A 132,588-nucleotide genomic window follows, 5' to 3' on the forward strand; every position below is an offset into this window, starting at 1 on the left:
GTGTCGTGGAGGTGACAAACTGTAGCGCGATATTGGGTTATTAATATTAATATATTGTGTTTACTAATAACGCGCATCCTATTGGTGCAGCGGGATCACGTGACGACCGCGCCTCGAACCCGCGGACGGAAATCTGACTACGCTCAGAAGAAACTAGGACCGTTTTGCGTCCCGATCACGGGATTCTTGCCAGGTTTTGAGCTCTGAACTTTTACTTCTAAGGTGAGGATGAATCAATCTTTTTTATGATGTAAAGATTGTGTCGTCCCCAAAGGTGGGAGGATGAAACGATAACGGGTTCACCTTACGGCCTCAGGCTGGAGCAGGTGAAGCTCTGAGCTCTGGCAGAAGATAAATAACTGTCATGTTGCATTTGGAGTTTGGGACTTTTCATAGTTTATTTATTTACTTTTATTTATGTATTTAATTTTAGTTGTTACATTTCTGGAAAAGAAAAAAGTCAAGTCATACATGAGAGAAACTATTCAGTTTGTGGCAAAATATTTGTACTTGTATGAAACTGAAGATGCATAATGCAAACCTGACATTTACTTTTAGTTCAGTTTGTGGAAAATGGTTGGCCTGGCTTGCTTAGTTTAGTTTAGTTTAGTTTTAGTTTATTTATTTAGCAATATAAGACAAATTGAACAAAAAAAATGAAAAAAACAATGAAATAATATGCAAGGAAAGGAAGAACCCTGGTGGCTTATATAGAATCATTTCCATATATGAATAAAAAACAAAACAAAAGCTACACACAGGGGAGTAAAAAAAACAAAAGACACTAAAATGTAACTCAGATCAAATAATAAACACTACAAAGATGAAACAATAAGAAAGTTCTTTAAATGTTTTTTGAATATTTGCCAGGATGGTGATGATTTAAGAGATTTATTGAGTCAATTCCACAAGTGAGGGCCTCTGTAAGTGATGAAAGATTGATGTTTACCAGTTCTACAAAACGGTAAATTAAAATCATCTTTGTGCCTTGTAGCATAATAATGAATATCGTAATTAACACAAAAGAAATTATGAAAGGAAGAAGGAAGGCTCTTTAAAACTTAAACAGTTATAAAGCACATTGTTTTGTATTTCAAATAAAAGACAATTTTTTCCAGTCATATGTTCCACATTCAAGGTTGTTACAAACATACAGCTATAATATCGTTATCGTGACCTGAATACCGTGTATCGTGATAGTGCATCGTTCCCCCTAGTGTTTACCATCAGTGACAAACATGTGAACAACACCAGCTACTGTTAGGAACTAAAGCTGCAGCTAGAGGCAGAAAGGTTCCTCCTCTCGTTCCTCTAGAAAGCTAGTTATCACTTCTACAGCTCACTAGTGAATCTAACCAAGTATAAGGCTGAATGTGTCCGGGGGGATTATCGCGGGGTCTGGTAGGAAACTACATGTTGGTCCCCAGGAAGCTGCTAGCGCCGGCGGGGCCACGACGACCACATGCCCGGGCTCCGGGCTCCGACCCCCGGGGCCCCGGGAGTCTGGAACCGGGAGCCCAGAGCCAGAGCCGGAACCGGTCCCCGGTCCTCGCCCCCTTACCTTCACTTATTCAAAAAGATCCGTGTCTTTATTTAAACTTGTCGATGAACAGCTCGTAGCGCCAGGCGGACTGTGCGCAACAAGATGCGCAATAAAGCTTAACCCCAACCCCGGTGCGGCAGCCAAATCAGCCCGGCTCTCACATCGGAAATTGGTCTCAAGTTCCAGTTCTCGGAAACAATCCTTTCGCTCGTTTTTTTTTCGCTTGCTTCTGTTTTTGCTTTAATCATTTTTTAATATTTCCTAGTTTATTTATAAAAACGACTTCATACATTACTTGGTAGGTTTTGTTGTTATTATCCCGCATGGGGGTCACTTGGATTAACTGGCGTGTTTTCTGCCTAGGAAGGTTCCGCTTTGAGAGAAATTACCCGGATGTTTTTACACTACACGAATAAAATAATAATATTACAAAATAGAATAAAACCAACCCACCTTCTTTCTTTATTAACAGTTTAGTTTTCTGTCCTTTTGTTTTTGGTTGAAACAGATTTTTCATTCGCGAACGTGAGGATGATAAATCCTGATAATGTACGGACAAAGACGTAAATTTACACGATTAAATCCATAATTTTGTTTCAATAAGGCAGTAAATTTAGGTTCAATATCGTTGTAATTTTATAACTTTAAAATAATAATACAATTGGATAAATATTGCAATCATGCGTCAATAATATGGGTACTCTCTTCGTGAACAGTCATACTTTTAATAGCTTCTAATTTTACAGGATGAGGCTCCTAGATGGCGAAGATACGTAACTTTGCAAGAGCAAAATCGGAATTTAAACAAATGATTAATATTTTCAAATGAAGTCGTAACCTTAAAGGAGCGCATTTAAAAAACAAAAACACAAACTCCCACATGTCATCAAGAAAAGGAACAATGAGGCCATCTGTTTTCATAAAAAACATACCTGAACTTCTCTCTGAGAAAATCTGCTATTTAAATTACATTTGGTTAAAAGACGTTTGATCTTTCTCCCACATGCGTTTAACACTGAAGCAATCTGGGGTGGAAACAACTCACATATTTTCATTCACTTTATATCTCAGACCGTAAGAAAGCAAAGTCCATCATCTTTGATTGCATATGGAGAAATAAGATGGACTATTTCAAAAGATCCCAACTGGTAAAAATGGTTAAATGGTTAAAATCCTTTTGTAGTTTTTTTTTTTTTTTTTTTTTTACATCCTAATTACTGGTATATGTAGTTCCATAATCTCCTTTTAGTAAAATTGGAGAGCTCAGATTTCTCTTAAAATGTGACTGTGAGGTAAATAAGAGTCCCATCAAGTTATCTAATGTCTATAGACAGATTTGACTTTTCTGGAAAATGTTATTTTTCATCTCACAGTTCAACAACAGGGCGGTAACAATGAATAGAAAATCTATATTCAAAGAAAAATGGTCCGAGAGGGGTATGTGTGCTTTGTCACTGGTCTGCTTGATGAGAGGATTTTTGATTGGTTTCCAGACCTTCTCCAATACTTTTAAATCCAGTTGTTCAGTCCTTAGAAAGATTTTTCTTTAACGTGAATCTCAGTTCCATCTGTGACGATTCTAAAGAAACTGTAGGACACTTTTTTTTTCTCTGTCTTGTAGCCAAGGATATTTTAGAAACGATACTAAAGATTGGAATTTCTCTCAAAATCAACTATAACAATCTAGCCCTTTCTCATGTTTTATACTACTAAAAAGTATCCATCTGTCACTAACATAAAAAAACAAGAAACAAACAAAACAAAGACATTCCTCAGTCTTTTTTATTTAATTAGATTTCCAAAATGAATACGTTTATCTCATAAAGTTGGACGCGTGTATTATAGCCTACGTGTATTTCTCTTTTATTATGTAACTGGATAGTTTATTCTTCAGCCCCGGTCCTGCATGTTTCCCTGCTTCACCCTGATACAAATGTCATGAACAGACTTGTCCAGAACTTGATGAGTTGCTCATGGTAACTGTTAATTAGAATCAGGTGTGGTGATGCAGGGCAACATCTCAAACGTGCAGGTCCCGAGGACCAGGGTTGAAAACCCCTGGTTTACACTGATTTTAACTGTGAAAGCATGAAGGCAAAGACAGTTTGGCCAAACATGGCCTCCATCTGTGGTTTTCTTTGGACCACATTTCTACCCAAACTGATGCCATGACCCGTGTCGACCTGAATTCAATCCCGTATCAACCGGAAGGAGCACACCTGGGGCCCACCTGGCCTTCAGCTCAGCCAGACCCAACCATGATGCTCTCTCCACCATGTTTCAATGTTGATGTCGGTACGCAGCGCCTTTTATCCATTAATGGAGCTGTGTATTCTTCCTGAACAAATAAACGTTTTTGTAACCGATCCACGTAAATTTGGCAGGAGGGATGTGGACTGCCTAAGTGCTCTTTGGGAAACTGAAGGCATACAGGAATGCTTCTCCTTGGTGTTGTATTTGGTAACTTTGGTATCATGATTTGACTTCGGGGTCCTTCTTTACCTCATTGAAATGTCCGGATGCGTCTGAGTCCTCTTGGCTGTAGTTCAGCTGCTAGGAAGAGCAACTCCAGCACCTAACTCTCTCCATTTCAAGACAGGTTATTCAACCTGGGACTGATGGATGCCTCAACACTGGGAACTGTACCAGCTTCCAGCCTGAAGCAGGTCTTTTACTCTCCATCGTACATCTTCAGACTTCCTTTGTGCCAACCATGGTCCTCATGCCTTTTACCAGGCTTTATGTGAACCAGTTTGCCTCTAACTTACATGAACTACATTTAAAGACAGAATAAGAGAAAAAAAAATCTGTGATAAAAGTGAGCAATGCTGACGAGTGTCATGAGATACGGTGTTGTGAGGTGCAGCGGTTAAATGTGAGGCGCTCGTGTTAAACATGGAAACAGTCATATTAGTCCATGTGACAGACCAGATATCAGCACCACTCACGGTGACAAAACTTACTTATGATTTTTGAAAAGATCCATGTCTGTAGATGATATTTTGGTATGATAACCTTCCTGAGTGGCAGCTGGATCAGAGTTATCATCTCACGAAGTTCAGAAAATTACATTTTAGATGCTGGTGCATATCCTGGTTTAGACTCATGTACAGGAAATCTGTCAATGTTTCACAATATTGTCTTTGGTATCATTTTAAAGGGGACCTTTTAAACATTCATTCAAGCTAAGATGTGAATCTTTCTCACCAACATAGAGGTCACTGCAGCTCTTTAAACTATAAACAACACATTAACAACACACACAATTTTCGCATAAATGATATACTATCTTTTATCCCTGTGTCATCTAGGAACAACAGAGACACAAAACACAAAAACTGGAATACTCACAAGACCATAAGGATTCAGGAAATGTATCACATCTTAGCTGTAATGAAAGCTTAAAAGGTCCCCTTTAAAATGATACCAAAGACAATATTGTGAAACATTGACAGATATCCTGTACATGAGTCTAAACCAGGATATGCAGCAGCATCTGAAATGTAATTTTCTGAAGGGGGTGGTAACTTCATGAGCTGATAACTATGATCCAGCTGCCACTCAGGAAGGGTTATCATACCAAAATATCATCTAGACATGGATTTTTTCAAAAATTATAAGTAAGTTTAGTCACCTTGAGTGGTGCTGGCCAGTGAAATTTTGGGCTCTGGCCCGTGGACTATTAGCTTAACACCGGTGGACGGTTCCCAATCTGAGCCCACTTCCATCCACTTATGTTAAAATGTCCAACTTTATGAGATAAACGTATTTAGAGAGGTACAAAAGGACAGTTTTGCTCTCTATTGCAAAAGTTCTCATACCTGGCTAACCTGAAGGGAGAGCTCACAGTGGGCTTTCCAGTTCTCTTTACAGTCTGGTCACGGCTAAGTTGGTCCAATTCAAAAGCACATAAATGCACCAACACCCAGATCTGGGTCTCACATGACAGAGTTGCGTTATCTCAGTTTTGGACCTTAAAGTAGCCTGATTTACCCAAATATATGCTCTCTAGGTCGGCATGGTAGTTGGCACCGTTCCCTCACAGGGAGAAGGTTCCTAGTTCAAATCCCTGCAGGCTTTGTGTGGCGTTGGGATGTTCTGGCGGTGCTTGAGTGGGTTTTCTCTTGTCTTTCACCTCCCACGGTGCCAGAGTGCGGTTGCTCGTCTACGTGGCCCTGCGACGGACTGGTGGCCCGTCCAGGGTCCTGCCTTCCACCCAGAGCTGGGACAGACTTCAGCAGACCCTAAATACGTCCCGGACCATCACCCAAACTAGGAATCCAGATTATTCTTCTAACAGCAACACTTGGGGGGACAGGATGCCTTGAAAATAACTTTATTGTCCATAAGAAATAACAGTGAAAAGAAGAGGCCAGGTCGCCGCTCGCCTTCCGTTTCTCACATCAACATTTGCACGGCCGAAGCTTCCGGGAATCAGCTTCTACATAAACTTTGTAGATGTGCATCTATAACTGCAACATGGACATGGTGGAGACAGAGCTGCTGTAATAATTGATCTAACATGTAACTGCAGTTATAATGATGCGTGCATTGTTTAGACAAAGTTGTAAACTGTAGTGAGAACCCAAGCTGTCACAGAACAGATAACATTTTCTCTCGGCCATAATTTAAAAGATCCACAAAGTTAGCTTTGTTCATTAACAGTAAAAGTCAACTGGAGCTGCAGAGCTGCAGAACTCGTTTTCCACCAGTGGGTCTGAACACACGGGCCTGCAGGACCTGTGAGCCTCCAGGACCAGACCAGCACGCCTTATGCAGAGGAAAAACTGATGCGTCGCAACAAAATCACAGTTTTATCAAAGAAACCTTAGTCAAAACATGACAAACAAAGAAAATTAAAGCACTTATTTATATATAGACACTTGACAAATTCAAGCTTTTTAAAATTTCCATCTGTCATTTGTCCAAGTCCAACATGGCTACGGCGGAGCGCTCCTCAGTGCCCGAGAAGCCCCGTTCCTGCAGAGGGAGGAAGAGGACGAGAGGTCAGAGGTCAGCAAAGACAGGACACACAATATTAGAGTAACACCAACCCTCACTTTAAAAAGGTTCTCACTTGAAACATTACGTTTTCGTTGTGTTAACCCTCACCTCCGTACTACGCTGAATCTGATCCCCTAAAACAGGGGCCGGCAACCCAAAATGTTAAAGAGCCATATTGAGCCAAAAACACAAAAAACAAATATGTCTGGAGCCGCAAAAAATGAAAAGTCTTGTATAAGCCTTAGAATGAAGGCAACACATGCTGCATGTTTCTATATTAGTTAGAACTGGAGGAAGATTTTTTTTTTCATTATGCACTCATTATGCAAAAAAGTTGAAATGTCAAGAAAAAAGTTGAAATGTTGAGAAAAAAAGTCAAATGTTGAGAAAAAAGTCAAAATGTCGAAAAAGTCAAAATGTCGGGAAAAAAGTCAAAATGTCGAGAAAACAGTTGAAATGTTGAGAAAAAAGGCAGCAGGGCTGTTTTTCAGGGCCTTGGAGGCTCCTGAAACATCTAATTGTGGGTTATTCCTGCTGATGCAGAGGTGTGCCAATGATGGAAGCCCCACAAGAGTACTACTGACCTCTGTTAAAGAAACACCACCATGTAGGGGTTGATATTTTGGGGCACAGGTCATATCCGTGGTGCCACGCCTTTATCACTGGAGGAGGAGCCTCAACAACGGTGTCAACAACTTGGACACTGAGCAGCAAACACTGCTGACGTTGGTATCAGCTTTCATGCAGCCAAAGTTTGCATTTAATGAAACTGATCACGTATAAGTGGAGATCGTTAAGATGGCAATCTGCAACAACGGCCGATTCCTGTCAAGTTTTCAGCCCGTTTCTACTCGTGCGTACATCCAACGAGCATGGATGGCTGACTGACGCATGACTGCAGCCACTACTGGCTCTGCTACCTCTGTACATCCTATTTTACACAACTATTTATTGGTTTTGTGTTGTTTTTTTTTGTAATAATCAATGTCTGAAAGTAAAGACGAGCCAAGTTCCTACTGAGAGCAGAAAACCATCCTCTTCATAACATATAAAGGAATGTAAGATCTCACCTTTAAACCCCTCTTCAGGCATTCTCACTGTGGATAAAGGAAACAATTATAAGAAAGCTTTTTCAATTCCAAATAAGTTGAGTTAAAAACTTCTACCAAACACACAAAAAGTTGAGGACTCCATGTAAAATGAGCATTAAAAACTGAAGATTTTATCTCCAAGAGAACCAAGTAAACCCATGAAAAGGTAAAAATGAGAGAAAAATATCAGCTCATTCTGATCTTGAAGGCAGTAACAGCACAAAAAAGGCGGGACAATTCCACGTTTACTGCTCTTTTCTCTAGTCCAGAGACGTCTGGGACTGAGGACTCGCTGGACTGAAATCATTAGATTCTGTTTTTATCCCCATTTTACACTTGTGTGGAGGTGGAGTTGTGCGTCCGACGGCTGCCACTCACCCTGGTAGACGTCATCCATCGCAGCGTAATCTGCTATCGGCTCATCAGCCTGCAGGGCGGCAGAGCAGGAAAGTTTTAGAGCAGGAAAGTTTTACAGGTAACTTTTATTGTTGTTAAGATCCCGCCACTAAGAGATCCAAGTCACGTCTACCTTTAAACATATGATGCTCTCTGGGATGACGCCCAGGCTGCCCAGTGTGGCCGAGTCGTCCGTCAGACTCTTCCCGTCGATGGAGAGGTTCTGATCGAACGGCGCTACGGAGAAGGCGTGCATGATCTGCAAGCACAGAGAGGAGTCAGATCTGTTAGAAAAACATCTGGGCGCCGCCTGCAGCCGTGTTTCCTGTCCCGTGACGTCCTCACCTGTATCTTCAGCTCCTTGAGAGTCTGATTGGCCGAAACTATGAGCGCTTTCTCCCCGCGCAGCTTCCGGTGTCGAGTGCTTCTCCTGATTCCACCTGCTTTGGTCATGGTGCTCACCGGGAGGGCGGCCGGTGACGCTGCGCTGCCGTCACTCAGCTTCATCCGCTTCACACCGTCCTGCGACTGGAGGAACAGAAGCTACTCATCATCATCATCATCATCATCATCATCATCATCATCATCCCTGGGAGTCTCTTTAAAGCCACCATGTCCTCCAGGTCTGTTTCCAGTCACATCACAGCACTGAGAACGGCTCTAGTAAAAGGTCCTTAATGACATCCGCTCCAGTACTGATAGTAGCAACATTTCAGTCTTAAGTCTTACTGCATCTCAGTGCTGCAGTCTACACGGCTGACCAGAACTTCTTGATGGAACGGTTGAAGAACTGAGTGGGACTTTCTGGCACAGCACTTCCCCTGTTGGAGTCCGATCTAAAAGACGGGGACTACAAATCTATGTGCTCGCACTCGCTCAAATTATGAAAAAGAACTAAATGGGTTACTATAACTATGCAGATGATCTATATAACCTCTCACCAGGAGACTATAATCAAATTTAAACAGTGATCAAATGCATTGATCAAATTAAAGAGTGGATGTGCCAGAATTTCTTCAGTTAATAATAAAGACCTGGGACCGGATTCACAAAATATTCTTAAGAAAAAAAATCTTAAGTGTCATTTTTTACTTAAGTTCAGTCTTAAGAAGAAAAAAGAGAAGTCATATTCTCCAAAAAAGTTCTTAAGTATTTTCTCAACTTTCTTCTTAAGTTTCTTCTTAAGAAAAAACTTAAAAACAAATGGTATTCTTGAAATAAAAGTTCTCAAATTTGTTCTTGACTTTTTTCTTAACTTTAAGACAACCTTGACCTGTCTTAAAATTTCTTCTGTGAAAAACTCTAATATCACCTTTTCAACACATTTGCACATACACAAACAAAGACCCACAATATTGTGGAGCGATGCATCGGTGTAGTGAAGTCTCACTTCAGATGCATCGACTGAATATAATGAAATTAATAATAATAATAATAATAATAATAATAATAATAATAATAATATAAATATAATATAATTCTGGGATACGTGGCTGATACTGCTGTGTGAACGGTCTGCTGGAGCGGCTACTGAATCGTTCATTTAGTATGCAGTATACAGTACATACTGATGCAGTATGTAGCATGTAGCACTTAGTATGCCATTTCGGATACAGCCATATTTTAAGAAGTTCTTAAGTAGGAAAAATAAGAAATTCGTAAGAAATGACAGTTCTTAAGACGATTCTTAAGTGCAATTCCTCAATATTTTCTTAAGAACTTTCTTATGAACTTCTTAATTTTAGATCTTAAGACATTTCTTAAGATCGTTCTTAAGAACATATTGGTGAATCCGTCCCCTGTGGCTGTTAAAGAACAGCCACATTAAGACAGTAGTGAAGTCTCCAGCTTCCACGTCCTCCGACAGCCGAGCAACTTTCCCTTCAGGCCGGAGGACGGACACAAGAGATCCTTCAGAGGCGACACCTGAAACACGTCAGAGCTGAAACCAGGTCCACTGGAACCCACAATCACTACGGAAACGACGCGGATAGCAGAAGAATTGTGGGAAAGGATGTTGAATGTTCAGACTTCAGGTAGACGGAGAGACAAACGACTCCGTCTCTGTCAAACCATTAGTAGCATCATCTATGCTACGTTCTGTCAGTAAACACGAGGTCACACGGACACATTTGTGTCGTATCCTCTCTTCATCTCCACTCTGATGCTCCACGTGGTGACGGTGATTACCTGACTGAAGTCTGGGTCTCCCTCCATCTTGGGCAGCTCTTCTCTCTCCTCCTCTGCCTCCGAGCTGCTGGCGTTCACCTCCGGAGGAGCGTCCTTCACCGCCTGTGGAGCAGGTCGAGTGACGAGTGAATGTTTGGTAACGGCTGCGGTCAGAGCCGCGCGCGCTTCCTCCGCGTCTCTTACCCTGTTGTCGTCGATGACCTTGCGGATGTAGATGGTTGCCTGGGTGTATTCTCTGAGGTCCTTCTGCTGCTGGAAGAGGAAGCTCTCCCTGCACTCCCAGCACAGATCTAAACACAGCAACAACCTCAGCTCGTCATCCAGGTGGTTACACATGCTCAGCTCAGCACTGGAAAACACTTTTTATCCTACCAGGATCTTCCCTGACATGGAGATTCATGTTTAAGAAGACCTGCAGCTTTCATGGTCAACATTCACGCAAAAGTGACTGCTGTGTGCGTGACTTCTATGAGGTGAGGTCTCTTGTCACTCATCTTCTCTCTCGCCATCACCCTCTTGAGTCTCTTTGTGGCCTCTATTGGAGCTTTTCCACTAGTACCTACTCGGCCCGGCTCGACTTGGTTTGGTTCTTTTCCACCAGGGGTCTAATGTGCCGAGTAGATACTTTTTCTGTATCTATTCTGCCGAGGTTCTAAGCGGCTGAGTCTGCTGTATCTGACATCATCACACTACAGACCACCGATTGGTCGGGGGGTTGGAGTCAGACGTCTGAGTCAGGAGGAGGAAATCAGAGAAAGAGACTCTGATTCTTGTTCATTTTATTCGACAGACAATGGCAGCGCAAACGTCTGTTTCATGATCCAACTCTGAGGTGCAGATGTTCATAAACCTGGTGCTGAGGAGAGAATTAAAAAGGGATCTAGACGGTGATAAGGAACGACCAGATCTACCAGAAGCTCTGTCACTTCATAGCTGCTCACGGCTCCAGCTGACTTTTCAGCAGCGACGAGACAAACTAAAAACAACAAAAAAGCGTCGCCGCTTGAAGTTTCTCTCACTCTCATTTTTAACTTGATATGGAACACAAGCCACAGACCCAACAGCACATCTATCATCTCCTCCAGGTTCTACATCTTTAGTGTTGTTGTCTTCTTCATTTTAGATACACAATCAAATACGTCACAGCAGCTTCACTCCAACCTCCTACTTCTGCTCCAGATGCTGAATTGTTATGGAAAAGAAACCAGGCCGAGTTGAGATGAGTAGAGCTGAGTAGGTACTAGTGGAAAAGTGCCATTAGATGCTGCTGCACCGGGAGTCAGTTTCACTGGCGTTAGTGTGTGACCTCGTGCTGTAAAGTGAAATGCAGCTAGGGTGGTTTTTGCTGAGGCTTTTGATGCAAAATGTGCCATCAGATACCTCTGGGTCATTTTTCAAGTGGGAAAGTTTCAAAGTTTGAAAAAAAAAAAGACAGTTTGATCACAGGACAGGAGGTTTCGATCAAAATGTTTCCAAAAAGTCACCAAACCGAAGAGAAAACACTACTTCATGAACTGACTACTTCATGAACACAATGGACATAGTTTTATGAACATTAAATAATGTACTGTTTATATATAAAATAAAAATACATATAGTTTATTTATATATATATATATACGAATAAACCATCCTGACACTCGGGCTCGTACCTGGCTGGGTGGTGTACTGCGTGGTGGAGCTGCTGGCCGTGCTCTCTGGTAAGCAGCTGATGGAGATGGGCGTATCAACGATGAAGAGTCTGCTGATCACGTCCCACTCGTGAGGCCAGAGCAGAGCTATACTGTGCAAGAAAAACAGCACATCATGAGACCAAGACAGTTTCCACAAAATGCCTCCAACATCTACGTCCCCCTGAAACACAGAGAACTAAGTTCTCACTTGTGTGTTGATTGAAAACTAATAAATAAGTGGTGTGATGTACAGAGTGTGCAGACTGATGCCTTGTTCCTAAAAGATTAGCTCTGACGTCCCAGATCTGTTCATCAGAATCGGAAGGATGATTCATCATTTTTGTTAAACATGCATCTTTGGTTCTGTGTCATTCTGCTTTGAGACGCCTGATGCATGTTCTGACCCGCTTGCATGCAACAGCTTCATTAAATCCACTGAAATCTGGCCCGTCTCTCAAGTCTTATTCTTGGTAACTTAGATGCTCTCAGTTTCACAGACACTCCCACACGATGTCGACACCAGTTCATCCGCTAGGACCAATCCTGCACGTTACTGCGCCTTCAATTTTAGTAAAGTGTGGAGTTCCCCAAGGGGCAATTTGAGTGGCAGAAAGACTGAGTGTCAGAAAGACTGAGTGTCAGAAAGACTGAGTGTCAGAAAGACTGAGTGGCAGCGTAAACTTTCAGTTTGAGCAACTGGAAAACATCTAAAATGGGAAAGAGCTGTTGTGTGATCGACTGTACTCATAGATTTAGCAAGAAATCAGAGTTATAGTTTTACAGACTGCTGAAAAATAAGCTTAAGAGAGACAAATGGATCACTGCAATTCACAGAAACAACTGGATTCCAGCACAGAAACGTGGATTTGTGGTTCCCATTTTGTATCAGGTAATGTTGGATTTTTGGGTAGCTAACGTTAAACGGTCAAATCATAAAGTTCGGTGTCCTCATTACTTTAATTTCTACAATAAATCCTACCTTGAAGTCGGACCAAGAATCAAGACTTTTGTAAGCCTTCAAGCTTTGCTTCGTGTATTTCCCCGGTGTAGAAATTAAGTACATATAAATATCAGGAATTTGGATTCGTGGCCAAATATTAATGTCCATGGACCACTGGTTCTTGGTAACTGTACCAAATATTAATGTCCATGGACCACTGGTTCTTGGTAACTGTACCAAATATTAATGTCCATGGACCACTGGTTCTTGGTAACTGTACCAAATATTAATGTCCATGGACCACTGGTTCTTGGTAACTGTACCAAATATTAATGTCCATGGATCACTGGTTCTTGGGGTAACTGTACGGGTCACTGTCAAGTCCAACTGACTTTAATTTAAGCCCATAATCGGCTGTTATCCCGTCTTCTCCACTAGTTGCAGCTGGTTTTTCCACTCAGTGTGAGTAAGGGGGCTGGTCCAGTGGGGAAGTGACGTCAATGCAAACCCTCTATACAAATAAAGTTTGATTTGATTTGAAAGTTTCATCTTTCCAGTCTGTTCTTCACCTTTTCTGACATTGATGCAGTAGTTTCACCAGGTAAACTATCTTTCCTGTTGATGTTTGCAACAGAGACAGTCAAAACACTGAAATGACACCTCTCTTCAAATCTGACTGTGCTGTTACTTTCTCTTCTTTATCAACCAGAAATAATGTTACTGTGAGGTCATTTGGCCGCATGCAGAGAGCAGGAATGTGCGTCAGGGATGAACGTTCCTGCTACAGCACAGTTGGATCCCCCCCCCCCAAAGAGAGATTTGACCAAGCAGAACTCACTGTTGCGCCTCTCCGTTGATCAGCGAGTCGTAGGTGAACATGAAGCCGCCGTGGGGGCAGAGCAGCAGGGTGTTGCCCACGTTGGACACGGGAGACGACTTGGTGGGCCTCCTGAGGAACGGACATGGACGGGGGTCAGAAGTAGGCGGGACAAAACGGAAAAACAACCACGTCATTTCCAACAGATGATGTGAATCAAAGGAAGCGAACGAGCAAAGACGGAGAGAACATAATCACACTAGGCCTGTGTTGAGAGGAAGAAAAAAAAAAATCGATTCTCATATTAATTGCTAAAAATGTATTCGTATGTCTAAAGATCGATTTTTTATCATCATTACAACTTTTGGTATTTTTTTGTTTATGCCCAAAAAAGGAATGTTTTGTTGGACACAATGATTTTGCCTTTAAATATCTTTGAAGGCTTGAAAACATTAAAGTTTTCAGTTATAATTCTATAATTTGCCTATATTTCATTACTTTATATACTGTTTTGGGGTTACATGGAAAAAAAAATAAAAAATGGAATGTGCCCTGGATCTGTTTGGTAATTCTGACCCACACAATGTTTCTGAAAGCAGTTCTATCAGCATTCTGGGAGCTGATTGGTCCTTACAGCATCATTAGCTGCCAATACTTGCTGTTTAATCTCAATATAATACTAGTATTAATAAGTTGAATAACTACTTAGTCATATAATTCATGCAATAGCTCAAAATACAGTTTTAATAACACTAACCCAAATCAATATCAGAATGGAATCGGATCAAATCTTGATAATCGATTCTGAAACCTAAGAATGGGAATCAAATCGATTCTTAACATTTGAATGGATCCCCAGCCCTGGGGATTTGGAAAAGTTAAAAAAAAAAAAATACCTCAGGGATTAATAAAGTATTTTCAAATTGAACTGAATTTGAATTTCTTCTCCTACAGTTTCTATCATCATGAAACCATTCAGGTAGGAATTTCATTGTGAAAAGGACAAAGGAACCGGCATGTTCTGTTCAGACGACAAGACCCACTGTTTTGTAATCAGGAGTCTTGATGTTCACACTATCTGATTAATGAGGAAGGGATGGATGGCTGGAGGGGTCACACACCACATCGTCTGACATGTTTGGTTCACAACAAACGCAGGAAGTGAGTTTTAATCCCGCGTTGATTATTTGAACATAGACTGAGGGGAAGGGGGCAGTGTTTTCTAATACGGGGTTGTAGTTCTTCAAAGTGTGCAGCTGCCCATGACAACACTTACTTTTGTTGAGAGAACAAACGTACCTGATGAACTTTCTCCACTCGTCCACAAAATACAGAGGAACTATGTAGAGAACATCGGTGCCCTGAGGAGACCAAGCAGAGGGGGTTGCTGTTACCAGGACGACGGACAGACGCCTGCAGAGCTCAACTTTCCCTCGTATTTACCTGAGGCCACTTTGTGAGCGTGGGCCGGTTCTTTTCGTGGAAGAGGTTGAGCAGCTGGTTCTTCTGGTCGAGAGCCATCATCTTACTAACCGCCTCGTTGTCCTTCTCCTCCTGCTCCAACGTCTGGACACACAAGCAGGGAGAGCTTTCACCTCACAGCCACTTCACCACGGATCAAACAACCCCGCATGTTCCCTCTGGGAATATTTAGTCCGAGCCACGCATCTCGTTCACCCACCATGCACTGTCGACACGGCTCCTGGTTTTGGGTGAATTCCGGGGCTCTGGAGAAGTACTCTCTAAGTTTGGTCCAGACGTCTGTAGATACCAGCTTTCGTTCAGAATCCAGAATACTGAGACCTCCTGCAGGGACAGAACACAAACGTCACAGGCTGAACGTGTGTAAACATTTAACACTGTTAGATGATGCTGAAGGCAAAGGTCATGAGAGGATGTGAAATACCGTGGCTGCAGAGAATGTCTTCATTGAAAGTCTTCATCTCATCATCTCCCCCCCCTGAGAACTCTGGACTGAACTCTACAATTAAACACATGAACAAGATCGGTGATGCAGCACAGACAAAACACTATATCCAATCCATCCATCCATCCATCCATCCATCCGCAATCAGCAGCACGTCACGCCATCAGATTGATTTTACTGATGTGGGCAAATATCATCAGTTCCACTTGGAGGCATAAATTACATAGTAGACTCTAAAAGAATATCCGCCATACATGCGAGAATAAAGGTGTGACATGTGCTTCCTTTGAGGGTGGTGGTCAGAGCGATCTCAGTATCTCATGACAAGTAGATAATATGCCTCTGAAATTCCCTTTTATTTAACTTTTTTGAGCCTATTTTTGCTTTGCTTGAATGAATGTTTCAGTTTAAGAAAACATTACTTGTTGTTCAAACAGGTATGAAATTATACCGATGTAGTGTACTTGGGTTTCCAAGAAAGTTGGTACGTCGTCTCATTTGTGTCCACTTTATGAATATTAACTGCTCGTCCCCAAAAAGCTGTTGAAAAGTTCAGTCCTCATCACTTTGTAGCTGATGAGACAGGAGGAAGTCGCAGCTCAAGTGAGGTCATTCTGACATTTCAGTCATCTCTTTATTAACTTTCCATTTTTATTCACTTCCTGTGGCACGCTGCAGGCCGTCATTTATACAATGAGTTCATTTAGTTGCTTGGAGCAGGAATTGTATTCTGTTGAGGTGAAAATGGTCTCGATTGGCTCAAAGTGTCACTTTTCCTTGATCGGTTGATGTGTTGAGATGTTTCCCTTTGCCGTGTTTAACTAGAAATGGTTAGCCTTTCTGGTGATGCGGTTGAAGGCCAAGCCCGCTATATTTACTTTGACAGGCGAAGAACTAAGGAGAGGCACCGTGGACTAGAGCCCTGCGCAGGACTGTTTTCTTCATCCCGCTCCCGCTGAATTTCTGACCATTACCGCCCGCTCCCGCAAAGCTCTGAGAATTCATGCCCGCACAATAAAAAAGATGCATTGATTTAGTGTTTTCTCCCGTCCCACAAGAGAAATGTCCTGGACAAATCTATCTGATTTAATGTTAACATGATCATTGTGGAGCTTGATGGATAATTGACAGTTCATAGGCCGTCTGACAGAAAGTTAGATGCAAATCCAACATTGTCATCGCACAAGCTATTTCTCCTTTCTCGCACGCATCAATTATGTGATTGAGGTTATAGCAACGAGACTAGGCTGTGAGTGGCTCAAATAACACTAATAAATAACAAAATAAACAAAGTTAACAAATTAATTAAAAAAATTAACCACTTGGCCATTACATTGCTGTGGAGGAAGAGAATGTTGTTGAGATCCCTCGTCTCTCTTCCAAGATGCTGCAAAGACACTAAACGCAGTTTCTCCAAATATCTGACCTGCTTTGTCTTGTAAACCCTTGTTTGAGGTTCTTTTTCAGTTCAAAGTTCAAGCTGCCGCTCCGTGGGTATTTGCATTGGGACCCAATCCCCATGCAGCCTCTCCCGTGGAGCAGCAGGTGGAACTCACCCTTGCAGTTGTTGGTGTGTGGTCCCTGGCCGTTGGTCTGGCTGCTGCCGTGTTTGGTTTCATGCTCCTCTTCCTCCAGCTGCTCCAGCGCCAGCTGCCTCCAGCTGCGCAGAGATGCTTTACCTACCCAGTAACCCTCGCTGCGGACACAAGCACACGTTCAGAAAAACACAGTCTCATCTAAACCTGAGCTAATGCGCGCCATGGCGACCTAATCACCTGACTGGTTGTTTGACCATGTTGGCGATTTCCTTGTAATCTTCATTGAGCTGGTTCTTCAGCCGCAGCACTCTGCATCGCTGGCTCACACACTCTCGGCACAGAGACGAGCCTGAACACACACACAGATGACATTTTTATGTGCTCAGAGAATAACCGTATGATGAAAAACTCTTTAAAACTGCATGACCAAATGTTTCCTCCATTTATTTTTACAGTCTATGAGCAAAGACAAGAACATCCATGATTCAATAGCTTGAATTTAAATAATTTTCTCAGCCCGTCACACCAATGTTGCTTCAGTTCCTTGATGTTTTTGGACCTTCAGTAAAGACAGTTTCAGACTGTTACGTTCAGAGTTGGCAGACAGTTCAGACTACACGATTACCATATTGGCCCGAATACAAGACGACCCTGATTATAAGACGACCCCCTCTTTTTCAAGACTCAAGTTTGAAAAAAGACTTTTGAACACCAACTTCAATTTTTATACAGAAAATAATTACAGTACATCTGAAACAAATGATTACAACAATATTTGAGAGAAAAAGCACGTTATTTTGCCTCATTCAAATCATCACCTTGATGTTTGCATCATAACTTCTCTTCAGCTGCCGGTTCACCTGCCACCCACTTTTCTCCAGATTGTCGCTACGTTTCTCCATTTTCTGTTATCTCTTCTCTTATTTTCTTTTTCTAACCGCTATTTTTATTTTTCGTGACAGGAGTTCGCTTTGGCCTGGGGAGTTAAGTTTAGCATTTGCTTTAAAGATATCTGGCGCCATCTAGCGTTGTGAATGGGTATAATGTCTAGACCCCAAATATAAGACGACCCCCACTTTTTCAGTCTTATTTCAATGCAAAAAAACACTGTCTTGTATTCGGACCAGTACGGTAGTTGTTCTGGGGACAAGCGGCCACGTTGGAGGAGACACAAAACCAGTCAGTAGCAGCTTATGAGTCCAGACGGTTGACTAACCGTCTAGTCTGGGCCCGCCGCCGTAGCGCTTGTAGAGGACCGACGCCGCGTGCAGAGAAACCCTCTTGCAGTCTCCCACCTTGTCGGGGTGCAGTTTGCCATGACAACAGAGGAAAAGGGAGGTGTCTATTTCCTTCGTCGCTGTGGAGTCGTCCAGCCATTTCTTGAGCCAGTCCAGGGGGATGAAGTCATACTGCTCTCCTGCAGGGGGGGGGGCAGAGGAACACGTCAAACACAGACACAAACCCACACATCTGTTGCATTTGCAAATAGATGGATGGTAGGTCGATAGATAGATCGTTTCTCAGGTTTTATCTTTCATAAATGTGTGTATTGGTGAACTAAAAAGTGCTGTTTTCTTTCTGTACTCAAATGTTTGGTATCTAAAGAACGTTTTGACCCACCGTCTCTCGCGGGTAGGAGCTGGTACAGCTCTTTCACTTCTTCATGCTTGGCCTTGCCCTTATCCACGCTCTGTTTCCTCATGTCGGCCATCTCTGTGCACCACTCCTCAAATTTATGGTTATCTTGGTCCACCAGCCTCTGAAGGAACGCTGATGACCGACGGAGGCATTCAAAACATCACAAATGGGAACAGGGAAAAATAGTTCTAATTAATATTCATCCAATTACTATTTTAATAACAGATCTTTGCCTCCAACAAATCAAACAAAAGACTAAAAATGAGTGGTGACAGGAAGACGAGCTGCTCACCTGGCACCTCCATGTTGGGCCTGGAGGGGTTGACGCCCTCCTCCTCCTGCAGCTTGTACACCAGCATGTAAGCGTTCCTGGAGCAGTGGTAGCCTTTACTGCACTTGGGCTTTCGGGACTGAGACTTCACCGTCTCGGCTGCAAAGCAGCAAACAACTTCAGGAAAGTGTTCACAGACATGAAGCCAGCATGCATAAAAGTAAGGAGTCCTTAGATCTTTTTTCATTCATTTAGATAGTTTAGAAAAATACATGTTTTTAGCTCCAGGTTTGAAAGTAGATATAAAGAAACCCTTCCTGATTGAAGTCGGTTAGGCTTTTTCCTGATTGTTTCCTTTATTAGTAAAAATGTCATTTCTGAGATAGACAAACTTGGATGTTTCGTATTACTTTCTTTAAAGACAGAATGCATTAACTAAGTTGACCGAGGCCTGGAACACCTGGTGTGATGTAATTAAAACTGAACCGCTTAGCTGGAGATGTGACTGTTGTGGGAAAAGGGGGACGCAGTCAAGTACGGAGAGGGCAGCACCGTGATGTGGGGCTGCTTAAGCCCAAAGTGATGGTACTGAAGTGGTCAATCAACATTCAACGTGGCCACGCCCAAAGCCTGGACATCAATTTGTAGGAAGTTTGACGGCGACACTAAGAAAAGCCAAGAGCTGCAAACTGGACTCGGCTCCGCCAGAGAAAGAAAAGCTGGTCTTTTCATCAACTGTATGTGAAGTTCTGGCTGCAACTACAGGAGATTTTAAGGACACAATCCCGCCGTGTCAAAGTAATACAGCTCACCAATGTCCTCCTCGATGCCGAGCTGCAGCTTCTTGCCTTCCATTTTCTCGATCTCCTCGTCATTGAATTTGTACCAGTCGCCGGTCAGAGCGTCATTCACGTGAGCGATGTAGTGGCCCGAGTAGGCGCTGATGCCCCGGTGGATCAACACGGCGCTCAGTTCATACACACACTTCTGGTCTGCAGGAACAGGCAAAGAGATTTAGATTTAGATTTAACTTTATTATCCTTGCACATGTTAAGGTACGGGGCAACAGAATGCAGCAAATAATGTCCAAAGCTCTTTATTTCATCATTAAAATCATCAATAAACTACTTTGTTCTTCAAAACCTGCATGACTTTTGTCTTCACCTTTCCGTATCAAAGAGAAGTGTCCGTGTGAACCAACCTCTGTCACAGAAACATTGTTACAAAAGAAAAATAACTCAACAATGAAAAGTGAAGAATATCGTGTATTAATGGGTTTTTTTTACATAATTTTTACTTGTCTTACATCTGCTCAGGGAGTGTCCAGATGGTTTTGTTGCCATTTCTGGCCCCGCCCCTCCTCCTGCACACCATATGCGTGTGACGTATGTTAATGTCATTGCAATAAAAAGCTCATGACGTCTTCATGAACATTGAAAACAAAAAATTACATTAAAAAAAAAAAAAAAAAGCATCTCAAAAGGAGAAAGCATTACGAGGCGCCACCGACGGGAGTCGAGGTAAATTGAACCTCGGCCGAGCGATTACGAGCTCCTCTGCTGATAACGTTGAAGCCCAAAAACAAACACAAAGAACAGGACAAAAGAAACCGGGGGCCTGTTTCAGGAAGAGCGAGTGAAACTTTCAGATGGTGAGGAGGCTCAAACCTGAGAGAGGGGGTTAACTCGAGTCAGTTACCATGGTAACCTATGGTGATTATGACCAGGCCTAGTGGAGGTTTCAGTCATGAAGCTGAAATGAGCTTCGTCAAGCAGTCGATCGTCTGGATCTTGGTGTTTCGGAGTCAGAGTGCATGAACTTCACTCAGACTCCTACTGCAAAGTTTTATTCCGAAACTTTGGGTTTTTTAGTCTATAAGTTAGCGTTTTTAGGTTCTTTCCGAAAAAGTAGCGGTTTGGTGCTGAAAACATCTGTGCATACCTTGTTTCCCTTCCAGGAAAGGGGCCATGTCCAGCTGCTCTGGAAAACTGATGAAAGTGTTGAGTTTCTTCTTGTGACCCGTTTGTCTGCAGAAAACAACAAGGCTCCTGTCACACACCAGCGGAGACAACGAGTATATTCATTCATTACAACCGCTTTTATTCGGTTTTATTTAGGTGAGGCTTTATGTAGTCGTCATCCGTTGCTCTTCCCATCTCTTCTGTAATCGTGTTGTTTTTATCTTTTTAATTGACTCTAAAGGACTTTATGAGTGCTGCCTGTGAAAAGTGCTCCATAAATACTGTACGTGTGCTTTTACTTTAATCGGAAATTTTACAATTTAATATAAGATAAGATAAGATATCCTTTATTTGCTCCCTCAGTGGGGAAACTTATTTTGTTGTCAGCAGTACACTTAGCACACACATGTAGGGGAGGGGTAAAAAGACTGAAAAGTCAGGAATAAAAAATATATAAAAAATACAAAAAGATACGTATAAAATATGTATAAAATTATAAAAATTATAAAAATGTATAAAATATTCTGCCTTTCATAAGTAAAACAGTGTGTTCCCTCTTCTTAATGCAGTCTGACCGCTGTGGTGGACACTACACCCCCACCGACTAACATGGTTTCTACACTTTTATATCTGTCCTCCACTCGGCTTTCAATTTCCTCTAGAACTTGTAGGTAAATATCTTGCTAATGAAGTTATTAAATACAAGAAAAGAGTAGTTTTGACACCCAAACAGTGATGTGAATTTAATTATCATTCTGAGACTTTACTTTACATATAAACATTTAACGAGCTTCAGCTTTAAGTTTTAAGTGCCCTTAAAAAGCCTTTGTTCGCTGGCTTGAGCGGATGCACCGTGCACAGAGGCCACCGCCCTCCTGCAGGCGTCACAGGTTTGAATCCCGGCCTGTAGCTCTTTACTGTTCTTCTTCCCCCATCTCTCTTCCCAAGTTTCAAAAACCTTCCAATAACGGTAATAACGTGTTTTTCCATTTCTGTTTTGAGGCAACTTAACCAACCTCAAACACAGACTGTCCTTCTCCAAGCTTTAATTTAAAAAGGAGGCTTTTTTGAAAAATAAAAAACAGCTCACACACACTTAAAGACTCAGCTCTTTAATCAGAAAGGAGGATTTAAGGATTTAAGGAGCATTTCTGCATCCAGTCAACTTCTCTGCCCATAAGGATGAGTTGGAAGATTTATCCTTAGCATGACTCAGCACTGAGTAAGCTGCATGCACTTATGAGAAGATGATAGCATGATGGGGTCTTTTTAGACGAAGCTTTCTTGTATAAAAGGGACTGTTGGGTTGGGCGAGGGAACAAAAAAAACACACACACACACACACACACACACACACACACACACACACACACACACACACACACACACACACACACACACACACACACACACACACACACACACACACACACACACACACACACACACACACACACACACACACACACACACACACACACACACACACACACACACACACACACACACACACACACACACACACACACACACAAAAACAACAACATTTCTAGCACTGGCATGGCAGCACGTGTGTCCAACTGGACTCTCAGCAGTCTGACCAGCACTGATCCATGATGGACGCTCCTGTGGGATTTTGTTCTTTCAGATGTAAGTCGCTTTGGAAAAAAAAGCGCCTGCTGAATTGCAGTAGTAGTAGTGGTACTAGTATTAGTAGTAGCCGTAATAGTAGTAGCAGTAATAGTAGCAGTAGTAGCCGTAATAGTAGCAGTAGTAGCCGTAATAGTGGTAGCAGTAATAGTAGCAGTAGTAGCCGTAATAGTAGTACAGCTGTTAAGTTGAGCCTGCAGCTCGCAGAGTTTACTCAGACAGGACATAATATCACACTACAGTGATAAATACTTGCATCTCATTGTATACCTTATTTTATTGAATATAAACTAATTAAAAAGCTGAATGCAAGAGGACACCCAACGACAGAAACTCTTTTCCCCTCCACAGCGGCCGGTACGTGGACGAGACTCACCTGTCGAAGACGAAGCGCATGAGCTGCAGGTTGAGGGTTGGGGGGATGCTGTTCAGCTTGATCCTCCGGGTGGCGCTCTGTTTACTCTGACAGCTCTCGCAGAAGTAGCGGTTCTCCCCGTCCAGCTTCTCCTCCTGCACCCAGACCCAAAGGTTGGTCATGACAACAAACACAGCGGCGAGGTCCAATTCCACTAAAAGCTGGATCGATTTATTTCATAGTGACTTTAAATTGTTGATAAAGTCACAATTATGGAGCAAACAAATCCCAAGTGGGATTTAACACGGTGGACGTGGAGTTCAAGGAGCAAGCTCCAGTGTTCCCCAGCTCTTTAAAAACCCATGATGTCACTGAAGGGTTTGTCCAGTTCTGTCGCTACGGCAACGACTTGAGAGTGAACGGTACCTTCAAGAACTCGGTGACACACTCCGTCAGGCTCTTGTGGCCCTGAATGTTCAGCTCCAGCTCATAAAAGCGGGACGGCAGCGCCGACGACCGTCCACACTGATTACACCTGGAGAACAGCCAGCCCAGAATAAACACACAAAATCCATACGTTAGTGAAGTGTGTGCTTAAAAGTCACTCAATCATTTAAACAATGTACAATTCCAACCATAACATTTTTTTGATGTGGTTTAGTGTAAAGTTTTGGTTTGATGTGATCAAGTCTAGAGTTGTTCCAATACAGACACCAGTACAAGAAATACTCGTAGATTCTGCCTTATTTCTGGCAGAATCTATGAGTACTTCTGGTATTGGTATCCCTATGGGTGAGTATTTGTGTCTATGAACCATCCCATACTATTTGTAATTTGTCATTACTCTCTCTGTATTAGTATCCAAGAAATGGTAGGAAAAAAGTTACTGACAACCAGCTGAAGTTGGGATTTCACTGCGTGGTTGGACATCTGGACCTGGTACATTTTCCCAGGTCAGAAATCCATCTCTTAAACTCTCCAAATAATGACAAACTGATCACATTTCATATCACACAAACAAAATCAGCAACCTTGGTTTCTGTTTGCTGTTTGGTTTTAAAACTGAAAAAAGCTGTAGTTGTATTGTTTCCGTTTTGTTTCTTCTCAAATTGGTTCTGAACCACAAACAAAGGAACTAAGTATAAATGAATTGATGAGATTCTTCCATTTTTTCTCATGTTTTATGAGTTAAATATAATATATGGAACAACTACATGTACAATTTCGAAGTACTGTGTTATAAACACTGAACTGCATATTGATACATCATCTGCAAAAGGCATCACTGGTACAGTTCCAGCTCGCTGATGGAGCGATGTGTGGACTTACACTGTAACATAGAAGAACTGCCCACAGAACTGCTGCTGGATGACATTTTGAAGGCTGGGGCTCTTCTGCTTGGACAAAGTGTCCTCCAGCAGAGACAAGAAGAGCTTTGAAAACTCCTGGGCATCCTGTTAGAAAAAGATGTGAACAAAGCAGCACCATTAAACAAGATGACATTTCCACTGTGTGCTGACAACCTCTGGTGTTTGGTGCATTAAAAAAAGAACAAAGAAGAGAAAATGATGAACCTCTGAAATGTTACCAAAAAAAAAAGAAGAAGCTGAAAATAGATTACAGCGGCTAAAAAAACAACAACAAAAAAAGTTAAATTTAGAAGACGAGATTTTTTTTGTGGCAGAGCAATAAATATGAGAGCACCATCAACGCAAGGTTGTGTCGTCCTACAATATACAGCTGCAACCAGAAATTAACATCAACATTTTCAATAAGACTGAGGTCAGGGCTTTTCCCACAGCCACTCCCAATACCTTCACTTTGTCATCATGAGTCCACTATCCAATTAATCTGAAGTTGTGCTTGGTGCTCTTGTCCATTGGGAAGGCCCATCACACCTGCACACCCAGCTCCATCTATCTAACTGATGCCCTGAGACTAGGGCTGTGCGATTAATCGATTTTAAATCTAAATCGGATTTATTAATCAAGACGATGTTAAAAAAAGGAAAATCGGAAAATCGATTTTGCGGCTGGCTGCATTACAGACAGAGCTCGTCTAGTCATGTTTGTTTGGTCAAGAAAATTGTAAATGTCACTTTACTAAACTCAAGGAGGATTTACAGTATCTTTCAATTGCACTTCATTCCCAATAGGGAAATTTGTTTGCTATTTTTCTTTAAAAATAAAGATAAAATATTTGAAACAATTTATTCCATTGTCTTTTGTAGTTTTACCAAAACAATTCGAAATCGAAATTGAAAATCGGGTTTTCAGAGCAAAAAATTTCGGGATTTTATTTTTGTCCAAAATCGCCCAGCCCTACCTGAGACGTTTCAAAACCTCCACAGAATGGTCTTCCCTCATGATATCGTCTATCTTGTGCGGCAGCTCCTCCTGCTGCCGGCAGGCCCACAGCATGACGCTGCCACCCTGACGCTTGAGACCTGCAAGCTTCCCCTTTTTTCCCTCCATTATGACCAAACAGTTGAGTTTTAGTCTCATGAGACCACACAACATGTCCCCAGAAATTAAGATCTCTATTAACATGTGCAGTTACAAACTGTAATCTGTCCTCGAGGTCCGGAGTCCGAGACCCCTGACCTAAGTAACCTAACAGGACGTTAATTGCTCTTTCACTTTCTTGTCATACATGGAGGAAAAATGTTTGCGTCATCTGTATATCAACTTCTGGCTGCTTCATCGCTCTGCCTTTCATAAAGGATGCTCCAGCATTGCACTGAAGCTCCTTTCCTAAGCCTTTTAGAGAATTCCCTCTCATCAGAGCTGCCACTCAGAAACTTGCTTCAGGGAATGACTATTTGATCAGAGCCGGAGTTAAAATTGGGATGATTTTCCGAGGTTTATGACCCATTTACCTGCTGCTGCCCCGTGTCCAGACCCAGTGCTTTGACCAGCCCTGAAGGGTCGATGTACTTCCTGTTGCTGTTCTGCAGGAGTGCAAACAGATACTGCAGATGCTCACAGATGGACTTTGGTTCATAATCTGAGAAAAACAGAGATGTTCATTAAAGGGACCCTCATAATCCAAAAAGCAGGAAAACCTTTGGAGTACTAGTATACGTCAGCGAAGCCACACTAACCAAAACCAAAACGGGTCGTCACCGTTTCAAAGTCATTTATCTGTGAAAAACAAAACTGATAAAACTAAATTAAAGCAAATTGTGGTTACATCTGAGATTAGTTGACGGAACACTTATAATCCCCATACACAGATTCAATAGGTGCGTTTCCATCCGTGGGAGTTCTGGGTAGGTTTTTCGGGGCCGGATCGTTGGCGTGTGTCTCCATGACCGGCGTCGACCCTGTAAAAGCCTTCAGGAACCTTAATGGGGCGAAAAAAGTTCCTGTAGCAGGAGAGGTGCTCAGATTGGCCAACAGGAACCTCCTGGCGGGGGTCTGCTTCCAAATTACATTCAGCACTATCACATGAACATCATGTGACCACAACCCATTCAAACCATCAGAGACATTTTGCTACAAGTATATTTGATAAAGTTGGAGATCACAAGAAAAGAAACGATAAGACCTGTCAGTTCAGGCCTTGTTGGCATGATACGCTAATGTAGAGGTCGGCAGGGGGGTTTCTTTTCATTTGTCACGACCAAGTTGGTGCTACATTCTTCTTTTTCGTCTTCTTTCATGCTGCTGGCCGTTTGCGAACAGCAAAAAAATGTGCATTACCGCCACATCGTGCTATTTATTTATTTTTTTCAGTCAAAGGTTCTTGTGCGGCGCTCTGGCTGAAGGGGCTGAGGAGACGGTCGGCCTGGTTGTTCCAACACCGGCCAGAAAACTCACAAAACTTGAATGGTTTTGTTCTTACTGTGGACTGTCAACACCAAACCATCTCAGGAAATGATCTCTGTTTTGAATTAACAACAATTATAATCTATGGAAGACCGCGTGGAATTAAACTGCTAAAATGAGCATTAGGGAAATGAGTGGTATCGACAGGGTCAACGGACCCCTGGCATTATACCGCAACCTTGAGGTGAATGTTTAATAAAAGAGAAAACACTTCACACGCGGCTTAAAGCAGAGAACAGCAGGCACAAAGCATCACCTCTGTATTTAGTTTTCAGTCATACCAGACTCGGAGTTGTGCTCCTGCGCTCGGGAGTTGTAGCACTGATAGAGGCTCCTCCGAAGCTCCAGGTTGTGGAACCACACTTGCAGGAATGTGTTGACGTAACATGTCGCTCCAAGGTTGGTCAGGCCAACAAATGTGTTCTGGAGAGGAAAACATGGGATTATTTCAACTCTGGCGTCCTTACAATTACCAAGAAAATGCCTGGTGAGTAAATAATTTGCTGTACATGCAGCTGGCTGAAGAAATACCTTGTCTCGACGTTCTGAATTTGGGTCATCAATATTATGGAAAGCATTCTCGTCAATGTCTCCAAGCCATGCTTGTTCACCGATACCCACAAGGCAGTTTGGATTCCCTTTGCAATTTCTCCTGGAAAAACAAGTCGGGGTCATCACACGCTCTCCAAGCTACTATTAACATTTAATTATCTTTGTCTTTTAAAACAAACAATATTACAATCTGATATCAATTATCTTCTACACAAATGTGATGAAATGCACTTTTGATAAAGAGTAAGATGCGAGGTATCAACATCTAGATCCACTCTGAATGCTCCGTCTTCAATATTAATCTTTGTTGATACAAAGAAAACATTTGTTGATCGACAAAATGAGGGAGACTTGATTTAAATCCATCATAAATGTTATCCAGAGAAAGCATTTCTAATCAAGAGTAGCTACTACTGGGATTTGGATTACATCTGGACATTTTTCAAACACCACAAAATGACTTAATCATCTCTTTTGGAAATGTTGCTATATAAGAATCTTTTGGACAGATATGGTAAAAATAAAAAAGTAGTGGAAACTTATTTGGCATACAATTATTAATTGTTCGGTAACGCAAGAAATGACCTTAACATACAGAAAAGCTGTACAGTGTTCATTTATGTATAATTCATGCCAAATAACATATCCAAACCTCCGAAATCTTACATTAAAAAGACAAGTGTGACTGATGAAACTACACTAGACCATTTAAGGACAGCCTGGCAGGAGGACCTAGGCAGCGAGATCACAGAAGAACAATGGCAGAAAGCCTTAAAACCAACTCGTAGCTCTTCAATATGTGCAAGACATGGCCTCCTGCAATTTAAAATAATACATCGCTTACATTGGTCGAAACAAAAACTTGATAAAATCTTCCCCTCAGTGGATCCTTCGTGTGACAGGTGTGGGCTTGGACCAGCAACACTAGGGCAGATGTTCTGGAGCCCAAACTATCAAATTATTGGGATTCTATTTTTAAAACACTACCCTGTATTTTAGGGTGGCTTATTGATGCAGACCCGTTGGTGGCGGTTTTAGGAATCATTGACCAGAATATGACAAAAAGTAACGTTGAAGATCGCATCGTTTTGTTTGTCAGTATACTTGTACGAAGATTGATTTTACTGAACTGGAAGCAAAAGGCAGCACAAACCTATTCAAATCTTATGACTGATGGCATGAGACATTTAGAGCTGGAGAAAATCAGATTTGTATTGAAGAATCGAGAAACAAAGTTCTACGAGGTTTGGCAGCCATTCATTGATCATTTTAACCATAAAACATAGCCCAATGGCAAAACTAGAAACCTTTTAACCCCAAATGGAAGGAAAGGATTTGACTTTTTTTTTTGTTTTTTGCACAGAACCCACGTGTACGTATGTGTCTGTATATGTGTTTATGTACGCGTATATGTACAGTATGTTTCTATACTACATCATCTGTATCTCTAGGATGCAAGTGCTAATCACATTACTGCTGAACGTGTACATATACATGTAAAAGGTGTGAGGTATTTGCTTCACTGTTATGTTTGTATTTAAAACGTGAAAAAAACAATAAGAGAGATTAAAAAAAAGACATGTGTCAATAAACTTTTTTCAAGGTCAAATTTAAGCACTTTTCAAGCACTTTCAAGGGCAATTTTCAAAATCTTCAAGCACTTTATCGCTGGGGTAAAATATCTACAGGAATATATATACACTCAAATATTTTTTTCCGCTTTTTATCACAATTATGTACATCTAGTTGTTTCATCTTACTGATTTTATTTTTCCTTGTAATAACTAAACTATACAGTCTGATCCTTGACACCATGTATTGTGTAGTTTAAGTTGTATAGTAGCATAGCATTAATAAGCTCTGCTCCTGCCTGAGCCTTTTTCAGTCAAATTGTAAATTTTGTCTCTTCCTTATTGCCTTGAAAGGTATATATATATATATATATATATATATATATATATATATATATATGACTGAAATAAACGTAAACTAACTAACTAACTAACTAACTAACTAACTAACTAACTAACTAACTAACGACACAGAGTTATAATTTCAAGCACTTAAACTAAAATTCAAGCACTTTTCAGGGCTTGAAAACACAACATTGAAATTCAAGAACTTCAAGGATTTCAAGCACACGTAGGAACCCTGAAGAAACGACCTTAACATACAAAAAAGCTGTACAGTGTTCATTTATGTATAATTCATGGCAAATAACATATCCAAACCTCCAGAAATCTGCGCCTCCAAACTTCAAACTGTTTTACTTTAACTTTATCATCTAGTTTCCTCGTTATAGATTAGGACAATTGTGTTTATGCTCTTGTTTAAATAATATACAGACAGAGGTGTCAAGTAACGAAGTACAAATACTTTGTTACCTTACTTAAGTAGCAATTTTGGTTATCTATACTTCACTGGAGTAATTATTTTTCAGACGACTTTTTACACTGCTTACATTTTCACGCAATTATCTGTACCTCTTCCTCCTTACATTTTAAAAACAGCCTCGTTACTCTATTTCATTTCGGCCTTTAAAAAAAAAACTATCCAGTTAAATTGCTCCATCCGGATAGAGTGAATTTGGTTGTGGTTGTTTCAGATGTTCTTGTCCAGTTTTGTTATTACATCCGTTCCCTCAGATTCCTGCAACTAAACTTGGATGTACATTCCAATAAAGGTTAGGATAAATGATAACATGCCTCTGAAGTTTGACTTTTTGCACCATTACAATACTTATAGGCAACTAGTCATCATATCTCCTGCTCTCTGAAACACATGTTAATGCTCAATAGTACACATATATGGTTCTTTAATATATTTGCATTATACTAAGATGCATTCATTTTCAATGGCTTTTGTACTTAATGGCTTTTTTCCCCTTACATTACTTTTACTTTTATACTTTAAGTAGTATTTTTTTTTTTTGAAAACAGTACTTTTATACTTTTACTTGAGTAAAAAACTTGAGTTGATACTTCAACTTCTACAGGAGTATTTTTAAACTTTAGTATCTATACTATACTGCTCTTGTTTAAATAATATATAGACATATTATTTCTAAAAAAAAAAAGCCATAAGTGCTGCTCGGTGTTACGGCTGATTTATGGTTCCGCGTCACACCGACGCAGAGCCTACGGCGTAGGGTCTGCGTCGCTTTAACGCAGAAGCATAAACCAGTCTTCGGTGGTCTGTTTCTGGCTGCAGCAGCAGCTCCGGGTCTCTAGGTCTCTATCTGGGCCACCGGTCTCAGGTCTGGACCAGGTCTGGAGTCAGGACCTGGTCCAGACCGGGGACCCGGGTCCTCTGGGGTCTCACCTGCAGCCTCCTCTCCTGCAGGCCGCCAGGTGTATGCGGTAGGCCAGCTCGACGTGCTGCTGCCGGATCTCCTCGGGCTTCACCGAGTCCACCCAGCGCCACGCCGCCTTCTCCAGCTGGACGCGGGGCGCCATGCTCCTCCCGCCGGCCCGGGTCCTGCTCACATCCACACGGTCCAGACAAACCCCGGTAACACCCCCAGGAGAGCAGGGGGAGAGTTTGAGAGGCGAGCCGGGTCCGGGTGCTACCAGCTGCTAGCAGGCTAAAGAGCAGCTCCCCGCGTCATTCACTGCTGCTTTTAGCCTCGGTTTGGCTGCAACGCGCAGACTTTTATTGCACTTCTGGACAACTATGGTCAAATTCCTCGTGCGTGTAGCTGCTTCGTCAATACATTGATGGATTTGAACATTTTATTTCCCGGTTTATTTTAGATTTAGCGCCCTTGCATCGGTTTATAAATAAATAATTTCTCCGCTCAAAAATCCCACACGACGTCAACAAGTGACGCAGGTCACGTGGCCGGCGCGGCGCATGCGCACGAGGCGCCGTCTCTTTTTTTATAAATCTGTCTTTATTTGTAGCAAAGTTTCACATACATAAGTGCAAATTCATTCACAGAAAGCCCGAACTCTTCATACTCAAAAAATAACTTGAACAATGTATGAGGTCGATCTAATCATCGAAAAACACACAGGCACAAAAGACCATCGGCCTCTGTAAAATCGCTGAATTTGGTTAACAGGAAACTTACACATTATGCTGTTTTTATTTTTGTTAATTTACCTTTTTAATTTACATTCAACTGTCTTGTCCTTTATATATATGTATTTGTTTATTTCTTTTCAATTTGGTGTTGGAATCTATCTGTATTTGTAGTTTGCCTAATCTTCCATTGTATTTCAAGATTTAAATAAAGAAAAAAAAGGTTTCACTTCACTTAGAAAAACACTTGGCCTATTTTGCCTAAAGTTAAAGTACATTTTAAAATTATGAATAAGGTCGATCCTGTGGCAGAATGTCTTAAAAACAATTAAATTTGAGGTAGATCAATGTTCCTTCTGCAAAAAGGATGAAGAAACTGGATCATTTGTTTTATCAATGTCCTTTGTCTCATTGTTTCTGGACAGACGTACACAATTGGATATGTCTTAAAATGAATAATGTTCCACCTTTTGAATTAAGTCATATTATTTTCTTCATGGATGATTTGGAACTTTTTGTTTCTGATATTATTAATATAATTTTGTTACTGGGTAAGTACCATATTCATTGTGCCAAATGGAGAAATTGTAAACCCTCCTTCCGGGGTTTTATTAACGATTTTAAGATTTTTTTCACATGTCTCAAAAGAGTAGAAAACAAAAATGCAAGTAAAATATGTCTAGACATTGCTCGTTATTTGTTTTTCTAATGTAATAATTCCTCTCCTTTTCTATGCTCCATTATGTGAATTTAAATGCTTAATTTATTTTGTTATTTATTCTTTTAATTCTTAGAGCGTCTTGTTTTTTGTTTTTTGTATTCCTTATAAGAATCCCCCTTTTTTATTTGTATTTCCTTTTTCATATTGTATTTAAATTGATATTTGTCCATTATCCTCTTTGAGAGTTTGTATATTTTCAATAAAGTTTTGTTAAAAAAAACACTAAGGAAACGTCTCATCTGGAATCATCATCACGGAAATTGATATTCGTGTTGGACTCGTATTAATCAAGTTAAAAAAAAAAAAAAAAAACTGAATAAAAGGGAGTTTGATGTGCTGAGAGCAGTTCTGGACGTGAGTGATGTGTGGGACCTCCCTCCCCCCAGACTGCAAACATCCCACATTCTGCTCCAACAATCGGGACGAGTCTCCGATGGAACCGGACTGAACGGAGTCCTGCTGCACCACCGCCTTTCACCACTAGGAGGCAGCAGTTAGTCAGATCTGCTAAATAGCTTTACAATTATAATGAAATGAATAGAAATAAGTGGAAAAATAAAAGCTGAAAAGTTTCCCAGTGATTTATTAAAAAGGCTGCAGTTTAAGAACTCAGTTTAAGGCGTAAATTCAGTAAAAAATGCAATAATCATGCACAAAAGCATTTTAGAACCAAGATTTGAATGACAAGCACATGAAGTACAACTGTAAATAAGTTATAACAGTATGAAGACTTAGGTTTTTGAGCATGAAACATAAGTAGAGTGCAAAAAATCTTTAATCTAATCAAATCCAGTAAAATTTAAATGTATATGGTGGTATGGTAAGTATGTGGTGAGATTGTTCCCTCTCTCCATCTCACTCTACAACTCCACAGTGCCATGCTGTGGACCACGTAAGACGGCACCGTATAATTGCAACTAGTATTAATCCACAAAGGGGAGTTATATTGCACTAGTGTAAATTAAAATGAACATGAAATGATCTCTCAGTGAACAGCATGGATGCAAACCTCAGAGCCAACAGCCCAACATCTGGGGTGCAGGGGTGCACCTTCACAGTCCTATTGTACAATCTCCCGCCATCTGAAGTTAACAAGTAGTCCTACAGAACTGCTACCCCACTTTTGCTGGTGTGTCTGAAGTTCCTGCCCCTCTGTGTCCGTCAAAATCCATGCAGAGAGATGCTGGAGTCCAGAAAATGCTCCTTGAAGTATATGATACTCCTGCTGTGTCCACTTAGAGCAACACACTCATCTTTCCCACTTCCCAGGGATCTCACACTTTTCATGATGTTAAAAGGGAAATAAAATAGGCAAAACGTTTCCTCTCCTGCTCTACATCCTCGACCTCTTTTCTTCAACTGATCTGCGTTTGAGGTCTTTGTCTTACCATTAGCCGGTCTGAAACCGTTGTTTATACTGGGCTGTAAATATATTTATTTCTGCTGTGAAGTTTGGAGGTTGATGGAGTTCTTTGGCAGCAGCTCTCGCGCTCATTAAACTCATTTTCCATGCTTCTTCTCCGGCTTCAGGTGTGAAAACTGGATGATAGTTTGAAATGAAATAAAACACTAGTATGGACCCATATCCAGTGCCATCTTTCACTGTACTGAGCAGTGAACAACATTCAAGAGGAAGAACGTCTCATGAACAGGAGAACCTCAGAAATTAACGCTGGGCTTCTTTTCTCCAGTTGTACCTCCTTTTAGCCACATTTTAAATACATATCCAAATAATCCTTCAATATTCATTGTTTTAACAGATGTAGTCTTTTGTCTCCCATTTCCCATGTACTTTCATTGTGTCCTCTGAGGTCACATGTTCCTAGATATGAATCTATTTCTGATTGCTCATGATGAACTCAATGGCCTGCAGACACCTCTCTGAATAAGCTGCTGGGATATATGTAATCTGCTTAGCTGCCTTTGGCCTGCCATTGAAAAACTTGTGATGAAGTAGTGCACACTGCTGAATGGAGCATGGGCAATGACATGATGCAGCATGGAAAGAGTGTTTGCAGTATGTCCAGTACTCGAGTTGGGGGGGATGAGGGGAGATGGCATCCCCCCTGAAATAAAAACGGTCAAAATCATCCCCCCCTGTAAAACTGCCATCCCTCCTTTGCATCCCTTATGTCATTTCATCAATGAATGTGGTTTTACTGCTATTTCAACATTTAGAGTCATCACCAGAAAAATACCACCAGAAAAATAACTTATTTGACAATTTTCACCTGTTTCAAGTAAATTTTCACTTGAAATAAGTAGGAAAATCTGCCAATGGGACAAGATTTATCTTCTCATTACAAGCAAAAAAATCTTGTTGCACATGCAGATTTCTCTACTTATTTTAAGTGAAAATCTACTTGAAACAGGTGAAAATTGTTGTTTTTTCCAGTGATGAGTCTTGTTTTAAGTGTAATGGGATTTATTTTACCAAAATGAGACATTTTAACTAGAAATAAGACAAATATTCTTGTTAAGATTTTGAGTTTTTGCAGTGATCCATTTCACTTATCCTGTGAAGGACAGAGTCATATTGATAAGTTCAGAAAAGTGTTTTTTATTGTTGTGTTTTGATGTATTTGATGTAAGCCCAGTGGATATTTAAAGCTTACAGAAGGCTGCATTTAACTGCTGCTATGTCATTCCTGCAGTATTTCTGCAGGTGTTTTGGTCAGTGCTATTATTTGTAATATATTATATTATTTGTAATCAGCACAAATGATCTGTCCCCATATGATAAAATCCACCATCCCCCCTGATTTATTTTTTACAACTCGAGTACTGAGTATGTCCAAATGTGGTATAGAAAGGATGGATATGAGAAGCCCGTCACATGACAGCATGCATCCACCTGCAGCCAGCAGGTTTATTGTTATACGAGGGGATTATCACACGCAGCCTGTTCCTGCAGAAATAATGGCCAGATGGTTAGATGACGCAGTTATTAGAGCAGGTATGCAGACTACCTGTGTGCGCTTATCACACGCTTCTTACACGGCTCTGCCCATCCTGTTTTGGCGGCCGCTGCTGTCCTCGGCAGCGCTGCATGTGTGACCATGTGAAAATGTGCAACAGGCTGTCTCCAGATTAAGGAAAGAGTCAGGCGCAGTTCAGAGTACCTGTTTAGGTCAAATTACAGACACATGAATCATCCCCTGTACTGAAGCCATGCCGCATGCACGTGGATATGGTTTGGTTTAATTTTTTTTTTCTTATTCTAGTGAATTCTTCAGAATGACATCACTTTAGACTCTAAAATCTTCATTATTCACTTATGTTGTAGTCAGTTTTGCCTTTAAAAGAACTGAGAATCTCTAATATTTTAAATGATGTTCACATTAACCATCAGAAGTAACTTACAAATAAAGATGCAAAAATTAGACACACTGTTGGCCAAAGGAAGTTTTTCCACTTTCTTTTCTTTATTCACGTCAAAATTATGCATATTTGTTTTCTGTGGGTTCTTCCGCTTCCTCAGTCTGAAAACATGTATGTCAAGTTATTTGGTGGTTGTAAATCCTCCACAGGAGTGTGTGGTTGTTTGTGTTTATGTGACCCCGTGGAGAGGTGCTGACCTGGCCAGCATCATGGATCCCTGACGTTTGCCTGAAGACATCAGGGAAAGACTCTAGTGACCCTAATTATGAATAAGCTGATTTAGATAAGGGATGGATCAGTTCCCATATTGCTGAGATTAAATAATTTATCACACAATGGTCAAATGTTTCACTTTCAATATTTGTAGGGAACTAATTTCTGACTTCTGAGTAGAAATATGAGACACTATTGCAATCATACAAGTATTTTGTTTTTAAACATTCAAAATAAACTGTGGTTCCATAAGTCTTTTCTCAGTTTGATCTTAAAAAAATAAAAATAAAATAAATAAAAGAGCTGCATGAGCATATTCCACTATGTTAATCAGTTCTATGAACAACAGTAAAGAGGGTAGAGTTCCGAGGGCTCCTGAACGCATCACTGTCTGCTCGCTGTGACCATAGACATATAAACACAGATGCCTCATCGACCGCTGGGCAATACATCCATGCCGCTGGGGCGCGAGAAATCGGTCGCCATCTTGGACCGGTCATCCTACGACAGCATGACACAGAACGATATTGAAGATGCCAGAGCACTGTGCCGCGTATTCCTGTACAAATCTGCAAACAAATGCGACCAGGGATAAAAATGATAAATATAAAAAAATAAAATAAAAAACATCTAAACATAAGGCTACACCACATTGCCAAACTCACCTCTCTTGACCTGCAGAAAGGGAGCATGAGAAAGAAGCTCTGCAAAGCAGTCCTCTTTCAGGGCTTTTAGCATATGTGTAAATATGGGTTGTAAGATTTTATATATATATATATATATATATATATATATATATATATATATATATATATATATATATATATATATGACTAACTGTGTTATGGTATGTCGTTAAGGAAATTAATCTCTCTTTCAATTAATCATGTTGTTTCATTCCATATATTCAAAGATTAATTTCCTGAACTGCATGCCATTGTGTGTGTGTGTGTGTTTTGTATTCGCGAGTTATGACAGATTAAATGCGTTGACACTTAACTGCGCCAGCCAGACGACACTGAGTGGAGCGGGTGCCCGCTCCAAGATGGCGGCCCCGCGGCTCGTCAGCGCCAGTAGACAGCAGCGGTCGATGACGCGTCTATGTCCATGTCCATGTCTATGGCAGAGCAGCGCTCTGGTCTATGGATTTGACGGTGAATGAACGAGGCCCCGCCCCCGCCCTGAACCAGGCAGACCTGCAGCTGAACCTGCAACTGTGTAAACTCAGACACCTCTGCTCATCCACACCGCTCCACAGGTGAGTCCCCAGCTCGCTGCTGCTTCTCTTCATTTCTCTTCATAACTGAACTTCACTGCTAGATTATTCATTATTCAAATTCTTATTTTTATTCTTATTAACTGTGTTAAATCTAAGATCAATAACAGACCAGGTTCTAATCACCATGAGCAACATGCATGTTGAACAAAGGCTGAAAATTTGAATCTTTATTAATTTTCTTTTTTATACTGCAGTTGATAAATGTTAAGAACTTTTCTGGACTAGTTATTGTTGTTGTTATGTAATTGAAGTGACTTTGATTAGTTTCCTCACAGTTCATAAAATCTTCAAATTCCAGATTTGGTCACATTTTCCACATGTGAATTACATTTAGATCTTTTTGTTTTCAGAAACAGAGGACTGAATAAACCCAAAACCTTTATCAGGAGCCAATACTGAAGTAATCCATTTGTTGAATAAATAGGAAGTGAATTGGAAAATCTCTAATTAAAATCTATCTACCCTAATTTTGAGAGTTGATTTTGGTGTCTTCCAGCAAATAATTTTACGGTTCATTCTTTTTTCAAAGCTGTGACTTAAAAAAAACAAAAAAGAAACGACCCAATTTTTGTCCCGTCAGGAAATGAGCTGTTAATCTGTTCCCACAGCAGACACAAAGGAGGGTACAGGAGATGAGGCACGCCATTCAAGATTAACCATACAGCTATTTAGCTCTCTAATCCTTCACGTTTGTGAAACTTGTGTAACTGATTGGTATAAATAGGCTTTACCTGTTGCAGTTTATGTAAGAGCAAGCGGGGTGAGCCCTCAGAGGCCAGGCCTGGACATCCTTACAAAAGAGATTTTTGATTGCTGAATTTTTTCCTGCTTACAAACATTTTTTTCTACAGTCCAGACTACCACAAGAATCCTAATTTATCTTTAAAAAAAAAAAAAAAAAATCACATGAATTCCCTTATAAATAATGAGATTACACGTCCACAATCGTATACAGGATCATTTCTGTAGGGCTCATTTAGCCAAAAGTTTGAAATTTTGTTCCATTTCAAATTTTCAGGAGTCTACAGCAACATCACAGCCACAATGGGGCGGAAGGAAATCGTATGCAGCTGGAAGAAAAACATCAGCAACATCAAGGACGTGTTTGACTTCAAAGGCAAAATGGGATCGTAAGTAACTGCTGGAAGAAAAAGAAAAAAAAGATGTAATTAGTTGTCACTGCTACAATATCAGGTTTCACATTTATTCCTCAATAAGATGCATAAAATGGCAAAAAGGATCAGCAATGGGATCAGAAATGTGTCACTTCTAATTTAATCCTCTTTAGTTTGATGTTCATGAATGAAAGTGCAGCGAAGACTTGGTTAAATCAAAGAGTGTACATTACATTTCGTAGGAAAAGATCAGAAAATGGTTTCTACGAAACACAAATGCAACCCCTTTCAGAGATGTTAGAGATTAGCTGAAGATCTGGAATCTTCTGGAAACATCGAAGACTTGATAACGGATAAAGGAATGCTAATCGGCCTGAGGGGCAAAGTAAAAAGCAAGGCTATCTTATTTGTAGCACCAAGGTGCTTTACTTAAATATATGAAGATTGAAGAGAAAAAATAAAAAAGGCTAAATCAAACTAAAATTCTTATATGAGCAGCAAACAAGCTTGTAAAATCAGAAGAAACAGCATCAGGGTATCAACTATAGGTAGCACCAATGAAATCACGGGAGCTTATTTTTGCTTTTCTGATTTAACTGGCCAGCTAGCTACTGTGCATGAGAATAAAACAGGCTCGATTAACTTAACTAAGTTCAAATATAACGCAGGTTCTCGTCTGAGGACAGAAAACTGGCAGCGGAATGGCAGCGTGATCTGTAAGGTTACTGGACAAACGGCCATTCATGAAGCCCTTTTCTTCGTACCAAGATGCAACTGGGCGAAACGAACAGGCTGGGAAAAAAACTGAAAAACGGCCACCTTATGTCAATCAAAGTTAGACATGGCGAAGTCTTTCATTAGATCATTTCAGATGTTTCGGAGACAAAATCAGAGCAGACCGCTGCGTTCATCCCACGCTGGGCCATCACCAACTACCAATGACTACTACTTACATGCAGTCAAAATTCGGGTTATTGCTAATATTCCGGTTACTGAAACATTCGGAATATTCCGTTTACATGCGTGAGCAAACAGGGTTATCCCTGTATACATGGTAATTAATCATTGGGGATATCCCGATCAAACCAGCGACGCGCGGAGAACATGATGACGCAATTAGCCTCATTTCCGCTTCTTCTTCCTGTATCCAAATTCAAAACAAATGCTGCTTCGCGCAACTTTTCGCTCACCTTCTTGTAAATCTCGCTATCCCAGTACTTTCTACCGTCTACAAATGCAAAAATGTTCATATCCTTCATTACATTCATGAAGTGATTAGTCTCCTCCTCACTCCAAAAGTGTGGCCTGGTCTTGCGTTTCCCCGTGTTTATAAGAACTTCCTGGACTCAAAAGACCAGGATTCCATGTGAACAGAGCATGCGCAGAAAACAAATTCATGTTCCGTTTGATGGGGATATTCCGTTTGGCGTTTATATAACCGAATATTCGGGTTTTAAAAGGAGTAACCCAGGGGTCATATTCGGGTTTTTAAAAACCCGAATATGAGCAAATTCAGGTTATTCAAAGGGGTTATTGGTGTTTACATGGCCGTGCAAATTCGGGTTATTGCCAATATTCAGGTTTTAAAAGGGTTATTGAGTGCATAAACGCAGTCAGTGTCTCCGCTCGGCTCTGTAGCGTCATGATGACCAACGAGGCGTAACAGCTAACCATTGGCTAAGCCGGCGCAATCAAGTCTGCTCCTCCTATTACAAATTTCATCGTACAAAAAAATTCAACCCAGAGTTTAAATTGTTTTTAATTGCATTGCAGTAATAAACGTGCTAGCACCATGGTAGTCTTCGGCTATGCCTGAAATCTCTCCCGCAGATATTTTACAACCCCGTTCGCAGCCATTTTAAAGCGATCACAGAAGATTTCGATGTTGCATAAGGAATGTTGCATAAGGTCAGGAGTTTCCAGGAGTTTCTGTTTCCAGGCGGCCGTGAAGCACTCAGGAGGAGCTGCAGTCAGACACCTCCGTCTCTTGCAACCAGGCTCAGATTAGGCTTTAGGTTAATGACAATCCCTTTCATCATCTCCCACAGAGCCGGTTTTATCAATGACATCTCTTGTACCATCCTTGCAGCTGACCCAGCACTGAACCTGCCGCTGCAGGACTTCACATTGCTAACCTGCTGCACAAATTATATAATGACCAAAACCTGATGCTTAAAAAGTTTTTAATTTGAAAGTTTACTGATGTTTGCAGATGGTTTTTATTAAATACCTGTATCCTCCTTATAGAATAGACTTTATTGTCATTGTGCTCAAGCCACAATGAGATTGGTTGGGATGTTCCCACCAAAGTGCAAAGGAAGCAAAAAAATAAAATAAATATGAAAAGCCCCGTATAAAAACATAAAAGCAATACAAACAGTACAAAACAATAATAAACAATTATAGCTGGCATTACTTAATTACCAACTACAAGTAGTAGAAACACTTGCCGGTACTGCTGGAAATGAGGGCATCCGTGAGTAGCTACTTCTGCGCACCACCTGATACCACGACATTTCTAGAAAAACAGTCCCAATTCTTTTCTGTGGGTCTGAGAGCCAGCACAAAGTCGCCCGGTGGAGAAGCGGTGGCCTGCGAGTGGTTGGATGAGTCTAGGCAGAGCCGTCTGGGAGATTTGCAAGGCCCTGTGCGAAATGGCCGGGGGGGGGGCCCTCGCGCGTGAGCGTAACGAGCGCGCCCAAAATGTTTGGGTTTTTTCGGGTCGCATCGGGTGTCTATATGCGCGATTTTAACTCTCCAATTAGCAAAATACTGGATATCTTGCCCTGCCTCATCATCATCTGGGCTTGCCTCGACACAGGGCCCCACGGCTGCTTGAGACCCGGTCGGATCTGTGATTTTTGTAACAAATTTATCAAACGTGCCTTTCAGAGAGGCATTAAACTCTTCCATTTTCTTTTGTTTTTTTCTTTTTTCATCCCCTGATGGAAATTTCCTGAATCTGTCTCGTTCTCTCGACATTGTGTGACAGTTTGTTCCAACTCCACCAGTCTGGATCAGAGCAGCTTGTGTCTGCGCTTGGTCTGACGCAGTTGTATTGAACAACAGACACGCGCAGCTGCGCAGCCACATCAATCAGCAAGCACATCATTGCACATATATTTATTGATATGCACAGACTAGTACACATTTAGGTCTGTAATGGAACGTGACTGTTGATATTTATAAGCGAAAGAAGAAAAAAAACAAAAAAACGGCCGATAGCGCGAGGCCCTGTGCGGTCGCACGGTTCGCACACCCCTTGCGGTGGCCCTGAGTCTAGGTATCCTGTATTAGACTTTTGTTGGTAATGTGGCCTCATGTAAGGCTGGAACTATCCCACCAGGAAAACTGCGACATGCTCAAAGTTGTTATTTCCAGCGGTGGTTACAATGTTACGGAAAATATCTCAAGTGACCATATTAAGCATCTAAGAAGCAATCTCTTGAAAAAACTCAAGTTTATCAAGCCGAGTGACGAACTCCAGCAGCAAACTCTGGAGTTTGGTTTTCAGAGAGGAGAAGAAATCTCCAAAGAAACCAGAATCCAGAGCAATGACAGGCAAAACTGTACAATTCATGGTCATAGACGACCAGCTCCTGCATTAAAGATGTTTCGTTTCTCTACGTAACTGAACATCTGCAGTTACAGTCCGTTTTCACACATCAGAAATGCATCTCTGAAGCTGCTTTCTCCAAACCACGCGAGGCTGAATGAACATATGAAGCTCAGGCTTTCTGCATTATGACAGGGATTCTGATCCCCTCTTGTTCAAAAGTCAAATTATACACGTCTTATGTCACATAGTCGTGGCTCCACTGGATTTCTTTAGTAAATGTGTGTTATTTGATATTAATTTAGATAAATAGTTTATTTTGTAACTGAAGAAGAGAAAAGCTGAGAAATAACACAGGTATTCATCTCAGGCCTCAAGGCACTTGCATGCAGAAGTACAGCAAAAATACAATGACTTAAATCATTATATTTCTACTTAAAGAACTCTAATCATTGTACTGCATATGCTGAAGCCCTGACAAGCACCTGACCTGTGCTTGCTCTGCCGAGATGGTGCCGGGCGTCTGGGGACATCGAGTTGTGTTCAGGTGCATGCTGTTGTCCAGTTTCCTGCTGGAGTCTTAATGTAAAAGCAGCTTTGACGCTCACCAGGCTGGCCGTGAATGAGTCAGGTGTGCTTGAGCATTAGTGTGCAGGCTGACGTCAGAGAGGCCCTGCGGGAACATCTTAGCACCACTTGGTTAAAGGATTACAGCAGGCGTCTGCTGAGTGTTGATGGTGGTGTGAGCAGGAGCAGGTGAAGGAAGTTTGAAGTTTTATTTGGATCCCCATTAGCTGCAGCAAAACTGCAGCTATTCATCCTGGGGTCCGACACAAAAATAATATACAATACAAGACAAAAATTAAAAGCAAACCTAAAGAGGTAGTAGAAGAAAAAGAAAATAAACGTAGAAAAAGAAAAGAAACATAAGACGGGAAGGAGCAGGGGCAGGTAAAGGAGCAGGAGCAGGAGCAGGTGAAGGAGCAGGTGAAGGAGGAGGTGAAGGAGCAGGTGCAGGTGAAGGAGCAGGTGAAGGAGCAGGTGAAGGAGCAGGTGCAGGTGAAGGAGCAGGTGAAGGAGCAGGTGCAGGAGCAGGTGAATGAGCAGGAGCAGGAGCAGGTGTAGGTGAAGGAGCAAGTGAAGGAGCAGGAGCAGGTGAAGGAGCAGGTGGAGGTGCAGGTGAATGAGCAGGAGCAGGAGCAGTTGAAGGAGCAGGTGCAGGAGAAGGAGCAGGAGCAGGTGAATGAGCAGGAGCAGGAGCAGTTGAAGGAGCAGGTGCAGGAGAAGGAGCAGGTGCAGGAGAAGGAGCAGGTGCAGGAGAAGGAGCAGGTGCAGGTGCAGGAGCAGGTGCAGGAGAAGGAGCAGGTGCAGGAGAAGGAGCAGGTGCAGGAGCAGGTGCAGGAGCAGGTGAAGGAGCAGATCCAGCACTGTTCAGCAGAGAGAGGAAGGTGGACTCACACGGCCAGCAGTTCCAACTTCCGAGACGCTCCTTCACAGTTCCAAGTCCAGGGTTTCAGCATCTGCCTTTAACAAGCGCTGCAGTGCTTCCTCCCTTCCTACCTGCTCCATCCGTAGCCTACATGTAGTCTGAGGCCTGAGCTGTTGGAGAGTAGATCACCCTCCTGAATCCTGATTTGTATTTATTAGCATTCTGTCCTCTTGCACGTTGTTTGGCAGTGATCTCAAATTCTCCATGACAATTTAAGAAAAACGTCTGTACTCTTTTCTTTATCTCTATTTTACTTCTGCTCCACTTCTTAGATACCCCCTCCGGGGTCTTGATCTGGGTAGTAATTTGGCTTGGAAGCTCAATCACCTACTCCCGTATATAAACATTGCCGCGTTTACTCCTCAAAACAAATACGGATAAGTGCTACAGTTACCACCAGAAATACTTTAAGCTGCACAGCATCCAAAGTGGCAAAGAAACATATTTAAAAATGATTTTTTTTTTAGAAGGAAGGAAAAAAAAGTACAGTCGAAAAATCTCAGGCCCCGTTTACACGTAGCCGGGTATTTACAAAAACGGAGGCGTTTTCATGCGTTTTGGCCGTGCGTTTACACGGAAACGGAGGTCAAAGTCACCAAAAACGATCATTTCTGAAAACTCCGGCCAAAGTGGAGATTTTCAAAAACTCCGTTTTCCCGTTTGCGTCTAAACAGAGGGAAACGGAGGAAAACGGAGATTTATGATTTATGGTTCCGCGTTAAATCGACGGCGTAAGGTACGCGGCGACGCGCATCGTACGTGCGCGTCGCCGCGTACCTTACGCCGTAGGCTCTGCGTTGGTGTAACGCGGAACCATAAATCAGCCTTAACTGGAAGTTACACACGTGTCATTTGTTGATGTTTTTCCAGGATTCTGATTGGCTGGCATGACGTTAACAGAGTTTTCATGCGGGTCCGTGTAAACGAGGATTTTTTTGAAAACGTAGAGGGGAAAATATCCGTTTTTGTAAATACCCGGCTACGTGTAAACGTGGCCTCAGACTCTTATGATTCCAATTCCATTATTGAGTCTGCTTAACGACTCGGTTCTTTTATCGATTCTCTAATCGATTATTATTCGGAAAAAAGGACAAGAATGGCCAAGGCTACATGATGTTTTTTGGACATTTAATAAATAGAAATAATTAATTCAGAATTAAAAAACATCATGTAACCGTGGCCAATGAGGCAAATGAAAGCTACTTCCAAAACGACTTACATCTGAGAGAAAGCTAATTAGATACCTGTAGTATCATTAGCTAAGGACAAGTTATCATTGCTGCTGCTGGGTTGAAAATTACTGGCGTTGATCCAGAGCGGATTGAAAACGAAACATCCATTGATTGTTATTGCATGCTCTGTTGTTCTAGCATGTTGGTATATTTCCTCCCTGACGAAATATCCACTTGATAAGTATTGCAACTTTTCCTGTTTTTACTGAAATGTAACCAGAAGGAAGGAAACCTCAGTACTTGAAGGTTTAAGAGAAATATTACTGCAGTACATACTACAGTTTGATTCTGATTGAAAACCGATAAAAGTCAGCTGTTCCTGGATTATCTGCTTGAATGTTTGGAGTAGCCAAAGAAACTGCCTGACTTATTGTTGAAAAAAGCACGAGAGGGATGTAAAAGGTGCCGAATGTACAATGAAACACTCAAAGACAATGTGGCACCGCAGAGATGTTGCAAAGATCAGGATGAGCCTTCAACGCTGATGAGGACAGAAATGATCAGGGAGATACCAGGAGGCCAAGAGCAACGCTGAAGGAATTACTGCCAGGTTCTGGTCACTACTTTCTTATGACTCCTGCACAAGTCTGGGCTGTGGGGCGGGGGGTTAAACAGAGGGGCATACCTTACAAAAGGCAATGTGCTAGAACGTCTGAATTATGTACAAAAAATGAACTCAGTCACCCCAAACCACACGGGTAAACGTGTCATGGTCTGACCAGTTGAAGGTTGAAATGTTTGGCCTTAATTTTAAAAGCCATATTTGGTGCGAAGCCAAAACGAAGCATCATCCAGGGAATATCCTGGTGCGGGTCATGCCAAGGGGCCTCCTCTTCAGCTGGACCTGGGGCACTTGTCAAGATAAAGCTCCAAATACTTAGATATTTTGGCACAAAGCCGTCTCTCCTCCGTCAGAAACAAGGCATGGACCCCAGCATGGATTCAGAGGCGAGGAATCAAAGTCCTGGAACAACGCAGTTTCCTCTAAAACCTCTGCAATGACCTGAAGAGAGCCGTATGCAGGAGATCTTCTCACTATTTAAGTATCTTGAACTGTTTCCCAAAGATGAGTGGGATTCAGTTACAACCTTGAGATGTGTGACGTTGGAGACTTTATTCTCAAACCTCAAAAGGGAGAAGCTGCTCTCACAAGGTATTAGTTGGGTGGGGTGTTCAAATTTATACAATCAAGCTGTTGGTCTACTCTTTATTTCGAATGACGCATGTAAAGATGATGCCGTTTTTTCTCCATCTTTATATTTCCACAGCTTGGTTTTATACGGGTGTGTAGGCTGTGTCTATCCAAAGACATGAGTGTGATTTCTGTCCTCGCAGGTCTGAGCATTTGTGTTTCTGTTTTTGTGCAGGGGGTCGTTCTCAGAGGTTTTCATGGTGAGGGAGAAGAAAACGGGCCAGCTTTACGCTCTGAAATGTTTGAAGAAGAAACACCTTTGTCACAGCAACCTGGAAAATGAGATCAATGTTCTGAAGAGGTAAACACACTCGCACACACTCCGTCAGCTGCAGCCTCATGTTACTCATGAAGTTATTGCTTCAGTTCAGCCTGGTCTTCAGCAGAAATCTACGTAGCAATACCTCTTCTGACCACACGGGGCTCCTTTGACAGCACTAACTTTGGCACATCTCGTAATACAGCTTTGATGGATTACAGGTGCACTGAGACGCAGTACTCGAGTTGAGGGAGAATGGCATCCCCCTGAAATAAAAACGGTCAAAATCATCCCCCCTTTCCATCCCTTATGTCATTTCATCAATGAATGTGGTTTTACTGCTATTTCAACATTTAGAGTCATCACCAGAAAAATAACACCAGAAAAATAACTTATTTGAAAATTTACACCTGTTTCAAGTAAATTTTCACTTGAAATAAGTAGAAAAATCTGCCAGTGGGACAAGATTTATCTTCTTATTACAAGCAATAAAATCTTGTTCCACATGCAGATTTTTCTACTTATTTTAAGTGAAAATCTACTTGAAACAGGTAAAAATTGTAGTTTTTTCCAGTGATGAGTCTTGTTTTAAGTGTAATGAGATTTTTTTACTAAAATGAGACATTTTAACTAGAAATAAGACAAATATTCTTGTTAAGATTTTGAGTTTTTGCAGTGATCCATTTTACTTATCCTGTGAAAGACAGAGTCATATTGATAAGTTCAGAAAAGTGTTTTTATTGTTGTGTTTTGATGTATTTGATGTAAGCCCAGTGGATATTTAAAGCTTACAGAAGGCTGCATTTAACTGCTGCTATGTCATTCCTGCAGTATTTCTGCAGGTGTTTTGGTCACTGCTATTATTTGTAATATATTATATTATTTGTAATCGGCACAAATTATCTGTCCCCATATGATAAAATCCAACATCCCCCCTGATTTTTTTTTACAACTCGAGTACTGCTGATACCTGAACCTTCACGCTGCCCTCAAGTGGTCAGAAATGGTATTGCTACATAGGCTTGCCTTTAAAGAATACTGTGGTTACGTTACCCTAAGCCTAAATCATTTCCCTTTGGGGATTACTAAAGTACTTTTGAATACAATACCTTCCACAGGGTTGAGTTTGTGGCCCTCACATCATTTATTTATAGTTTCTTGGTCTCTTGGTGTCCAAGAACTTTAAAACAAGACAACACAGACAGGAAGCATGTTGTTCACAGGTCCGCCCCACCAGACGGAGTTAAAAACTGAGAAGGATTGCATGTTGTTGGTCGTGGTCCTGGTGTTTTGGGAGGGGGTCATTCTTCAAATGCAGGCAGCATATGACGTGGCAGCACATTGAAGTCGTCAGATCTGCGTGGGTGCAGGACTGAAACCGGCGGGGTCACAGATGCGGCGTCAAGAGAAAACGGGGACAGTCTTCTGTGAAACTCGTCTTTCAGATCAAAAACTAGAATCTTTTGCGGGCTTTGTTCACAAATGTGGCTCGGCAGCTGTTGGCAAAGAGCTCGTCTGTTGACTCTGGGTTGAAGGAGATCAGCGTCACAGACGAGGTGAGAGAGGTTTGCAGTGAACGACAACTTCTCCCCTGAAAAAAATGAATCTGACCGGATCAGTTAATACCAGACACTGCAGGAAGAACAACAATGTTTACAATATTTTACAAAATAGTTAAAGTACAGATGAATTGCTCTGCATCTCTTGTATTTGAGCATTGAGTGACGAAAGGCTCGGATTAGAGGGCCCTGATACCGACCCGGGCAGAGTAATTATCTCAGAGGTGGGAAGCACAAATCTGTAACACTGATTTCAGAAAAAGAGCCTAAAGGCGCTGAGAGCAGCGCAGTAAGTGGACGGTTGGAAGTGGAGCTTTTGCGTTGTGCCCGTGAGATGTTTTGACCGTTATGTTTGACAGAGATTTGATCAGTATCTCAGGAATCTCACCCTAACCCAACCCTAACCCCAGCCTCTGTTCTTTCTCACCGTCTCAGGATAAAACATGAGAATGTGGTTGGACTGGAGGACTTCTACGAGAGCCGGACACATTACTACCTGGTCATGCAGCTGTGAGTGGACTCGTTTTTTTATTACAACATGCACTGGCAGCAGGTCTCCTACGACATCATTACTACAATTTCTCAAGGACTGTTAACTGATAACGATGACTGTTAGGACTAAAATATAAGTATGTTTAAGCACAGCTCCTGATATTATCTGTTATAACTGTTCATAACTCTAGAACCTAAATGTTGAGAGTTTACAGCACGTGTAAAGCAGGTCAGCACAGGTGTTGAAAATGTCAGCATGATTCTCTTGTGTTCACTTGTACAGGGTGTCAGGGGGGGAACTCTTCGATCGCATCCTAGACAAGGGGGTTTACACTGAGAAGGATGCCAGCAAAGTGGTGAAACAGGTGCTGCAGGCCGTCAGCTACCTGCACGAGAACGGCATCGTGCACCGGGACCTGAAGGTGAGACTCACTGGGAGGAAGAATCCCACGGTGATACTTCTGGAAATGTGCTCTTCACATATCCACGTTCCAGGAAATGTTGAAAACTTAAATCCGTTGCCTGTGTTTGTTTAAACGTTAGATTAACAGGCACATGTGCAAAAAGTAAGATTTTTGTTGTTTTCACTGACCAACTTGGCTGAACTTTGAAAGACAAAAAAAAAAAAAACACAGTATTGCCCTGGACGTGTGTGCAACCCTGCTGAACAGCTGGGGGCAGGAAATCTCCGGTCATGAGATGCTCACCGGCCTCGGAGGAAAACCTGTGCCATGTTCTCGTCTCAGCCTTTTTTTGTGCAGGAGAAGAAAATGTGCAAACATAGTCCGTCTTAGTTTTGTGGAGACTTTACGGCCTCCTTCCTCACCTTAAACGTTACCCCACCTGAGGATCTAAGGACTAATATGTCAGGAGAATAAAGTAAATGGAGGTTAATGTGACTGTACAAACAAGCATGTCCCTTCACAAAGACACAGTTCTTCCCTCTTCTCTCCTTCCTCCTGTTTCCAGCCGGAGAACCTGCTGTACTACAACGACGACGAGAACGCCAAGATCATGGTGAGCGACTTCGGCCTGTCCAAGACTCCGGAGCAAGGGGTGATGTCCACGGCCTGCGGCACGCCAGGATACGTCGGTGAGTTCAGTTAGAGGTTTCCAAGTTTACTTATCATTTCTCATGTCCTTATTGAATCCATTAAACATTCACAGTTCTGGAAGGAAATAAATAGGCAAAACCTTGGATGTGGTTGCTGGTTCTGTTCTCGTCTTACACCACATCCAGGAGAAAGTTTGGACTATTCCCTCTTTCCAGATCTGCTTCCCCTCAGATTCTTGACTCTTCCCTTCGTGAGCTTCATCTATGGAGCCAAATCGAGGCCAAAAGTTTTGCTAATTTGAAAATAAAATTGTAATTCAAAAACTAAGATTTGAACCTGAAAATTCAAGTTTTGATCATGAAATTATTTTGTGAACAAAGTGTGGCTGTTGAACTGTACAGTCTGGCATAGTTTATTGCTTTTATACTGCGATTGGTGCCAAGTACGGTCTAAAACAGCTTTTTAAACAGAAATGTGTCACTATCCGTTTTTTCCACTGCCAATCACGTGAATATGGTGTATATACAGTGTTGAATCAAACTTCTACTGATAATTTCTGCTACCTACGTTTCCTGAAGGCAACATAACTGAGGAACATCCCCAGCCTTCTCTGTTATGCTGTCACTCATGATGCCACGCCCCCCACGCCAGATCGGGGCCAAAAGTCTGAAACTGAAAAAAAGAAGTGAAACTGAAAAAAAAAGATGTGAAACTGAAAAAAAGAAGTGAAACTGAAAAAAAAAGATGTGAAACTGAAAAAAAAGATGTGAAACTGAAAAAAAAGATGTGAAACTGAAGAAAAAGATGTGAAACTGAAAAAAAAATTTGAAACTGTAAAAAAAACAAGTTCATGATCAGAACTTGAATTTTCAGGTTCAAATCTTCGTTTTTCAATTACAATTTTATTTTCAAATTAGCAAAACTTTTGGCATTGATTTGGCTCCATATTCATCGTTTAAATCGAGATTGAGACAGTTTTGGAGCCCCTCCTGGTCAGCAGAGGAACTGCACGTTTAAGTTCCTTTTAAAGTTGCACGAAACCACGTGGTCGGCGGTCCGGGGATTAAAGTATAATTTGTTTTTTCATTAAAACCAAAAACGAAAAAACGGAAACAGCGCCCCCATTTTCGTTTTTTCCTTTTAAATTCAAAACGGGAAAACCGTTTCTGAAAAAAACAAAAAACCAAACAACCAAATCAAATAACGACCGAAATTTGGTTTTTGTAAATTCCTTTTTTAATTTTTGTATGAATATGACGGCGGACAGACCGGAAGCGGAAGTACAGTGTAATACCGTCAAAATAATACAAACTTATTTTCGTACATATTATATTTATAATATCTTAGTATACAGTCTTATATGGCTTTATAGACTTAACCTGTGAGCATGATACTGTTGCTTAGTTGTTTTATTATGTTTTTATAGTTTTACATTTTGTAATGCTCACTGCCACAGTTTGCTCCGTTGCCATGGCGACCACAGCGGCGGCCGCCGCCGGCTTTCCCATGTACTCCAGAGGACTTCCACTCAAAAATGCTACAGTTTAACAGTAGCACGACGTCACAACATAACATTACAACCAGTACTCGAGTTGTAAAAAGAAATCAGGGGGGTGGTGGATTTTATCATATGGGGACAGATAATTTGTGCTGATTACAAATAATATAATATATTACAAATAATAGCAGTGACCAAAACACCTGCAGAAATACTGCAGGAATGACATAGTAGCAGTTAAATGCAGCCTTCTGTAAGCTTTAATTATCCACTGGGCTTACATCAAATACATCAAAACACAACAATAAAAAACAGTTTTCTGAACTTATCAATATGACTCTGTCCTTCACAGGATATGTAAAATGGATCACTGCAAAAACTCAAAATCTTAACAAGAATATTTGTTTTATTTCTTGTTAAAATGTCTAATTTTAGTAAAAAAAAAATCTCATTACACTTAAAACAAGACTCATCACTGGAAAAAACAACAATTTTCACCTGTTTCAAGTAGATTTTCACTTAAAATGAGAAAAATCTGCCAGTGGAACAAGATTTTTTTGCTTGTAATGAGAAGATAAATCTTGTCCCACTGGCAGATTTTTCTACTTATTTCAAGTGAAAATGTACTCAAAACAGGTGAAAATGGTCAAATAAGTTATTTTTCTGCTGTTATTTTTCTGGTGATGACTCTAAATGTTGAAATAGCAGTAAAACCACATTCATTGATGAAATGACATAAGGGATGGAAAGGGGTGATGGCAGTTTTACAGGGGGGATGATTTGGACCGTTTCTATTTCAGGGGGGATGCCATCCCCCCTCATCCCCCCTCAACTCGAGTACTGATTACAACTGTTGTGTGTTTGTGTGAATGTGGGTGTGTGTCATGATTAGTGACAGATAGACAGGTGATACAGCTGATCAGGCTGCCACAGAGATGCCACGGCTGATGCCGCTCTCTGGGGCAGATTCCACAGAGATAGCCTACCGAAGTTTAATTTATGCACGTTAACAATGGTCAACGTTGTATTAGACTGCTATTGCTACAGAAGTAGCATTTCCATGACATTTTTTTTGCATGAATTTGCAAGGTTTTCTTGATTAATCTCTCATTATTTCGGATTGATTCATATCACAGTTTGTTATGTTGCAATGCTGAGGAAGGAAAAACATGGCATAGTTTATAGACAGACAGTTTGAGAGGGGATACACAGCTGATCAGTGTCAGGGCACGAGGATCGATCGACATTGTCTGAGTAAATGAGTCTGATACAGGCGTAATATGTTTTTGTCATTGTGTATGTGCTCGTTTTTAAGCCAGACTAGGCTGCTCAGAATACCACAATAGAATAGTCTTTATTACCGTTATGCATCTCTGGAGGCTTTAAAGTGCAAAAACACAAATACAAAGCAATAAACCTCACTCAGACATCATTTTAGCAGCATTCACAGTTCAATATATTGCATGTGTGTGTACATTTGTGTCAGTGCATATTAGAGATGAGGGTGATTATAGCTCTGGGGAAGAAACTGTTTTTAAGTCTGTTTGTGAGTGCTGTGATGCACCTGTAGCAACTGCCAGAGGGCAACAGGTCAAACATTTCAGAACCTAGATGTGATCTGTCCGTCCTAAATGATATTCTGTGCCCTGCTGAGGCAGCGGGAGGTGCCAAAGTTCGACGGGGAGGGGAGAGGCCACCCGGCAATCTTCTGTGCTGCTTTGATTCCCCCCTGAAGTCTCTTCCTGGTGGCCTCAGTGCAGCTCCCATACCATACTGCCATACCGTATGCCAGCAGGCTCTCCATACAAGAGTGCTAGGTCTTCAGTTTGGTGTCTGTTCTTCGCCAGGACTCTGGACGGATAATGCGGTGGTCCTCCTCACAGTTGGGCCGGCCCGTGGATTGCCACAGATTGCAGTAAAATACACCCTGACATAACGTTAATATGTCCGACCCTGGAATGTGACCTTGCATTTTGCCAATTTGAAAACAGTCAAAAGGTTTCAGGTGTATTGACAAAGTAGAGAATCATTTCAATGGTTTGAATGTGTTTAAACAAAACTGTATGTACAGTATGTGTGCGTGGGATGTGTTAAACCAATACAACTAGTACTTCAACCCAAACACACCACTCAGGAAACAGAGTACTCAGTAAACAAAAGAATGCAAACAAATTTTAATTTATTAATATGAACACGAATAAACTTAACAGATTAACAAAAATAAACAACCAAATAAAACATGAACTATTATGAACCAAAAAAAATTAAGAAAAAACTATTTATCCCCTAACAGTGTCTTTGAAAATATTCAGAGTGTCTTCAATGCTGGTCAGGATGAAGCTTTTCACCCGAAATTCCCCATCCCTGCATTTGGGGCAACTGGGCTCATGATTCACCCACTCATCCACACATGTTCTGCAACCAATGAGGCTGCGGCAGCATGCGCCCACTACAGGCTCCTTCATTGGATCTGCAAGAAGCATGAAAATTGTATATCAGTATCTTCATGTCAATATTCACTGAAATCTCGTTATTGCATTACAGGGCTTATTACATATTTCATAGACAATACACAAATTCATGCAGGGATGCCTCAAAATATAGGAAATTCCTCTATCCCCTTAATCCCTATTGTTATATGAGTAGGTACAACAGACACTTTAATTATCAGTCTGTTGTTTTAAAATCTGTGGGACGGACGTGAGCTGCTCAGTGAACACAACAAGACATACTGATAATTACAGGAAATTAACCTACTCATGTGACTATAGATAAGATAAGATAAGATAAGATAAGATAAGATAAGATATTCCTTCATTAGTCCCACAATGGGGAAATTCGCAATTTGGATATAGAGGTTATTGTAATAGAATCATTTGCGAAAATCTTAAACAACCTCTTTTATGTTTTATCTTACACACCTCTGCAGATAACACATTTAAATGTGGCCTTGACAGACGCCACCTCCTCATCTGTCAAGGCGATTGTTGTTATCTTATTGGCCATTTGGCGCATTCCAAATGGGCCCACCGATGACATGTCCCACACTGCACCTAGTGAGACAACATAACAGAAACAATACAATTTAAAAAATGTAACATTTATAAAGTCATTTCACATAAAACAATTATAATTCTTTTATAAAAATGTTTACCATTCCAATCATGTTGTGCTGTGGATCGCACTCCAGCAGGGTGCACACTATGCAGTAATCTTTTGCATCGCCTTGAAAAGAATAAAGAACCCTTTTTTATGCGTGTACTGACAGCAGTGTAGGCATCTCTGTTGTTCTTACATTTCTACATTTTGTAGCATGTGCACCTACAGATATCAAGCATCCATTATGAAATGTGTATTTAAAAGTACACTTTATCATGTGTACAGTAAAAAACAGTAGTTGTAGTTGTCATTGTAATTACCACATTGTGGCAACTGATTATCCAAGCATTTTTACACTGACCCGGATTTTGTAGCAGCTACAGGCAATCTGCTTCCTGTATTCATGCAAAGCCTCAGCTGTGGTGACGACCTCTCTGGATTCCTCAGTGATGAAGTTTTCTGCAAACTGAAACACAGTGTTTTTATCCACATTCACATAGTCACCAAGTTGGAAGAAGAGGACATTAATTTGGTAATAATCTATCTAGTCAGCTATCCAAATGATGATTTAATACCTTCATAACCAAAACTCTGCAGCTACTGGCATCCTGCTGTTTATTGTGGTGTACAGTCTCCACCTGCCATGCCTCAGCCCCTTCTCTCCATCCTTTTAAGGTAGTTCCTGGGAAACACAGAATAAGAAACAGTTAAGCATTTAGCCATACAAATCATTAATTTTGAGTAGTGCAGATTACCTCCAGTTGTGGAGAACTTTTCTTGAATAATAGTCCTCTTTCCCAAAGGAATCAATAAGGATGAGGGCCTTCTTAGGGATGTTGACAATCTTTAAACAAATTCAATTTACATTTCTGTAAGCAAAACAGTACTTTCTGAAATCAGGTTAGCAAAAAAACTGTATAGGTACCTACATACCATAAGAATCCACTGCACAGAAAAGTAGTATAGTATAGTATAACATTAAATCCTGCATATCAGAGCTCATTTCTCTGTGTGTGAGTCCTTAGGTCTCCATCTAACAGGACTAATAATGGACCCTATATGCTAACCTGGAACATGTTATTCTTACTTGCCTTGTGCTTTTCAATGAAGATGTGCAAAAAGGCATCTATTACCTAAAATGTGAACAAAGAATGTCATAAAATTAAAACATAATACAATAGAAAGACTGCTATAAGCAGCCAAAAATAGCATATGTTATATCATGCACATATTATATTTAACATATGACAGCAATACATGCATTATTATTATCATTATTATTATCATTACCATTGTTATTACTATTATTATTTTTGCACTACACCCCACCCTACTATTTACTCATATTTACTCTCTTATAGGCAGTACTCGAGTTGAGGGGGGATGAGGGGGGATGGCATCCCTCCCGAAATAAAAATGGTCCAAATCATCCCCCCTGAAATAAAAACGGTCCAAATCATCCCCCCCTGAAATAAAAACGGTCCAAATCATCCCCCCTGTAAAAGTGGCATCCCCCCTTTCCATCCCTTGTCATTTAATCAATGAATGTGGTTTTACTGCTATTTCAACATTTAGAGTCATCACCAGAAAAATAACTTATTTGACAATTTTCACCTGTTTCAAGTAAATTTTCACTTGAAATAAGTAGAAAAATCTGCCAGTGGGACAAGATTTATCTTCTCATTACAAGCAAAAAAATCTTGTTCCACTGGCAGATTTTTCTTCTTATTTCAAGTGAAAATCTACTTGAAACAGGTGAAAATTGTTGTTTTTTCCAGTGATGAGTCTTGTTTTAAGTGTAATGAGATTTTTTTACTAAAATGAGACATTTTAACTAGAAATAAGACAAATATTCTTGTTAAGATTTTGAGTTTTTGCAGTGATCCATTTTACTTATCCTGTGAAGGACAGAGTCATATTGATAAGTTCAGAAAAGTGTTTTTTATTGTTGTGTTTTGATGTATTTGATGTAAGCCCAGTGGATATTTAAAGCTTACAGAAGGCTGCATTTAACTGCTGCTATGTCATTCCTGCAGTATTTCTGCAGGTGTTTTGGTCACTGCTATTATTTGTAATATATTATATTATTTGTAATCAGCACAAATTATCTGTCCCCATATGATAAAATCCACCATCCCCCCTGATTTTATTTTACAACTCGTACTGCTTATAGGGCGTTGCAACACGGTAGTTTATATTCAATTAACAAAAGTCATGCAAAGGCTGGTCGACACGCACGCAAACATGAAAAACTACAAGAAAGTTGGAATTTGGTTGTAGGAAACATTAAATAAGCACGCAAACATGGAAAACTACAATTTGGTTGCAGGAAACACTAAATTCTTACCGATTCCGTGTTGTTTTAGTCAAGTTGACGCTGTTGACTGGTGCGCATGCGCATTGACGCAAAGTAGGACATTCACCCAATAATAGCAATCAAAAATTCATAATAATAGATCCATGCATTCACCCGGTAGGATAATTTGACAGAACACCGGCCGCCGCTGTGTGGCTATATATATATATATATATATATATATATATATATATATATATATATATATATATATATATATATATATATATATATATATATATACCATTAAACAATTTAAAACTATACAAACATCATAAAACAACTAAGCAACAGTATCATGCTCACAGGTTAAGTCTATAAAGCCATATAAGACTGTATACTAAGATATTATAAATATAATATGTACGAAAATAAGTTTGTATTATTTTGACGGTATTACACTGTACTTCCGTTTCCGGTCTGTCCTCTGTCATATTCATACAAAAATTAAAAAAGGAATTTACAAAAACCAAATTTCGGCCGTTATTTGATTTGGTTGTTTGGTTTTTTGGTTTTTTCAGAAACGGTTTTCCCGTTTTGAATTTAAAAGGAAAAATTGAAAATGGGGGCGCTGTTTCCGTTTTTTCGTTTTTGGTTTTAATGAAAAAACAAATTATACTTTAATCCCCGGACCGTCGGCCCTCCTGCCATCGTTTACTCACCTTCCAGATCTTTCTGTGAAACATCATTATTTTACATCAGCACATGCCTGCAAGGACGCTACTTTGGCGCCAAGACTTCCCTTCCTTCCCACTGGAGCTGCTTCATGTTCAGAAGTTAAAATACAGAAATGATTCCAGATACTTGCATCCTTTTTTTGTCAAAAAAGATTAGAAGAATGGCAAACGTGTGAATATTAGTCTGAACTCTGAACGGTCAGATTGTAGTATTGAAGTGTGTTTTTCCTGGATGGTGCTGACGGCTGCGTTTCCTCCTGCAGCCCCCGAGGTTCTGGCTCAGAAGCCGTACAGCAAAGCCGTGGACTGCTGGTCCATCGGGGTTATCACATACATCCTGTAAGTACATTTATCTCCTCATAATACCTTACGTTCCACGGTAACATGCGTGAGAGGGCGACGCAGACGCACCTCTGGTGACGTTTTAATGCCAATCTGCACACCGTTTTATTAGCAGTCCCACTAAGTTTAGTTTGAGTTTAGTTTAGTTGCACATAAAAATATACAACAGTTTTTAAAAAAAGTACAGACGAACAGTATGTAGAAAATAAAAAGGAAATAAAAAAATAAATACAATATAACCCATAAAAAAAACCCATAAGGGCTTGTCGATGGTTCCTCCTGTAGTGAAACAAACAATATCTGCAGAAATATGTAAAACATAGGACAACTAAAGGAAAATAAGCTAAATTGCTAGAAAACAAAAACAGGAATCTAATGAGGGTTTGCAGAGAAGTACTGGAAATGAAGTAAAAATTTTGTTTTGTTTTGTTGTATTTGTTTTTTTTAAAGATTTTTTTGGGCTCTAGTGGCCCTTTATTCAAGCTGTAGATATGAGAGGGGTAGAGAGAGAGATCGGGGATGACATGCAGCAAAGGTGCGCAGGCCGGGATTCAAACCTGCGACCGCTGCAGGAGGACTGTAGCCTCAGTATATGAGCCGCTGCTTAACCCTCTGCGCCACCGAGTGGCCCGTGATTTGTTTTTTGAAAGTATTTGTACTCGAGCGTTCTCTAATATTGAGTGGTAAGGTGTTCCAATAAAGAGGAACCTCTGAATCTAATTGAAAATTGGGAAAAAGTAGACCTGAAAAAGATGGGATGGAGATTGTTTGCAGACGTAGTATTGAAGTGATGAATTTGGGAATTGAAATAAAGAATGAAAACAGGTTGGAAGTAGCTTGTGAATGGATTGATAGACAAAAAGACAAATCTGAAAAACATTTACAGCAAAAATAGGGAGAATACTTGGGATTGGAACAATGGGGTGGATCTAGTAAGTCTATTGGAAAATGTAATCATTTTGAACGAAAAAAAAAAACGTTTTTGCAGGATAAAGATACAGTTGAGGTTCAGCAAAGGTGAGAAACATGACTGAACCGAGAACAGAAGAAAAGTGTGGACTAAATTCAGAACAGGCGTTATTAAAAAGGTGTGCAGGAATGCCAACTGAGGCAGAACTAGGAGGCCTTTTAAAAAACATCAAGAAGCAGCAAACAAAAACCTGAACTAGAGGCATGAAGGCGTCTGCAGGTTTAAGATAAATTAGAAGGAAAACCCTTTTTGTTTCTTGTGGTTAAAACTGTCAGTGAACACATTTAGCCACAGAAACGGATCTAAACTGGGCTGTGATGCGTGTCTGTGCTGCAGGCTCTCTGGCTACCCTCCGTTCTTCGAGGAAAACGAGACGCGTCTGTTTTCGAAGATCATGAGGGCCGAGTACGCCTTCCACTCGCCGTTCTGGGACAACATCTCCGATTCAGGTACGACTGCCATATCATGTTTTTCAATGTACTCACTGAGCAATAATGGAGCCGGAAAAGAAAAGATGGGCAACACTAAGTACCCCCTCAATTTTCAATTGGATTTAGGAAGATAAGTCAACAAGGTGCTGCTAATCTTTGATGAGCGGATCAGCAGGCGTTCAGACCTCTACAAAAGCAGATGTTTTGCTGCTCTGGAGCAGTCAGGTGTGTGTGTTAACATGCCAAGAGGGAATGATATCAGCAACTGTCCCAGAGAAGCAACTGTTGCTGCCCCTCAAACTGTGAGGTCTTATGAAACCATTTCAGATTTCTACAGTGAGATCATTTTATTGCACAAGTAGAAAACAGTCAAGCGAGGTGTCTATCTTGCCATCCATGGGACAATGAGAGACAAAAAACAACACCTCACTCCCACTGAGATGCCGGGGGTGGAGGAGTGATGATTTGCAGTTGTTTTGGGGTCACCTGACCTGGACATGTTGCAGTCAGAGTGGATCATGAGCTCATCACCTTTAGAGAGCTGTGAATAAATGTCCCAAAACCTCAAGGAAATTAATCAACGCCGTGAAGACGAATTAACCAATTTTTAATTAATTTTGGGGGAGTGACAAAAGATGTGCTTGTTTTTTTCTGAGGTTTTGTGTCAATTTTAATACTAATAAGTTGTGCTTGACATTTGTCCACAATGAGCAGAGTGTTATTTTGACATTTTCTCATGAATATATCGCCTGTGAGACTTGAATTCTTGGAGTGGGGATTGTTTCATCAATCGGGGGTCTGAAGGGGCCGGTTGTCAGGCCAACTAAAATGTTGGCTAAGTGGAGGTCAGGATTTGTGTCTGTAATCTTTGAGCTTACCGTAGTTTTGACCTCCCTGATTAAGCCAGATTTACTCTCTGCAGGTACTAAAATTACCCGAGGAAAAACATCCGCTGACAGTTGCCAGTTCTCGTCCTCATCTGAAGGGAAAACCTTAGTTAAATAATTAATTCCTGAGATATCAAAGCTAATTCATTTAGTGTTTTCTGTGGAGAATCAGACAAAAAAGCTTTTATTTATTGAATTTATACTTAAAACATCTGAAGTGTCAAAGAAAGGATGGTGAATGTCTGATAGGAATAAATATTTTACGTTACAAGTTTCCTGAAGGTAAATGTGGTGTAACGACTCCTTTCACCTTCCTCTGTGATGATGTCACACCCCTGTCATCTGATGCCTCGCCCCCTCGGACACGTTTTAAATAAAGAAGAATCTAAAAAAAAAAGATCTGAACTTGATTAAAAGAAATGCAAAAGAAGAAAAACGGAAATTGACAACAATTCTTAAATCTAATCAAACATTAAAAAAACAAAACAACCCCCCTCCCCTAAAAATAAATCAAATATCTTTCAAAATAAAAGTTTGTCCTTGTATGGTTAAAATCCAAGAGCTTTCTAGTTTCAGAGCCGATAACACTGATGTTTTTCTACGTTGTCACGTGAGAAGTTGGTGATGAAACAGTCTCCGGACTACTCGAGTGTGCAGCTTTTCTAACAAAGTTCCTGATGGGAGTTAAAGCCAAGCAGCTCTGAACTGACGCTCATGACTGTCTTTATGTGTCAACAGCCAAAGACTTTATCAGGAGCATGATGGAGAAACGCCCCAGCAAGCGCTTCAGCACCGAGCAGGCCCTCTCTCACCCCTGGTGAGTGCTGCCTCCAGGTCACGTGATCGTGTCCCCCCCCAACTCAGTTCACATCAACTCACTGGTTGTTTGGTTCCAGGATCGCTGGAGACGCAGCTAAAGACCTGGACATTTATCAGTCCGTCTGCGAGCAACTGGAGAGAAACTTTGCCAAATCCAAATGGAAGGTGAGACGCACTGCAAACATGGCTCATTGTGTAGCCGAGTGAACGTCAAGGTGCAGTTACTCTGATGGCCACTAGAGCAGGGGTAGGCAATTCCGGTCCTCGAGGGCCGGTGTCCTGCATGTTTTAGATGTTTCCCTGCTTTAACACACCTGATTCTAATTAATCATCGTCATCAGCTTGTCATCCAGGGCTGCACAATTCTGTTAATGACACAGGTACTTTTATCACGGTGTGCTGAAGCAGGGAAACATCTAAGACATGCAGGACACCGGCCCTCGAGGACCGGAATTGCCTACCCCTGCACTAGAGGCTGACTCTAAAAGCGAGTCAATCTCCATTTAAGAAGAAAGAAAAAAAAAAAAAAAAAAAAAGGGCCAACTTTGCAGCAGAAATACAGATATTTACAGGCTGTTACAAAAAGGTGCTCATGCGAGTTTGGGCTGCAGCCCAGACCTCCCTCTCTACACCCGCCTCCCCCCGCGAGATCTTCTGGGAAAACCAGGAGGACTCGGTTTGTTGGTCTGGTTGTCCCCAGTCATGTGACCTGGGTGTCGCCAGGTCAAGCACTAGGGATGGGTGGTATGGACTAAAAAATGTAGGCTATCACGATAATTTCTGGCATTTATCCCGATAACGATAAAAATGACGATTAAAAAAAAATACCAATTCAACTCCACTTTTGTAACTATAAATCTATCACCACATTCAGTCTTTGGAGCCCCCAAATCACTGCTCTAAAAGAATATAAATGCTACAAAACTACACAAATTAAATTGATGAAAAACCCATTAAACGAGTCCACCTGTACTGCAAAACTGGAATGACTCAGATCCGCATGTTTGTTACACAAACACGTCATCAATGGGAATTTACCTTCCTTCCTTCCTTCCTTCCTTCCTTCCTTCCTTCCTTCCTTCCTTCCTTCCTTCCTTCCTTCCTTCCTTCCTTCCTTCCTTCCTTCCTTCCTTCCTTCCTTCCTTCCTTCCTTCCTTCCTTCCTTCCTTCCTTCCTTCCCTCCTTCCCTCCTTCCCTCCTTCCCTCCTTCCCTCCTTCCCTCCTTCCCTCCTTCCCACGTACGTTGTGCGTGGATTTAACACAGAACCATGAATCTGACTTTACACAAAAACGTCATCAACGGGAATTTATCGTTTTTACCGCGAGATGACAAATTCTTACTGTGGGAATTTTTTTTGACGGTTTATCGTGAACGGTAAAATATCGCCCATTCCTATCAAGCACGTCCTCCTGATTGGACAGGAGACAACCAGACCACTTCTACTGGCTCTTCTCCACTCTGAGAAATTCCTTTGGACCCCCAGTTACCAAAATTGTCTCTTGAGACTTGAATTACGTGTTCATTTATTCAGTGATATATTGTATTGATATACTTATTTACGTCATCAATTTATTTTTAAATTCCTTTTTTCCCCCCTGTATGGTACTGAGGAGGTTTCTAACTCGGCTCTAATGAAGGAGCCTCTTCTGACCAAATAAATATGGAAATAATTAAACTAGTAACCAAGAGTTTAATAGGTGCAAACATGAAGGATTCCTTCTTTTTGTTTCTCTCTAAATTTGTGCTTCTTTAGTGTAAAAAAAAAAAATCCAAGACCATTACAGATGTAGTTTTTGAGCAAAAATGTGAGCATGTTGACCATAATTAAAACCAGGGTCAATGTCCTCAAGCTTCTTATGCATTAATTCAATTCAATTTTATTTATATAGCGTCTAATACAACAGATGTTGTCTCTAGACGCTTTCCAGAGATCCAGAACATGAACATAAATATAATTATAAATATAATCCCCCGATCAATTATTACATAAACAATGGCAGGTAAAAACTCCCCTAGTGGGAGAAAAACCTTAAGCCAAACAGTGGCAAGAAAAACTCCCCTTTAGGAGGGAAGAAACCTTGAGCAGGACATGGATCATAAGGGGGGACCCTCCTGCCGAAGGCCTTACTTTATTGTGCCTCATCATCTGTTCCTCAGTCACGTGACCTGTTAGCTGATTGCATGACTTTTTTTATAAAAAAGGGAAAAGCCCAAAGCGTGCAGCCTCTTGAGTTTGGTACTGTAGATCTAAATGAAAGAGCTCAGAAAAAAGGCTTTAAATGTGAAAGGCTGTGAATTCACATCAACAGTATAAACGATACTGTAGTAGTCTTTGCGTATCAAACATTGAATTATCCAAATATAGAGTTTCTAGGGTGCATCAAAGGATTTCCAGTTGAGTCAATAATTTTGGGTGTTGTTACACCTTTTAACTGGGCAAGTGTAGTTTATTGATTCTCTCTGTATTAACAGTTTCTTTGTTTTTTTTCCAACAGCAAGCCTTTAACGCAGCCTCAGTGGTCAACCACATGAAGAAGCTGCAGCTGTCCCACAGTGTCCCAAATCCCTCCCCCCTCTGCCTGCCCGACATCACGGTACAGTCCTCTGAGAACGGCCTGGAACTGCTCAGACCCTGCCGTGGTGAAGATGCCCCCCTCGACCCCAACGGGAACCCCGTTCTCGGCGCCCCCGGGTCCAGCCAAGCTCTCAGCACGCTGCTGAGGCCCAGCCAGAGCGACCCGGGCAGCACGCTCCCCGCCAACAAGCTAGCTGACGTCCGTGACTACCACTCAGAGAGCGACGCTCAGTTCAGGCCATCGACGAGGTAAGAGAAGTGCTCCTGCCCAACTGGATGAAAATCAGGGACTCTGCACAATATGCAGTAATTTAAATATAAGTGGAGAGTCAATAAACACTGTCGTAGTTGACATACAAGTGCTTGAAATGTGTAAGGATTAAAGGAGCAGTCTGTAAGAAATGTCCAAAACTGGTACTGCAGTCACTTTCAAAATATTGTTGAGCGGCGTGTACCCTCCCCCTCCTCCCCCCGACCAGAGGTTGCCAGGTAGGCTGCAGAATGCAGCAGGAACGTAGGCTACCATGGCTGCGATATTTAGAGCCGAGCTGGCAACCCGGATGCCGAAACAATACTGACTTGGTGATTGGGAGATAGGTGGAGGGTGGAGCTTCAGAAACAATACTGACTTGGTGATTGGGAGATAGGTGGAGGGTGGAGCTTCAGAAACAATACTGACTTGGTGATTGGGAGATAGGTGGAGGGTGGAGCTTCAGAAACAATACTGACTTGGTGATTGGGAGATAGGTGGAGGGTGGAGCTTCAGAAACAATACTGACTTGGTGATTGGGAGATAGGTGGAGGGTGGAGCTTCAGAAACAATACTGACTTGGTGATTGGGAGATAGGTGGAGGGTGGAGCTTCAGGCCAAAACAAAAAATGACAACATAAACCTCAGTTGAGGGCTGCAACTCCTCTTTTTAAACTGGAATATCCTGGCTTGAGTGCTGTTGTCAGTGACATAAGTATTTGAAATGAACATGATTTTTAAATGTCTGTTGACATATCGGGGTCATTTTATGATTCGTTTTATTATTGCTCTTACATACAGCTCCTTTAAGTTTTTTCTCGACATTTCGAGTTTTTTCTCGAGATTGTACTTCAACATTAATCTCGACATTTGGACTTTTTTCTCGACATTTTTACTTTTTTCACGAAATTTTGACTATTTCCTCGACATTTTTCTCAACATTTAGACTTTTTTATCGAAGTGCATAATGAAAAAAAAAAATCTTCCCCCAGTTATAACTCTCGAGATTGTACTTCAACATTAATCTCGACATTTCGACTTTTTTCTCGACATTTCGACTTTTTTCTTGAAGTGCATATATATCGCTACATGCAGCATGTGTTGTCTTCATTGTAAGGCAGACACAAGAGTTTTCATTTTTTGCGGCTCCAGACATTAGTTTTTTGTGTTTTTGGTCCAATACGGCTCTTTCAACATTTTGGGTTGCCGACCCCTGAACTAACCCAACCAACCAAAACACCAATCCATGAGCCCAAGCAAACCAACCCAAGTTAACTTGCTACTTTATTCAACCATCCTATTCAACCCAATCCACCAGCCCAAACAAACAAACTAACCTGACTACGGCCAATGCTAAGTAACCCAGCCAATGCATCGTTTCACCAACCCAAACTTACTCAACCCACCAAAAGTATGACTCTGCAAGCTCAAACCAACAAAAAAAACCCAGCACAGCAGATCCATACTGCACGGTGCTCAAGAATAGATGTTTTGCGTTTTCTTACCTGAAGCAGTTTATGTCAAGAGTGTGGGGGATAGGACCCAGATGCAGGAGACAGGAGTTCCAAAAACAGCTATTTATTTCAAACTTAAAATAAAGAAAAACACTGATTAGCAGGATTGCAAAATAAAAACAAGAATGAACGAGGCAAAAGTAAAAAAAACCTGACCTGAAACATGGAAGGAAGGTCAGTACGGACCAACAGGGAGCTAGAGAAAGACAAGACAAGATATGTGGAGAAGGGTTGACGGGACACAGGTGCAGACGATCAGGGCAGAACAAGGGAAGTCAAAACAAAATTTAAACACAGGACACAGGTTTCAAAATAAAACAGGAACCTAAACACCAAAACTGTGACCAACGCAAAAGCGGGACAGTTTAGATGTAACTAAGATGGATTCACCCACGATGCACCACCGAGAGGCATCGCAGGTCCTTCCTCCCCGCTGCCATCAGACTGTACAACAAGGCCTGCTCTCAGTAGCCAGTGGACAATAATATGTGCAATAATATCACATGTGCAATAATATAAGATGTGCAATATCTGTCAATCTGCCAGTCTACCTCACAACACTCCACCTGCTTTTCTGCACTGTTTCTTAACTGTATATACTGTTCATATCCTGTGTTTATACATATTTTATACGTATCTTTTTAATTCCCCACTGAGGGAGAAAATAAAGGATATCTTATCTTATCTTATCTTATCTTATTCAGGTGCAACAACTTTCTTTTTCTGTGTTGTAGCCTGGATGTGGTAGCTCAGAAGAACGACCAGACACATCAGTCAGGAGTGTGTGCTGTCATGTGATTGGCCAATTCACCTATGATGACTCTTATTCAGGTAAAGAAACGCCCCCTCTCTGTTTTAGCTTGTTGCATCAACGTGTCTGCGACTGATGACTCATTTTATTTCTTTTTTAACATTTTCTTTAGTCTTGTGGGTGGACGGCACTCAATGGCATCTGTGACGTGAAGACTCTGCTCAGCTTCAACACACCTGCTACGGTTCGCCGGTGCAGGACGATGCCCACCGGTTCCCGCACACCAACTACACTTGAACATGCAGTCAAGTCGAAGGAATATCATCCAATAAATGTAGTTCAAGTATGAACATACTATTTATTATTGCTCTCTGTTCATTCTTTTAAATGCATTTATTTTTGTCATATGTTTAAGTTGACACATTTTCTTATATTTTTTTTAGTTACATTTTCTTTTTGTGTAGTACACAATTTTATAATCACTTTTGAAGACGCTGTTTGTAAGTACACCTGTATAAGCGTGTACTGAATGAGCTGATGAAACGTGCTGACATGCCTGTGACTGCAGAGACTCCGCTGTTCTTGATTGTATCTCCCAGCTGGACATTACATGTGAATCCGGGTTAAAATCCGTATTATAATTGTTTTAATGTTCACGCTGGGCTCTGCAGTTAATTTTAGTCAAACTTCTCTGGTGACTCACAGCAGGTGGACGTTTGCTGCAGTTTCTCTGTATTGAAGCTGCTGTCTTGTTAAATAACTCATCAAGTGCCACAAGCTGGTGTGAAGATGCTGTCAACACTAGTGATGCCATGGATGATTCTATATTCACAAGTATACTGTTTAGTAACTTGCTTTTCTTGTTGTTTTGTTTTGTATTTTCTTGAACTAAAGCTGTAACTAATCTTGCTGCTTCCCCTCAGTGGAATTAGCTGCCATTGGTCTGAAACCCGCAGACTGAAATGTAATTGTAAACTGGCTTTTATTTCAAAAGTGCACAGGAAACAGATGTAAAAAACAGAAAATAAATAACATAAAATCATATAACATTCATCCTTTTTTCTCTTTGAGTCGGTACATTCACTTTGGTATTTCATACATGGAGAAAAATGCTTGTTCATTTCCAATAAATTCAACCTGTTAAAAAGTTTCATTAGCACTATGTTATTATTCACTCTACAAGGTTCTGCAACCATTACATGTCGTCAAAAGCTACATCATCCATCCGCCTCTCTGGGATCTCACACATGCTGATCAAAGGGAAGGAAAAGCTAAGCTAACAATATTTCAAAAGTAAAGCGGTGTGATAAAGGTGAAAATGAACACAAACATTTAGCGTCTAACAGATATTTCAGAATGTTGCCAGTCACGATGAGGATAACTTTCAACAAAGCCTGACTTCATTTGTAATTCAGTTGTGTGGTCTGATTTTTACTTCGATTCCAAAAGGGTTTATTGTTTATGTAGAGAAATGAAGCACAGAAGGACGGTTAACATATCAAGAGTGTGTCACTGGTAAAACGTGAGGAAGATGTTTCCGGGCAGCCAGAAGGTTGGGCCGGTGCCGCTCAGCCCTGGCAGGTGCTGAGGATACGGGCTTTATATCGAAGCGCTTCCAAGAGTTCCTTCACCTTGACGTCGAGGCCTTCCAGCCTCGCGGACTTCGTTAGAATATTGTCCTGCAGCTCTCGGAGTGTGTCTGCTTTTCCTGCAGGAAGACAAGAGGACAGGTATTGACAGTCTGGCCGATCCAGATCTCCATGTAATGACAGAAACATCACCTTTCTTCTGTAAAAAATGGTCAAATCATGTGCACTGTTGATGATTTTTAAGGCTACTGTGAAGTTAATCAAACTTCTGAACTAGTTAGTCCTCATGAAACTATCACATGTTAACAGATGACAGGGCAGCCCTTCCTGAGTTCTGTCAGGGGGGTCGACTGTCCCACAACTGTCTCATTGTTAGCCTGGACCATCTGTTAAAGACCCCCATGAAGTTCCTGTTTTTGTCCAGGAAGGCATTTGACCCCTTGACCTTTGTGTTCTTTTAAAGACTTTAAGCTAAAGATGTCTGTTTGTTTCTTCATACCAAGCCTCTTTAACTGAAATGTCACATGTGTGACCTTTTTAAAACCCTGATGTCTGTTACCTGCATATGTTTCCTGTTTTCTTCCAATTGTCCATTGTCTGTCTATTCACTGACAGTCCGAATATGGTCATTTTCCTGTCACAGTTTCTCAATAAAAGCGTCACGCAGAGGAGGAGCCAGCAAGCATTTGTCGAGAGCATCCGAGAGGGCCATGTTGCTCTGCAGGCTCCGACTTTGCTTCCCTTCTGCAGAAGGCCTTAAAAATCATTCTAACAAGCCTCTGTGTCTTTCCTTGTTTATGTTATGTTGATTTGGGACCCAACAGCTACAAAAATTTGATTATAGATAAAGGTCAATGGAACTGCAGATGACAATCAAATCTTGGCTGGAATTGGGTCATGTGACAGGACAATGATCAGAATGACTGAAAAATAAAAGCATTGAGGAGTTAAAGTCCAGAAATTTCTGTTAGTTTTTGCTGAAGACTTTAACCCTGAAAGGTCACTGAACTGAAAGAGAGCCGTTACTGCAGATGGAACTGAAGAGATGCTGGAAGTGGGAGCATATTTCTAAGAGCCAAGTAGTAGTGAAGTGATGGTCCTACGTAAGTGTTGGCATGACAACGTGAATATATCATTGCTAGATTACCCTCCAGAGACTGCATCATGTTGTTGGTGGTGTTTGCCAGAGCTCCAGCCTCCTCCCTGAGCTTGGCCAGTCGGTCCCCGGTGGGAACACCCTCTTCTGTTTCTCCGCTGGGACTTTCCTCTTTGAGACGATCCAGCTGTTTCTCCAGAGTCAACAGGTCCTACAAACACACGTACTTTTATGAGTACATACACAGCGACATTTAGCTGAACAAATGCAGTTAAATCCTCTGAAAACCGTGTTTGTCATCAGTCATGTTCAGTACTCGAGTTGAAAAAAGAAATCAGGGGGGACGGTGGATTTTATCATATGGGGACAGATAATTTGTGCTGATTACAAATAATATAATATATTACAAATAATAGCAGTGACCAAAACACCTGCAGAAATACTGCAGGAATGACATAGCAGCAGTTAAATGCAGCCTTCTGTAAGCTTTAAATATCCACTGGGCTTACATCAAATACATCAAAACACAACAATAAAAAACACTTTTCTGAACTTATCAATATGACTCTGTCCTTCACAGGATAAGTAAAATGGATCACTGCAAAAACTCACAATCTTAACAAGAATATTTGTCTTATTTCTAGTTAAAATGTCTCATTTTAGTAAAAAAATCTCATTACACTTAAAACAAGACTCAAAACTGGAAAAAACAACAATTTTCCCCTGTTTCAAGTAGATTTTCACTTGAAATAAGTAGAAAAATCTGCCAGTGGAACAAGATTTTTGCTTGTAATGAGAAGATAAATCTTGTCCCACTGGCAGATTTTTCTACTTATTTCAAGTGAAAATCTACTTGAAACAGGTGAAAATTGTCAAATAAGTTATTTTTCTGGTGTTATTTTCTGGTGATGACTCTAAATGTTGCAGTAAAACCACATTCATTGATGAAATGACGTAAGGGATGGAAAGGGGGGATGACAGTTTGACAGGGGGGATGATTTGGACCGTTTTTATTTCAGGGGGGATGCCATCCCCCCTCATCTCCAGTACTGGTCGTGTTGCTCCCAAATTCATTCTGCATCAGGACAACAATGAGCAGGCCATCTGAGTTTAGTTTGGTGAAATGTAGGAACACTTCAGCCTCACCTGTTCAGCTGCAGCTGCTTCGTCCTCAGCTCTGTCTGCGTCGTCCTGTACGTCCTGGGCCCGGCCGCCTGCTTTTTCCAGCACGTTTTTCAACTCATCCAGTTGAGGTTTCGTTGGCTTTAACAATGTTGACACATCATCCAACGCCTTCTCTGCTGGACTCAGCTCCTTTTGGGCCTAGATGAAGAGAAAATTCAGTAAAAAATGATGAGCACTGGAATAAACGTTGAGTTTTAGACGTGCTGGAAGGGCGTCCTCCGTCCCTCACCCGCATCAGGTTGTCGTTCAAGCCGTCTATAAGGTCCATGCTGTCCTGCAGTCTGTCCTCCAGGTTGGAGAGGGCGTTCTCTGCCGAGCCGAAGCCATCCAGCAGCCCGTCAACGTCAGCCTTTGTTCCCACTGCAACGTCTCTGCAAACAGACAAAAAACATCTTTTCCTTAAGTCTGAGGAACTTCACGGGTAAAAATGATCCCAAGTGGCGCTGAAGATGCTTTTGGTGGCTATGAAACTGGAACATTTCATGGACCCAAGGAAGACTAGGTGGCGTTTTGCGTCCGCTAATGGGGATCCAAAATAAAAAACAACAAAAAAACAAAAAAACATTTGCATCAGCACCATGTTAAGGGGAAAATAGACGATGCTGCTGGAGGTCTCAGAGCTCTGCGGACTGAACTGGGGCTTCAAACCAAAAAGGTGTGAGACAAACAAAAAGAAGCCAATAAAAACTGGGGAAAGCCCCAGAAAACAGGTACCAACTTCCCACTGCACATGACACATAAACAACTACAGTTTTAATGCCAACGCATCATTGCAAATGCAACCTTTTAGCATGTGAGTCTATGTAAATTCAGCAGTGCAGAAATACCAGTGATTCTGGCGCCTTCATGTTCCCATGGTTGAACGTTGGGTCAGTAGCCACGGTCTCTGGTCTCCGGTGGAGCCGGTTAGGAGGTTGATGATTCTGTACAGATTTACCATGCATGTTGGGACTGCACAAATCCTCATTCTAAAATGTCTCTTTTCTTTTTAAGACAGTTTTTCTGCCTAGACCAGGGGTCGGCAATCCAAAATGCAGAAAGAGCCATATTGGACCAAAAACACAAAAAACAAATGTCTGGACAAACGTCTGGAGCCACAAAAAATGAAGTCTTGTATGAGCCTTAGAATGAAGGCACCTATATTATTTATAACTGGGGGAAGATTTATTTTTTCATCATGCACTTCGAGAAAAAAGTCAAAATTTCGAGAAAAAAGTCTAAATTTCGAGAGAAAAGTCGAAATGTCGAGATTAATGTGGAAGTACAATCTCAAGAAAAAAGTTGAAATGTCGAGAAAAAGTCAAAATTTCGAGAAAAAAAAAGCCGAAATATCGAGATTAAAAAGTCAAAATTTCGAAAGAAAAGTCGTAATGTCGAGATTCATGTTGAAGTACAATCTCAAGAAAAAAGTCGAAATGTCGAGATTAAAAAGGAAAGGAAAAAGGAAGAAAAAAGCCCTAGTGACTCCAGGAGCCACTAGGGTGGCGCTAAAGAGCCGCATGCTGCTCTAGAGCCGCGAGTTGCCGACCCCTGGCCTAGAGGCTACTTAATTAACTTACGCTTCTTGATTAATTCACGCTTCTTAAGCCCGACTCTTGCTGCATAAAGACAGACCATGATACATTGTGCTATTGAGTACACATTAATGCTAGGCGTAAATAATGCTGGGGATCTGACAAATTTACACGCCATCTTCTATGTACTGACTGTAAAGTTGATGCATGTTTGAAAAGCAGCCTCAGTGTAAGTGAGCGTTGCGTGCCGTGAGGTGTGAAGGCTCACCTGGCATCTTGAGCCTCCTTCAGCAGCTTCTTGGCCGCCTCCAGCTGCGGCTCGGCCTCTCGCAGCACGGCCTTGCTGTTTGGAAGATTGGCCGCCAGGTTCTTGAGCTCCTCCAGCTTCCTCTTCAGGTCAGCGAGGTTGACGGGCAGTTTGGCTTTCAGGATCCAGTCACTCACCTCCTGCACCTGGGTCAAATTGGAGGACGGGTCTAGAAACAACAACAACAAAAAAAAGGAAAAAAGTTAGACTTCGGTGGCAAAAGACCAGACGTCCTCAGAATCAGCCTTTGTCCACAAAAAAAGCGTATACCTGACAGGAAGTCTTTGAGCTCTCTCACGACATCTCGTGTTTCTTTTAGCTCGTCTTCCAGGTCATCTCTTGCCTGCTTCATTTTGTTGGACAGCTTGTCTGTCGATTGTCTCATCTGGTTCGTCGTCTCCTGGGTTTTTTGCAGCTATGATGAAATAAAAGCAAAATATTCATTTAGAATTTGCAAAAACGGCTAAAGAAATATGCGAATAATCCAGCAAGGTCAAAAGAAAGCCTGCATACCATCTCTGAAGCGTCTGTGATCTTCCCACTGAGCTTCTCCAGTCGCTCCTTCACATCCTTAACGTCAGCATTGGCCCTGATGCTCAAAGGCAGAGCACCCACGCATTTCTTCCCCTTCTCACAGGGTGGCGCCCCCTCTGGTGGGCACAAATCCTCCCCGGTGCACTGGAGGGGCGTGCAGGGCTCTGTTCGAACGCTGCCGCACACCTGGAAGATGAAGCCACAGGTTCATGTCAAGCAGGAATTTGAAAACCAAAGAGGAACACAAAACGTTCCGTCTTATGTTAGTTTCCCCCTCAAATCAGTTATTTACCAGGATGTAATAAAATGTGCAGCAAACATTCACATTTTACATTTAGGAGACACCTTGTAATCCAAAACTGGATGAATAGGAGGTAATCAATGAAAGAGACAAGTTTTCCAGACATTTTTGACGGTAGCGAGCGATTCCCCTGCTCTGATAGCATTTATCGGGTAGTTTATTGACCATTGGGGAACCATAAATAAGAACAGTCTGACGAGAAACTGCCTTGTAGGGATGCCAGAACCGGACAGTGTTTTCTGCATCTGCTTCTGCACAACCATGGCCTGCATGAAAAGAGTCAGGTGTAACATGGTCTCAGAATGAAGAGGGAGCACCCTCTTCTTAGGAGTCCCTGTACTGAGCCTTGGGGCATCCCAGGAGTGAGGAAACAGTGTGCGGACACTTGTCCTTGCCATCATAGCTCTAAAAAGCATCCAGAGAGTTATTTTTGTTAAACCAAGAGTGCCCATCTCAGAGCTGTAGGATGTTGTGATGTTCCGTGCTGAAAGCATCCTTAGATATCCTAACGATGGTGTGGTTTCTGGTCAGCTGCTGGGAGATATGGGGCAGTGGTGGATTTAATTAGTTTCTCCCTTTCAATGAGAGTTTGAGACATGAAAGACCCGTTAAAGAGCTGAGAGTCAGCATTCCTTTGTGGGCTTAGGAAAAACCAGCGGAGCTGCTGACTTTGTGAACATGTTTTCAGGGAAGAATCCCACCTGCGAGCAGAGGTGTCAAGTAACAAAGTATAAATACTTCGTTACCTTACTTAAGTAGAAATTTTGGTTATCTATACTTAACTGGAGTAATTCTTTTTCAGACGACTTTTTACTTTTACTCCTTACATTTTCACGCAATTATCTGTACTTTTTACTCCTTACATTTTAAAAACAGCCTCGTTACTCTATTTCATTTCGGTCTTTAAAAAAAACTATCCAGTTAAATTGCTCCACCTGGATAGAGTGAATTTGGTTGTGGTTGTTTCAGATGTTCTTGTCCAGTTTTGTTCTTACATCCGTTCCCTCAGATTCCTGCAACTAAACTTGGATGTACATTCCAATAAAGGTTAGGATAAATGATAACATGCCTCTGAAGTTTGACTTTTTGCACCATTACAATACTTATAGGCAACTAGTCATCATATCTCCTGCTCTCTGAAACACATGTTAATGCTCAATAGTACACATATATGCTTCTTTAATATATTTGCATTATACTAAGATGCATTCATTTTCAATGGCTTTTGTCCTTAATGGCTTTTTCCCCCCTTACATTACTTTTACTTTTATACTTTAAGTAGTTTTGAAACCAGTACTTTTATACTTTTACTTGAGTAAAACACTTGAGTTGATACTTCAACTTCTACAGGAGTATTTTTAAACTCTAGTATCTATACTTCTACCTGAGTAATGAATGTGAATACTGAAGACACCTCTGCCTGCTAGCTTAGAATAGTGAACATTACAAGTGTGATGAGACACAAGGTCTCTGGCTGGATGAAGAGAGGATCTGGCCGGTACCTGTTTGGCGGCGGGAGTGAGGTCCGGTTGGGAAGCCATGCTGAGGTTCAGCTTGGCCAGATCTCTGGTGTTTTCTGGCTGTACTTTGTTCTGAATGTCCTTCGTCTCTTCTCTGACTTCAGCTGACTCCTCAAGCGTCTTCCCAGAGGTAGTCACTTTCTTGGCTGCGTCTTTGGACTTGTTATAGGCGTCCTTGATGGTAACAAATGCTTCTGAAAACGGACAAATCAAACACGCTTGCGTTTAACACTGTGAATGCACCAGTGTGAGTCTGTACATCGTAAGCTAGTAGGGGCTTTTTTTTGGCTGTTCCTGGTTTTAACCTGGTCGTGTTCCTCACCTGCGTTGTCAGGACTGACGGAGTTCTCATTGGCATCTTTCTTAGCGGTGTAAACCAGAGTTAGGTTATCCAGGATAGCTTGAAGTTTGTCCAACTCAGATTCCAAATCAGGAGTTTTCCCAATAGGTGAGAGCTCATTATCAACCTTTTCCACCTCATCCCTGCAAGACAGTTAAGATGGTCAGCACATTCAAAATAACAATGACAAGCTTCTAAATAAAGGATCAATCTTTATGGTGTCATCTTAGAGTATTTTTAAACCCAAACATCTCAGCAACCTCTCACCTGAGCTTCTGGAGCTGGGAGAGAGCGTCATCAACTTGTGTGACTGTAATGGGTGGAAGGGGCAGAGAGTCCCTGATCTTCCTCAGGTTGGCCTCCAGGACCCGGACGCGCAGTCCAAAGTTTTCTGGGGTTCCGCTGCCTCCGGGACGGGTCGGGATACCAGGAGAAAACTTTTCCAGAGCTAAACTCATGTTCTTTAGCTGCGAATCGAGGGTGAAGAAGCAGGAAGGACACGGGTCGCAATCAGGGAAGGAGTCACAACGTCCAGGGCTGCAGGAGTCACAGCGGGTCCCGGCGACACCGGGCCGGCAGAGACACGTCCCGGTGCGCTTGTTGCAGGTCTCTGTACCTTCAGCATTACACCGGCACGCTGTGGAGGACAGGGAATCAGAAAGGTGAAAATATTACACTGACATTTTATAATAATATATAATAATAATAATATCTATTATAGAATTAAAAGTTAGCATTTTTTAACTTATTCTGCACTGATACAAATATTGTGCTTGATCTACTTAAAAAAAACAAGTCAACTTTTTGCATGAGATTATTATGTAGATCAAGAAAGACTAGTCTTTGTATGAACTACTTAATTTTATGTATGTAAATAATACATTTTGCAAGTACAGTCAACTTAATTGTGTTAAGTTTACTTTATTTATCAAAATTAAGTTGACTTTAAAAAGAAAAAAAAAGAAAAAAGAAAAAAGAAAGAAAAAAAAGGAAAAAGAGAAAAAAAATTAAATTGACTTTACTTGCAAAAATTAAGTTGACTTTACTTGCAAATGAATTTTGTACATACTAAAAATTGAGTAGTTTATACAAAGACTAGTCTTTCTTGATCTACATAAAAATCTCATGCGAAAAAGTCGCCTTCATTTTTATAAAGTAGATCAAGCAAGATATTTTTAACTGTGGTGTTCTACTTAAACAAATAAAGCATGTTTCATCTAAACGTTGGTCAATCTGCCCAATAGATTAAAATTGTTAAAGGAAAAGTAAATACAATGAGATCATTGCTTGTTGTTTGTGTGTAAATGAAAAGATTGCCTAGGATTACATAAATACTGTTAAGGAAAAAAATGCTTTTGTCTTTTTTTTTTTAACAAATGCAGATTAAGTTCAAAACTAGATGTATTCATGTAAAGCAACAAACTTCATTTTTAATTGTTAATATCACAGATTTAAATATGTTATATTTACATGATTTCTTTTTTTCAGTGTAATTGTGCCCCAAAGTCATTGTCATAATCTGAATGAAATACATATTTATCATTTTATAAAGCTTCAGTAGCACAAACAAGGTCTTTTGCACCGTTGCTGACTAACAGGGGCGTTAAGGTGAGCAGACTTACGTCGGCAGCCTGTCAGCGGGTCTCCGTACGTGTTGTCTGGACACTCGCTACACGCTCGGCCTCCAAAGCCGGGCCTGCACTGACACTGGCCCGTCAGCTGCCGGGGAAGAAGGAGAGAGTGTCATCATGTGCCCGGACAGATAGAAGCTTTACAATCGTCACCTACACACGGCCTAACCCGACGTAATGAGGATGGTGGAATTACTTTCTCATACTTCACTGCATGTCTGTGAAACATCTGGAATATTCCTCCACATTTCCTACTAAACGCCTAGAGAATGTTGCACTACTTTCAGCAAACCATTAGCATGATTAAAACCCTTAAGGCCCAGCCTGTTGTTACGCTCCCGCTCTAAAATGACGCCAGCCCCCGTGCAAGAGTTGTTTGCATAAAGTACATAGATAAAGTATTCTATATGTCCAAAAAACACTTCTTTAAGACTTTAACTCCTAAATTATGATTTAGGTTAAAGGAAAGAGCAACATTTTAGTTAAATTATTTAACCCCTGCAATGCGCTCAGGGACAGACCAATGAGGGCCTTGGCTCTGGCTCGGGTTGTTTTTACCCGAGCCTTGCAAAGGTTAAAGCAGCACAATGTAACTTTCAGCTTTTGTTGAGTTTGGTGGCTCCTTTGGACAAAAGCGGTAGTGCTTTACCAGTAGTGTGGAAGGGTTCCTACCATGCACCTCAAAGTTACATAGTGCCAGTGAAGGCGATACAGACCCCTCAGACCATGACAGAGGTTCATTAAACCTGTTGGAAGTTGATGTACCATCACAATGACTCTGGAAATATTATATTAAGGTGGAAAAGTTACATAGTGCTGCTTTAAGGACAAATCCTGCATGATTATTAATATTATCATATTATTGTCATTATTGTTCTTAGATTCCTAGGAGGTGGAGTTTATTCCAGTGACTGACTCCACCCCCTACAAAAGTCTGCTATGAATAGGGCTTTAAAGAAAAAAAAAGCTGTTCTGATTTGCTGAGGTATTTTGGCCAAAATATGCTCCGCTTATAAAAAGGGTGGAAGATGTTCCCGTCAATGACCGATATTACTCTTTTGTGGCTTTGAAATGTTCTTCTAACTGCATTCTCACAACCTGAACGTTACTGGACCTCGTGCCGGGGATGTGGGGGTGTGGCCAGCGCGGCTCGTAGTTTAGTTTAGTTTTTTTTTTTTTAGTTTAGTTTAGAGTTTATTTATAAATAATTAAAAAACACAAATACAGATAATAATCAATTGAGGTTTGTAAAATGGGACTCCCCAGAAGCTAACTGTAGCTTATGAATAGGGGCCCAGTCACACAGCAAAACAACTATAAATTACACATATAATACATATACATACAGTATAATAACCGTATAACCTAAATTAGAAAAAACAGGAAAAAAAACCCAAAAAAAACCCCTGAGACCTCCTCAGATTTCCTAGATACAAATATATTCTTATAAAAATAATACATCAGGTATTGGTACATAAAAAATTTAATAAGAGACATTTTTTGTTTTAGTCTTTTTTTTTTAAATTGAGAGAGATCCAGACTCTTTTATAGCACTATCAATCTCATTCCAAGTACCTGGTCACAGGCGTCACTGGTGGAGCTGGTGGGGTTGCAGCCGCAGGGCTGGCAGCTTTCGGACAGCAACGGTTTCCAGTAGCCTGTTGAACACTGGTTACAGGTCAAACCGTGGAAGTGGGCGCGACAGGGGCACTGGCCCGTCACGGGGTCGCACACCTCCGACAGCGAGCCGTCTGGAGAACAGGAACATTCTGGAGAGCAGGGTAAGTCAGCGTTAGGAAGAAGCACTGGACACAAGACATCAAAGATACAAAGATTGCTTGTTTCAACCAAGAGTCCTGCGTGAGATCTGCTGAGGTCTGAGCACAGTGTAAATAAGTGTTATCGAACTGATTTAATAAAGTTCATGGCTTTACAATTGAATTTGCTAATTCTTTTTGTGGGACAAGAATATTTAGGTTTTTTAAATACCTGACATGTTCCTTTCCTTTCGCCATCATCATGAGGAAGGAGAAAGTATTCTAAATATTCTTGTCCGACAAACAGTATTAGCAAATTAAATTGTTATGGAACTGTTTCACATAAGACGCGACATGCAGTGTTTTTGGGACACCGTCGTCTGCTCGGTGTCCAAAAGCGTACACGCATCAGTCCAGCACGTGTCTCAGCAACGACAACCGACGCCTGTCCCCGTCTAACCATACTTCCCTGTTGCTCAGGTAAGTTACATGTAAAAACTCTTTCGGCCACCTGCTCTGCCGGTTAGCAGCGGCTCGGCTGCAACACAGCAGCTGTTGTGGTCATTATGTGGTTGTTGGATGACTAGAGATGGGAATTGATACGATTTTTATAATTCCAATTCCATTTTTGATTCTGCTTACCGATTCGGTTCTTTAACAATTCCCTTATCGCTTCCCATTTGGAAAAAAAGGACAACAATGAGGCAAATGGTGCTAATATGGTAGGGAGTGTTAATTAGTTACCTGCAGTATTATTAGCCAAGGACATGCTAACGTTGCTAACGTTGCAGATGCTGCTGGAAAACGCAACATTCCTTGATCATTATTGCTGCTGTGTGCGCAAATATTTTCGCATGTTGGTAGCATTTCCTCCGTTTGACGAAATATTCACTTAGCAAGTATTACAAGTTAGCCTGTTGTCGTCTTTTTTACTGAAATATAACCAGACTTTCGTACGTGTGTATCTCTTGGGCGCCATGTCTACTATCGTCTGCTGGCTTACGCCACATGCGTGATGACGTCATTCATGCTCACTGGAATCGTAAAGGGAATCGTTTAAAAATATGCAAACGATTCCAAGGAATTGAAACACTGGGAACCGGTTCTGAACAAGAACCGGTTCTCGATTCCCATCCCTATGGATGACTCACTCTTGCAGCCCAGAGCGTTGGATGCGCTCAGGCCGTGGTATCCTCTCCTGCAGCGGTCGCAGCGTGGTCCCTCCACATTGACCTTGCACCGGCAGGATCCTGTGCTCTCCTCACAGGGGGCCCCGTTCTCCGTCCCCTCAGCGTTGCAGGAACAACCTGGAAGCCACAAGACAATGGTGAGCCGCTCAGACGCCATCCAGCGCTACAGGGCTTTGGACTGGTTTAAGTGCTTGTCATTTACTTACGTGTGCATGCATCAGGTCGGTCCATTCGGCTGTAGGGGTTGGGCTGGTAGCCCGGGGCGCAGCGATCACACTTGGGCCCTGTGGTGTGGTGCATGCAGCCCTCACACACCCCTCCACTCGTCCTGCCGCTGGCCTCGTACACAGCCGGGTCGAAGTGGCAGCGCTGGGAGTGGTTGTTGCACTCACAACCTGGAGACAGGCCCGGCGGCTCAGTGAGTACATGTACCGCACTTATTACAGTTATTATAGATAAACATTCATATTATTTTCATGTGCAAAAGTCAGTGGCTGTGTGAGACCCCCTGTCAGGGTTTGACACTTCCCCCCAGATTTTGAGTTTCAGTTCTGTCCCTCCTGTTTCCCATCTGCCCTGATTGTCTGCATCTGTGTCTTGTCATTCCCCTGCTCCTTGTGGTTCCGTACTGTGCTTCCCTCCATGTGTCCTGCCAAGTTTTTTCTTAAGTTTTTTGATCCCTGTTTTTTGAAGCAAGCAGCGCCAAGCAGCGCTTATGGTTTTTGTAAATAAACCCTTTTTGTTGAACTCCTGCCTCTCGCTCTCCTGCATCTGGGTCCTCACCACACCAGTCCTGACACCCCTCACTGATCACAGCTGGTCTTTACATCAGGGAAATACAGTCTTAGACCAACAGCCGCATGTAACTTCTCCCTGTAGCATCAGTTATTGGTATAATATTAACAAAAATCACGTGGGCAATTCTAAGTACCCCCATAATTCATGATCTCACAGATCCACCTTCAGCAACTTCCTCACATGGTTTTGTGGATATTTTTCTTTACAACCTTGCTTCAGTTCATTGAGGCTTTTTGACATTTTAGTTATATGTTGATGTTATTCTGATGTTATGTTTCTCTATTGTTAAGACCCACTGCAATCAGTAGGGTTTTATTATGCTTTTACACACTTTTACAGACCTGCACACAAAAAAGAGGAGATACAAACACGACTGCATGACCCAGTAACTCATTGCTGACGTCTGACCTCCATAACTGCAGTTACAGACATGGACTTTGTGCAGACCTGATGAAACCCAGCGTCACCCGAAGGTGTGAGACGAGTGAGAGTGATCTTACGTTTGCAAGTGTGGGTGTTGGCCTCGTCTGCTGGCCTCCAGGGCAGATCGTGGTGTAGTTCAGCGCAGCGCTCACAGTTCACACCTGCCGTGTTATGCTGGCAGTCGCACTGAGGATGCACCTGCAGAGAGGAAACAGAACAACACCTCAGATCTGTGATTTGTGCCACTCTGGGCATCTGGGACACAAGACAAATACGGGCACGTATCAAGCTTGTTTTCCCGGTATGACCCTGGAATAAGCTCCAGGTCAAGGTCTCTGCTCACGCACCTGAATGGTGTCGGACAGCTGGTTGCTGTATGTCTCAGGGAGGCATCGGTTGGCATGTCCATGGCACATGCAGCTGCCCATCACTCTCATCTCCTTCAGGGCATAAAACCTGCTGAGAGCTCTTCCCGGCAGGCGGGGCACGTCCCCTAGCTCAGTCAGCCTCACCCTCAACCCCGTGAGCCCAGACACTCCTGCAGATAAAACAGATCCAGCAGATAAAGCGGCTGTCTGAGAGCGCTGCAGACATGGACACGGTGTTCCTTTCCAGTCATTAGCAACACAACGAGACACGTACCTTCAATTTTGTCGCTGGTGGGAGCTGAGACAAAAGCGTACTGACGTAACGGGCTGAACTCAATCTGGGGACGAAAGGTTATGTTAGATAACGTTTTTTCTTCCCACAACACAGTCGCAGGCCAGCTTTATAAAAGCACCTCATGGAGGTATTTTCATCTGCATCTGAAAGTCGTACTTGTTCCTACCTTTTTAAAGATTTTGGGTAAATAAGAAGACCCGAGTTGAACGACAAAAATCTGAAGTTCTACGGTCTGTCTGACCTCACCCCTCATTGCAATATATAAATTACCAATTCTAACTCTAATAATTTTTCCTGGCATTATTATGATATATTGTTTCATAGTGTATTATTATATTAAGTTATGAAATCTCATGGGATGTTAAACTATAATATTATTATATTGTTATATATTATAGTATGGTGATATCATTTTGTTATATGTTATAATATTATAAAAATGATTATGTTATATTAGGATATTACTATAGGATATTATATATTATTATATATATTACTATATTATTACGCTATATTTATATTATATCGTGCTACACCACTCTATATGATAATTATTTATTTGTTTACTTATTTATTCTCGAATTAATATTCTTAATTTATGTATATGTCTATATCTACTTTCATCATCTTATTTACACGCACACACACACGCACACACACACACACACACACACACACACACACACCTAGATACATGTCATTGTAACTGATGTCGTCTTTTGTCGCTGTTTGCACTGTATGTTAATAAAGAAAAAAAAAAGAAAAAAAAAAGAAGGAAAGTTCTACATTATAAGTGTCAACGTCCTGAAACTGATGTTCAAATGAATGAATAGAATTTATATCTACATATTGATATATTTATATTTATATCTTCCTATTAATTAATTTCCCTTCGGAGGTTTAATGAAGTATTTGTAATTTATTTGGAATTGATTAGTTATATTGAAGGTTATATCTTTCTATCTAGCTGTAGGGGGAGCTGTGCAGCAGCCGTGCAGGGGACAGTAGCAGCTGCTTCTATTATGCAATAGCATACAGCTTGCACAAGGGAGGACACGGCCACCAGGGCCGAAGTGCTCTCTTTACAGGCTGTGACTTGGGCATTTACCTCAAGTACCTCAATGAGCAAATCTGTGATTCTCTGCAGATCAGAGAGTTTGATTAGTCAGTGAAATACATCAGCTAGCCGGCACACAAGTTTACTATCAACTTCCAACATCTGTAGGTTTTCCTCTGTGTATTCTGGCTCAAGAAGGTAAAGCTCTGGATCGTTTTTGTCCAAAGTGCGTGTTCACAAATCTGACCATAGTTAGCAATCACGTCGGCCGCGGGCCACCAGCCGGTTGACAGGAGTAACCTAAGACTCCTGTCACTGCCATGCTCATCAAAAAGGATTCCCAGGATCATTGAACTCTACAAGGCCTCACTGAAGGGGAGGAGGGAGCTGGACTTCTCCACATAAGTTACCTCATAAGTCTACCTCAGCCTGCCCCATCACCCTCCCACAGACTCATTTAGTATTTGTAATGTATCTATCTATCCCTTGTACTTTGCGCTATTCACTCAAGCTACACTGTCTCTACTCCCCCTGAACATGTCTTCCTAAATGTATGTAATTTCTGTATGCTTGTCTGAACGTCTGTGAGTTGTGAATCACTTGTCTACTGTTAAGTGTTTTTCAAAGTGTTTTATTTAACTACTGGATGCCCTAGATTTCCTTCTGGATTAATAAAGTACCTACCTATCTACTTACCAGAGGTGTCAAAAGTATTTACATTCATTACTCATGTAGAAGTATAGATACTAGAGTTTAAAAATACTCCTGTAGAAGTTGAAGTATCAACTCAAGTTTTTTACTCAAGTAAAAGTATAAAAGTACTGGTTTCAAAACTACTTAAAGTATAAAAGCAAAAATAATTTAAGGGGGAAAAAAGCCATTAAGGACAAAAGCCATTGAAAATGAATGCATCTTAGTATAATGCAAATATATTAAAGAACCATATATGTGTACTATTGAGCATTAACATGTGTTTCAGAGAGCAGAAGATATGTATTGTATTGTCTATAAGTATTGTAATGGTACAAAAAGTCAAACTTCAGAGGCATGTTATCTTTTATCCTAACCTTTATTGGAATGTACATCCAAGTTTAGCAGGAATCTGAGGACAACGGATGTAAAAACTGGACAAGAACATCTGTGCCACAACCAAATTCACTCTATCCGGATGGAGCAATTTAACTGGATAGTTTTTTTTGAAATGAAATGAAATGAAATAAAGTAACGAGGCTGTTTTTAAAATGTGAGGAGTAAAAAGTACAGATAATTGCGTGAAAATGTAAGGAGTAAAAGTAAAAAGTCGTCTGAAAAATAATTACTCCACTGAAGTATAGATAACCAAAATTTCTACTTAAGTAAGGTAACGAAGTATTTGTACTTCGTTACTTGACACCTCTGCTACCTACCTACCTATCTACCTATCACCAATCACTGCAGGCAGCGAGTAACACTTTGCCAAACAGAGAATCTAGATCCTTACATGTGTCTATGAGATTAGTTATCAAGATGTAAATGCACAAGTCACAACTTTGAGTTGTTTCAAAGTTTATTTTGTCACTAAGGCGTATCGCTCCACCTCCTAGGAGCTTGGCCGGCTGGAGCTCTGTCAGGTTGGATCATTAGATCCAACGGTTAACAGAAATCCCTTTAATTTAACTGAGGTTCAGCAGCAACTGTTGGTGTGAGAAGAACACAGCATCACAGAGAAAAAGGTCCAAGGAACCAAGTTAGAAGACAAAAGCATCTATTTCAACTGTTTGCATCATGAAGGTCTGGAGCCGAATGATTTAGGACCTCTCCTGTACACCTGATCTCTCAAACCTGAGTTCTTATCTCTGCATTTGCTATGAAGCACTCTGAGCCATTTGTGGGTATGAGCCGTGGTGAAAGAGGAGCCGTTGACTTACGATGTGCTCCCTGTTGGGATCCGTAGGGGTCAGAGCGTGGCAGTATGTCTGGTCCAGGCGGAGAGGAGTCGCTGTGGGCACGCCAGGGAATGCTCTTTCACAATCCGTTGCCAAGTGCAGAGCTGGCTGCCATGTCCTGCCGTTATCCAGCGTCCTCTCTATGACCAAGGCGCTGGGACGAGGACCCTGCAGGGAGCAAAGACCAAGAGGGTCATCAAAAACGGTCAACTTACAGATGGCAGTGGAATTAAAATGTCTGTGAGACACATCTGCTGTTTTCCCGTTTCTTCCTCTTTACTTCCCAGGTGTTGCACACTCTCCATAACGATCCAGATGACAAAACAACTGTGAAAACTTCATTTTATCTTGTCCTCCTCCACATCCTGCCTTTAGTATATGAATTGTCAAAAATAAAGGCTTCCGTGAACGATCATTTAATTGAGGGCATCTGTGTGGAAAGGTGATGTTTTATGTGAATCCAGGCTGCATCGCACCTTGAAGCTGAGCACCACGTTGTCGAGCTGGAACAGACCGTTGAGGTCCAGCTGGAGCGTGACTGGGTTCACATCTGCAAGGAGACCAAAGAACGTCAGCATCTCTGTCATTTCACCTGCAGACCAGCAGCACAAGCTAAAGCTTCGTCTTGGTCAAAGCAGCAGTAATCTCCACACGTGAGGTCTTGTCTGCCGCTGACTGACACGTGTACTCAGTTGCACAACCTGGTTCAGATCCAGCCACCCCTGAAGTTTCTCTCTCTGATGGGGATGGGGACATTTAGGGTGTTTTTCCCCCTCACCTTTCTTTGACTGCCACCATCTGTTTGGTCCAGAAGACGAAAGCATGTCCTTGACGTTGTGGGCCAGCTGACTGTTGGGGTTCCTGGAGTCGCACGGGCAGCACTTCATCCTCCTCTGCAACGAACAGAAACATGTGTTTGACGTGTTGCAGAGACATGCTTTCTTCTGCACTTGCAGAATATTATCATTGTACTTTTGAGTGAAACTGATCCAAAATCGACCTCCTGGCTGCTCGTGGCCTCAGTGCCTTGCTAGTAGGGATGGGCGGTATGGACTAAAAAATGTATCACGATAATTTATGGCATTTATCCCGATAACGATAAAAATGACGATAAAAAAAATACCAATTCAACTCCACCTTTGTAACTATAAATCTATCACCACATTCAGTCTTTGGAGCCCCCAAAACACTGATCTAAAAGATACTAAATGCTACTAAACGTCATCAATGGGAATTTATCTTTCTTTCTTTCTTTCTTTCTTTCTTTCTTTCTTTCTTTCTTTCTTTCTTTCTTTCTTTCTTTCTTTCTTTCTTTCTTTCTTTCTTTCTTTCTTTCTTTCTTTCTTTCTTTCTTTGTGGCTTTCTTTCTTTCTTTCTTTCAGGCTCATATCTTCCTTCCTTCCTTCCTTCCTTCCTTCCTTCCTTCCTTCCTTCCTTCCTTCCTTCCTTCCTTCCTTCCTTCCTTCCTTCCTTCCTTCCTTCCTTCCTTCCTTCCTTCCTTCCTCCCTCCCTCCCTCCCTCCCTCTCTTCCTTCCTTCCTTCCTTCCTTCCTTCCTTCCTTCCTTCCTTCCTCCCTCCCTCTCTTCCTTCCTTCCTTTCCTTCCTTCCTTCCTTCCTTCCTTCCTTCCTTCCTTCCTTCCTTCCTTCCTCCCTCCCTCCCTCCCTCCCTCCCTCCCTCCCTCCCTCCTTTCCTTCCTTCCTTCCTTCCTTCCTTCCTTCCTTCCTTCCTTCCTTCCTTCCTTCCTTCCTTCCTTCCTTCCTTCCTTCCTTCCTTCCTTCCTTCCTTCCTTCCTTCCTTCCTTCCTTCCTTCCTTCCTTCCTTCCTTCACGTACATTGTGCGTGGATTTAACACAGAACCATAAATCAGCTTTACACAAAAACATCATCAACGTGAATTTATCGTTTTTACCGAGAGATGACAAATTCTTATTGTGAGGAATTTTTTTGACGGTTTATCGTGAACGGTAAAATATCGCCCATTCCTACTTGCTAGGTAAATTTACTGTCACAGAGTCGATACGCCTCAGGTGGGAAACTTTGCTCCAGTAAGTGTGGAGGACGGATGCCCTTCAAAACGTCTGCGCACGCACGCCGCCGACAGCTGAGCTGCTGCTCGCATCACCTCTGGCTGCCTTCCCCGTCTGGACCACATCCAGCTGGGTCGGTTATTTTAACACAATAACCCTCCCGAGACGAGCCTCACATTCTCCCGTCATGCACGAGCGTGGCAACACCCACAAACTAGCAGCGTGGACTGGTGATGTTGCCAGGACCGCCGCCCCAAATATTCTGGGCTTAGCCCCAAATATTTTGGGCTTAGCCCCAAATCTAATTTCAAACACTGATTGTGAAACACCAATCGCAGTTCTGGTGGAACAATAGCATCTGCGGTTTCCCTTATGAGTGTTCCCGTACAGTACCCAGCCTCTGCTGATTTGTCAAAGGATCGTATTGTTTATTCTTTGGGTTTAGATATAGGAAACTTAAAGACTGCTACTGTGGTCAGCTATGGGAGTCTTTGTATCTGGGTATATACTAATACTGCTATAAGACCGTAGGGGAGGGATGAGGCTGTAGAGGTGTTTGGCCTGCAGAGATGGGAGCATAGGCGTGCACACAAAAAGCAGTATTATGATCTGGGCCTTTGGTTAGGTTGCTCAGTTCGGGGTTCAGCAGCCCAGGTGTAGCCTTAGGTCAAAGGTCATTTGAATATAGTCAGTGGGCAGGTTTCCATCAGTAGACGTTTTCTTCCCTGATGTGAAATGGTACGACCTTTGGAGTTATTTCAGGCAGGCAATATCTACAGTGCACTTGCTTATTCTCCCCTCTGAATGGTTCAGATTTGTTCCTTGACCTATTTAAGGAGCAATAAGTATGTGTTCTTAGATGCCTTGGGGTGTGCCAACCTAGCTTGCTGCCAATCCCACCTACACCTGTTTCCACCTGTGGGCTCTGTTTCAAAAGGAGGGGTTAGTCCTATACGCCTGTATTTATGTGTAAGCCTGATAAACTTAGCTGGAATGGAGCCTAAACGCCAAAGTCAAATATGTGTTACAGTAAAGTGTTTTAAACTTACTGCAAGAGTTGTCTGACTGAAATACTATAAATTCGGGCTCTCTGTATAGTTTTGGTTTTGGGTATTAACCACCACAGAGTCCAGACCTGCACACTTTTATGATGGAGAAGATTTTACTCTCCGGTCATTAAAGGTAAATTTGGTCCAGAGTTACATTTTTTGCCAGTCAGTGTACTTTGTAGAGCTGAACTGAACTTTGCTTAGACATGTTGCTACGAGCAGCCGGTAGATGGTGATGTTTCGTAAGTAGTATTTCTCCTCTCTTTAGTGGGATTTTGTACACTTGCAGGCAGTTCTAAGGTACGGATACTTTTGTAAAAAAAAAATCTGTCTGTGCAAATGTGTGTCAGCAACAAGTTGAATTTGTTTTTACAACCAGTCACATTGCAATTAAGTCTCTTTTCAGATAATGAAAATTTGGATGTAAGGTTAGAACCCCTGCAGTTTATCACATCTTTGTGGTGGAGGGCGACTGAGGGTGAAGCGAGGGTGAACTTACAACGGTCGGTTAAAGCTCGGCCGCTGCCATTCTGCCCGTGGAAGGATTTCAAGAGATTCACTCATGTTATTTATTATAACTACATAATTCTTTACTTTGGACTTGTAATTGTAACACAATGCAATTATAATGCAATACCAAACCCTGATCCTAATTAGGAAATGCAAAATGGGCATGGCTCAAAGTGGCATGTAATTTAAACTGATAGCACGCTTTCATATATTCGCTTTATTCCTTGTTGAGGACGTCAATCATTAAAGATTCTTAAGCTTCCCGTTGTTCATTACATAATCTCTTTTTTTTTTTACATTTTCTTTCTTTATCTAATCTCAGGTTATAAAGTTAGACCCAGAGGTTCCAAGTTGTAATCTGCCACTTTCACCACTGCAATCACCCCTGTGAGGCATGACAAGGACTTTCATCCTCATTTTGAACTGGGTTCAGGTTGAAAGTGACTCAACGTGGACTTTCCTCCTGAGACTTTTGGCTTTTGGCATCATTATGTATCACTAAAAAAAGATGTGCAAATACACACTGTTTACATTAACTCACTGCCAGCAGTGTACATGCACTGAACCTGTCCTTAGAGCCACAGCTGCAGTGTAAAGTCTACGTGACATTATAATAAATTCAGTTTGCTGAGTTTATCTCTCTTTATTGGCAAAAGATGGTTCAGGTTATATTTTAACTTATTTGCACTGCATTGCAATAATTGTGTTAAAGGATATGTAGCCCACCTCATCCTAATACACAGTTTGATACAAATGTATGTATAAATATGCTCTAATACAAATCTGAGCAGTTTACTGTTGGGGTTTCAACTCTCTTCTTGCACGAGTTCTTGGTTGTCCAGGAATTTTCCAACATTAAACACAATGTGTCCTTTAAATAAAACCATTGCTACAACTCTGGCCAGACGAACCAAAGCTGTAAATTAACGTACTTTGGCAGATTATGACATTTTAAGAGAAAAGAGAAAAGAAAGTACAGACAGAAATAGAGAACTATGTCCATGAGAGCAGGAGAGCCATTAACTTCACTAAATCTTCTCATCAAACGAGCAAAAACAGCAGATTTCTTCTGAATTCTTCCCAGAAGTTTGTTCAGTGAGTCGCCTGCGAAGTTCAGCCGAATGTTTCCTGCTTTCTTGCACTGATCAGTGGGCGGGTCACCACACCACACCCTGTAATGTCAACGCAAACATTATCTGTCTATGCTGTTCCATCAATGACTTCCCCACTTTCAGAGTAATTCCATGCTGCGGTAGCGTCACATTAGATGTGTAGGCCGCATAATCTGCATTTGGAGTAAACCTTCCCCACAGTGGAGCGTTCAATACATGCAGTTACTTGAATGACCACTAATGGTTGGCTAGTAGTAAGTCAGCCTCCACTGACCTCCATTAATGTAACATGCATAGCGATGAAATTGTATAAAGGTCATGTGACCCAATGCTTTGTCCATAGTTTTTTTACACGCATGGGCTAACTGGAGGATGGCCACTTGGTCCTTGGCTGACAGCTCTAACAGCAGCTGAGAACTGCCGACTCCTCCAGGAAGGGTTTGGGCCACCCTTCAGTTTGCCCAAACCCTTCCAGAGGGCCTAACGGGCCCGCTAGCCCACAGTCGACTAACTGTCTCTGGCCAGACCTCCACCAAGACTGAGCTGCAGTGGTGAAAAATAGCTATAAATGGACAGAGTAGCATACCGTTCAAATACAATTTGAAAAGCAGAATTTTAAGCTCAATACAAAAAATAAATAAATAAAGCAGACAAGGTTTCAAACCCACAAAGCGGAAAGGCAACAGAAGAAAGTGGCCCACTACTGTATATATGCTAACGAGCTAAGGTTAACAAACCGTGGAGCATTTTAAATGTGCTGCGTTTTAGGAATCCCTTCACTTGCCTCTGCTGTACCGGGGGCTCTGGTAATCAGCAGGTTACGTTAATAAGATTATCGATGAGGAGAGTAATTCAGTTAGTTGAGTGTTTAGTTCAAGACTATAAAGCTGTTAAAAGCACACACGTAAGTTAAAGGTATTATACATGATTTTGGAGAGCTAGCAAGATTTGAAAGTGGCACCTCCTCTAAGCCCCACCCCCTCCTCCCCCTCCCAGCTTTAATCCTGTAAAAACTTTAACCAATCCGTTTCATTCGGTCCGAATGAAACGGATTGGTCCAGGACCAGAGGCTTGGCAGGGGGGGAAAGAACCAATCAGATGCCTTCATGCCGCCCACGCCCCCCCCCCACCCTCTGTCCTATGCACGCACTCCCTTCCAGCCCCCCGTGTCCACTTCCCACGGGTCCTCCTGGGCTCACAGTGTCCCAGTGTAACCCCCCTCCCTCCCCTCTGCCACGGACCCCCAGTATGTAGTTATTATGTCGTTATTTCCAGAGCGGCTCGGAGGACTCTCCGCCCACCCCTGTCCCCCCCTAAAACCAGCCTCGCTTACAGGTGAATGAGACATGGGGTAGTTTTGTTGAAAATGTGCTGTCCAAAATGTCCTGGAAAACTCAACTCCTGCAAATGCGCGTTCCCAAAGTTTGTGGGGGCGTGGCTTTGGACAGAGCGCTGACGGGAGGGGGAGGAGGGGGCGGGGCTTAGAGCCACTTTCAAATCTTGCTAGCTCTCCAAAATCATGGATAATACCTTTAAGTGGCCATATAATGGTTTCCCATGTTTTCTGGCTCATCCAGTTTTATTCAGATAAATTATTTAAAATGTGACAGGAGGCTAAAAAAAACAAGGTATTGTTCTGCTAGTACATCGTACACCCAGGCTTTCTTCAGGACAATCACACCCCTCAACACGGTCGCCACGTTTCCCAGCAGGACAGAAATAGACCCCTCAACCACTGTTCTTAGGAAGTCCTGAAAGAACACACGTTTGAAACTTCAGTGCACATTTGGTCTTCAGACTGGGACCCGACAGAATCTGTGAGAAGCAATCTCAGTCCACAGAGATGCCCCCGACAAACCACAGGGCCCAGATTTGTTGTTGACATGCTGGTACCAGCACAAGTTCCCACTGACAAGTCAGAGCTCTCTTAGGAGCAGAAGGGAATTATTATTAGTATCACCAGCATCTGGTGGTCATAATGTTATGCCTAATTGGAATCTGTTAACTATCGGCTTTCAATTTCTGAGTCAGCTTCTGATTATCTCTGGGAGGATTTGAGGTGTTGGGGTAATTTTTGGGAAATGTTGAAAACATAGAGTTGGTACACTGGCAACAAGATCTGTGCATGTTCCTGCATCGTTGGCACCACATCAACAAGCCTGCAACAACTCAAATAACTGAATATGCTTGTTTCAAGGAAGCAACGTTTATCATTCAGAAATAATTATGTAGTTATTCTGAAAGCAAAGCTACTGCAGAGGTACCTGAGATTGAAGTTTGATGGCTAAAAATAAATAAATGAAATATAGTAATAATGAATTTATGCTTAAAAACTGGGAGACTTTTTATTTTCATACGATTCATTTTCTAAGGAGCCTCAGCATTTTTATCCTTCACTCCTTTTAACCGGACTACGGTTTGTGAAATGTTGAGCAGCTTGTTGAAGACCTTCACCCTCAGCTCCCATGTTGCATCATCCCTCCTCCAAAGCTAAAATGGAGGTAACATACCCATATGCACCTCACCGATATGTTACATTTAGAAACACAGGTGAGGATAACATACAAAACACTGCCGAGGTTAGAAAGGATTAAAAAAAAACCTTTAAGAGTTTTGAAACGAGTTTCTTTTCTCTAGCTCTCCTTTTTTTTGCACAATAATACAAGTTGCAATACCCCAGGCTGGACTTTTTCGATCCATGCACCCTGCTCGGGACAGTTGCCCTCATTTCAAAATCCTCTCTTCCCTCCAGCTTCGGGTTGTTTGCGCTGAGCCTGCAAATCGACTAGTGGCTGGTTTTGCAGATATTGGCCAATGCCAGGGTTTCAACACGATTTCTGGCATAAGAATCAGACAGTTTCATAAATGGACAGAAGGGAATTGTGACAAAAAACCACCAGCAAGAACAGATTTAACCGTCTACTGCGTGTGTTCACCGTGACCTTTTACTGCTGGAAACCAAACGTAGATGCCCATGTATGACCTGAACCAACGCTGCTGCATCCATCCATCATCCATCCATCCATCCATCCATCCATCCATCATCCATCCATCCATCCATCCATCCATCCATCCATCCATCCATCATCCATCCATCCATCATCCATCCATCCATCCATCCATCCATCCATTTACCTGCTGGTAGAGGGTGCAGTAGAGCTCAGACCCGGTGAGGCCGCAGGTGGAGGACGCTCGTAGCTGGTGTCCTCTCCCCAGCAGCAGGTCGTTGCTGGGCGGGTAACACGCCGAGAAGGAGCAGTCATTCTGGCCTTCAGATACTGCCGATATCGCTGCAAGAAGAAATGCTTTGTGTTTGACTGACATAGAGACACTTTTCAGGTGACATGATGTTAGGCCCACCCACGCCAGCTGATAGGGGGGGACAAATGGGTCTGTTGTCCCGAGCCCAGGGTAGGGGGGGGCCCAGAACTGGGCCCTCATTAAATTATAGAATTATTCTTCAAAATGTTTCAAAATATGCTTATTTGTGGAAAAAATATGTATTATTTAAGTTACATAAAAGCTTGTTATTTGTTTTCTCTCTAATTGTCCTTGAAATAGTGGTCAAGAACCACCACCCCCAACACAAAAATGGTTTGGCCGCTGATCAAAATTTTATCATTTAATTTGAAGTTCAGTGCGCTCAAAATGTCCGGTCAGCACAACTACGGTGCTCAGAAAAGAAGAGAAAAGAGAAGAAGAGAAGAAGAAAATAGAGGCCTCAGAGATTCTCTACACAAATATTTTAAAAAGGGGGTGACGGTGAAGCTGGAATTAATAAAGTCAGCGTAGAGCAAGGTAAGAAACAGTGCAGCCAACGTTTACCAACCTTGTAACTTAACCTAACTGGCTAGCTCTAATGTTAACGTCCATTAGCTTGTATAAAAACCTGAAGAGCAGAGGGAGAGGAGAGGAAGAGGAGAAGGAGAGATCCGGGCGCAGGGGGGCCCATCTTAGATTATTTTGTCCGGGGCCCCGACAAGACTGTCAGCTGGCCTGGGCCCACCCCTCGGTGGAGAAACACATTTTTGTGAAAGTGATGGAGAACCAGTAGGGAAAGGCCTCAGCACCACATCAGTAACTGGGATGAAGTGGTTTTAGAAAATGAATGAATAGGTTTATGGAGATTAGTGATATATCATGTAAATCTACCAAAACGATGCCTCAGTGTTATATTTAAGAACCTGAGAACCTATCCCAGCTGCCATCAGTTGGCGTTCACCTAAAACCCAGTTATTGAGGAACCTGACGACACGTTTTCCCTATCAAATGTCTTGCTAGTTGTCTGACATGTTCATTCCCTTTACACATAAAATTATTGTCTTACTAGAGTCAGAAACCCAAACCTCCGACAACTCAGAGACTCAGAGAAACCTCAACTTCAGCATCCAACAAGGCTGACTTCGTATCATCAGAGTAAACAATTAACTTTACTGTTTGTAAAAAAATGATGTCTTATTTTATTCACATTAAGTCAGACGACATAGAACTGCTGGCTTTTCTTCCGTAGATGTGTCGCAGAGCTGTTTCTATGCGCTTAATACGACCAATCCAGAGTTATTACTGGAAAGAAGCGTAAAGAGTTAAATTAAAGACTGCACTCTGTATTTTTATACAAAAGTCTGGAAGACTGACAGTAAGGAGCTGTGAAAAAAATCAAAAAATTGAATAATGCCTGACAAAGTTTCTGATGTCAGAGTTTAAACCCCCTGAAACAAACGCAGTGAAAACAGCTCTGTGACTCAATCAGCTGCTGCAGTGGATTTAAAAACTCACTGTTAATTTAAGATGCATACTGTACATATATGCAGAGGTGGGTAGAGTAGCCAAAAATTGTACTAAAGTAAAAGTACTGTTACTTCAGAATAATATGACTCAAGTACAAGTAAAAAGTAGTCATCCAAATAATTACTTGAGTAAAAGTAAAAAAGTACTTGGTGAAAAAACTACTCAAGTACTGAGTAACTGTTGAGTAACGTCTGATTTATTTTTTTAACACAACCATTCAAACAGACAAAAGTACAAAATAATCATCTTCAGGGAAATTAAATCAATAAAATAATAAAATAAATTAAAATTAATAAAAAAAGCTTAAATTAAAATAATCTGAAAGTAAATTCAAGTACTTTAATAAATAATAAAATAAATAAAATAATAACAGAATAAAAAAATAAATTAGGCACAAGTAGCACAAAATGTCAAGCCTTTGTACTTTTCTTTTTTAACCAGCAGAACTAGAACAAGCCCATGAACTCATAGAAACTCTGTGTGTGTTTGAGTCTGTGTAAATGTGACAAAACATGCAAAAACAAACATTTTTACCAAAGAATCACCCAGTGATGTCATGAGATTGACGCGTACGTGGATAAAAGGGATAAAAGAAAAGTAACAGCTCAACGTGGCCTAATGTAGCGGAGTAAGAGGAACAGTTTCTTCTTCACAAATCTACTCAAGTAAAAGTAAAAAGTATAGTGATTCAAAACAACTCCTAAAAGTACAACATTTCCCAAAACTTACTCAAGTAAATGTAACGGAGTAAATGTAACTCGTTACTATACCCAACTCTGCATATATATGTGAGGGGAAGTGTTAAACGTTGCACTCACTGAACCAGACAAGACACTAAGGCCTTAGAAGCATTCATATTAAAACTGAAAAAGAAAGTAAATCTTACCAGCGAGTAGTAAAAGTATTCTCATGTTGTGCTCCAATTGCAGGAATGAAGAAATGAAGTCGCAGACAGAAAAAAAATCAAAGCCAGTCGATGTGAAGATTTTCACCGTATTAAATATCCTGTTAACCGTTAGCAGCTTTATATACACCTGGGCGAGGTGACACAGTGTGTGTCAGAGTCACGCCCTTCACCTCCACTCCCTTTACTTATGAATCAACACACACACACACACACACACACACACACACACACACACACACACACACACACACACACACACACACACACACACACACACACTCCGACATGCCAACACAAGACCAAGAACAAGCTGTGAACTAAACCAGGCTGAAAATATACTGAGCAAAGTTGATTTGATTTCTAAAATACTTTGTGAGATGCTTTAACCGCGTTGCCTCTATTTGATCTGAAGGCATCAGTTATGACTTCCATTATGAGTTGAACATCTACTGTGTTTGAGCTAAACAGAACTCAGAGAAGAGTCTTCTCTTTGTCAAGGTTCTCCAGGGATGTGGAAGTGGCTGTAGATGACACCACACTTCTTATTTAGTCATTATGTTCTTGATCATAGAGTTAAATATATGATTAATAATGGATGAACCCACCAAACACTGAATGGACGCTTTCGCCTGAATTATTCACTGGGGCAGTAAATGTAATGTAAACTTTAGAGCACTAATACATCGTAGAGAGAAATATTTAAAATGGGACATTCTAACTTCGGATAATTTTGAATGTATGTTCAGGGACACAATACCGGGGTATTGTTCTGCAACGACTGAAGTGTTTCAGACAGTACAACGCTCTGTTTTTAGTCGGGGCGTTTCTCCGCTAGCAACAATTCATGCCCTGCAGGCGTTTGTTCTGTCCTCGTCGGGTCATGTGGAGACTCTGCTGCGGGTGCAGACACTCCTCATCGTCACTTATGTGTAAAGTAATAGTAGCCTGAGGGCTGGCTGAACACTCAGATTATGGTTTTCTCCACTGTCTGCAGACACACTGACTAAGATCAAGTACAGGGTGTGTCTTGTGACTCGCCACATGCGCCCGCTGCTGCACACATACTCGGACAGGTACCGTCACGCCCTCTGTTGCTCCGGATACTTGTTATGATTCACTTCATGGAAACAGCCCGTGTTTTCCTTCTTTTAACAATGGTCACAGTAAACAGAGTTGGTACTTCTTTAAGAGAAGTTATTTTACTTCTTTAATGTATTTGCATCACTTAACCTGATCTCACGTTAAAGCAGGGGTGTCAAATGTGCGGCCCCGAGAGAGGTTTTCATGCGGCCCAAGAGAAGTTTCCAACGCAAAAAAACAAAATGTTAATTTACTAAAAAGGAAGGCATAAATAATTGCCATGAATCGCAGCATATCTGATAATATATTTCTTCGACAAATCCATTGTTATTCCACAAATAGAGCGGGTTTCGACATTTTTTAGTTTTCTAGAATGCATTTGCCGATTTTATTTCTTTGTAGACGGTCGTTTATTTTTATTAACTGACTACTATTATATATTTTCGCAGGAAAACTATCACTGCTAAAAAAGATGATAGAAGGTATTTGTTCGTAGAATTTCAGTTTGGAATACGAGGATAGTGACAAAGTAAAACAGTTAAAAGTGCTGACTTTTTCGGCACACTGGCGTAAATATCCGCGCCAATAAAAATAAATAAATTTAATACATAAATAAATACATTTAATTGTACTGGAAAAATCTCTAAATCACAAAGAAACACTCTCGGATGTAATAAGAAAGATGTTGCTTTTAACTAAATTTCCTATAAAAAAGCGAAATATAAAAAAAACATACTTGTTTCTGTTTATCTTTGTAAAATAATATTAAAAATATCTTACATAATTTGGAAAAAACGAGAAATTTCAAAAAAAGATCCTGAAGAAATATATTTTACATAATTAGAGTGTAAACAAATTGCATATTTCCTTTAAAATTAACTAAACTGATATTGGATTAGATAACAATAGCAAAAAAAAAGAATTAGAAAAAAAATATTTTCCACCATTTTTGTTATTTTGAGCGTGCGGCCCGCGAGAAAAAAATTGGTCAAATCCGGCCCGCCAAGCAAAATTAGTTTGACACCCCTGTGTTAAAGTATCATATAGTGACACAATTCAGAGCCTTTGGTGCCACAAATCAATAAAAGTGCTTTGTGAATCCCAAACTGAAGACTTGCTCCATGTCCCTTATTAATAACACATATTCTGACTTCTTTTTTCTTGTAAAGTAGTTCAGTTTTACAGGAACAGACAAATAACATAAAAAAAGTGATTTAATGTGGTCTATCCCTTTGTTACAGCAAAACAAATGTTAAAACGTTTGTCTGCTAAAACAAATGTAGCAGAAAAAGATCTGGATATTGAATGTAAGACATTAAATTGGGATAAAACAGCTGTTTAAGTGGTGCAGCCTAAAGGAAGTCCAGGGAGGTCTCCGTGAAAATGAAGGAGGACACGATCCTTGTCAAGGAAGAAAGCAAAGGTGAGCTCAATCAAAAGATCTGGAAGACCACAGAAGACAACTTCACAACATCAACGGAGGTCAATAATGGTCTGGGAAAGGTAGACGTGTCCTTGTCAACATCCACAATCAAGGGGCACCTTCATGGATGTAAATACAGAAGATTTGACAGAAGAAACCACAGGTAATATTCAAGAAGAGAAAGGTTTAACTTTACCAGATACAGATCTTAACAGCCTCCCATGTTCTTGAATCTTGAAACATATCAGAATGGCGGGAAAAAAATGCAAAGGAACAGCTGACGATCCGAAGCAGCATCATGTGTCAAGCATGGTGGTGGCAGCGTTATGGTATGGGCATGTATGGCTGCTGACGTACTGGAGTTGCTCTTTGTTGACGGAAGTATTAAGATGAATTCAGAAGGGCACAGCTCAGTGGATCATGTCGGTGTCCCCCTGCAGCGTAGCTCTATAGCAGCGTAGCTCTATAGCAGTGTAGCTCTATAGCAGCATCTCTAGGATGGAGCTGCTCTAGTCTGGTCCTGCAGCTGCAGCTATGACTACTGGCCCCAACACACTAGAGTTTACACTAAATATCATGTGATGCAAAACTGATGGAGGACGCTCAATGACATTTTTTCAATGGATAGATCAGTTGGTCATCTCATCCCGACAGAGCAGCTGCTCAGTTACTGAGGATAAACGGGAAGGAAGGTCCACAAACAAGCACCAACTGGAGGGGGCAGCAGTGCAGATCTGGCAGAGCAGCTCAGCCAGGAAACCCACACTTTGCTGATGTCCATCAGGCAAATTGTAAAGTATTAAAAGGTATTAAAATTCTTTGTTATATTTACATATACAGGACTGTCTCAGAGAATTACAATATTGTGATTTTCTGTAATGCAATTACAAAAACAAAAATGTCATACATTCTGGATTCATTACAAATCAACTGAAATATTGCAAGCCTTTTATTATTTTAATATAGCTGATCATGATTTACAGTTTAAGAAAACTCAAATATCCTATCTCAAAAAATTAGAATATTCTGGGAATCTTAATCTTAAACATAAAATAAAGAACTTTATCACAATATTCTAATTTTCTGAGACAGTCCTGTACATGTATGTCACACTGTCCAAATACCTTTTGTCCTACTTTTCATAGCATTGTTTGCCTGTAATGGATGATGGATGGATGGGTGGATGATGGATGGATGGATGGATGGATGGATGGATGGATGGATGGATGGATGGATGGATGGATGGATGGATGGATGGATGGATGGATGGATGGATGGGTGGATGGATGGGTGGATGGATGGATGGATGGATGGATGGATGGATGGATGGATGGATGGATGGATGGATGGATGTGTTACAAGTGTTGTGGACTGAGACTTCTCTTTTATCCTGCATGCAGAGTTCATACAGGGATCACATCAGAAGTTTGACTGGTTGAGAGCCTGAATGAGGTCCTGTAATGTTCTGATCAGATAAACATCACCTCAGGGCAGATAAACCTGAGCAGCTGAGATCAGGAAAGAGTCTTTTGTGATTGTGTATTTCCTGATGAGACATAGATGAAGAAATGTATTTCATCACGTGTGTTCGCTAACACAGAACCAAGTCAGCAGTGACTAGTTCCGCCTCAGGCCCAGTAGCCACCACGCCGAGAGGAAGGATTTTCTGGCATTCGGTACGTGGCTTTACTCCAAATACTCTGCTCCGAATATGAGCTCTATTTACAATCTGTTCTGAGAGCAGCACAGCCGTTAATGTATTCTTGGAACTGCTTACACTGATCCCTTTTGTTTACTAGCAATTCCCTCGAGGTGTCAAGTAACGAAGTACAAATACTTCCTTACTTTACTTAAGTAGAAATTTTGGTTATCTATACTTCACTGGAGTAATTATTTTTCAGACGACTTTTTACTTTTACTCCTTACATTTTCACGGAATTATCTGTACTTTTTACTCCTTACATTTTAAAAACAGCCTTGTTACTCTATTTCATTTCAGCCTTTAAAAAAAACTATCCAGTTAAATTGCTCCATCCGGATAGAGTGAATTTGGTTGTGGTTGTTTCAGATGTTCTTGTCCAGTTTTGTTCTTACATCCGTTCCCTCAGATTCCTGCAACTAAACTTGGATGTACATTCCAATAAAGGTTAGGATAAATGATAACATGCCTCTGAAGTTTGACTTTTTGCACCATTACAATACTTATAGGCAACTAGTCATCATATCTCCTGCTCTCTGAAACACATGTTAATGCTCAATAGTACACATATATGCTTCTTTAATATATTTGCATTATACTAAGATGCATTCATTTTCAATGGCTTTTGTCCTTAATGGCTTTTCCCCCTTACATTACTTTTACTTTTATACTTTAAAGGGGACCTATTATGAAAAACACGTTTTTTCTTGTTTTAACATATATAAAGTGATCTCCCCTCACCCTGCCAGCACAGGGGAGACAAAATACCATGAATTTCTGCAAGCTCTCTGACCCCCGCCGGACAGAGTCCCCCAGTGTCACGTGGTTTTTTTTGAGCCGATTAGAATCTGCTCCCGTCGTTACGTAACGACAGGAGCAGATTTCAATAGGTTCAGCCTCCGCTGCTGAAACCACGCCCACAACCAGCTCTCTCCGCTGCTGGAGCGGTCCTTTCATTGAGCCAGTCGGACGCGGCGCCGCAGCGGAGCAGATCCGGGTTAAATCATCCAGGTTCCCGGGTGGTTTGGGAGCTGGGTCCTCGGGGTTCTGTCCCAGGCTGGACCAGCTTCACTCTCCGAGATTTTCAGGCAAATCTGTCGGTTTGATCACCGCTAACGGGCGATGCGCCGCGGATGCGCTCCGGAGCCGATCTGTGCGCTGGCTGTGGGGTTGCAGCGCCCGTCGCGCAGCATCCGCCGCGTAGATCCGGCTGAAATTCCGCTGGTCGGTCCCCGGGAGTCCCTGCTACCAGTCCAGGCCGGTTCCTGCGGTCCCGGCCGGTGCTGCTCCCGGGCGCCCGGCGTGGCTCCGGGGCCAGCGTTCAGCATCCGCCGGGTAGATCCGGCTTAAATAGTGCATAAATGTTATTTATATACAACTCATATTTTATTTTTTTAACAATAAAGTTTCCATTTGTGAAAATTCAGTGTTGTGATCATTTACAGGCTCGGGCTGCTCTGGCGGAGCGAGGTTTATGTTCCTCCCCTCCTACACGTCATTCAGGGAGCCAATCAGCACAGAGCCTCATTATCATACCCCCCCCTTCCCCTAAAATGAGGCACAGAAAAAAAGGTTAGAAGAGGTAAAACTAGTGACAGGGCCCACAGGCTGGATTTATGATTTATGTAGAAAAAACAAGCTTTAGATTGTTTTTAAGACATTCAAGGCCTGTTTAAAATATACATTAAATGCCATAATAGGTCACCTTTAAGTAGTTTTGAAACCAGTACTTTTATACTTTTACTTGAGTAAAAAACTCGAGTTGATACTTCAACTTCTACAGGGGTATTTTTAAACTCTAGTATCTATACTTCTACCTGAGTAAGGAATGTGAATACTGAAGACACCTCTCCCCTCCTGCATGAAACCGCCAGGATTTTGAAAGAGTTTGGAGGATTCCGGAAGGATCAATAGAAACCTTCATCTTCACCTTTTCAGTTCTCTTCAATTCAACTCAATTTTATTTATATAGCATCTTTTACAACACAGGTTGTCTCGAAGTGCTTTAAAGAGACCCAGAACAACTTTATCCATCCATCCACCTACACCAGTTTCTTCGCAGGGTTACAACCTGGACGAATGACCGGTCCATCACATTTGCAGTGCATCCCTTTTTCCTCGGGATCATTACACAGTAAGCAATAGCAATAATACCTGACGGTCTGGCCTACTGGCCAAGGCTGTTACTGCTTGACTGACGCCATATGTACGACCCTTTGGTGATGTTTTAACATAATAGTTTTATTCTGGTGCTTCTGCTTATGACTCTTGTGCTTTTTATTTTAAATGCAAGGTTATGCCAGAGATTTTAGCAGCTCCTTGAGGTTATAGGGATGTCTTATACTTATAGTGGCTTTAAAGTTTCAGTGCATGTCAATAATGATAAAAGGCACAAGCACAATCAAGACTGAGCACTTGACTAGCTAAAGATAAAATCATCATGTCAGCTCCCTGTCAAATATTTGGATGATAACAGGATTTAACAGCTTTATTACAGTTGATATAGAAGAATAGACACAGAATTAGCCCACATCTGATCTATTTATATATCAGTTAATTGAACTGTAATACCACAGATCAGTTACCCAGTTATATTATTAAAACATACTTGACTGTGCTCTTGGCTGCGAGCAAGAAGGCCATTACACAGAAATGGCTGCAGACAAATCTGCTATCAAAGGACGACTGGACCACAATAGTTGAGGATTTACGTTGCATGGAAAAACTGACCTTCTCCTTAAGATTACAGGCTGAGCAGTATATAAAATACTGGGAAAGGTGGACTTTATATTCTGTGGAATGTCAGTGCTAAAAAAGTTTTTTTGGGGGGGGGGGTTCTTTATTTTTATCAATGTATGCCCTAAGTCAACCTGTTTGTTCTCTTATTTTATTTCATATTTTTTAACATTTTTTTTTACTTCCTTTATTGTTGGAAAAAACTTGAAGTCACCAATAAAAAGAAAGTTGCAAAAAAAACAACATACTTGACTGGATGTCGTCCTTGGACTCAAACGATCTGCTTCCTAACTGCCAACTCATCAAAGGTTATTAGTCATTTAAGGTTCAAGAAGATCTGACTATTTTCCGTTGAGTGTTTGATGAAGAGAAGTAACTGTGGGTTCACTCGCTCACAGAAAACAGCCAGGAGCAGCTTATTCCTGCGTGTTCATCTTTGTGTTATATTGGATGTAGTAATGTAGGTCAGGGTGACACTCTCTCCTCAGATTTGTTCATCATCGTGCTGGTCCCGGCCGGACTGGTCCCAGTTGTTTTTTCTTTTGTCACAGCATCATTTCATCAGTTCTTCTCTCTGTGAGTCTGTCAGCAGCAGATCACTCGCTCATGAAGCACATGCTGAAATAGATCCACACCAAGACCATTTTTATTCAGTCTGTGTTGTCACTTCCACAGCAGCGAGAACGTGACAATGGGAGCGTCTCTGATGCAACAACAGCCTCACATGAGGGACAAAGATAGAGCTACAAACAACACTCAGCAGTCACGGGCCAGTTATATTATTAACCTTTATTTTACCAGGAAAATCCCTTGAGACTGAATCTCTTTTACGAGGGAGACCTGGCCAAGAGGCTTAACTGGTGCAACAACAATAAAATCAATTTAACAACAACAACAACAACAACACAGTGCAAACAACATTACAATACCTTACATTAAAAATAGCAGGTGCACTATAAATCCTAGAAACACATAAATGAAAGACGTTATTTACGTTTTTTAAACAGCTACATTTGAAATCAGACACACATGAAGAAAATACATGCAAAAAAACTCACTAATGCAGACAGCACGAGGGTCTTTATTTAAGACAAAATCAACATCATGGGACATTTTTGGTAAAAAATGGAACTGATCTGAGTTTGGTCCAGCTTTTTATGTTAACAGGCATGTTTCTGCGTGCATATGAACTGAGCTGATAAACAAAGCTTTCAGATGCGTCTCCATGTCACATCAAACCCCCGCTGCTGCCGCCTCCTATCAGTGCTATGAGCTCATCTATCCCACCACCCAAACATCTCACACTTCCCATGATCTTTTCCTGCTGTACCTACTTGACCTCTTCTCTTTAACTGATCTGCTTCATTATTTGCAGAAGCAACAATCTGCTGCTTCCACGTGTAAACAGCTCTCCGTTGTCATGGATATTCATCATAACGAATGCGTAAAAGTAACCAGTAGAAATGTTCCAGGCAGGACGGCATCCAAAAGCAGCATGGGTCTTAGGGTTTAAGACATATTATCGTTTGAACCGAGAGAAAGTTCAATAAAAATGTTAAGGAGGTAAAAAGAAGCAATTTGACAGAGCAACTGCAACAGGCGTCCTCCTGAGCAGCAAGAGAATATTTACTTTATTTTGTCTTTCTGCTTTTTGGGGCCATGCACTAAAGCACTGGGCAAACACGTGTTACTGGCGTGGATCAGACCCCCAAACATTCACGGGGAGTTTTGGGCCGCTCTTCTTCCAGATCTGCTGCAGATCAACCAGATTAGGATGTGTGTTGTGAAAGGGCCGGTCCACAGCACGATGGGTCCAGATCACAGATTTATTTATTAGGGCCCGAGCACTGACAGTACGAAGGCCCTATTGTATTTGTAGGAATTTTTCCAGTTTTTCTCATTTTTTTTTTCGTTTTTTTTTTCCTTCTTCCGACGAAATGAGGGCCTTTTTTCCCCCCTAAACGTGCCCCAAAAGTCACCAAATTTTGCACGCAAGCCAGGTCTGGCGAAAAATGTGATATTTAATGGTTTGCATTAATGGGCGTGGCCTAATGGCTCAACAGCGCCCCCTAGAAAACTTTGTGCCTCAAGCCCCACAATACTGTTTGACATACATGCACGAAAATCAGTACACACCTGTATCATGTCGCAACTTAAAGAAAAGTCTCTTGGCGCCATGGCCGAAACCAAACAGGAAGTCGACCATTTTGAATTAATCATGCAATTTAAGCCATTCCTTCGGCCGTTTCTTCGCCCGAACCGTAACGTGCATCCAGGTGTGTTATACATCAAAATGTGCGTCTCAATCCTGCGACGATGGGCATTACTTTTCTCAGTCAAAAGCGCTAGACGCCAAAAAGCGCGCCCCTCCCTTTATCTGATTGGTCCATATCTGATAGTTCCTACTTTCTGCTATAACTTTTGAATGGTTTGACATAAAGACTCGTGGGTGGTGTCATCGGACTCGGTTTTGAGTCCTTGACCTTTATTGATGAAAATTGCACGTGCGAGGGCCCGTTCATTGCTGCTTGCAGCTTTAATTTGTTTTATTTTTTCTTTTATGATTTTACTATTTAAAAACCTAAACCAAATAACTTTTTACGGTGTCCCATTATTAATCTTAACCCTAAATATCCCCTTACTGCTTCATAGGATTGGCAGTAAGCAACAGCCAGGTTTAGTTCATCATCAGCAGAGATGAACTGATCTTCAGCAGGTGTGCACGCATAATTAAAAGCAGGTGTTTTCTGCAATTTTCTGGTCTGGTGCATTAGAGGTGTGTTAACACAATACCAAGAGGGAAAGACATTAGGGGTCTGTTTCACAAAGGAGGTTCAACAAACTCAGAGTCAACAAACTGTGAGTTAATAAACTCTGAGCTTTGGGTTTAAGCAAAGGCGTAATGGTGTTCAGAGTTGGTTCGGTCAACTCTTATGTTGACTCTGCGGTAACGCAACTATAAAAAGCCCCAATACCATGAATTGCCATGGCAATACATGGTAAGCAGACAGCACTTTCCCATTTTAGCCGGCTTTAACTCAGCATATTGTCTTGAATGTTTTCCAGTTGTGAATTCTTCTCATGATGGAGCATTGAACTCTGAAGTGTTTTAAAAAGGTTTCATTTTCCTCCCCAGACAATGTATGTCAAAGGGCACGACACCTTTATTATCCCAGTTGAGATTATGAAGGCAGCTATCTCCTATGATGCTGGAGATCCAGCAGAAACACACACACGCTGCAGCAATGATGGCTTCATTAAGACAGCTGCTTATGTCTTTCCCTCTTGGTGTTGTATTAACACACACCTGAATGCAAGTTTCTACCCCTTAGGTCATTTGCATATTAAACACACTCACCACACTATCTATTGTCTACTAGTTTATTTTCTCAGTTACAACATTTTAAATGCAAACACAAAATATTTCACATTTCAGTAAACATACAGGACTGTCTGAGAAAATTAGAATATTGTGATAAAGTTCTTTATTTTCTGAAATGCAATTAAAAAACAAAAATGTAATACATTCTGGATTCATTACAAACCAACTGAAATATTGCAAGCCTTTTATTATTTTAATATTGCTGATTATGGCTTACAGTTTAAGATTCACAGAATATTCTAATTTTTTGAGATAGGATATTTGAGTTTTCTTAAACTATAAGCCATGATCAGCAATATTAAAATAATAAAAGGCTTGCAATATTTCAGTTGATTTGTAATGAATCCAGAATGTATGACATTTTTGTTTTTGTAATTGCATTACATAAAATAAAGGACTTTATCAGAATATTCTAATTTTCTGAGACAGTCCTGTATGTAAATATTGCAACATTCCTGCCCCACTGCCCAAATGCTACTTTTCATTTTACACTGTTACATTTCTTTCACTGTTTCCTTTTAACTTTGAAAATGATCTCATAACTTGGAATAGCTCATTTGTTTTACCAGTACTTAAAAAATAATCATGGAGAGTACATTTAACCAGACTGATAATAGAGACGTCCTCTGTAATTATAGTCTTCTGCAGTGTCTGCTTAGTTATCCATTAATAGTTTATCAGTCTGGAATGGTATCTTTAATCTTTTATCACAGCGGCCCTAGACGGTGTCTCATGCAGTTCTGCAGACTTCCCTGCCGCGGTCTGGGGTCTCACCTGGATGTTAGACCCCCGGCCTCCACTGATCTGGAGCTCAGACGCTGATCTGGTGCTATAAGGATCAGAGCCGGTGCTACTGTTCAGATCGGCCTGCAGGGCGTCTTCCTTCATGGTTCTGCTGCCCGAGATACTCACTTTACTGGCTGGTTGCTGCAGAATTATTTCTGTTGTGTTGCTAACAGAAGATCAGAGATGTGATTCTGTGTCAATAAATAAATGCAATTCCAATGAATTTGCGTAAAATTTAAATGTATGTGCAGATCTCGTAAACCCATATTTTATCACCAATAGAATATCAGCAACATATGAGATGTTGAGTCTTGAGACATTAAGTCATTCCAGAAGGCAGCAATACATTTGATGATTACCATCGTGGAGCATCGTCTCCCCTTCCACCTCTGTAAACATCTGGGGGTGAGGAGACGCAGGGCCGGTTCTAGAAAATGATGACTACGCTGCATCTCAGATCAGAGGGGGTGCACATGCCTGGAACGTTATTCAACACTAAATTATGCATTTTCCCATCATTTCAAGCGGAATGATACTAGCAAAACAAGAATATTTAAAGTGTATTTCAAATGCTTTATTACAGCAATATTGCTGCAGAACAAAGAAAATGCTACATTTAGTCTGGACTACCTCACCCATCAGACAATCTAGCAACAGATGTTTCTTACCCTGAAAATAAAACATAGAAATTCAAACTAATTTTATCTATACAGCTCAAAACCATCATTAAACATGACAGTGATTTCAAGTGGAATGATACCAGTCAAACAATAATATTTAAAATGTCTTTCAAGTGCATTTTTGCAGCAATATCGCTGCAGAACAAAGTTCTAAATGCTACATTTAGTCTGGGCTACTCACCTATCAGACAATCTAGCAACAGAAAATAAAACATAGCAACAAAAATAGATATAACCATAAATATACAGGACTGTCTCAGAAAATTAGAATATTGTGATAAAGTCCTTTATTTTCTGTAATGCCATACATGTCATACATTCTGGATTCATTACAAATCAACAGAAATATTGCAAGCCTTTTATTATTTTAATATTGCTGATCATGGCTTACAGCTTAAGAAAACTCAAATATCCTATCTCAAAAAATTAGAATATTCTGGGAATCTTAATCTTAAACTGTACCCTACGGCGTAGGCTACGGCGTAGGGTATGGCGTAGCCTATGCCGTAGCCTACGCCGTAGCCTACGCCGTAGGCTACGGCATAGCCGTGGCTCTAGAGCTGTAGCGCACCGCCACCCGCTCTCCGCTCTCCACTCTCGCCGGGATGGAGGCGTCTCAATCCCCACGGACCCCGCGGCCCATGGGGGGCTGGAACCATACTGCTTCCGAGCCGGAGCTGCTGCGGCTCTTCATTGCGGCTGCTCGTGTCCCCGCAGGCTGCTGCTGCTGGGCGGAGAGTCCTGCTGTAGCTGCGCCGGACCGATGGCTCTGCTCCCCGCTCTCACACACAGCAGGGACCGAGCCGCTCTGGAAATAACTACATAATAACTACATACTGGGGGTCCGTGGCAGAGGGGAGGGGGGGGGGGGGGGGGTTACACTGGGACACTGTGAGCCCAGGACAATCCTTGGGAAGTGGACACGGGGGCTGGAAGCGAGTGCGCGCATGGGACAGGGGGGGGGCGTGGGCGGCATGAAGGCATCTGATTGGTTCTTTCCCCCCTGCCAAGCCTCTGGTCCTGGACCAATCCGTTTCATTCGGACCGAATGAAACGGATTGGTCAGAGTTTTTACAGGATTAAAGCTGTAAGAGAGGTCGGATGTTTTTCTTTCCTTTTTCTGAACACATTATTCACTGGCTACTCTCAGGATGGAAGGACCATTTCACCCAGTATAACAATACATTTTTTTCAATACGATTGCAGACTATACCTTTAGGTTCTGGACTGCAGGCAGAACCGTTCAGCACTCGGGCTCAAAGGCTTTGCCATTTTATGCAGGAACATTTCTTTTTTGTCATTAAAGTTTTTTTTTTTTATTCATGCACATAAGAACATACATTCAAACTCAAAACACAACATTTATAACAGCATCAACAGACAGTATACCCATCATACAACCATATATACGAAGGCCTCCTGTAAATCCACATTTTCATTTTGAAACAATCAGAATGTACATGCAGCACCATGTCTACAAATATCCCCATCTGCTCTACCTACAAAAAAATACGGTCCCAATGCCGACTGGAATCTTCCTCTTCATTGTTCACTCTAGCCAGCTCATGAGATGCAACTTCTGACATCATTTCCATCCATTTTTTAACATCTGGCAACTGTACTTTTCCATACTTTGAGAATCGTTGGAGCAGCTGTGACCATCCCCACTTTTAAAACTATCTGATCATATTTAGATATATTTGTAATTTCTGTTTGATCCCCTAACAAACACAGTCTTGGTGATACAGGTACGGCCACACCCAGACATTTACTCACATGTTCCAGTACTTTCTCCCACAATGGGTTTACAGTTTACTACTTTACATCCCCAGATGACATTTAAAAATGTCCCTATATCATTCTGACATTTCCAACACAAGTTATTTCCTATTAAACCCATTTTTTGCAGTTTTGAGGGGGTGAAATAAAATCTATTAATGATCTTATACTTGTTGTGCAACTCATAGGTAGCTTGGCTGTCCAGTTATCAAGGCTAATGATAATTCTATTAAAGAATTATTAATAATTAATAAAGTTGACTATTTATCAAATTGTATTATCAAAAATGATAATTCTCGTAGGGGCACCACCGCCGGGGCCTTACTTCCGGTGGGATTCAATAACTAACAGCAGAAAATCAGTCTCATTATGATTTGAATTATCCTGCAGAACAGCAAATCTTACAGAATAACAGTGAAGGCGTGATATCCGAACACTAGGCTCTGCTTAAACAAATCAATTTGTGACCAAATCTTGCATGAAATAACACAACCACTCATAAAGAAATCAATCAGGATTTATTCACATACGGGTGTCAAAAGATGATAAACGCAACACCCAAATAAACCTGATGGCAGAAATGGCTTCAGTGTCATAAAACAATTAATTAACTAGAAAAACATCAATAGAAAAATATGAAACATAAACGTTAAATGCATGGAATGAAAACAAAAAAAAGAAATCAAGCAATAATAACGAAGATACAGAACATCTACAGTTCAAACGGGGCTTCTGTGGTCTTTTAAAGATGGACGCGCCCTCTGGGCCACGTGCAATCGGACCGGATGGCGAACGCAGCATTTAAAACGTGCCTACGGCAGAAAACAACGACTACCAAATAATCAAACATGATAATGATAACAATGATGATGTAATCTCAGCTCTGAACACAGATTTAGCTCTGTAACACTCTTAAATTACTGATAACCCGGGTCTCACAATCTCACACACAGTTCTGAACACTCTTAAATCCTACTGATCACTGCTACGCGGGCTCACGTCTCCTCTGGGATCCTGAATCGGGTGCATGCGGGTTTGTTGACTGGGTTCGCGGTCCTGCTGGGGTTTCGCAGTCAGGCTATCGCGTCCCGTCCCTTCCCCTGAAACGGATTAGACAGCGGCGGGGCCGCCTCGTGCCGGGCCGTGGTTCCGGACCAAACGGAGGCTCACACGCATTCCTAGGCGCGGCGGGGGGACCGGTCTTCTCCTGCCGTGCTTCCCTCTCTGCGCCGGTCGCCGACGCGCGGCCGTCCGGGCCCCGGGAGAGCTCACGCCGGGCGAGACGCCGGCCGTCCGTCCCCGATCCCTGCGCCGGTTCGCAGACAGGGGCTCGGAGCGGGGAGGGGGGGTTCAGTCAGAGAACTCAATCGCAGCTGTGTCCCGATCTGGTTGCCGGGAGCGCGTGGGCGTCGGAAGCTTGGATCTGTGAACTTAAAGAGGAACAGAGTTTAGTGAGAAATCGGAGCCTCCCGGGGGACCGCGGCTTCAACGGCCGGACCCCGCAGGGCCCGGTCCGGTGCGGGCCTCCTGCCTCCCCCCAGCCCGGGGGGAGAGAGAGGAAAGATCTTTGGCCCAGAGCCAAGAAGATCCAGCTGTTCCAGGACGAGATGTAGTTGAGAAGAGAGTCAATGGGAGCCGGAGCTCCGCAGGCCCGGTCCGTTGCGGGCCTTCCGCCTCCCCCCAGCCGGGGGGAGAGAAGGGAGATGGGATCCTTTGGTCCTGCTGCTCAGGAAGAGAGGTTGATCGGAAGAGAGTGAAGAGAAGCAGCGGCAGGGGTTTTGATCCTACGCGCGCTGCAGTGACGTCATCGGTGCCTCATTGCGATTGGATGCGCGCGCTTGTAGGCGCCACCCCCCCCCCCCCGCAAGGCATGCTGGGGGTTGTAGTTCAGGCAACAGCGCCATTTTATGAGGCACATTAAAGCGGAAAAGGGGGGTTCAAAGAAGCAGTACCATTTTGAGGTCTGGTTTTGCGCTCCGCTGCATCCGGCTCCCCCCCAGGGGGTGTCGTAAAACCCCAAGGAAGTCTGTTTTCCCTGGCAGAAACCCTGCTGGGTCCTTGTTTTGATCTCCGGCCATGCAGTGGGGTCGTAAACGGACTATCTCGACCCAGGCCGAGATAACCAGGAGTAAGCAGCAGGGGGTCGCAGGACTTCAGGAAGAAGGGGCAAAGTCTGGTTTTACAGGTCCTCATAATCACAAAATGTTCATACATTTTATAAGTTCAGATGGGCATATTGGCGGGCACAACATCCCCCCTTCGAATCGAAAACCGGAATGCAGGGTCTGGTTGTCGAATCTAACAACGGTGCACCAGTCCATGTGGTCATAAACTCTGGTTGGGGGCGTGAGGCTAGCCTGGTTAGTCCACTAGGCGAGCAATGCACAAAAATATGAAAAGAAAAACATTCAAAGCAATAACATCATTCATTTACCTAACACAGTGATATCACTCTTAAAGTGCGGTAGATGAAAGATAAAAGGAGAGGTTAGTTAGGTTTCAGTATGTACACTGTACCTAAAATCAAAAACCAACAATTTAACCACTCTTTGATTAATTGCTAGGCGACAAAAACACACAAATTAACTTATGTCGGCTATGCAAGCCTGGAAATTGTGTGTAGGCGTGAATTTTTTTTTTTTAACGCCCCAAAGTATCCTACCCCCCTTTCAGGTGTGGAGCGGGCTTCCACTTCTGGGTCAGAAAAATTGTGAGGGGGCCGCTGCATACAAGGTAATGCAGCTGTTCAGTGTTCTTTTGCTAAAAAAAGGTCAAACGTGGGACCCCCCTCGCTCTGAGGTACGGCGTCTGCGCCTTGGTTGTTAATCGTGATCTGTTCTCCTCTGGTTTACTTTAAGAAGACGCTGAGCTGCTTCTTCAGCGTCAGTAACAGTGAAAACTGGGAAGGGCCGCAGCTCCTTTCGGGTAATTAATTTTTGGCTTACTCATGGTGGCGTCTGACCAGGGGGCTCAGGGGATGAGATGACCGGGCTCACCACTTTTGGGTCCAGCCTAAGAACAGACTTGCCTGTCGGTCGATCTCTATCAGCCTGCATGTCCACCTCTGCTGGTTCTCCGTCCACTGCGATGAGCTCTCTGCCATTAATAAAACCACACCACAGCTCACGGTCCAGGCCCCAGCGCTTCGCTTGGGATTCTGGCAAGAGATTACACTTATTAACGAAGTCAGCTCACGTTATCACCCAGATTAGAAGAAATTAAACCGATAACAAACCCTGAGAGACTGGGGTATTGGTTATAACCTTAGAAGCAAGAACCAACTGAAAGGAATTAATAAAGTGAGTTAACAGGGAGGAATCTTTAAATAACTTTAAATTAAAGATTCAACTTAAAACACAGTAGAGATTAATCTGAGAAGATTAATAACTCACATGGGGTAATCAGCAAAAGTTCAATTAATAGAATTAAAGAACTTAAGTCAACCATTACCTTCAGTTAAGTATGGTTGCAAAAGGGGATTAATCAGAGATTAATAAAATAGCGATCCATCAATAAAAGTTCAGGTTAATAAAATCAGAAACTTACAGCGAGCCAACCATTAGTTTCCATGGAACCTGGTTGCAAAAGGAAATTACTCAAACAGATTCACAAAAATTGAGTGGTAGAAAAAGTTCAGGTCAATAAAATTAACAGAACTTAAAGCAAACCCAACCATTACCTTCAGTGAAGCAAGGTTGCAGAGGAAATCAATCACAAGATTAATAATCGTGTCATGAAAAATAAAAGTTCAAACTAATAAAATTAAAGAACTTAACAAAGCAACCAACCCTTAGTGAAGAGAGGTTGCCATTAGAACGGAGGTTTTAAAATAACCGTAGGAATCAGATAATGAGGGGGGAAGAAAAATAAAAATATTTTCTTTCCCGATCAAAATTAATGTTCTGTTATTTCATACAACTTGGTCACAAATATCGTTTGGAGCGCCTCACACGGGGCACCATTTATGTTGTGCAACTCATAGGTAGCTTGGCTGTCCAGTTATCAAGGCTAATGATAATTCTATTAAAGAATTATTAATAATTAATAAAGTTGACTATTTATCAAATTGTATTATCAAAAATGATAATTCTCGTAGGGGCACCACCGCCGGGGCCTTACTTCCGGTGGGATTCAATAACTAACAGCAGAAAATCAGTCTCATTATGATTTGAATTATCCTGCAGAACAGCAAATCTTACAGAATAACAGTGAAGGCGTGATATCCGAACACTAGGCTCTGCTTAAACAAATCAATTTGTGACCAAATCTTGCATGAAATAACACAACCACTCATAAAGAAATCAATCAGGATTTATTCACATACGGGTGTCAAAAGATGATAAACGCAACACCCAAATAAACCTGATGGCAGAAATGGCTTCAGTGTCATAAAACAATTAATTAACTAGAAAAACATCAATAGAAAAATATGAAACATAAACGTTAAATGCATGGAATGAAAACAAAAAAAAGAAATCAAGCAATAATAACGAAGATACAGAACATCTACAGTTCAAACGGGGCTTCTGTGGTCTTTTAAAGATGGACGCGCCCTCTGGGCCACGTGCAATCGGACCGGATGGCGAACGCAGCATTTAAAACGTGCCTACGGCAGAAAACAACGACTACCAAATAATCAAACATGATAATGATAACAATGATGATGTAATCTCAGCTCTGAACACAGATTTAGCTCTGTAACACTCTTAAGTTACTGATAACCCGGGTCTCACAATCTCACACACAGTTCTGAACACTCTTAAATCCTACTGATCACTGCTACGCGGGCTCACGTCTCCTCTGGGATCCTGAATCGGGTGCATGCGGGTTTGTTGACTGGGTTCGCGGTCCTGCTGGGGTTTCGCAGTCAGGCTATCGCGTCCCGTCCCTTCCCCTGAAACGGATTAGACAGCGGCGGGGCCGCCTCGTGCCGGGCCGTGGTTCCGGACCAAACGGAGGCTCACACGCATTCCTAGGCGCGGCGGGGGGACCGGTCTTCTCCTGCCGTGCTTCCCTCTCTGCGCCGGTCGCCGACGCGCGGCCGTCCGGGCCCCGGGAGAGCTCACGCCGGGCGAGACGCCGGCCGTCCGTCCCCGATCCCTGCGCCGGTTCGCAGACAGGGGCTCGGAGCGGGGAGGGGGGGTTCAGTCAGAGAACTCAATCGCAGCTGTGTCCCGATCTGGTTGCCGGGAGCGCGTGGGCGTCGGAAGCTTGGATCTGTGAACTTAAAGAGGAACAGAGTTTAGTGAGAAATCGGAGCCTCCCGGGGGACCGCGGCTTCAACGGCCGGACCCCGCAGGGCCCGGTCCGGTGCGGGCCTCCTGCCTCCCCCCAGCCCGGGGGGAGAGAGAGGAAAGATCTTTGGCCCAGAGCCAAGAAGATCCAGCTGTTCCAGGACGAGATGTAGTTGAGAAGAGAGTCAATGGGAGCCGGAGCTCCGCAGGCCCGGTCCGTTGCGGGCCTTCCGCCTCCCCCCAGCCGGGGGGAGAGAAGGGAGATGGGATCCTTTGGTCCTGCTGCTCAGGAAGAGAGGTTGATCGGAAGAGAGTGAAGAGAAGCAGCGGCAGGGGTTTTGATCCTACGCGCGCTGCAGTGACGTCATCGGTGCCTCATTGCGATTGGATGCGCGCGCTTGTAGGCGCCACCCCCCCCCCCCGCAAGGCATGCTGGGGGTTGTAGTTCAGGCAACAGCGCCATTTTATGAGGCACATTAAAGCGGAAAAGGGGGGTTCAAAGAAGCAGTATCATTTTGAGGTCTGGTTTTGCGCTCCGCTGCATCCGGCTCCCCCCCAGGGGGTGTCGTAAAACCCCAAGGAAGTCTGTTTTCCCTGGCAGAAACCCTGCTGGGTCCTTGTTTTGATCTCCGGCCATGCAGTGGGGTCGTAAACGGACTATCTCGACCCAGGCCGAGATAACCAGGAGTAAGCAGCAGGGGGTCGCAGGACTTCAGGAAGAAGGGGCAAAGTCTGGTTTTACAGGTCCTCATAATCACAAAATGTTCATACATTTTATAAGTTCAGATGGGCATATTGGCGGGCACAACATCCCCCCTTCGAATCGAAAACCGGAATGCAGGGTCTGGTTGTCGAATCTAACAACGGTGCACCAGTCCATGTGGTCATAAACTCTGGTTGGGGGCGTGAGGCTAGCCTGGTTAGTCCACTAGGCGAGCAATGCACAAAAATATGAAAAGAAAAACATTCAAAGCAATAACATCATTCATTTACCTAACACAGTGATATCACTCTTAAAGTGCGGTAGATGAAAGATAAAAGGAGGGGTTAGTTAGGTTTCAGTATGTACACTGTACCTAAAATCAAAAACCAACAATTTAACCACTCTTTGATTAATTGCTAGGCGACAAAAACACACAAATTAACTTATGTCGGCTATGCAAGCCTGGAAATTGTGTGTAGGCGTGAATTTTTTTTTTTTAACGCCCCAAAGTATCCTACCCCCCTTTCAGGTGTGGAGCGGGCTTCCACTTCTGGGTCAGAAAAATTGTGAGGGGGCCGCTGCATACAAGGTAATGCAGCTGTTCAGTGTTCTTTTGCTAAAAAAAGGTCAAACGTGGGACCCCCCTCGCTCTGAGGTACGGCGTCTGCGCCTTGGTTGTTAATCGTGATCTGTTCTCCTCTGGTTTACTTTAAGAAGACGCTGAGCTGCTTCTTCAGCGTCAGTAACAGTGAAAACTGGGAAGGGCCGCAGCTCCTTTCGGGTAATTAATTTTTGGCTTACTCATGGTGGCGTCTGACCAGGGGGCTCAGGGGATGAGATGACCGGGCTCACCACTTTTGGGTCCAGCCTAAGAACAGACTTGCCTGTCGGTCGATCTCTATCAGCCTGCATGTCCACCTCTGCTGGTTCTCCGTCCACTGCGATGAGCTCTCTGCCATTAATAAAACCACACCACAGCTCACGGTCCAGGCCCCAGCGCTTCGCTTGGGATTCTGGCAAGAGATTACACTTATTAACGAAGTCAGCTCACGTTATCACCCAGATTAGAAGAAATTAAACCGATAACAAACCCTGAGAGACTGGGGTATTGGTTATAACCTTAGAAGCAAGAACCAACTGAAAGGAATTAATAAAGTGAGTTAACAGGGAGGAATCTTTAAATAACTTTAAATTAAAGATTCAACTTAAAACACAGTAGAGATTAATCTGAGAAGATTAATAACTCACATGGGGTAATCAGCAAAAGTTCAATTAATAGAATTAAAGAACTTAAGTCAACCATTACCTTCAGTTAAGTATGGTTGCAAAAGGGGATTAATCAGAGATTAATAAAATAGCGATCCATCAATAAAAGTTCAGGTTAATAAAATCAGAAACTTACAGCGAGCCAACCATTAGTTTCCATGGAACCTGGTTGCAAAAGGAAATTACTCAAACAGATTCACAAAAATTGAGTGGTAGAAAAAGTTCAGGTCAATAAAATTAACAGAACTTAAAGCAAACCCAACCATTACCTTCAGTGAAGCAAGGTTGCAGAGGAAATCAATCACAAGATTAATAATCGTGTCATGAAAAATAAAAGTTCAAACTAATAAAATTAAAGAACTTAACAAAGCAACCAACCCTTAGTGAAGAGAGGTTGCCATTAGAACGGAGGTTTTAAAATAACCGTAGGAATCAGATAATGAGGGGGGAAGAAAAATAAAAATATTTTCTTTCCCGATCAAAATTAATGTTCTGTTATTTCATACAACTTGGTCACAAATATCGTTTGGAGCGCCTCACACGGGGCACCATTTATGTTGTGCAACTCATAGGTAGCTTGGCTGTCCAGTTATCAAGGCTAATGATAATTCTATTAAAGAATTATTAATAATTAATAAAGTTGACTATTTATCAAATTGTATTATCAAAAATGATAATTCTCGTAGGGGCACCACCGCCGGGGCCTTACTTCCGGTGGGATTCAATAACTAACAGCAGAAAATCAGTCTCATTATGATTTGAATTATCCTGCAGAACAGCAAATCTTACAGAATAACAGTGAAGGCGTGATATCCGAACACTAGGCTCTGCTTAAACAAATCAATTTGTGACCAAATCTTGCATGAAATAACACAACCACTCATAAAGAAATCAATCAGGATTTATTCACATACGGGTGTCAAAAGATGATAAACGCAACACCCAAATAAACCTGATGGCAGAAATGGCTTCAGTGTCATAAAACAATTAATTAACTAGAAAAACATCAATAGAAAAATATGAAACATAAACGTTAAATGCATGGAATGAAAACAAAAAAAAGAAATCAAGCAATAATAACGAAGATACAGAACATCTACAGTTCAAACGGGGCTTCTGTGGTCTTTTAAAGATGGACGCGCCCTCTGGGCCACGTGCAATCGGACCGGATGGCGAACGCAGCATTTAAAACGTGCCTACGGCAGAAAACAACGACTACCAAATAATCAAACATGATAATGATAACAATGATGATGTAATCTCAGCTCTGAACACAGATTTAGCTCTGTAACACTCTTAAGTTACTGATAACCCGGGTCTCACAATCTCACACACAGTTCTGAACACTCTTAAATCCTACTGATCACTGCTACGCGGGCTCACGTCTCCTCTGGGATCCTGAATCGGGTGCATGCGGGTTTGTTGACTGGGTTCGCGGTCCTGCTGGGGTTTCGCAGTCAGGCTATCGCGTCCCGTCCCTTCCCCTGAAACGGATTAGACAGCGGCGGGGCCGCCTCGTGCCGGGCCGTGGTTCCGGACCAAACGGAGGCTCACACGCATTCCTAGGCGCGGCGGGGGGACCGGTCTTCTCCTGCCGTGCTTCCCTCTCTGCGCCGGTCGCCGACGCGCGGCCGTCCGGGCCCCGGGAGAGCTCACGCCGGGCGAGACGCCGGCCGTCCGTCCCCGATCCCTGCGCCGGTTCGCAGACAGGGGCTCGGAGCGGGGAGGGGGGGTTCAGTCAGAGAACTCAATCGCAGCTGTGTCCCGATCTGGTTGCCGGGAGCGCGTGGGCGTCGGAAGCTTGGATCTGTGAACTTAAAGAGGAACAGAGTTTAGTGAGAAATCGGAGCCTCCCGGGGGACCGCGGCTTCAACGGCCGGACCCCGCAGGGCCCGGTCCGGTGCGGGCCTCCTGCCTCCCCCCAGCCCGGGGGGAGAGAGAGGAAAGATCTTTGGCCCAGAGCCAAGAAGATCCAGCTGTTCCAGGACGAGATGTAGTTGAGAAGAGAGTCAATGGGAGCCGGAGCTCCGCAGGCCCGGTCCGTTGCGGGCCTTCCGCCTCCCCCCAGCCGGGGGGAGAGAAGGGAGATGGGATCCTTTGGTCCTGCTGCTCAGGAAGAGAGGTTGATCGGAAGAGAGTGAAGAGAAGCAGCGGCAGGGGTTTTGATCCTACGCGCGCTGCAGTGACGTCATCGGTGCCTCATTGCGATTGGATGCGCGCGCTTGTAGGCGCCACCCCCCCCCCCGCAAGGCATGCTGGGGGTTGTAGTTCAGGCAACAGCGCCATTTTATGAGGCACATTAAAGCGGAAAAGGGGGGTTCAAAGAAGCAGTACCATTTTGAGGTCTGGTTTTGCGCTCCGCTGCATCCGGCTCCCCCCCAGGGGGTGTCGTAAAACCCCAAGGAAGTCTGTTTTCCCTGGCAGAAACCCTGCTGGGTCCTTGTTTTGATCTCCGGCCATGCAGTGGGGTCGTAAACGGACTATCTCGACCCAGGCCGAGATAACCAGGAGTAAGCAGCAGGGGGTCGCAGGACTTCAGGAAGAAGGGGCAAAGTCTGGTTTTACAGGTCCTCATAATCACAAAATGTTCATACATTTTATAAGTTCAGATGGGCATATTGGCGGGCACAACATACTTATCACTCAGGTCACACCCTAGGTCTTTCTGCCAAATGATCCTCAGATTTTTACACTTTTTACACTTCTCTTATACCATTAAATGTCTTGTAGAACGTAGCTGCTCTGTGTGTTATCCTAGGTAGGTCCAGAGTTCCCATTCATGTATTTTTGTTGAGCCTAAATTTACCCTTTGTGATACAGTCTCTTATCTGTAAATATTTCCAAAAATGACCTCTATATTCCAGATTATATTTTTGCATAATATCAGCAAACGACATGAACACTCCATTCACATATAGATCACTTATTTTGCGGGATGAACATTTCTTTGAGATTGTTCCACTGTTGTTTGATGCGGTTTGTTGCAGATTGGTGAACGTCTGCCCGTCTTTACACCTGAGAGGCTCTGAAACGTTGGCCACCCTAACCTGGACCCAGAGAACTGAAACTGAAATACTAAGTCCACTTCCTCACCAAGTCCCCTTGATATGCACATTCACAAGTTTTCTTAAGTGAGTGTTCACTGTCACTGATTTACTGAAGTAATGTCTCACTATACACAACTAACTTCATACCATTCTGCTCGTAGACACTTGTTCTTTACAACACAACTCCGTTTTTAATGTAATAAAAATACATTTTGACTTCATTTAGTCAGATAAAAATGAAATTTAACACAGCTAAGTGCTTGAAATCTGTAAAAGTTGACGTGGAAAGAGTAGAAAAAGTAAATTTCACCCGGAAGAAGTGGAAGAAACACGTTACAGTATGTTTGCTACACTGTTACAAATATTGTGCTTGATCTACTTAAAAAAATTAAGTCAACTTTTTGCATGAAATTATTATGTATATCAAGAAAGACTAGTCTTTGTATAAAATACTTAATTTTTTGTATGTAAATAATACATTTTGCAAGTACAGTCAACTTAATTGTGTTAAGTTTACTTTATTTATCAAAATTAAGTTGACTTTACTTGCAAATGAATTTTGTACATACTAAAAATTGAGTAGTTTATACAAAGACTAGTGTTTCTTGATCTACATCAAAATCTCATGCGAAAAAGTTGACTTAATTTTTAAAAGTAAATCAAGCAAGATATTTTTTACTGTGGTGTTCTCCTTAAACAAATAACGCATGTTTCATCTAAACGTTGGTCACTCACTCACTCACTCATCTTCTCCCGCTTATCCGTTACCGGGTCGCGGGGGCAGCAGCCTCAGCAGGGATGCCCAGACTTCCCTCACCCCAGACACCTCCTCCAGCTCTTCCGGGGGGAGTCCGAGGCGTTCCCAGGCCAGCCGAGAGACATAGTCTCTCCAGCGTGTCCTGGGTCTTCCCCGGGGTCTCCTCCCGGTGGGACATGCCTGGAACACCTCCCTAGGGAGGCGTCCAGGAGGCATCCGGTACAGATGCCCAAGCCACCTCAGCTGACTCCTCTCAATGTGGAGGAGTAGCGGCTCGACTCCGAGCTCCTCCCGGGTGACCGAACTCCTCACCCTATCTCTAAGGGAGCGTCCAGCCACCCTGCGGAGGAAACTCATCTCGGCCGCTTGTATCCGCGATCTTGTCCTTTCGGTCACTACCCAAAGTTCATGACCATAGGTGAGGGTAGGGGCGTAGATTGACCGGTAAATCGAGAGCTTCGCCTTTCGACTCAGCTCCCTCTTTACCACGACGGTCCAGTACATCGACCGCATTACTGCGGACGCTGCACCGATCCGCCTGTCAATCTCACGCTCCATTGTTCCCTCACTCGTGAACAAGATCCCGAGATACTTGAACTCCTCCACCTGAGGCAGGACTTCTCCACCCACCCGGAGAAGGCATGCCACCCTTTTCCGGTCGAGAACCATGGCCTCGGTCTTGGAGGTGCTGATTCTCATCCCTGCCGCGTCGCACTCGGCCGCAAACCGCCCCAGCACATGCTGGAGGTCCCGGTCTGATGAAGCCAACAGGACAACATCATCTGCAAAAAGCAGAGATGAAATCCTGAGGTTCCCAAACCGGATCCCCTCCGGCCCCTGGCTGCGCCTAGAAATCCTGTCCATAAAAATTATGAACAGGACCGGTGACAAAGGGCAGCCCTGCCGGAGTCCAACATGCACCGGGAACAAGTCTGACTTACTGCCGGCAATGCGAACCAGACTCCTGCTTCGATCATACAGAGACCGGACAGCCCTTAGTAGAGGGCCCCGGACTCCATACTCACTCAGCACCCCCCACAGAATGGCACGAGGGACACGGTCAAATGCCTTCTCCAGATCCACAAAACACATGTAGACTGGTTGGGCAAATTCCCATGAACCCTCGAGCACCCTGCGGAGGGTATAGAGCTGGTCCAGTGTTCCACGACCGGGACGAAAACCGCATTGTTCCTCCTGAATCCGAGGTTCGACTATCGGCCGTAATCTCCTCTCCAGTACCCTGGCGTAGACTTTCCCCGGGAGGCTGAGAAGTGTGATCCCCCTGTAGTTGGAACACACTCTCCGGTCCCCCTTTTTAAACAGAGGGACCACCACCCCGGTTTGCCACCCCAGCGGTACTGTCCCCTTCCTCCATGCAATGTCGCACAGGCGTGTCAGCCAAGACAGCCCTACGACATCCAGAGACTTGAGGTACTCAGGGCGAATCTCATCCACCCCCGGTGCCCGGCCACCGAGGAGCTTACGAACCACCTCGGTGACCTCGGCTTGGGTGATGGATGAGCACGCCTCCGAGCCCCAACCCTCTGCTTCCTCAGTGGAAGGCATGTCAGTCGGGTTAAGGAGATCCTCAAAGTATTCCTTCCACCGTCCGACAATGTCCCCAGTCGAGGTCAACAGCTCCCCACCAGCACCATAAATGGTGCCGGCAGAGTACTGCTTCCCCCTTCTGAGGCGCCGAACGGTCCTCCAGAATTTCCTCGAGGCCGACCGAAAGTCCTCCTCCATGGCCTCCCCGAACTCCTCCCAGACCCGAGTTTTTGCCTCCAAGACTGCCCGAGCCGCGGCCCGCTTGGCCTGCCGGTACCTATCTACTGCGTCAGGAGTCCCACCGGCCAACATAGCCCGGTAGGACTCCTTCTTCAGTCTGACGGCATCCTGTACTTCCGGTGTCCACCACCGGGTTCTAGGATTGCCGCCACGACAGGCACCGGAGACCTTGCGTCCGCAGCTTCGAGCCGCCGCGTTGACAATGGAGGCAGAGAACATGGTCCACTCGGACTCGATGTCCCCCGCCTCCCCCGGGATCCGAGAGAAGCTCTCCCGGAGGTGGGAGTTGAAGATGTCCCTGACAGAGGGCTCAGCCAGACGTTCCCAACAGACCCTCACAATCCGTTTGGGTCTGCCCGGTCTGTCCAACCTCCTCCTCCGCCAGCGCATCCAACTCACCACCAGGTGGTGATCAGTTGACAGCTCAGCCCCTCTCTTCACCCGAGTGTCCAAGACATGCGGCCGAAGGTCAGATGAAACGACAACAAAGTCGATCATTGACCTCCGGCCTAGGGTGTCCTGGTGCCACGTGCACTGATGGACACCCTTATGCCTGAACATGGTGTTCGTGATGGACAAACTGTGACTCGCACAGAAGTCCAACAACAAAACACCACTCGGGTTCAGATCGGGGAGGCCGTTCCTCCCAATCACGCCTCTCCAGGTATCACTGTCATTGCCCACGTGAGCGTTGAAGTCCCCCAGTAGAACAATGGAGTCCCCAGTTGGAGCACTATCAAGTACTCCTCCCAGGGACTCCAAGAAGGCCGGGTACTCCCCACTGCTGTTTGGCCCGTAGGCACAAACAACAGTGAGAGACCTATCCCCGACCCGAAGGCGCAGGGAAGCGACCCTCTCGTTCACCGGGGTGAACTCCAACACATGGCGGCTGAGCTGGGGGGCTATAACCAAGCCCACACCAGCCCGCCGCCTCTCACCCTGGGCAACTCCAGAGTAGTGGAGGGTCCAGCCCCCTTCAAGGAGCTGGGTTCCAGAGCCCAAGCTATGTGTGGAGGTGAGCCCGACTATCTCTAGCCGGTATCTCTCAACCTCACGCACAAGCTCCGGCTCCTTCCCCCCCAGCGAGGTGACATTCCATGTCCCCACTGTGAGGGTTGAAAACGTTGGTCAATCTGCCCAATAGATTAAAATTGTTAAAGGAAAAGTAAATACGACAAGATCATTGCTTGTTGTTCGTGTGTAAATTAAAAGATTGTCTGGGATTCACATAAATACTGCTTGTTAAGGAAAAAATGCACAATGTCTTGTTTTTTGAACAAATGCAGATTAAGTTCAAAACTAGATGTATTCATGTAAAGCAACAAACTTCATATTTAATTGTTAATATCACAGATTTAAATATGTTATATTTACATGTGCTTAGATTTATTTTTTTCAGTGTATATTTGACCATTTCTGACACGATTTCCTCAGATCTGATCCTGAACTACTTTTACATTTCCAGCTATTTTAACAGAAATTTCAGCATGTTTTGTCAAAAATATCACAAATCTCCATACCTTTTGGCCTTGACTTATTATTTCATAACTCAACTATTTCATCAAATAGCTCACTCCAATTTCATAATCCCAAATGTGCGTGATTAAAGAGTTTACGTGACCGTGTTTCGGCTGAGAGGGTTCTGCCTTTTTTGGCAATGGCCAAATGTGTGATTCAGAGCAAATGAACACGTCGGAGCTTCCTGCTTCACCTCCGGGATGTGAGCTACGTGTGCGGCTCCAGTCTGGCCAGAGTTCACGGGCAACCAGGTTTATACAACCTTTCCCCTCATTCGGCGTGTGTTCATGTGGAAGATTCAGGCGGACTGGATCACCTGCATCACCTGCATCACCTGGATCTCCTGGATCACCTGTTTGGCTCTCGGCCCGCCCAAAACAGTCAACAACAACAACAACAACATGGTAGTATACAGCTCACAGATCATATCTATTCATCCTTGAGCTTCTTAATATAATTGTGGACTTTTGTCATATCTGCTCTTGTTTCCTCTGTCCTTGTCTATAATTAATTACAGCAACCTTTGACACTTTATTAGCAAATATAAAAGGATGACACAGATGTTTTCTGCTTCAAACATCTGTTTGGATTCACAGTTTAATGTAAAAAGTAAAACTACATGGATTATTCTATGTATAGTCTGTTTATCTTTATATGTGTAGGCTTAAAGCAAACATGAACTCACCTGTGAGGACCAAGACATCAGCACAGCGCTTAACACGTAAAAAACAGAAACTTCATCAGAAATTACTTTAAAGTGACGATGTGAGGTCAAGCAAAGCATGGATATATCCAATTCATACAAAAATAATAGTAAAAAAGACTTAAATGTAATGAATATGTTCAGCTTCTGCAGATTAGGAGGATCTACATAAATGCTGCAGTTCAGAAGAGCTTCAGTTTAATAGTATATGTACATGTAATTATGGACACCATCCATCCATCCATCCATCCATCCATCCATCCATCCATCCATCCATCCATCCATCCATCCATCCATCCATCCATCCATCCATCCATCCATCCATCCATCCAGACACAAACAGTCTGGATCACACGACCAGACAAGGAAACTCCACCCACTATGATGTCATAATGAACTGACACGAAAAATACTGTCCAGAATCAAATCAAATTTATTCATAGAGAACTTTTCATGCTCAGTAGCACAAAGAGCTTTACATAATAAACTCAACACCAACATAAAAATGGACACACTCGTGGTTAGAAACACACATCTGGGGCCTCATTTATAAAAGAGTGTGTAGGATTCATACTAAAAGTGCACGTAAAGCCAAAAGCCGAAAATGGCGGGCGCAAAAACAATCCGGATTTATAAAACCGTGTGCACGCACACTTGCACGCAATGTTCGCTTTATAAATCACAGTCAAGCTGGAAGGTTGCACAGCTGAATTCGCCTAATATCCCGCCCTCTACACGCCCACTTTTTACCATAAATGGGCAATGCAAAGTAGTATTTGCTTATGAATGAGCCTGCTGAGCATGCGCAGCAGCTTCCTGCAGCCTGTTGATGAATGAGACGCATGATGAGACGTGTCGAGCCACCGTGCCACTGAATTTCACGGAGACTGGGAACGAGATGTTGTGGATGAGGTGGAGGCCAGGAAAACTACATTATTTGGTGGTCACAGTAAAAGTATAAATAGTATATAAATAGTATTAAATAAAGCGAGTGAAAATAAAACGCTTTGAGGTGCAAGGGCGCAATTTTCACTGGGAACAGGGGGGACATGCCCCCCCACTTTTCAAACTCATGTTTTTGTCCCCCCCACTTTTTACAGTTTAAGAACTAATGGTAGGCTCAGCCTGTAATTACAAATCATCAAGACACCCTGCGAAGATGGGATGGGAGCTCCGCTCCCCCTCCTCCCTCCCGTCTCCCCTCAGAGCTGCTCAAGGCTGATTTATGGTTCCTCGTCACACCAATGCAGAGCCTACGGCGTAGGTGCGCGTGACCGCGTACCCTATGGCGTAAGCTCTGCGTCGATTTAACGTGGAACCATAATTTAGGCATAATTAGGCTTAACTAGTGTGTGCGTGTGTGACAGACGTGCATGGGACAATTGTGAAATACGGAATAAACTGCGTTCTGTATTGGTTCAATACGGAACGCAACTTTTAATTCCCAATTACGTAACAATTCCGTATTTCAAGGGACGGGTGGCAAGCCCACTCACCGCGGCTGCAGCTCCAGCAGCAGCTGAGTGTCCTGACTGACGCTGAGCTTCAAACACAGAGGGACACGATCAGCGCTATCATATTATGAGTCTGATATGTGATGACATTATTAAGAGTATGACATGAATCTGGCTTCATTTCACCACCTCACCGCCTGTGTCACCAGTTCCCCATATCTTAAGTATGTTCCTACGGGAGGGTCAGGGTTGGTGTAGGGATACGCACATTTTTCGGTTAGTTTTTTCTTTTTAAATCCCAACCTTTGCATAGAAGGTGGCTTGCGCATCTTTCAAGCCCTGTTTTGTGCGCAAGCAAGCTTTATAAATGAGGCCCCAGGTCATTTTCACGCACATCCTCACATTGGTACCCACATCCCCTCTGGTGGGCTGTTCCACAGGTGAAGTTTGATAGTTCTGCACAGAGGAATAATTGTACTTACCTTCTTTCTTTTTTTTTTTTTTAACTTAAAACAACCTCAAATCACATCTAAGATGATAATCTAGCAGCAATACCCACTTGAGATGTTGCAACTCAGGTGTGGAAATCATCACTCAGCCTGAACAACGCTGAAGAAAACTCAACGTTCTCTTCGCTGTTCTTTATCTTTATTGCCCTCTTGAGCAATTCAGTCATCTCTCATTAACGTTAGTTTCCTAAGGGCAGCAAGAGTTTCTGCAGGTTTTTGTTCACAGCTGCATGTGTATTTTGCAGCCTCTGGTCACATCCACGGAGATCAATAGTCATATTAGCACGCTGTTAACTGAAAACATGAAAATGCACAACATGGCTGCTTTAAATGATCTTTTGATCTTGTAAAGCCTGGATAATTACAGATTATGGCTGCAAACTCAGTGGTATCCTGTCTGTGTTTAATGTCCTGCAACGTGGAGGTTTGCTGCACATTTCTTTTGGTACTTTAATGAAACCAGAACAAACTCTCAGCTTAAAGTACAATAGTTATTGTCAGTACTACAAGCACTGACAGATTAGTGAGATCTTTAGCAACAGTGGTGCCAGGAATAAACCTCCTGGCATGTGGAGGAAAGGTCCTGGCCGCCGGCCTGCTCTCCCCTCATGAATATTCAGCCCGTCGCTGCGTGGGTGGACAGACTGCAGCTATAAAACCCACGGTTTCCAGTAAAGGTGTGTACTCGCCACAAACCTGAACCTGTATGCAGCAAAGAGCCTCGGACGAGACCACGGACCAAATCTGTTCAAAGTGAGTACTTTCTCTGTTTGCTCCTCACACACTTAGCCATGATGCATGCTGTTTCTACCAAACATGACTTTGAAGCTAAAGGTTTTCAGAAGTATTTCTGAACCAATTTAAGAGTCCGATCTGTCGTCCTTTGTTTCCATTTGTGGATTTGTGCAGTTATGTTAAGCTTGCAACAGTAACACACAGATGTCAGAGGTGATAAGTCCTCATTGGGTTTAGGTTGCAGCCTCCTCCTGGGGGGGCAGAGTGACATAAAAGATGGCTAACCTCTTAAATCTCGTTCTCCTTCGCAGGTCGGCACACATGCGTATCAATCGAAATGGAGAATATTCAAGAGTTCACCCTTTTTGCCAGAGAGATGCTGAGTCAGAAGCCCAACAAGAGCCTGGTGAAGGTGTACCTGCTGGGCTCTGTTCTGACCGTGCTGGGCACCGCCGTGGCGCTGCTGGAGACCGTGTGCCAGCCCTTCTCCTCCGGGGAGCCCGTTGATCCAGAGATGCTGTTCATGATGGCTAAGCAGCAGAGTCAGGCCGAGGCCGAATCGCTGCGCAGCCTGGGAGCCCAGGTCGCAGAGGAGGAGGAGGAGGAGAAGAAGGAGAAGGAGGAGAAGAAGAAGGTTCCCGTTCAGGAGATCATGACCGAGACCCTGATCCTGAAGCCCAAAAAGACTCACGAGCCCGGCCAGCGAAGCGCGGCCAACCGCCTTCATGCATCTTAGAACCGGCAGATACCTGCACTTTGCGACTTGAAGTTTTCATTGGAGTGTCCTGCGTGTCTGAGGTCAGAGACTGTAGTGGGGCTAAATCTTCGGTGTCCGAGCACTGTCGTGGTCGGAAACGGACTGTCAGAGTGTTTCTGAAAGCACGCGGACACATGCACGGCCCTGGACTGGGAAAAAAAAACAAAGAAACAAACAAAAAAAGAACAAAAAACCCCCCAAAGAACGCTTTTCCTCAGGCCCGCCCTGACTGAGGTTAAATACTTTATAGGACGCGTGTGAGTCTATAAATAGCTTAAAAAATGTGAAGCTGCAGCCACAGACAGAGTGAGAGAAGAGTGAGAGCGTTACTTCAAAAGGTTACACATATTGTCTTTCGTTTGTCACAGTTACTGAGCAAGAAGTGATGGACAGGTCAAACAAAAACTGATCCGTTCAATTCAGTTTCTTCCATAACAATTTCACAACTGAACCAGTCCAGAGGTGCTTAATGGAGAAAGTTCTCATCAGTGTGATTTAAAACAGTTGAACTGATTAGAAATATCCAGTCTAGTCTGATTCATGAGTGTATTATTTATATGATACAACTGGACTACGTGTTGGAGCTCGTTGTTTGGAGGCAGAAGTTCTCGAGTGTCTGCAGGTTTCAGTGTCTGGCTCAGAGAAGCGGCCTGTAGCGCCGCCTGCTGGCCGGAGTCTGAACTGCCACTCCACGTTCACGCCATAGAGAAGGAAGCTTTGTCTGCTGTGGCGCTACGTGAAAATACTACTAAATACTGTAAATGTCATGTCAATGTTGTTATTGTTTTTCCATATAAAGCCAAAAATAAAACTTGTTTTCTTTAATTCTGGTTCTTTTCTGACTCGACTTGAAAAAAAAAAAAAAATGAACAGAGAGCATAAATTTATGCAAATAACCGAGTCAAATTCCCTGTCTTGTTTGACCTGACTTGGCCAATAAACCTGATTATGATTATGATTATGATGCTGTGGGACAAAAAAAAAGAGAGTCACTCTTTCTAGTTTAATCTTAATTTCAAATAAATGCTTCCAGCAATTCCTCATGCCAAATAAAAACAAAGGAATGTGTGTGTTTAGTAAATGCAGACAAAAAAAAATTATCTGATACACCACACTCGTCTATCCACACAAAAATGTTTTTTGTTGTTGTCTTTGACATTTCTCTCACTGCTCTAACAAATTATATGAATATATGTTATGTATATATATTCATATACACACACTTATATAATATATACACATATACAGGACTGTCTCAGAAAATTTGAATATTGTGATTTTCTGTAATGCAATTCCAAAAACAAAAATGTCATACATTCTGGATTCATTACAAATCAACTGAAATATCGCAAGCCTTTTATTATTTTAATATTGCTGATCATGGCTTACAGCTTAAGAAAACTCAAATATCCTATCTCAAAAAATATTCTGGGAATCTTAATCTTAAAATGTAAACCATAATCAGCAATATTAAAATAATAAAAGGCTTGCAATATTTCTGTTGATTTGTAATGAATCCAGAATGTATGACATCTTTGTTTTTGTAATTGCATTACAGAAAATAAATAACTTTATCACAATATTCTAATTTTCTGAGACAGTCCTGTATATTTATATATATATATATATATATATATATATATACACATATATATACACACACACAAGTCTGTGATAGAACAAAGAAGACATTCATGTACTATTGTGTGAACGTTTCATGACACATATGGGGAGTTTTCAGCTTGAGAAACAAAGTGAGAAACATCTAATTACCTGTTTTCAAGAATATGTGATAACATAACGAGTTACAGCTTGTTCCAGGTCTCCACCTGCCTCCACCTGTCTCCCCCAGTGTGTTTATGATGCTGTAATTCCGCTGTAAATAATAAGAAGTCGTGAACACGTGGACATATTGATGCAACGTGCACACACAAATGTTTGGACGCAAGAAATCAGCAGAATGCTGCAGTTTATACACAATGGCTAATCTTTATAGCCCATCTTGGGTTCAGTCTCCTACTTCTGCTGATAAAAACACACATTTTATGAAATAATGAGCTTCACCTCAGAGATGCAGCATTTTCCTCCAAATCTGTGGATCTATAAACAGCCTGAAGGTCATGTTGCTACATCTCACATCATCTCTGCAAGTTCCTGTCATTTATTGCTGACCGTCCAGGCATGAGGCTCCGTGCAGAGCCCTCAGCAAAGTCCATGCAACACTTGCAAAGGTCAGCTTTTGGCTTTTCGTCTGTGTTTCAAAACTAGGAATATGAGCCCTAAACAAATTGAGTGAAAAGCCCATTCTTATTTAATAATCTATTAAAAACTAAATACGTTTGTTTCACATTTTTGTTGCATGTTGCATGTTGGACTTGAGTCAACCAGATACTTTTCCTTTGTGCAGTGTTTTTGGGTGAAAACAACCCTTCAGATTTAGACTGGAGGTAAATGACACGTTTGAGGTTTTCACAAATATAAATGTGGGAAATAAGACCACATGCCACATGGCTATTTGACCTGATAATGAGTACTGTGAGTTATATAATGTCATTCCTGAGCCAGTTTAGGAGTTCCCCAAGGATCCATTTAGGGACCCCTTTTATTCATTTAACATATTGATGATTATGGTCCAATTGTTTGCAGTGTAAATGTTCATTGTGATGCTGATGATGCCGTGATATATTTTACGTTTCTTATTTATCGCTGCTTGTTGTATGTTGATAATGGATGGATCTTCAGCGTAATATTTGCTTGCACCACCTTTTGTTGCAGTGATTGTATTTGTCTGAGTGTGTTTCCTCGTGACTCAGGAAATTCTGGACTTTGTCCTCCAGATCTGGAGCTCGTTCAGATTTCGGGTAAAAGTAATTCATGTGTCTGTCAGCTCATGGGATCAAATTCAGACCTACTTGCAATTCAATTATTTTATTGTGTTGCATAAACTTTAAAATTAATTCTTCAAAATGTGGACGCTTCTCGATTTCGTTCTACCCTTGGAGGGATTTAATGTTTGTACGGTGGTGAGTTTAATGCACAGCCGCCATTATGGTCAAGAATTTCTTATAAAATAAATCCAATAATGGTAATAATAATGAAAAATCCTTGCAGATATTGGGATGGGTAGTGTCTCTGTAGAACTGGATGACCAGCGCCATCACGTGGCCAGATTCCAGTAGAGCAGCCCAGACTGAGCAGCATGACGCGCTGAGATGCCGCCCCACTGATTTAAGAATAATTTTATAAAACTTTGTCCATGGCTTCACAATTTAATTTGCTAATTCTTTTTGTCAGATAAGAATTTTTTTTTTTTTTTTTAAATACCTGACATGTTTCTGCAATTCCTTTCGCCTTTATCACCAAAACCTAAAAATTCTTGTCTGACAAAAAGAATTACCAAATTAAATTGATTTAAGAATAGTTTGAGTCTGTTCTACCTGAGAAATCCCACAGCACCTTCTGGGACCGGTTTAAGTGGTTTATTTGCCGTCTGTTTTAAACCGATCATTAATCCAAACACTCTAAAGGTGCATAAGGTTGTTCAAGGATGACTTTTACGAGCGACAGTTTTTCATCTACTTTTGCTTTTACTTCTTTAGTGATGGAGTGAACTCAAGAGCTGTCATGTTTGTTATGCCAACTTCATTTCATTGGTTGCCTATTTTTTATTGTTTTTTTAATATTTATTTTTCCCTTCAGGCATGAAAAAACGTTTTAAAAAGCAGTTGTGACAGAAGAGGCAGTCGTCCTTCACCTCCTCGTCATGCTGCCAACCTCAGTAAGGCCTTTTGTCACTGAGGAATCAGTGGGCGGAGTCTGGTCTGGAGTACAGGGTCTTTTTATTAGTTTCAAATGGTCAAAAACAAACACCAACCTTGACCACAGAAACCCCCACACTGGAAACCTGAGACAATTCATGTTTGTTCTTCTTCATCAGCTTCATTTCATGCATGAATGTACGTCCATGTTTGTACTTCAGAAGAAGACGGGACAGTAAAGCTTAAACTTTTTGCTAATTTTGGACGTCTTTCTCGCACTTTCAGACCTTCTGACATGGAGAACACCCGCTGTTGAAAGGCTTCAGGTGGTTTTTTGTCCCATTTTGCCTGCAGACACGTCTTTAAGCGTCCAGCAGTCATCGGTTCCAGCTGCAGCAGCGTTTCGTGACGACGCGGCAGCTGGCGGACCAGCTGGATAATTAAGATATGGCTTTGAAACAACAGATAAACATTTATTCTCTCTGCTTTAAAAAGTTTACGACCATCTTCTGTCATTAAAGCCTTTTGCAGACGAGGTTACGACCCAGCACCTTCCCCCGCGCCCCCCGACTGCACACTTTACAAATTTACCGAGGGGTCAGAGGGTCAACGACGGAAAATAAAATCAAAGCTACAAAAGGGTTGAGAACAATGTTTTATCTTCTTTGCCTTTCATAGAAAAGGGGTTTGAGTTGAAAGGTTGCCGGTGGAGACCAGAGGCACCGCAGCAGAGCGAGGCAGCCGGTTCTTTGCCAAGCCCTCCTGGTTGCACGAAGGCGGCTAATGAGGAGTGAGATGAAGAGCTGCAAAGAGCTGCAAAGAGCTGCGGAGGAGGACGGGGACACTTCCTGCTTTCAGTGGGAGTTTGGCTTAATCCCACAAGGAGCTGCAGCTTGAAAAAGGATCCAACAAATGAAGAATTCAAACTTTTCTGAGAGATCGCCATGACAAAATCCACCGGGGAGACCCGTCATGTCCACTGAGGGATATGTTGATTAGACGGGACAGTTAAGGCATGATTAGGTCCATTTCTGTAGCGTTTCAGTCAAACATAAAAGAAGTAGATGGGACCAGATAGCTGAGGAAGGACTGGCATCACCTTCAGGTCACCTGGTGCCAGCAGATGCAGAAGAAGGTACGGTGGCCGAGACCCGCCATTGCTGAAAATAAAAGTAACGCTGCAAATAGAAACAAACGCTGCTGCAAATAAAAGAGACACTGCAAATATAAAGAAACCCTGCTGCAAATAAAATAAAAAAAACACGCAAATAAAAAAGCCACAACGGAAGTGAATTACCGGGGACTATTTTTGCTGCAAGAACCGTAATTCTTGCCATTGTAAGAATGAGATGTACCTGTTGTACTCTACTGCCATTACTTTTTAACAACTTGTACTTTTTATCATTTTACCTCCTTTCTTATCATTTTATTTCATTTTATTTGTTATTTACTATTTAATTGTGTCTTGCCGCTTATTTTTATTTATTTTTTTATTACCTTGTCTGCACACATATTAATGGTTGATACCATGCCGGTAAAAACCTAAGGCATATATATGTGCATTATTACTATATTTAGTATACATATATACGCATACACATACATACATATAAACATACAAACCCAATGATTTTTTTTTTTTTGGGGGGGTGGGGGGGTGACATCCACTGCCAATCCAGGAAGCAGGTACACACGAAGGCACACGTCGAGCACTGGAAATCTGCAACAAAAACCACAAACGAAACACAAAACCGACACGGAGCCGACCAAAACACGAACAGCAATCGACCCAAATCTCGAGATCCGAACACAGTCTGAGCTAAGCTACCGCTAACTAACCCCAAAAACTACAGAGCAAGCATGCAGGTGAACAAGCCAGTGTATATGTCTATGTGTGTGTGTGTGCGTGTATGTATATGACTATGTGTGTGTGTGTGGCTATGTGTGTGTGTGTGTATGTGTGTGTGTATTTGTGTGTGGCTTTGTATGTGTGTGTGTGGCTATGTGTGTGTGTATATGTATATGACTAAGTGGCTGTATGTGTGTGTGTATGCGTGTATATGTATGTGTGGCTAAGTGTGTGTGTGTGTGTGTATGCATACGTGTAGCTATGTGTGCGTATGTGTACATGTATGAATATATATATATATATGTATATGTGTGCGTGAGTGAGTGTGTGTGTATATGTCTATGTGGCTATGTGTATGTATGTGTGTGTGTGGGTATGGGAGTGGGTGTGGGAGTGTGTGTGTGTGTGTGTGTGTGTGTGTGTGTGTGTGTGTGTGTGTGTGTGTGTGTGTGTGTGTGTGTGTGTGTTTGTGTGTGTGTGTGTGTGTGTGTGTGTGTGTGTGTTTGTGTGTGTGCGTAAAAATCCTATCAAAGCTCCACCTGAAGTGTATCTATAGTGGGGGAGGGGGGGGAGGCAACCCCGCCACCCGCGAGACCAGGGGCCGACGAGGGAGAACCCGGAACCCAGGCCACCAGCAACCCCACAGAGGGGAGAAGAGGGTGGGAGGCAACCCACCGCCAGCGAGACCCCCACCCAGCGAGGGGCCAGCCTGCCCGGAGAGACAGAGCCACCCCGGCCCTCCAGGACCAGAGGGGCGCCCCACCACGGACGCAGTGGGGGGGACCGGAGACGGGCCCGGAGAGAGGGAACCCCCCAACAGGGCGACACCCGCGCGGGCCCAACAACGGAGGGCCCCAGACCCAGGCATCCCATTCATTCATCCATTCATCTATCCAATATCTATAATAATAATAATAATATAATATACTAAACACAATAATGATGACAACAAAAATAATGAAAATAATATAATAATAACATTAATAACCATCTTTGTATAACATAATATTAATAAATTATTAGATTTTGTTGTCCTGCCAATGGAGGCCCAAATCCTCCATGGCAGGACCCTTTCGTACCGCATTCTCACCGACAAAGACGCACAATCACGCACCGTTTCCACCTCCCCGGGGGGGTCCAGCACCGCCAGAAGGCACCCCAGGCTGCGCGGCGAGCCCTGCCAGGCCCAGGCACCGCGACCCGCCTGTCTCAGGCCAGCGAGGGAACGCGGGTGATGTGGGCCCCACTCCCGGCCCTGGTGTTGAGTGCATGTGATTAATGCCATAAAAACAGGGAGGGGGAGGACAGGGTACCAAGTTGACAATGATCCCCCCCCTCCAGAACTAGGTGTCCTTGTTAAATGTATTTATTAAATGTTGAATGTGCAGTATCTACAGTGTTGTTAAAACCCGTGAGGCGGGGAGTGCCAGGCCACGCGGGACAATGTCCCCACCCCAATGTCCAACAGACCCCACCCGAGCCCCTCCCCCGGCCATCCCCCCCCACTGCTATGAGGTATTTTACTGTATAAGTTGTAAGTTCTTAGTCATAGTAAAAATATTTAAACATATTTGTGACCAAGTGTCTTGCCGCTTTTAATGTTGATGTA

The 132,588-nt window shown here is 42.3% G+C and overlaps 5 protein-coding genes and 1 long non-coding RNA gene across 7 annotated transcripts in view; 2 read left to right on the forward strand and 4 right to left on the reverse strand.

Moving 5' to 3' along the window:
• zbtb40 (zinc finger and BTB domain containing 40) overlaps window positions 1–1,677 on the reverse strand; it is a 22,526-nt gene extending 20,849 nt beyond the window's left edge. Inside the window, exon 1 of the mRNA XM_061728707.1 lies at window positions 1,562–1,677. The gene's annotated coding sequence lies outside the window, so the exon portion shown is untranslated. The remainder of the gene's footprint in view (window positions 1–1,561) is intronic.
• Window positions 1,678–6,394: 4,717 nt separating this feature from the next.
• usp48 (ubiquitin specific peptidase 48) lies at window positions 6,395–31,213 on the reverse strand. 2 transcript variants are annotated; one of them, XM_061727978.1, is made up of 27 exons: window positions 30,698–31,213; window positions 27,356–27,476; window positions 27,106–27,247; window positions 25,873–26,000; window positions 24,324–24,448; window positions 23,421–23,529; window positions 23,016–23,149; window positions 20,970–21,055; window positions 19,841–20,020; window positions 19,050–19,187; window positions 18,740–18,889; window positions 18,336–18,536; window positions 17,357–17,468; window positions 17,138–17,277; window positions 15,561–15,635; window positions 15,336–15,460; window positions 15,098–15,220; window positions 14,954–15,015; window positions 13,676–13,786; window positions 11,877–12,007; window positions 10,408–10,514; window positions 10,225–10,326; window positions 8,380–8,562; window positions 8,168–8,293; window positions 8,017–8,065; window positions 7,618–7,644; window positions 6,395–6,523 (listed from the first exon to the last, which is right to left on the reverse strand). In XM_061727978.1, the coding sequence occupies exons 1-27, from the start codon at window positions 30,829–30,831 to the stop codon at window positions 6,501–6,503; spliced, it is 3,144 nt and encodes a 1,047-aa protein (XP_061583962.1). In that variant the 5' UTR covers window positions 30,832–31,213; the 3' UTR covers window positions 6,395–6,500. The 2 variants fall into 2 exon arrangements, with proteins under 2 accessions (XP_061583962.1, XP_061583963.1); XM_061727979.1 differs by lacking the exons at window positions 27,106–27,247; window positions 27,356–27,476; window positions 30,698–31,213 and adding an exon at window positions 26,187–26,930.
• Window positions 31,214–36,921: 5,708 nt separating this feature from the next.
• LOC133448954 (calcium/calmodulin-dependent protein kinase type 1D-like) lies at window positions 36,922–66,247 on the forward strand. Its single transcript, XM_061727982.1, has 13 exons — window positions 36,922–36,972; window positions 38,012–38,123; window positions 45,753–45,878; window positions 47,831–47,905; window positions 48,171–48,309; window positions 48,857–48,980; window positions 56,836–56,911; window positions 58,221–58,333; window positions 59,941–60,019; window positions 60,099–60,186; window positions 62,518–62,846; window positions 65,096–65,192; window positions 65,285–66,247. Exons 2-12 carry the CDS (start codon window positions 38,038–38,040, stop codon window positions 65,157–65,159), a joined length of 1,299 nt encoding a protein of 432 aa, XP_061583966.1. The 5' UTR covers window positions 36,922–36,972; window positions 38,012–38,037; the 3' UTR covers window positions 65,160–65,192; window positions 65,285–66,247.
• Window positions 52,729–54,359, reverse strand: LOC133449544 (uncharacterized). Its single transcript, XR_009783050.1, has 6 exons — window positions 54,295–54,359; window positions 54,115–54,221; window positions 53,901–54,005; window positions 53,595–53,665; window positions 53,362–53,493; window positions 52,729–52,910 (listed from the first exon to the last, which is right to left on the reverse strand). It is a non-coding gene; the product is annotated as an uncharacterized LOC133449544 (long non-coding RNA).
• Window positions 66,248–66,530: 283 nt separating the features above from the next.
• On the reverse strand, window positions 66,531–93,452 carry LOC133448956 (laminin subunit beta-3-like). Its single transcript, XM_061727984.1, has 22 exons — window positions 93,316–93,452; window positions 90,777–90,931; window positions 83,721–83,835; window positions 83,419–83,492; window positions 82,925–83,110; window positions 79,940–80,003; window positions 79,645–79,835; window positions 79,375–79,495; window positions 78,283–78,471; window positions 78,038–78,193; window positions 76,705–76,898; window positions 75,121–75,217; window positions 73,766–74,135; window positions 73,481–73,641; window positions 73,141–73,352; window positions 71,317–71,523; window positions 71,074–71,218; window positions 70,765–70,972; window positions 69,212–69,353; window positions 68,944–69,120; window positions 67,849–68,008; window positions 66,531–66,820 (listed from the first exon to the last, which is right to left on the reverse strand). The coding sequence occupies exons 1-22, from the start codon at window positions 93,338–93,340 to the stop codon at window positions 66,681–66,683; spliced, it is 3,489 nt and encodes a 1,162-aa protein (XP_061583968.1). The 5' UTR covers window positions 93,341–93,452; the 3' UTR covers window positions 66,531–66,680.
• A 31,039-nt stretch (window positions 93,453–124,491) lies between these two features.
• Window positions 124,492–126,197, forward strand: LOC133448950 (G0/G1 switch protein 2-like). The gene is made up of 2 exons (XM_061727977.1): window positions 124,492–124,633; window positions 124,927–126,197. Exon 2 carries the CDS (start codon window positions 124,953–124,955, stop codon window positions 125,349–125,351), a length of 399 nt encoding a protein of 132 aa, XP_061583961.1. The 5' UTR covers window positions 124,492–124,633; window positions 124,927–124,952; the 3' UTR covers window positions 125,352–126,197.
• The last annotated feature ends 6,391 nt before the right edge of the window (window positions 126,198–132,588 follow it).

This window comes from Cololabis saira, chromosome 8 (genome assembly GCF_033807715.1).
Source record: "Cololabis saira isolate AMF1-May2022 chromosome 8, fColSai1.1, whole genome shotgun sequence".
NCBI lineage: Eukaryota > Metazoa > Chordata > Actinopteri > Beloniformes > Belonidae > Cololabis > Cololabis saira.

Coding starts and splice junctions, on each gene's coding strand:
- usp48 (XM_061727978.1), bottom strand. CDS start 30,831: ATGGCGCCCCGCGTCCAGCTGGAGAAGGCGGCGTGGCGCTGGGTGGAC. Junction 15,016..15,097: donor CGCTCACAAAGTGGCCTCAG/GTAAATACGAGG, acceptor TGGTCTCCTCAG/GGCACCGATGTTCTCTACAT. Junction 8,563..10,224: donor GAGACCCAGACTTCAGTCAG/GTAATCACCGTC, acceptor CTGTTCCTCCAG/TCGCAGGACGGTGTGAAGCG.
- LOC133448950 (XM_061727977.1), top strand. CDS start 124,953: ATGGAGAATATTCAAGAGTTCACCCTTTTTGCCAGAGAGATGCTGAGT.
- LOC133448954 (XM_061727982.1), top strand. CDS start 38,038: ATGGGGCGGAAGGAAATCGTATGCAGCTGGAAGAAAAACATCAGCAAC. Junction 45,879..47,830: donor GAGATCAATGTTCTGAAGAG/GTAAACACACTC, acceptor TCACCGTCTCAG/GATAAAACATGAGAATGTGG. Junction 58,334..59,940: donor GGACAACATCTCCGATTCAG/GTACGACTGCCA, acceptor ATGTGTCAACAG/CCAAAGACTTTATCAGGAGC.
- LOC133448956 (XM_061727984.1), bottom strand. CDS start 93,340: ATGAGAATACTTTTACTACTCGCTG. Junction 80,004..82,924: donor ATCCCAACAGGGAGCACATC/GTAAGTCAACGG, acceptor TTTCGTCCCCAG/ATTGAGTTCAGCCCGTTACG. Junction 69,354..70,764: donor AAGGAGGCTCAAGATGCCAG/GTGAGCCTTCAC, acceptor GTCTGTTTGCAG/AGACGTTGCAGTGGGAACAA.